General features: G+C 39.7%; 2 protein-coding genes and 34 non-coding genes across 39 annotated transcripts in view; 22 read left to right on the top strand and 14 right to left on the bottom strand.

The window, feature by feature from the left end:
• Nucleotides 1-36,522: 36,522 nt before the first annotated feature.
• On the top strand, nucleotides 36,523-36,641 carry LOC133634309 (5S ribosomal RNA). Its single transcript, XR_009821934.1, has one exon. It is a non-coding gene; the product is annotated as a 5S ribosomal RNA (ribosomal RNA).
• Nucleotides 36,642-38,182: 1,541 nt separating this feature from the next.
• Nucleotides 38,183-38,301, top strand: LOC133634308 (5S ribosomal RNA). Its single transcript, XR_009821933.1, has one exon. It is a non-coding gene; the product is annotated as a 5S ribosomal RNA (ribosomal RNA).
• A 743-nt stretch (nucleotides 38,302-39,044) lies between these two features.
• LOC133634304 (5S ribosomal RNA) lies at nucleotides 39,045-39,163 on the top strand. The gene has a single exon (XR_009821932.1). It is a non-coding gene; the product is annotated as a 5S ribosomal RNA (ribosomal RNA).
• A 683-nt stretch (nucleotides 39,164-39,846) lies between these two features.
• Nucleotides 39,847-39,965, top strand: LOC133634293 (5S ribosomal RNA). The gene has a single exon (XR_009821923.1). It is a non-coding gene; the product is annotated as a 5S ribosomal RNA (ribosomal RNA).
• A 682-nt stretch (nucleotides 39,966-40,647) lies between these two features.
• Nucleotides 40,648-40,766, top strand: LOC133634349 (5S ribosomal RNA). Its single transcript, XR_009821972.1, has one exon. It is a non-coding gene; the product is annotated as a 5S ribosomal RNA (ribosomal RNA).
• A 743-nt stretch (nucleotides 40,767-41,509) lies between these two features.
• Nucleotides 41,510-41,628, top strand: LOC133634351 (5S ribosomal RNA). Its single transcript, XR_009821974.1, has one exon. It is a non-coding gene; the product is annotated as a 5S ribosomal RNA (ribosomal RNA).
• A 683-nt stretch (nucleotides 41,629-42,311) lies between these two features.
• Nucleotides 42,312-42,430, top strand: LOC133634348 (5S ribosomal RNA). The gene has a single exon (XR_009821971.1). It is a non-coding gene; the product is annotated as a 5S ribosomal RNA (ribosomal RNA).
• A 4,019-nt stretch (nucleotides 42,431-46,449) lies between these two features.
• On the top strand, nucleotides 46,450-51,063 carry LOC133633617 (coxsackievirus and adenovirus receptor homolog). Of its 2 annotated transcripts, XM_062026199.1 has the most exons (3): nucleotides 46,450-46,661; nucleotides 46,798-46,877; nucleotides 48,563-48,974. In XM_062026199.1, the coding sequence occupies exons 1-3, from the start codon at nucleotides 46,496-46,498 to the stop codon at nucleotides 48,713-48,715; spliced, it is 399 nt and encodes a 132-aa protein (XP_061882183.1). In that variant the 5' UTR covers nucleotides 46,450-46,495; the 3' UTR covers nucleotides 48,716-48,974. The 2 variants fall into 2 exon arrangements, with proteins under 2 accessions (XP_061882183.1, XP_061882182.1); XM_062026198.1 differs by having other exon boundaries at nucleotides 46,453-46,877; nucleotides 48,563-51,063.
• A 6,675-nt stretch (nucleotides 51,064-57,738) lies between these two features.
• Nucleotides 57,739-57,812, bottom strand: trnan-guu (transfer RNA asparagine (anticodon GUU)). The gene has a single exon. It is a non-coding gene; the product is annotated as a tRNA-Asn (tRNA).
• A 536-nt stretch (nucleotides 57,813-58,348) lies between these two features.
• On the top strand, nucleotides 58,349-58,421 carry trnav-aac (transfer RNA valine (anticodon AAC)). The gene has a single exon. It is a non-coding gene; the product is annotated as a tRNA-Val (tRNA).
• Nucleotides 58,422-59,975: 1,554 nt separating this feature from the next.
• trnan-guu (transfer RNA asparagine (anticodon GUU)) lies at nucleotides 59,976-60,049 on the bottom strand. The gene has a single exon. It is a non-coding gene; the product is annotated as a tRNA-Asn (tRNA).
• Nucleotides 60,050-61,149: 1,100 nt separating this feature from the next.
• Nucleotides 61,150-61,222, top strand: trnav-aac (transfer RNA valine (anticodon AAC)). The gene has a single exon. It is a non-coding gene; the product is annotated as a tRNA-Val (tRNA).
• A 1,531-nt stretch (nucleotides 61,223-62,753) lies between these two features.
• trnan-guu (transfer RNA asparagine (anticodon GUU)) lies at nucleotides 62,754-62,827 on the bottom strand. The gene has a single exon. It is a non-coding gene; the product is annotated as a tRNA-Asn (tRNA).
• Nucleotides 62,828-63,503: 676 nt separating this feature from the next.
• trnav-aac (transfer RNA valine (anticodon AAC)) lies at nucleotides 63,504-63,576 on the top strand. Its single transcript has one exon. It is a non-coding gene; the product is annotated as a tRNA-Val (tRNA).
• Nucleotides 63,577-65,128: 1,552 nt separating this feature from the next.
• trnan-guu (transfer RNA asparagine (anticodon GUU)) lies at nucleotides 65,129-65,202 on the bottom strand. The gene has a single exon. It is a non-coding gene; the product is annotated as a tRNA-Asn (tRNA).
• Nucleotides 65,203-65,867: 665 nt separating this feature from the next.
• Nucleotides 65,868-65,940, top strand: trnav-aac (transfer RNA valine (anticodon AAC)). The gene has a single exon. It is a non-coding gene; the product is annotated as a tRNA-Val (tRNA).
• A 1,538-nt stretch (nucleotides 65,941-67,478) lies between these two features.
• On the bottom strand, nucleotides 67,479-67,552 carry trnan-guu (transfer RNA asparagine (anticodon GUU)). The gene has a single exon. It is a non-coding gene; the product is annotated as a tRNA-Asn (tRNA).
• A 676-nt stretch (nucleotides 67,553-68,228) lies between these two features.
• On the top strand, nucleotides 68,229-68,301 carry trnav-aac (transfer RNA valine (anticodon AAC)). Its single transcript has one exon. It is a non-coding gene; the product is annotated as a tRNA-Val (tRNA).
• Nucleotides 68,302-69,832: 1,531 nt separating this feature from the next.
• Nucleotides 69,833-69,906, bottom strand: trnan-guu (transfer RNA asparagine (anticodon GUU)). Its single transcript has one exon. It is a non-coding gene; the product is annotated as a tRNA-Asn (tRNA).
• Nucleotides 69,907-70,571: 665 nt separating this feature from the next.
• On the top strand, nucleotides 70,572-70,644 carry trnav-aac (transfer RNA valine (anticodon AAC)). Its single transcript has one exon. It is a non-coding gene; the product is annotated as a tRNA-Val (tRNA).
• Nucleotides 70,645-72,182: 1,538 nt separating this feature from the next.
• On the bottom strand, nucleotides 72,183-72,256 carry trnan-guu (transfer RNA asparagine (anticodon GUU)). The gene has a single exon. It is a non-coding gene; the product is annotated as a tRNA-Asn (tRNA).
• A 676-nt stretch (nucleotides 72,257-72,932) lies between these two features.
• Nucleotides 72,933-73,005, top strand: trnav-aac (transfer RNA valine (anticodon AAC)). The gene has a single exon. It is a non-coding gene; the product is annotated as a tRNA-Val (tRNA).
• A 1,531-nt stretch (nucleotides 73,006-74,536) lies between these two features.
• Nucleotides 74,537-74,610, bottom strand: trnan-guu (transfer RNA asparagine (anticodon GUU)). Its single transcript has one exon. It is a non-coding gene; the product is annotated as a tRNA-Asn (tRNA).
• A 676-nt stretch (nucleotides 74,611-75,286) lies between these two features.
• Nucleotides 75,287-75,359, top strand: trnav-aac (transfer RNA valine (anticodon AAC)). Its single transcript has one exon. It is a non-coding gene; the product is annotated as a tRNA-Val (tRNA).
• Nucleotides 75,360-78,161: 2,802 nt separating this feature from the next.
• Nucleotides 78,162-78,235, bottom strand: trnan-guu (transfer RNA asparagine (anticodon GUU)). Its single transcript has one exon. It is a non-coding gene; the product is annotated as a tRNA-Asn (tRNA).
• Nucleotides 78,236-78,914: 679 nt separating this feature from the next.
• trnav-aac (transfer RNA valine (anticodon AAC)) lies at nucleotides 78,915-78,987 on the top strand. The gene has a single exon. It is a non-coding gene; the product is annotated as a tRNA-Val (tRNA).
• A 1,534-nt stretch (nucleotides 78,988-80,521) lies between these two features.
• On the bottom strand, nucleotides 80,522-80,595 carry trnan-guu (transfer RNA asparagine (anticodon GUU)). Its single transcript has one exon. It is a non-coding gene; the product is annotated as a tRNA-Asn (tRNA).
• Nucleotides 80,596-81,131: 536 nt separating this feature from the next.
• Nucleotides 81,132-81,204, top strand: trnav-aac (transfer RNA valine (anticodon AAC)). The gene has a single exon. It is a non-coding gene; the product is annotated as a tRNA-Val (tRNA).
• A 1,539-nt stretch (nucleotides 81,205-82,743) lies between these two features.
• Nucleotides 82,744-82,817, bottom strand: trnan-guu (transfer RNA asparagine (anticodon GUU)). Its single transcript has one exon. It is a non-coding gene; the product is annotated as a tRNA-Asn (tRNA).
• A 649-nt stretch (nucleotides 82,818-83,466) lies between these two features.
• On the top strand, nucleotides 83,467-83,539 carry trnav-aac (transfer RNA valine (anticodon AAC)). The gene has a single exon. It is a non-coding gene; the product is annotated as a tRNA-Val (tRNA).
• A 2,877-nt stretch (nucleotides 83,540-86,416) lies between these two features.
• On the bottom strand, nucleotides 86,417-86,490 carry trnan-guu (transfer RNA asparagine (anticodon GUU)). Its single transcript has one exon. It is a non-coding gene; the product is annotated as a tRNA-Asn (tRNA).
• A 676-nt stretch (nucleotides 86,491-87,166) lies between these two features.
• Nucleotides 87,167-87,239, top strand: trnav-aac (transfer RNA valine (anticodon AAC)). The gene has a single exon. It is a non-coding gene; the product is annotated as a tRNA-Val (tRNA).
• Nucleotides 87,240-88,762: 1,523 nt separating this feature from the next.
• Nucleotides 88,763-88,836, bottom strand: trnan-guu (transfer RNA asparagine (anticodon GUU)). Its single transcript has one exon. It is a non-coding gene; the product is annotated as a tRNA-Asn (tRNA).
• Nucleotides 88,837-92,276: 3,440 nt separating this feature from the next.
• Nucleotides 92,277-92,349, top strand: trnav-aac (transfer RNA valine (anticodon AAC)). The gene has a single exon. It is a non-coding gene; the product is annotated as a tRNA-Val (tRNA).
• An 883-nt stretch (nucleotides 92,350-93,232) lies between these two features.
• On the bottom strand, nucleotides 93,233-93,306 carry trnat-cgu (transfer RNA threonine (anticodon CGU)). The gene has a single exon. It is a non-coding gene; the product is annotated as a tRNA-Thr (tRNA).
• Nucleotides 93,307-119,483: 26,177 nt separating this feature from the next.
• glra3 (glycine receptor, alpha 3) overlaps nucleotides 119,484-144,179 on the top strand; it is a 128,490-nt gene continuing 103,794 nt past the window's right edge. For all 3 annotated transcript variants that reach the window (XM_062027208.1, XM_062027207.1, XM_062027210.1), the window contains exon 1: nucleotides 119,484-119,780. In XM_062027208.1, coding sequence (XP_061883192.1) covers nucleotides 119,716-119,780 — 65 coding nt within the window. In that variant the 5' untranslated portion in view covers nucleotides 119,484-119,715. The remainder of the gene's footprint in view (nucleotides 119,781-144,179) is intronic.

Raw genomic sequence — 144,179 nt, 5'->3', positions numbered from 1 at the left:
AGTCATCTGCTCCTTACGGGCTACCTGGTGCCCGCGGGCACCGCGTTGGTGACCCCTGATATAGAGGTTTACTTTGGTGTATATATTCTTTACAGTAAGCTGTCAATGTAGACAATTAATACTACATTTTCGGGACAGCAAATATTCCAATATCAATTGGTTATTGTTTTCGCCTTATCTGATCTAATGACGGCGAAATCATTAAAGGCTCACAATTTTTAATCCATCCACAAGTAAAGAATACGTGGATTATTTCACTTTATGTACTTTTTTATGCCGAAAGAGGCGATTTCAGCCACTTGAATGACGGCGAAATCATTAAAGGCTCACAATTTTTAATCCATCCAAAAGTAAAGAAAACTTGGATTATTTCACTTTATGTACTTTTTTATGCCGAAAGAGGCGATTTAAAAGAGGCGATTTCAGCCACTTCGGTGATTACAGCCGAGTTTAGATATACTTTTCGAGACGAGTGACGTAAGCGAGTGACGTAAGCGCGCTCCCGCGTCAGGGGGTGCATTCTCAACAGGTGCATTCTCCGGTGGGAGCGCGTTTTCCGGCACAATGAAAACACATCGCTAAGCAGAGATCAAGTGTGCGTGTAAAGTGTTGTGATTGTGTGAAAATGTGCGAAAGAACCATAGCAGAGTACGAGGAGGAACTTTGTCCAACAAAAGAGGAGAAGGAGCGACAACATCAAGTTGTGTTACACAGAACAGGTTTGTTTACTTCTTATTCTCACATCTTTACTAACTTTATATTTATTATTAACACTATTCTTCAATAGATTGTCTATAGGAAGATGAATTGGATGATGCACTGATTGTTTTATGTTGTTCATAAAAACCAGACAATATTGATGAGAGGTTGATGTTCCTCCCAGTTTGTAACAATGTGTATCAACATGTTTACACAAAACTCACACAGAATATTCCAGAGAGCAGGTTATGTGCCAACTCCTGAGTTTGTAAAGCTCGAGAGTTTTACCTCCAAAAATAAGAGAGGTAAAACAAAAAGTCAGAGTAAAGTTATTTATGTGTGTAAAAGCTATACTGACCTGTTATTTCCTTCATATTGGTGCAGCCACTACAACACCTACTACATCCACCTACTCAGTGGCCTAGTGCAGTACGTGGTTCTCAAATTGGGTTACGCGTACCCCTGGGGGTACTTGAAGGTAGGCCAAGGGGTACGTGAGATTTTTTAAAAAATATTCTAAAAATAGCAACAATTCAAAAATCCTTTTAAAATATATTTATTGAATAATACTTCAACAAAATATGAATGTAAGTTCATAAACTGAACATCAAATCAAGTAGACTATTCCATTCATTACAATGCAACAATGCAATATTCAGTGTTGACAGCTAGATTTTTTGTGGACATGTTCCATAAATATTGATCTCAAAGATTTCTTTTTTTGTGAAGAAATGTTTAGAATTAAGTTCATGAATCCAGATGGATCTCTATTACAATCCCCAAAGAGGGCACTTTAAGTTGATGATTACTTCTATGTGTAGAAATCTTTATTTATAATTGAATCACTTGTTTATTTTTCAACACGTTTTTAGTTATTTTTATATCTTTTTTTCCAAATAGTTCAAGAAAGACCACTACAAATGAGCAATATTTTGCACTGTTATACAATTTAATAAATCAGAAACTGATGACATAGTGCTGTATTTTACTTCTTTATCTCTTTTTTTCAACCAAAAATACTTTGCTCTGATTAGGGGGTACTTGAATTAAAAATTTTTTCACAGGGGGTACATCACTGAAAAAAGGTTCAGAACCACTGGCCCAGTGGTTAGAGTGTCCGCCCTGAGAGCAGTAGGTTGTGAGTTCAAACCCCAACTGAGTCATACCAAAGACTATACAAATGGGACCCATTACTTCCTTGCTTGGCACTCAGCATCAAGGGTTGGAATTGGGGGTTAAATCACCATAAAAATGATTTCCGGGCGTGGCCACCACTGCTGCTCACTGCTCCCCTCACCTCCCAGGGGGTGATCAAGGGTGATGGGCCAAATGCAGAGAATAATCTGGCCACACCTAGTGTGTGTGTGACAATCATTGGTACTTTAAAGGCCTACTGAAATGAATTTTTTTTATTTAAACGGGGATAGCAGATCTATTCTATGTGTCATACTTGATCATTTCGCGATATTGCCATATTTTTGCTGAAAGGATTTAGTATAGAACAACGACGATAAAGATTGCAACTTTTGGTATCTGATAAAAAAAAGGCTTGCCCCTACCGGAAGTAGCGTGACGTAGTCAGTTGAACATATACGCAAAGTTCCCTATTGTTTACAATGATGGCCGCATGAAGTGAGAGAGATTCGGACCGAGAAAGCGACAATTTCCCCATTAATTTGAGCGAGGATGAAAGATTTGTGGATGAGTAAAGTGCAAGTGAAGGACTAGTGGGGAGTTGAAGCTATTCAGATAGGGAAGATGCTGTGAGAGCCGGGGGTGACCTGATATTCAGCTGGGAATGACTACAACAGTAAATAAACACAAGACATATATATACTCTATTAGCCACAACACAACCAGGCTTATATTTAATATGCCACAAATTAATCCTGCATAAAAACACCTGCGTGTTTGTTACGCTAGCTCCTAGCTCCTCTGCTAGCTCCTAGCTCCATAGAACACGCCAATACAATTCAAACACCTGATCAACACACACAATCACTCAGCCCAAAAGACCGTTCACCTAACCCAAGGTTCATAAAGCTTATATATTTTTAAAAAGTTACGTACATACGCAAAAAAAAGTTGCGCACATACGGTCAAGCGATCAAATGTTTAGAAGCCAAAGCTGCATACTCACGGTAGCACGTCTGCGTCTTTGTCATCCAAATCAAAGTAATCCTGGTAAGAGTCTGTGTTGTCCCAGTTCTCAACAGGCGTCTGTGTATCGAAGTCAAAAGTCCTCCTGGTTAGAGTCTCTGTTATCCGAGTTCTTCCATCTTGACTGCATCTTTCGGGAATGTAAACAAAGACCCGCCGGCTGTGTACTGTTGTTGCTGACTTCGTTCAAAAAATACGTCCGTTTCGCACCGACAACTTTCTTCTTTGCTTGCTCAGCTTCCTTCTCCATAATGCAATGAACATGATTGCAACAGATTCACGAACACAGATGTCCAGAATACTGTGGAATTATGAAATGAAAACAGAGCTTTTTCGTATTGGCTTCAATGTGGAAGGCATACCCGTGTTCCCCGGTCTACGTCACGCGCATACGTCATCCTCAGAGGCGTTTCGAACCGGAAGTTTAGCGGCAAATTTAAAATGTCACTTTATAAGTTAACCCGGCCGTATTGGCATGTGTTATAATGTTAAGATTTCATCATTGATATATAAACTATCAGACTGCGTGGTCGGTAGTAGTGGGTTTCAGTAGGCCTTTAACTTTTTAATGTGGCAGTGATTGTGGAAAAACAAAGCCTGATCTAAAGATGACATCTTGATCTCATACCATCTCAAACCAATTGGCCGTTCATTATTAAGTGAAATGTCTTAAAGTCGCTTAAATTCGTCTTTAACCAAGCAACACGGTTTTATCCAGTTACTCAATTAATCGTAAATATTCCCAGTAGAACACTTGATTAATAAAATGTTCAATAGCTACAGCCCATTATTTCATGTACGATTTAATATTTAGCATGTAGGAGTTAAAATGTGTTTTGTTTGTGTCCTGTAGACATCCATCAGCTGATTGGACACCAAGAAGAATGTCTCCCTCATCTGCAGGGGGACAGTTTCACTTCAGAGGATCCACAGCCCCCACACATGAAAGAGGAAGAGGAGGATCCACACATGAAAGAGGAAGAGGAGGGAGAGTGTCCTGTTGGGCAGGAGGAGGATGATGTCAGCAAGTTTCCACTGACTGTTGTCTCTGTGAAGACTGAAGAGCATGAAGACAAAGCACCTGAGTCCTCACAGCTTCATCACAGTCCAAGTAAGCACAACATCCACATATCATCTAATACAATGTTTGTGACACATGTTCATCCGGGGGCCACATTTATGACTAAAGATGGAGATATACTTGCTTTTTAACACCACCATTTAAAAATGAATGCTCATCAATCATCAACAATGTAATTGCTGGGGTGTAACCATGTGACGTAGAGGCCGTCCTCCTTACCTCACGTGGTCAAATGAAGGCAAACATTCAATATGGCTACTATTTATTTACCTTTAGCAGCACATATGTCAGTGAAGTGGCATAAAACACTGAAAGTGATTGTTCCTATAACCCCTTTGTTTCAAATGTTTGTTCCACTTGTGGCGCGGGCATCTTGTCTGACTCACACCATACACAGCCTTCCTTGTCACGTATTCTTCCTTTTCCCGCTATCCATCCACTAATTCAAACTGATCCAGCAGCGCGATTGAAGATTGTTTTATTTTAAAAAATCAAGGAACGGAATACTCGGGAAACAAAATCAATGTTAGCCTATATAAAGCTGAGGTCTACAGACCTGTGAGGTCTACAGACCTGTGAGGTCTACAGACAGGTGAGGTCAAATCACGCGCCCAGCGCACTCCTGCCTCTTATAGGCCTGCGTGGGAACTTTTCACCACCTGCAAAGGGTGCACACTGACATACACACATCAATCACTCAAAAATAATAAACTAAACATAGATTCAAGTATGGCTCTCTATTTGGCTCCTACAGTCAGCATATTTCAAAGGTTTAGTGGTGAAGATTAGGGATGTATACCAAGTACCATTTTTTTTTAGTACTGGTTCCTAATTATGTCGTCCATGAGGACTGTGAAGATTCTGGACTAACGACACAACTATTTGTATTTTTAATTCCAGCTGACTGACGTAACTATGACACGTTGTCACATTGAGTTCAGCTGCCGCTGCTACACATTAAAATCAGCTTTGAATAATGACAAATAAGGAAGCAACCACACGCAAAAGTGTGATGTGTGTGTTATTGACAAGAAGATGACATAACTGCATTTCACCTGGCACTGCACACATAGTTGACTTCTTTAAGACTTGAAATAAACAGCTGTTGATAAAAGACTTCCCTGCTCTGAGATGTTACAGAACATCATGTTGGAGGTGTTCAACCTCTTGTGCTAATAGGAATGCTATTTAAAATGCTTTTTTACACTTTTTTATTTCCACAAATTACATTAATACTGGTATCGATAAAGAATATCAATTGGGGTATCATATCGATAATTTCTTAACGATTCTGCCATCCTAGTCACTGCCGCTGTGTCCTTGGGCAAGACACTTTACCCACCTGCTCCCAGTGCCACCCACACTGGTTTAAATGTAACTTAGATATTGGGTTTCACTATGTAAAGCGCTTTGAGTCACTAGAGAAAAGCGCTATATAAATATAATTCACTTCACATGATATCTTGTTGTTCTATTTTCTAATTTCAAGGGGAACTGCACTTTTTGGAATCATTCACAGTCCCTATGTAAGTTAAAGTTAAGGTCCCAATGGTAGTCACACACTAGGTGTGGTGAAATTTTCCTCTGCATTTGACCCATCCCCAAGTTCACCCCCTGGGAGGTGAGGGCAGCAGAGGCCGCACTCGGGAATCATTTGGTGATTTAACCCCCAACCCTTGATGCTGAGTGCCAAGCAAGGAGGCATTGGGTCCCGTTTTTATAGTCTTTGGTATGACTCGGCCAGGATTTGAACTCACAACTTTCCAGTCTCAGGGCAGACACTCTAACCACAAGGCCACTGAGCAGGTCGATGGTTAATGCATCCTCAATAGAAAATAAACCTTACCAAAAGTTAGCTAACAATTGAGTCATTGGTAGCCGCTCTATTCTGCCTATAAAGTGCTCTAAATAACATCCTAAAACCTTCAACATTTTAAATACACACTGTAAGTATACATGTAATGTAGTAACATTCTTAATAACATGTCATATTTACATATCTTGCTCATTTTAAGCATACAATGTCTGCTCTCACTGGGATGCCGACTGATGGGATGTTCATATCTTCCCGTTTAGATGAAGAATTAATCCTCACAAAGGGTAAAAAAGGGTGGGAGCAAAAGAGCGTATTTTCGTGTCTTTCTTGCCATCTCCAGGTCTAAGTTGGATGTCAAAGTTGACCAAGTTCTCGGTTTATGTCCACAACCTTCACCATATAAGTGAGAAGCATGATTTATAATCTAGAATTAGCTTTCACCATCTTAGAGGCGAGAAAGCAGCTCAGTATGTCAATATAGCAGCATAAGCTAATTACTTCTGTGATCAATGCGCCGCTAAAAGTAGGTCCTTAATGTTAGCGCTTATAATAACAATATCACTAATACTTGGTTAATATTCAGGTCACAAAATGTAAATGGAGTATTGTTGGCAGTTTTTGGATGGTTATTTGGAGGACTTTGTGGGTCTAATAGAGGAGCTCCCATTGACTCCAATGTTAGCTGATTTTTGCTCACGTTTATTTACTAATTAGAATTCATAGAAATGAAAAACATGTCTTACATAAGGATTGTAAAATGATAGGCGACATTTTAAAAAAGTTTCCTCTGAATTTGTCAGATAAGTAAACAGTCCTTCAAATTAAAGATGAAAAACAATTGAGGTTGTTTATAGATATTATCCACAATGAAGTTACAGTAAAACTAAGCACACAAGGGAAAGTACATTCATATACACATGAAGTACACATACAGTACAAGTAAGAATTATGTTAACCACCAAAATATTGCCTCGTTCTCCTAAAGCCAATATCAAGTATCCTGTGTTTAGCTGACCGTATCGTCACACCCCTAGTTGAAAGCACACCAACCCCATGGCATGACACTTCCACGTGATGTAGATCAGTAGTACCACATTTTAAACGTACACACACATCTGAAGAATATAAAAAATATATATATTTGGTGGGCCAAACAAAAAGACTCGGCGAACCAATGTATGGTATGACCTAAAATCTATATCCTAATAACAATATATGTCACGATATATCATTTGGTATATGATTGATAATAGAAGAATTTCAAAGCGGGTTACAAAAGCTCCTAATTTGGCAGCTGACATATGCAGTAACATATTGTGTCATGTCTAATTGTATTATTTTGTTGAAACAATTATTTTGTATGTACTTGTTTATTTACTGTTAATATCTGGTTAATGTATTTGAGAATATAATACTGGAAATTATGTAATATATTACTGCATATTTCAGCAACTAAATTAGGAGCCTGTGTAGCCTGTTTTAAAATGGTTCTATTAGTAATTCTATATGAAATAATATATCGCAAAATCAATTTTAAACCATATCGTCCATCCATAGTAAAAAGTCCTGTCGTCCTGGTTTGTTTTTCTTGTCCTGTGAATAATGTTGTAAAGAGCAGCATGTTTGTGCGTCACTGAGATTTCAAGACAGTTCATACGAGAACTTGTTTTTCCCAAGTGCATGCAAACGTGACTGAGCAGAGCTGGATGTTTCTAAAACGTGTTTGTCTTCTTGTGTCCTGCAGACGTCTGTGAAGAACATCTTCTCCCTGAGCAACAGAAGTGGAGCTTCAGGATGGAGCCACAGCCCTCCCACATTAAGAAGGAAGAGAAACACCCACTGATCCGCCATTTTAAAGACGAAGAGGATGACCCACTGACCACTCACGTCAAAGAGGAAGAGGAGGACCCACTGATCCCCCATTTTAAAAAGGAAGAGGAGTACCCACTGACACCCCATTTTAAAAAGGAAGAGGAGTACCCACTGAGCCCTCACATTAAGGAGGAAGAGGGGGATCCACTGAGCCCTCACATTAAGGAGGAAGAGGAGTACCCACTGAGCCCTCACATTAAGGAGGAAGAGGTGGATCCACTGAGCCCTCACATTAAGGAGGAAGAGGAGTACCCACTGAGCCCTCACATTAAGGAGGAAGAGGTGGACCCACTGAGCCCTCACATTAAGGAGGAAGAGGAGGACCCACTGAGCCCTCACATTAAGGAGGAAGAGGAGGACCCACTGAGCCCTCACATTAAGGAGGAAGAGGTGGACCCACTGAGCCCTCACATTAAGGAGGAAGAGGAGGACCCACTGAGCCCTCACATTAAGGAGGAAGAGGTGGATCCACTGAGCCCTCACATTAAGGAGGAAGAGGAGTACCCACTGAGCCCTCACATTAAGGAGGAAGAGGTGGATCCACTGAGCCCTCACATTAAGGAGGAAGAGGTGGATCCACTGAGCCCTCACATTAAGGAGGAAGAGGTGGATCCACTGAGCCCTCACATTAAGGAGGAAGAGGAGGACCCACTGAGCCCTCACATTAAGGAGGAAGAGGAGTACCCACTGAGCCCTCACATTAAGGAGGAAGAGGTGGATCCACTGAGCCCTCACATTAAGGAGGAAGAGGAGGACCCACTGAGCCCTCACATTAAGGAGGAAGAGGAGGACCCACTGAGCCCTCATATTAAGGAGGAAGAGGAGGACCCAGTGAGCCCTCACAATAAAGAGGAGGATCCACTGAGCCCTCACATTAAGGAGGAAGAGGAGGACCCACTGAGCCCTCACATTAAAGAGGAAGAGGAGGAACACAGCATCAGTCATCAGGGAGAGCATGTTGAAGGACTGGAGGAGGTTGATGTCACCAAGATGCCAGTGACTGGTGTCCCTGTGAAGAGTGAAGGTGATGAGGTCAAAGGTGAAAGTGAGGAGAAGAGAAGCAGCAGCTCAACACAACACATGACAAGAGAAGGTGATGGAGACCACTGTGGAGGATCACAAGCAGACAAGATCTTAGCTCCACTATCAGATATTGAGGACACAACGTCACACTCTCCTGACACTGATGATGAACACTCTAAAGATGATAAGACATGTCACACTGACAACACACACGTCACATGTTCTCTCTGTGACAAAACTTTTAAATACCATTGTCATCTAAAAACACACATGAGAACACACACTGGAGAAAAACCTTTTCCATGTTCAATCTGCGGTAAAGATTTTACTCAAAGCCACAATTTGAAAACACACATGAGAACACACACTGGAGAAAAACCTTTTTCCTGCTCAGAATGTGGTAAAAGTTTTGTATTCAATCAAAGTTTAAAAGCACACATGAGAACACACACTGGAGAAAAACCATTTTCCTGCTCAGAATGTGGTAAAAGTTTTGCAGTAAATCAAAATTTAAAAGTACACATGAGAATACACACTGGAAAAAAACCTTTTTCCTGCTCAGAATGTGGTAAAAGTTTTGCAGTAAATCAAAATTTAAAAGAACACATGAGAACACACACTGGTGAAAAAGCTTTTTCATGTTCAATCTGCGGTAAAGATTTTACTCAAAGGCAATATTTAAAAACACACATGAGAACACACACTGGAGAAAAACCTTTTTCCTGCTCAGAATGTGGTAAAAGTTTTGTAGTAAATCAAAATTTAAAAGTACACATGAGAATACACTCTGGTGAAAAACCGTACTCCTGTTCAAGCTGCAACAAAAGTTTTCATTACCTAAACACTCTTACAGCACACATGAGAAGACACACAGGAGAGAAAGTGTTGAGTTGCAGTGTGTGTGGTGAAAGATTGTCTTCGAAGTACCAGTGTAAGAAACACAAGTGTGCTGGTGAGAACAGCAGCAGCAAATGAAGATGCAGGATTTGAAATAAACTGTCAAAACTTTAACTTTGACTTTCTAACAACATCAGCACATATAACGTGTGTGACATCATTGTTGTGTGTGTAACACAATCTTGTTATTATGATTCTAACATTTATAGATTAGACACTTCAGATTAGTGCTTTTATTTCAGTCAAGTACATGAGTTAATATACACATTTGTGTACTTTAAAATGAACAGAACAATTTGACTGAAAAGGTGAGAATAAACTGTACATAAAGTATGTTACATACAATAAACATTTTATGTGTAGATATTCATAATTCACTTTTATACTTATTCATAATAGTGTTTTTTATATGTTTTTTGAAATAATGAAGTGTTACATATTTTATTTTCTAATTGTAGATGATTCCATAGATGAACTCCTTTATATGATATACATATTTGTTTTACATGTGTTCATACCTTTGCTTTTGAGTATTCATAAATCCCTCTTAGTTCATATTTACTGGTTCACATCTGAAACATCTTCTGGACCACTTCTGGAAGCATATTATTATTTACTTTATACATCATTTGAGCAGTTGTCTTTTATACAATTTTAAAATGTGTGACTTTATGAATCATTTGTTGGGTCTCTATAATCCATTCTATTAATTGTCTTTATTACTCTCTTGTGTAATATGAATATTGTTGTGTGATTGTTTTATATGTATGTCCCCAGACCTTTATGCAATAAACAATGTATGCTTCAACTAAAGTTGGGTACAATAAATGTAGTTAATATTTGTGGGTATGTATTTTACTCTATTTATTATCGCAGTCAATTTTTTAAATATTTTCTTTATATGAAAACAGCTTCCCAAAAAATGCTCAGTCTTTCACAAGAAAGGATGGGGCGAGGTACACCCCTTTGTCCACAACTGCGTGAGCAAATAGTCAAACAGTTTAAGAACAACGTTTCTCAAAGTGCAATTGCAAGAACTTTAGGGATTTCAACATCTACGGTCCATAATATCATCAAAGGGTTCAGAGAATCTGGAGAAATCACTCCACGTAAGCGGCATGGCCGGAAACCAACATTGAGTGACCGTGACCTTTGATCCCTCAGACGGCGCTGTATCAAAAACCGACATCAATCTCTAAAGGATATCACCACATGGGCTCAGGAACACTTCAGAAAACCACTGTCACTAAATACAGTTGGTCGCTACATCTGTAAGTGCAAGTTAAAGCTCTACTATGCAAAGCGAAAGACATTTATCAACAACACCCAGAAACGCTGCCGGCTTCTCTGGGCCCGAGATCCTCTAAGATGGACTCATGCAAAGTGGAAAAGTGTTCTGTGGTCTGACGAGTCCACATTTCAAATTGTTTTTGGAAACTGTGGACGTCGTGTCCTCCGGACCAAAGAGGAAAAGAACCATCCGGATTGTTATAGGCGCAAAGTTGAAAAGCCAGCATGTGTGATGGTATGGGGGTGTATTAGTGCCCAAGACATGGGTAACATACACATCTGTGAAGGCACCATTAATGCTGAAAGGTACATACAGGTTTTGGAACAACATATGCTGCCATCTAAGCGCCGTCTTTTTCATGGACGCCCCTGCTTATTTCAGCAAGACAATGCCAAGCCACATTCAGCACATGCTACAACAGCGTGGCTTCGTAAAAAAAGAGTGCGGGTACTTTCCTGGGCCGCCTGCAGTCCAGACCTGTCTCCCATCGAAAATGTGTGGCGCATTATGAAGCGTAAAATACGACAGCGGAGACCCCGGACTGTTGAACGACTGAAGCTCTACATAAAACAAGAATGGGAAAGAATTCCACTTTCAAAGCTTCAACAATTAGTTTCTTCAGTTCCCAATCGTTTATTGAGTGTTGTTAAAAGGAAAGGCCATGTAACACAGTGGTGAACATGCCCTTTCCCAACTACTTTGGCACGTGTTGCAGCCATAAAATTCTAAGTTAATTATTATTAGCAAAAAAATTATAAATTTTATGAGTTTGAACATCAAATATCTTGTCTTTGTAGTGCATTCAATTGAATATGGCTTGAAAAGGATTTGCAAATCATTGTATTCCGTTTATATTTACATCTAACACAATTTCCCAACTCATATGGAATTTTTAAAATAGAAACTGTAGTTGCCATTATGATGTGCAGTGATATTTGTCAGGGACAGACGTGGAAGGAGATTTTTTACAACAAAGTTCTTAAGCTTAGTGATATATCAGATTGTAGGTGAGGTTTTTTTACCCTTTGCATTCATATTTCGCTGTTTGTTGCATATTTGTTGCGTTTCGTTTGATTGCAAAACATGTCGATCAAGGGGGGTTGTGAAGTTCATATGTTGTCAGTATTCAGTGTTTAATTGTTCATAGTTAATATTGTAAATCCCACATTCTTTGTTTTCATGTACATTCTGGGTGTCTCATTCAGTAAAAAAATTTAATATTCCATTCCGTTTTTTAACCCAGGTAACACCTAACGTTAACGTAACGTTCCCTTATGGTTCTCTTTTGGTTATGCAAGATGAGAACGTTCTAAGAACGTTCTTAGAACATATCAAAAAATAAAGTTTTTGATATGTTCTAAGAACGTTCTAAGAACGGTCTTAGAACAATTAAAAAATATGTTTTTTTTTTATTATGTTCTAAGAACGTTCTTAGAACGTTCTCATCTATATACCAAATATAATTTGCCTGCAATGGAAACAGCAACTGTTAGGCTTTTATAAGTGTTTTTTTTCCCGCAAATTTACTTTCTATACAGTATGTTGTAACGTTTCCCTAACTTTTTGCGAAAGTGTTGTGTTTTGTGAACAATCTGACGCCGGCTGAGTCAAGTCTGCACGCACAGTAGGTGGCGGTAATGCACACACAAGGTTGCTTGCCAACCGCCATAAAAATCAGAAGAAGAAGAAGAAGAAGAAGGAGAGAAGACTGCACGCATGCACAATTGAAGCTGCTCCGTGAGACAAAGAAGGACGAAGGCTAACTGTAATATATTGGGTTGGAGGCAATAAACAGGCGAGGTGATGAAGTACGTCTCTTTACTGTAGACTTCCAGAACAGACTCAACACACGTGACGTCAGGTGCGCAACACCACGTAAATCGTTGGCCAACTAAAAAGTAACCTCAGTACGCTATAGCCAATATTCACCAGGAGATGGCAACAGACAAACATAGATCACTCTATTACATTCCTCCCCTTTTAGAAATGTAGAAATTACTCAAAAGAAATACACAACCCAACCAAAAAAATGCAGCAGTTCAATTTAAAAAAAATGTACTGAAACCACATTCTTTTTTTTTTTAGTCCGGAACTCTTAACCCTCATTTGACAACAATAACATACGTATTATACAAAACAGTATTTGTACACCTTTAACACATATTTTTATACTGTCTTCAGAGATTCAGTTTTTTTGGTGGTACTCAAAACCTTTCTGGGTACCTGCGGATCACTGGTGGGGTTTTCGTTGTGGGTGATCTGGGTTCTGATGATGGCAACTCAGCAGCCCTTGAATCTGGTTCAGTGATGAGACTAGTTTGTGTCTGACTCACTGATGGTCCTGATGATGGAACTGAAACAGCACTGTCCAGTTGTACTGATGGTACATTTTCTGCAACTGGTGGAGACAAAATAACCGGCAGTCTCTCCATGTTCTCTCGCCATGGTAACATGTGATCCACATGCACTGTGCGCTGTCTCTGTCCCTCTTGGATCAGGTAAGTGACAGTTCCCAGTCTTTTCAGTATTTTTGCCTGAATCCATTTTTCCACTCCGCCCCTGAAATTTCTGATGCAAACCACCTCTCCCTCCAGGAAAAAGCGAACAGGGGGAGCCCTTTTGTCATGATGATGCTTCTGCGCTGCTTGTTTTCCTTCTATCTGTCTGGCAAGCTCCGGCTTGAGCAAACTGAACCGAGTTCTCAACTGGCGTTTCAGGAATAACTCAGCTGGAGTACGTCCCGTCACTGTGTGGGGTGTGCTGCGGTACATGAGAAGGAAATTTGCAAGTCTGTGATTGAGAAAGACTTGCTGTCTGCTTCCAGCACATTCTTCCTCAGAGCCCGTTTCAGGATTTGTACTCATCTCTCTGCTGCTCCATTTGATGCTGGGTGGTAAGCCGGTACAGTAGTGTGTTTTACTCCATTACTCTCCAGGAACTGAGTAAACTCTTTTGCCACCAGTTGTGGGCCATTGTCTGAAACTAGCTCTTCTGGCAGTCCATACGATGCAAACAGACCGCGCAGCACTTTAATGGTGTTGTGAGAAGTGGTGGAGGACATTGGAAAAACCTCTAACCACTTTGAATGGCTATCTATGACAACCAAAAAATACTGTTTATCTTTTTCTGCAAAATCGATGTGAATTCTTTGCCACACTCTTTCTGGCCACCGCCAAGGATGTAATGGTGCCACAGCTGGCATTTTCTGTACTGCTTGGCAGACTGAGCACTTGTTCACCAGTTCTTGAATTTCACCATCACAGCCTGGCCACCAAAGGTAACTGCGGGCAAGAGCCTTCATACGGCAGATACCAGGATGTTCATGATGAAGATCCTCCAGTAATCTTTGTCGGTAACCTGGGGGTATGATGACTCGCTGTCCCCAGAGAATGCAGCCTTGATCTGCCGATAACTCCTGTCTGCGTACAAAGTAAGACCTCAATGCTACATCTTGCACATAACTCGGCCAGCCATTTAATGTGTAGTTCCACACCTTACTGAGTACAGGATCTTTAAGAGTAGCACTCTCAATGTCTTTTGCACACACAGGGAGTTCCTCCAAGTGTGAAAAGTAGAAGATACTTCCCTCTTCTGCTGTGTTGTTCATCCCTACTCGGGGTAGGCGTGACAAAGCATCCGCATTAGCATGATCAGCTGACTTCTTATACTCAATCTCATAATTGTACGCCATGAGAATAAGTGCCCAGCGTTGCATTCTTAATGCTGCCAACGTTGGAATTGCTGATTTTGGCCCCAGGATGGCCAACAGTGGCTTATGATCAGTGATAAGTGTGAATTTCCTTCCATAAAGATATTTGTGAAATTTCTTTACTCCAAAAATGATAGCAAGTGCCTCCTTTTCAATTTGGGCATACTTCCTTTCTGGTTCAGTGAGTGTCCTTGAGGCAAATGCAACAGGTCGTTCTTCTCCATTTTCTGTTACATGTGAAATTACAGCCCCAACTCCATAAGGCGAAGCATCACATGCGATTCGCAGTGGCAGGCGGGTGTTGTAGTGTACCAACACTTTGTTCTGCAGCAGAAGTTGCTTTGCATCTTCAAATGCTTTTGCACATTCAACAGTCCAAACCCACTTTGAGTTCTTTTTAAGTAGGCTGTGCAGCGGCTGGAGCACAGTAGAGGGGTTTTGCAGGAATCTGCTGTAATAGTTCAGAAGGCCCAAGAAAGACTTCAGTTCTGTTACATTTGTGGGCTCAGGTGCATTTGTTATGGCAGTCACCTTTTCTTCTGTAGGATGTAACCCAGTCTTATCAATGCGATGTCCCAGATATACGACACTGCTCTGGAAAAACTGACATTTTGATAGCTTCACCCTGATGCCATGTTTCTCCAAACGTGTGAGAACATTATCCAGTCTTGTCAAATGCTCCTCCTCCGAGGAAGCAGTGATGAGAATGTCGTCCAAAAAACATGTCACATGGTCCATCCCTTGCAGAATCTGGTCCATAACAGACTGAAATATCGCAGGAGCACTCGAAACTCCATAACTGAGGCGATGATACTTGTACAGGCCCTTGTGTGTGTTTATGGTCAGATATTTTTCTGAATCTTCATCCAACTGTAGTTGTTGGTAGGCGTGCGAAAGATCCAGTTTACTGAAAGATGTTCCTCCTGCTAATGTAGCGAACAGATCTTCAGTATTCGGTAGTGCATATGTCCTCTCTTCAATGCACTGATTAACACTGACCTTGTAGTCACCACAAATCCTAATAGTTTTGTCGACCTTGGGTACGGTGACTATTGGAGCTGCCCACTCACTTTTGTCAATCTTTGAAATCACCTTCTCACTCTCCAACCTCTCCAGCTCTCTCTCTACAGCTTCCTTTAGTGCATAAGGAACTGGGCGAGCCTTGCAGAAAATTGGTGTGGTATCCGGCTTGGTGCGGATTTTAGCTTTAAACCCTGTGATACAGCCTTGGCCCTCTGAGAACACTGCCTTATGTCTCTCTATCACCTCCTGTACTCCTGTGTTACCATGCGTCTTTGTCTGCACCTTGTGTATTGTTCATTAAACAAATTGCAAAAGATTCACCAACACAGATGTCCAGAATACTGTGGAATTTTGGGATGAAAACAGAGCTTTTTGTATTGTATTCAATGGGTCCGAATACTTCCGTATCAACCATTGACGTCACACGCATACGTCATCATACATAGACGTTTTCAACCGGAAGTGTGGCGGGAAATTTAAAATGTCACTTTATAAGTTAACCCGGCCGTATTGGCATGTGTTGCAATGTTAAGATTTCATCATTGATATATAAACTATCAGACTGCGTGGTCGCTAGTAGTGGCTTTCAGTAGGCCTTTAAAAAGGTTTACCTTTAGGGGACCTGTTTTTTTGTCCCCATACCGTCAGAGGTCCCCTAAAGGTGACTGTGTAAACAGAGCGATGTCCCCATTAAGTAAGCATTGCCAGAACACATTCATACACACACACACACACACACACACACACACACACACACACACACACACACACACACACACACACACACACACACACACACACACACACACACTCACATTCATACATACGCTAATACACAAATCTTGTATTTTTTAAAAGGTCCTTCTGGGATGGAAAGAGACAAGATATCTGTGATATCTTCAAGGTAAATATATCTTAAAGGACAGTATTAAAGAGCACATTAAACACATTTTACTGTCCAACGTTCAACATAAACAAACCTTCAGGTCTGGTGTAATACAAACTCCATTTCCATATGAGTTGGGAAATTGTGTTAGATGTAAATATAAACGGAATACAATGATTTGCAAATCCTTTTCAACCCATATTCAGTTGAATGCACTACAAAGACAACATATTTGATGTTCAAACTCATACATTTTTTAATTTTTTTGCAAATAATAATTAACTTAGAATTTCATGGCTGCAACACGTGCCAAAGTAGTTGGGAAAGGGCATGTTCACCACTGTGTTACATGGCCTTTCCTTTTAACAACACTCAGTAAACGATTGGGAACTGAGGAGACACATTTTTGAAGCTTCTCAGGTGGAATTCTTTCCCATTCTTGCTTGATGTACAGCTTAAGTTGTTCAACAGTCCGGGGGTCTCCCTTGTGCTATTTTAGGCTTCATAATGCGCCACACATTTTCAATGGGAGACAGGTCTGGACTACAGGCAGGCCAGTCTAGTACCCGCACTCTTTTACTATGAAGCCACGTTGATGTAACACGTGGCTTGGCATTGTCTTGCTGAAATAAGCAGGGGCGTCCATGGTAACGTTGCTTGGATGGCAACATATGTTGCACCAAAACCTGTATGTACCTTTCAGCATTAATGGTGCCTTCACAGATGTGTAAGTTACCCATGTCTTGGGCACTAATACACCCCCATACCATCACACATGCTGGCGTTTCAACTTTGCGCCTATAACAATCCGGATGGTTCTTTTCCTCTTTGGTCCGGAGGACACGACGTCCACAGTTTCCAAAAACAATTTGAAATGTGGACTCAGTCCATCTTAGATGAGCTCAGGCCCAGCGAAGCCGACAGCGTTTCTGGGTGTTGTTAATAAACGGTTTTCGCCTTGCATAGGAGAGTTTTAACTTGCACTTACAGATACAGCGACCAACTGTAGTTACTGACAGTGGTTTTCTGAAGTCTGACAGTGGTTTTCTGAAGTGTTCCTGAGCCCATGTGGTGATATCCTTTACAAACTGATGTCGCTTGTTGATGCAGTACAGCCTGAGGGATCGAAGGTCACAGGCTTAGCTGCTTACGTGCAGTGATTTCTCCAGATTCTCTGAACCCTTTGATGATATTACGTAGATGGTGAAATCCCTAAATTCCTTGCAATAGCTGGTTGAGAAAGGTTTTTCTTAAACTGTTCCAACAATTTGCTCACGCATTTGTTGACAAAGTGGTGACCCTCGCCCCATCCTTTCTTGTGAATGACTGAGCATTTCATGGAATCTACTTTTATACCCAATCATGGCACCCACCTGTTCCCAATTTGCCTGCACACCTGTGGGATGTTCCAAATAAGTGTTTGATGAGCATTCCTCAACTTTATCAGTATTTATTGCCACCTTTCCCAACTTCTTTGTCACGTGTTGCTGGCATCTAATTCTAAAGTTAATGATTATTTGCAAAAAAAAAAAAAGTTTATCAGTTTGAACATCAAATATGTTGTCTTTGTAGCATATTCAACTGAATATGGGTTGAAAAGGATGTGCAAATCATTGTATTCCGTTTATATTTACATCTAACACAATTTCCCAACTCATATGGAAACGGGGTTTGTACTTCATGTGAGGTTCATACATGTTTCTGCAGAAGTGCTCAGCAGCAACACTGGTCTCTGTCGCTCTCTGCCAGAACTGTGGATCCTCTGCTGTGATCTTCTTCATCCACTTCTGTTTGGGTAGGACGTTCCTGTTGGTGTTGTCATATTGCGCAATCTTAACTCCATCCAGATGGCACAATTCTTTGTACGCTATGAAAACAAGATGATTTTAAAAAAAATCATGGACAACAGTTTTAGAAGGCGCAAATCAAATTGTGTTCTTGAACAAAAATACAACATTTTATGTTGTCATCCTCATTTTATTAATTTCGTGTTAACAGTTGCTCGGAAAACACTTTTCAACACTCATTAGAAATTTTAATAACAACTTTGCAAATTTTAATAACTTGCTATAAACCAACAAAACTGCTGAAAACATTTGTATTCTTATTATAATTGTATGCAGTCCTCCCCAGTCCTTTGCTGTTCTACTGGGTCATCTCCATCATGTCTCAGATACCTCTACCATGAATTGATTAACGTGAACCCCGACTTAAACAAGTTGAAAAACTTACTCAGGTGTTACCATTTAGTGGTCAATTGTACGGAGTATGTACTGTATTGTGCAATCTACTAATAAAAGTTTCAATCAATCAATCAGTCCTGCCGCTTAGAGACGCATCACTTTTCACAATATGTGAGCTGTTCCAAGGATGGCCGCCATCTGTGCACTTCCAATGATATGAGGAATAAAAATAGTATTATTGATAGTAATGTTAACTATAACAATAATAATAACAATGATAATAACAACAAATCATATTTTATTATCATAATCATTACAATAATAGTAATTATAAAAAATATTTGTATATTTATGATAGGCCATCTGTAAAAATTGTAGATAAATATCTATTTTTATTTTTAATTTTACAATGGGAGTTGAATAATTTCAAGTGCAACTGTGTATACGCCCACACAACTTCAACACATTTAAAGGAGCCATATGTAAGAATTGCATGTCAAGTCATCATTAAATGTCCCTGATATGTCGAAAGGCGTTAATGAATCATGTTCTTTTCCAATACCTCTATAACTGATAACAGTAGTTCAGTCGGGATATGCTCATTTCAAAATTTGATTTACAGCCCCGAAATCTTGTTATTTTAATTTTGATGTCCCGCCCTCCACCGTTTGACCAATTAGAAAGTCTGTGAGTGTGTCACATCCAGGTTGCCAGTTAACCTTCGTCTGACTACTGCCACTGGTAAAGTTACTAAACATGTCAGACTTTAGTAAATCTAAAAGGCCTTGTTACCATTCTCATCCTATTCATGACAAAGCCAGGAACAAAATGAGGATTTGCATCAGGGATGCCTTTGAAAGATGGAGACGATTGAAGGCGGAGACGATTTTTTCATCTGACGCCAAACTTGCTCATTTCCTCCTTGATAGGTAAGTAAGGCATTTACGTTTTCTTATTACTTGTAATAAATGGAAATGGACATTTGGTATGTAAACTATATTGTCCAATACAGTCTATGATCTTGTCTAACAAAGCTAGTATGTTCCTGCAACCAATGCTTAGTGTGATGGTGCTCAGCTCCTAGTGTAATGCTTAGCATGCTAGCCCGGTCAATGACACGTCGACATATAAGCTAACGGGGAAAATATATGCCCGTTAGCCTGTATGTCCATGTGTCATCCAACTGACAGGCCAAAATATATTTTCGATAAATAAAACCAATGTGGATATGTGTAGTGTCAGTGCCTATTTCCTTCTCAACATGCTGATACGCTGAGGAAATGTGAAATTACCTTTCACATTAGCACGTGAAAGGTATGGAGACAGACAAATCACATGATAAAATAACTCCTCGTTCGGGTAGCCTATAGACTTACCTTGGTAAAATGTCTCCTCTTTAGTTTTGGGCGTACATTATGCTGCTAAGCATGCTCTACTTATTTTCACCAGTATAACCATTGCTAGTGTTGGTTGTAGTTTGTTTTAGTCTTTGTTTTCTAATAGTACTGAAAACAACCATATGGTTGCTATTTGTTGTGATATTGTACGCCGACATGACGTACTTCCTCCTGAAAATGTCTGTGTAAAATATGTTGTTTAGAGATTTGTTATTGACAAAACGCTTGTCTATTCAGCATTTATGGTCCCAGCACCTCAACCCTTAGTAAGAGGCAGTGGAAGTTGGAAGTTCCTTGGAGTAGCCCAGTCCATGGAGCTGGATTGGGCTGTGTATCTGGGAACCTCTGTCAGGGAGAGAGGGAGGGGACTACAGAATTTTGACAGTGATTGCAGTACCATTTCTGGCCACACTATTACATATGGCTCCTTTAACAGTGAATAATAACCATTTTGTGTTTACTCTTACCTTTTACTACTTTCATTTGTTTACAAATATGTCACATTTCTGGTATTGTGGGTTAAATAAAATGAAGTACTTGGGGATAGGTGGATGGCAACACTAAATAGTCCCTAGTGTGTGAATGTGAGTGTAAATGTGTTGGCCCTGCAGTAAGGTGGCGACTTCCGCCCCAGTGCAGCTGCTGGGATAGGCTCCAGCCCGCCCCCTTGCTGACAGGGCAGCACAGTGTGACAGTGGTTAGCGCTTATGCCTCACAAGGAGAAGGTGTCTTTATGTTTTCAGTTGGCATGTTCTCCCCGTGACTGTGTGGGTTCTCTCCGGGTACTCCGGCCTCCTCCCAACCTCCAAAGACATGCACCTGGGGATAGGCTGATTGGCAACATTAAAATTGGCCCTCATTTATCTTACAGTGAATCCCTGGCAAACACACCGGCCACTATTGTACCGTAAGCATCAAGGGTTGGAGTTGGGGGTTAAATCACCAAAATGATTCCCGGGCGCGGCGCCGCTGCTGCCCACTGCTCCCCAAGGGGATGGGTCAAATGCAGAGGACAAATTTCACCACATCTAGTGTGTGTGTGACAAACATTGGTACTTTAATCTTTAATCTTTCATCTTAAATTCTATAGTTTTGTTGTAAACAGGTTAACGATACGTCAGCTTTTTTTCATAGTAATTTACCGTAAGCAAAAAACAGTTAACTTAACTTATCGGATTCAACGTCAACATACCGTCATGTCCTATATACATCGTGAGTGTATTTTTCAAGGTGACCTCCAGGCAACCACTGCTGCCGGTATTTAACCGTGGATTGTGCAGAGTCTTTTTTTTTTAGTGTCAATTTAGGTTATCTACTCTTTCTTGGTTTGCAGGAATCCACTGCTGTGATCAACTATTTAGGGTGTTTCACTGTTGCTATTTAACAATTGCTATTTAACAAGGTCGTTTTTTACTTTGTGGGTGTCGTCTCTCCTGACTTGTTTCAGATTCCGTACTCCCACTTTGCTTCATCAACTATACCCCCCGCCCCCCCCCACTCCCCATCCTCCAGCACCCTGACTTGCCTTCTCTGCAGCAGCAAAAAAAAATAAAAAATACAAATGGAAATTCATAAGAGCATTTTTTAACAGACTTGATAACAACTTGTTAGTTAGCTTAAAAGGCTCCAGACCTTAACTCCCTCTTTCTTATCTCCTATTCCTGCCACCCTGTCGCTGTTTCATTATTACGTGACTTCAAACAGCAGTTATGTAATAATGTTTCATTTGGTTTTGAATTTTTGCTTTCTCCGGGCCCCCAATACTGGCCTGCAGCTCATTTATCCTGGGGCACGTACCCCGGTTAAAGGGGTCTGGTGAGGGCCATGGCTAATACAATAACCAGCATCTTAATACAGCCAAGCCATCGTTAGCCACCCTTCTATGACTCCCTCTATCCATACTTTTTAATTCATGACATGTCAAAAGACAGTGAAGAGCAGATTTATGACAAGATACCAGACTAGTGCTTTGGTGGATGAAACACCGACAGCAACAAAGAGTGTTTTTGAGCTCTGTTTCATATTATCAGCATATATTAAAAAGCAATTAAAAACAGTGCAATACATTTTCACAACATGGTCACTACTGCCTAGTTTTTCCTGTTATATTCTTATTTTTACTGTTATATATTTATTCTTATTGTTGCTTTTTATTTTTTATTGTTATTGTTATATTTTATTTCCATTTATACCCGCATTATTTACTTTTTACTTTTTAAATTGGATCTCAATCCTGTACACTGCTGCTGGAATTTTAATTTTCCTGAGGGAACTCCTGAAGGAATCAATAAAGTACTATCTATCTATATAATATAATATACTTTATTTATGTGGTTAATATGAATACACACTCCTTTACATTATGTTGGCATTAAAAAGTGTGTTGAAATATTATTTTATAACAGGGAGTGAAAGTCACAGACATTGTCTAGTAGATAACTTATTTAATGACGAAGGAAAGACAAGAAAAAGTGTTGACAAAAATAATAATGAGATAAAGTAAGACTACAATTACCATGAATTGATTAACGTGGACCCCGACTTAAACAAGTTGAAAAACTTATTGGGGTGTTACCATTTAGTGATACGGAATATGTACTGTACTGTGCAATCTACTAATACAAGTCTCAATCAATCAATAAAAATACAACATCAGAAGAATAAAGAATAAAATTAATACAAGAATATGGAACAACTTCAGTCCACTTAAGATGTTGCAAAGAAGTTGCCCAAGCTGTAAATAAAAACAACTCACCGGGAGACACGCTCTGCATTTGCACGGCCAGAAGGACGAAAATCAACAAATTCATGACGTCGGTGCAACTTTCAAAGATATTAGACTCTTTTACAAAAGCAAAATGAAGTTGTCGTCTTCTTCCGGGTCCTCTGAAAGACTTGGAGACCACTCGGGCGATGGAGGTCACACCTTTGCAGGCTCCTCCTCCTCCTCCTGCGGCCCGCCACCAGCGTGATGATGTCGCTCGGCGCCACGGTGGTGTCACGTGTTCGCACCTTCACCCTGACGTCATCACGCCAAGGTACCTGCCGTCCAGGACCGCATTATTTGTTAGCTCCATGTTGAAAAAAGATGTGAAAAAACTGAAAATATTCATATTTTTGTAAATACTGCATATTAAATATTTGAAAAACTAATTAGTGAAGTAAACAGTAATAATACAGTACTGACATTGGTCATTATTACACCATAATTAATTTATATATTAAAATGTATACAATATATATGGTATTATTATAACAATAACACTAGTAATAACAATGTTAACAAAGAATAATATGTATTTCTATTATGACCATTACTATCATCTCAAATGTATTAATAACAATACCATTCATCCATCTTCTTCCGCTTATCCGAAGTCGGGTCGCGGGGGCAGCAGCCCAAGCAGAGAAGCCCAGACTTCCCTCTCCCCAGCTACTTCTTCCAGCTCTAACCGAGGCGTTCCCAGTTCAGCTGGGAGACATAGTCTGTCCACCGTGTCCTGGGTCTTCCCCGTGGTCTCCAACCATTATGATAATGAATATTAATATTTTACCTTTTATTATCATCATTACTACCAACTTATAAGGAGAAATACACTTATTAGATTAAAAAGTAAATTATAGAGAAAGAAGGAGCAAAAACTGAAGAAAAATGTATAAAAGTATAAAGTGTTATGATAGCTAATGTGTACATATATGTGTGTAACATGTACACTATATTGCCAAAAGTATTTGGCCACCCATCCAAATGATGAGAATCAGGTGTCTTAATCACTTGGCCCGGCCACAGGTGTATAAAATCAAGCACTTAACCATGAAGACTGTTCCTACAAACATTTGTGAAAGAATGGGCCGCTCTCAGTGATTTCCAGCGTGGAACTGTCATAGGATGCCACCTGTGCAACAAATCCAGTCGTGAAATTTCCTCGCTCCTAAACATTCCAAAGTCAACTGTCAGCATTATTATAAGAAAATGGAAGGGTTTGGGAACAACAGCAACTCAGCCACAAAGTGGTAGGCCACGGTACATTTCGGACTGCATTTTGCAGAGTGTGACATTTGGTGGAGGAGGAATTATGGTGTGGGGTTGTCTTTCAGGAGCTGGGCCTGGCCCCTTAGTTCCAGTGAAAGGAACTTTGAATGCTCCAGGATACCAAAACATTTTGGACAATTCCATGCTCCCAACCTGGTGGGAACAGTTTGGAGCGGGCCCCTTCCTCTTCCAACATGACCGTGCATCCTTGCACAATGCAAGGTCCATAAAGACATGGATGACAGTGTCTGGTGTGGATGAACTTGACTGGCCTGCACATAGTCCTGACCTGAACCCGATAGAACACATTTAGGATGAATTAGAACGGAGACTGAGAGCCAGGCCTTCTCAACCAACATCAGTGTGTGACCTCATCAATGCACTTTTGTAAGAATGGTGGACAATTCCTATAAACACACTCCGCAACCTTGTGGACAGCCTTCCCAGAAGAGTTGAAGCTGTAATAGCTGCAAAAGGTGGACCGACGTCATATTGAACTCTATGGGTTAGGAACGGGACGGCACTTCAAGTTCATATGTGAGTCAAGGCAGGTGGTCAAATACTTTTGGCAATATAGTGTATTTTATTCATCTTTAAAAATATATTTCTGACCCCACACAAAGACAAAACATCTTTGTGTGTGCTGTGCTATGATACTATCAACTTAGCACACACAATGTTTTTTAAAGTTGTCTTGTACTAATTAGTACACAATAATGTAATCTCCGTTTCATACAGCTTGTCCCTCACCTGTGTATTAGGGATGTAACAATTAAGCGATATTATTTGATTATCCATCTAACTCTTAGTTGGTTAAAGTTAGGTTTAAGACACACCGTGGGCCAGAACTTCTTATTAAACTTGTGATGCGGGCCAGACTGAAGACAAGACCTAAGACAGGTTGTAGTTTGGACACCCCTGGCATAGAGTGAAGAACAAGGTTGCTTGTGTGACAGGATGTACATTTAGTTACTAGTAGAATACAGTGATTGTAAGTAGCAAAGTAAGCTCTTGAGTTGTATTACTATGTCATTTTATATTTGCAACTTAAAAATGTTTATTGTTAATGACAACAGTAAAGCACCGTTATTTGTAGAATATGGAGCTAATGTTATTGTAATGCCAGCATTAATAAGAGCCATTGTAGTGTTGGACGGCTCCAGCAGGGGGCGCGTTGTGCTGGGAGCTATACTAGAGGACACCTGACTTCCGGCTGGCAGTCAATACAGACGTGAGCAGAACCAAGTTGTGTCCTCGTATCTGTATACTCAAACATCTCCCTTCTCAGGTACAAGTGTCTTTATGTAAATAGTTTTACCCCCGAATGTATCTTTATAGTGTTTAAACATGTTTGAAAGAGTATATTTTTATGATATGTGTCTTTTCAGTCGACAAGGTTTTATACATGACCAAGCTAATGCTAAAGCTAATTGCACTGCCGATGACGAAGCAGATGCTAACTGCATCAACAGTGTTAAATATATAGAAAGGTACTGTGCGTAGTTAATTATTAATCTGTGTATATTGCTGATGAAATGTGTATTTACTACAGTTTGTGGGACTAATTCAGTGTAGTTTGTTTAATCTTAAGGAATGATAAGTGACTTTTGTTACTAAAACAATATAGGTGAGGGCGGACCTACGTCACTTCCGCCTACCAATCCCCTAGCAACCGGGAATTCGTTGAAAACAAGCCAGCTCACAGCGAACACAGCATTGACAGAAAAAGCATTTAACGAGCGTTGTGGCTCGGAAGTCGGCGTTAAATCCTTCATTTACGCATTTTTACTTATTCGCATATCGTGTGAAAAAATGAAAATGTATTACTTGCGTCAGACTCGTCTCAGTGAACTTTAAAGCTTCTCAGGCATAGCTTAGCTTGCTAGTTAGCTTAGCCTGCGCGCTACTAAGAAAGAGACGCAGAAGTTATCAACAAGATCAAGTGTTAGTGTATAAAATATTGAGAGATTTGAGGGCTACATGTATTGTTTAAGTACAACAAAGAAGAGTTTAAACAGAGAAGGGGGAGGTGATAAAATAACCTAATAAGGAAAGTAATACCAAGATTACAGGTAAATAATACTGGAATGTCCGGCAAAAAACCCCAAAAGAAAGCAGACCGACCCCTAGAAGCCTGGTCCTTGTATGTTGTAGCCTTATGAAGGCGCAGTACAGCAGGCGAATAATGTACAAAATATATGTCTTTGTATTGAAAAGTCTTGCAGACAGCATTTTGCAACTGTTTTGAAAAGTTGACATGAAAATTATAGGGTTTATTGGTTTTTAAAAACCCAACTGTGAAGTGCAAATTTAAACGAAACCGGTTTTCGAAAATAGCTAGCTAGGCTATAGACTATATAGTATATACCGCATGTTATTTTTGTACAACAACAACTTCAGCTGTCGAACGTTATAAGGTACAAATTCAACAAGTACAACATTAGCACGGACGGTATAGCCAAGTTGTGGTTAAGTAGGTGGATTTTTGTTCCTTATATTTACCAGAAACGAAGTGATCCGAACACACGACCCGGGACTTTGGGGGACTCCAGTGAGAACCGTCCTCGTTTTCCTGGTGTAAAGCTGCGAGCCATTTGTCTCGTCTCTGTGGGCTTTTATCACGCTTTGGCAGAACAAAATACAACCTTTGTTTTCCCTGTTTCCAGTTGTGGTTAGCACAACCAAAAACAACACAGTTTTTCGGCATTTTGGAGGCAGAATGACGGGTTTAGCCAGCGTAGGTCGACAGGTTAAAGAGTAATGGCAACGGTTTGTTTTCAACGCCAGTCTGGTTGCTATGGCTCGAAGAACCCGTATGTAGCTCAGTTGCCCGGATGTCGGCCCTCACCTATTGACTTACTGTAGTGGGTGAACCTTTGTATTTACTGGTTGAGACATCTTCAAATACTGTTACACTAAGGTAAAGTCTATTAGTGCAAAGGACAGGAAAACCTACTTGATTATTTGAATGTAAAATCCGTATGATAATACTGGAGTGCATTTTATGTTTGTTGCAATACTGTGTACTTGTACATGTTTGGTGTTTGATTTGTTGGCAGTCAATACAGACGTGAGCAGAACGAAGTTGTGTCCTCGTATCTGTATACTCAAACATCTCCCTTCTCAGGGCGATTACACTTGCAGATATATAAGACTCTCTGATTAGAGATCAGAAGCAGGTGAACCTCCTGGTCACTAATCAATGGCAGGTGAGATTAATCAGTGCTCAAAGTAAACAAAGAAAGCAGCACTGAAACAGAAATAGACCTTAGAGATAGGAGAACTACAACAAAACACAAAACAAGACATGGCCTAGAGGACAGGTCATGACAGCACATTGACAATAAATACACATACGGGTCTAAAAGACTTATTTAAATGTACATGGGTTACATGCACAGAGAAATGTCATAAAGTACATTCCTTTTGTCCTGGTTTAGACTTCAAAAGCTTGCTTTGGCACAGGACATGTACTTTTGTAGCAATTCATGTTTTAGGGAGTGAAAACAAACAAACAGATCTGTCTGTGAAATACATTTGAACCTGTGACAATGTTTCAGCACACCGTTCTTTTTCCATGAAACACACCTGACTGTGATAGTTGGCCACATTGCTCCTGCATTCTTTGCATTTGAATATAGGGCAAAGTCTCCAACAGGTCGTTTGTTGCTGCCAGCAGCTAATCACCTGATTTTGAGTAGCCAATCAAAGGGGCAACGGCTGTTTGCTTCAACTCTTAGTATTTAATTGACTTTGACTTCAGCTTCATTCGGACAAACAACATCCAAACACAAGCAAGCAATTCACAGATCATCACGGTTTGAGTCGAGTCCGAAAAGGAGTAGAAAGAAGCAGAAGCGACGTACACAGACTTCTGGGTGAAAAGCAACACTTCCCATCCAACCTGATGGAGCTTGAGAGGTGCTGCAAGGGAATGAGAGAAAGTGCCCAAAGATAGGTGTGCCAAGTTGTGGCATCGTGTTCAAAAAGACTTGAGGCTGTAATTACTGCCAAAGGTGCATCAACAAAGTATTGAGCAAAGGCTCTGAATACTTAAGTACATGTCATTTTGGTTTTTTAAACTAATTTGCAAATTTAAAAAAAAAAAGCCTTTTCACATTGTCATTATGGGTATGTAGAATTTAAGGACACAAATACATTCATGACATTTTGAAATAAGGCTGTAACATAACAAAATGTGGAAAAAGTGAAGCGCTATGAATATTCTCCGGATGCACTGTGAAACACTTTAAGACAATTGTGAAAAAGCGCTATATAAATACAATTCATTCAATCATTCAAAAGTGGAACTGCAATGAGTAATGTACAGTCATAAAAATACAGGACACATTTTGTCCTGTAACCGTTCAATTTGGAACGCGTACTTTTGTTTCTAAATACGGGACGATTCCATTTTTCAAGGGACGGTTGTCAACCCTAGGGATGTAACCATAAATTATATTAATAACAACTGCCGTAAAACTCCTGTTTTAAATTTAAATTGATGAAAAAACGTAATTGATAACTATACTTTGATCAACTCCGGGACCGGCTAGCGCTAGCTGACTAGCTCTATGAAAACAAGAGACATTAATGCCTCTCCTCATTATTAAATGACATACCCCAACATAAACTTATACAAGTACATCACTGTTTTATGATGTACACATTCTAAAATAATATGGCTCTTAACAAGTATAAATGAAGTTTGATTTGAACATTTCTATTTGGAACAGGTTGCATGTTTGCGGTGGTTGTGTCCCCAAGATGCAGGAAGGAACGGCAGAGAGCAGCGTGCAGGTAGGAAACATTTTCAAACTTTCTTCAAGCAAGGCAACTATACAAGAAGTCGTGGCGCTGGGCAACAAACGTAAAGAGTAGCACACAACTTCAATCGCTAGCAAGACTAGGAACAAACATAAGGGGCCAGCAAGACTGCCAGGCTGAGGTATAAATAGCTCTCTGATTAGTGATCAGGAGCAGGTGAGATTCCCCACCACTAATCTGAGGCAGGTGCATTAAAGGAGCCATATGTAATAATTTCATGTCAAGTCATTAAATGTCCCTGATATGTCAAAAGGCGTTAATAAATCATGTTCTTTTCCAATACCTCTATAACTGATAACAGTAGTTCAGCCGGGATATGCTCATTTCAAAATTAGATTTACAGCCCCGAAATCGTGTTATTGTTTTCATTTCGATGCCCCGCCCTCCACCGTTTGACCAATTAGAAAGTCAGTGAGTGTGTCACATCCAGGTTGCCAGTTACGCACCTCCACCTTCGTCTGGCTTTTGCCACTGGTAAAGTTACTAAACATGTCAGACCTTAGTAAATCTAAAAGGCCTCGTTACCATTCTCAACTTATTCATGACAAATCCAGGAACAAAACGAGGATTTGTATTGGGGATGCCTTTGAAAGATGGAGACAAATGAAGGTGGAGAAGATTTTTTCATCTGACGCCAAACTTGTTAATTTCCTCCTTGATAGGCAAGTCAGGCATTTATGTTTTCTTATTACTTGTAATAAATGGAAATGGACATTTGGTATGTAAACTATATTGTCCAATACAGTCTATGATCTTGTCTAACAAAGCTAGTATGTTCCTGCAACCAATGCTTAACATGCTAGCCCGGTCAATGACACGTCGACATATAAGCTAACGGGGGAAATTTATGCCCATTAGCCCGTATGTCGATGTGTCATCCAACTGACAGGCCAAAATATATTTTCGACAAATAAAACCTATGTGGATATGTGTAGTGTCAGTGCCTATTTCCTTCTCAACATGCTGATACACTGAGGAAATGAGTTCCAACATTAGCACGGCTGTCATCATGGCAATGTGAAACGTATGGAGACAGACAAATCACATGATAAAATAATTCCTCATTCGTGTTTGCATATTATGGACTACATGCACCAAGTTATATGGCAATCTGAAACGTTTGAAACAGTAGCCTGTCTCCTCTTTAGTTTTGGGTGTACATTAGGCTGCTAAGCATGCTCTACTTATTTTCACCAGTATAACCATTGCTAGTGTTGGTTGTAGTTTGTTTTAGTCTTTGTTTTCTGATAGTACTGAAAACAACCATATGGTTGCTATTTGTTGTGATATTGTACGCAGGCATGACGTACTTATTCCTGAAAATAGCCTAATTTCTGTGTAAAATGGAGTAGCCCAGTCCATCAAGCTGGATTCGGCTGCGTATCTGGCAACCTCAGTCAGAATTTTGACTGTGATTGCAGTACCATTTCTGGCCACATTATTACATATGGCTCCCTTTTAAATGAGTGTCCGTGGCAACAAAGTGAGCGCTGGAACAGAAAAGAACACTCAACTAAGGAGAAATAATAACAAATACCAGAATATGACCTGGTGTTACAGGTCATAACAATTTCCCCCGAAAAGTATTTCAAAGGGGAATGCTTTGTGAAGTAATTGGAGCCTTAAATAGGTCAATAATTCATAACAACATTGATTTTGTTTTACTATTATATTTTGAGCAATGACAGTTTTTAGGAAGTCACACTAAAATTCTCAGGGCCCCACTTATAAAAGTGTTTTGGTTTTTTTTTACCCTAAATCCATACATTTCTAGATTAAATTCAGGTCTCTCCGTCTATACGTTTTTATTATTTTTAAAATTTTTATTTTTGTTTTGTACTCTTTTTGTGGTAGAAAACTTAGTTTTTTATGGCAAACACACAAAATATGCAACATTTCCCCTCCATTAAATATTTCAAAGTGGAATATTTGATGTGAAGTAATTGGAGCCTTCTATAGGTCAACATTGATTTTGATTCATTATTATATTTTGAGCAAAGACAGTTTTTAATAAACAAAATCCTACTGAAATCTTCAGGGCCCCACTTATAAAAGTTTTAAAAATACATCATACACTATTTTTATTTTTATTTATTTTTTTAAACCTATAAACTTTGATATCAATTTCAGATCTATCCGTCAATTATAAGTTTTTATATTTTTGTTTTATGCTATTTTTTGTCAAAGAAAATGTTGCTTTTTATATGGAAAACACACAAAATATGCAATATCTCTACCAAAAAATAATTCAAAGTAGAATATTTGATGTGAAGTAATTGGAGCCTTAAATAGGTCAATAATTCATAACATTGTTATTTATTCATTATTTTATTTTGACCAAAGACGGTTTTTAAGAAACAAAATCCTACTAAAATCCTCAGGGCTCCACTTATAAAAGTGTTAAAAATACATCATAAGTTATTTTTGTTTCATTTTTTTACTTTAAACCTATACATTTTGGGATCAACTTCAGATCAATCTGTCAATTATACGTTTTTATATTTTTGTTTTATGCTATTTTTGTCAAAGAAAATGTTGCCTTTTATATGGCAAACACACAAAATATGTAATATTTCCCCAAAAAAATATTTCAAAGTGGAATATTTGATGTGAAGTAATTGGAGCCTTCAATAGGTCAATAATTCACAACAACATTGTTTTTTATTCATTATTATTTTTTGAGCAATGACAGCTTTAAAGGAAAAAAACGCCTTGTGTTATAAGAGTCAACATTGCAACTTTTTCTCGTTACATTTCACCTGTTCGCACTTTTTTTTGTTTTTATATATGAGTATTTTTAAGTCAGGAGTATTTTTCAGGTCCCAGTGCTGGCAAACATTTTCAGGCCAGCAGTTCACCCCGAGTCTGACATGATTTGAAGACGTTGTGTCTGCCTTTATTCATCCAAGTCCTTCAAGAGAAATGCAAACTAATACTTTTTAAATACATGGGCTCTTGTAGGCCTTTTAATTTGGGGTCTAAGCTTTTAGAAATAAAATAAAGTAATTTACAAGTAAATCATTGTCATATATTATATATTACTTAACACAATACATGAGCAAAATCTCGCACATTTGGTTTTGTACTCAGTTTATGTTGTGTTCAATCATTTATAAATGAAATAAAACAATCAAAAACTACACTTTAATATTGCTAAATTAACACAACACATCAGTTTAGGTAATCCCTGCATATTTACTGTCATGATTTTGCTCTTGATGTGCCATCCATTCATCTTCTTCCGCTTATCCGAGGTCCAGTCGCGGGGGCAGCAGCTTAAGCAGGGAAGCCCAGACTTCCCTCTCCCCAGCCACTTCGTCCAGCTCCTCCCGGGGGATCCCGAGGCGTTCCCAGGCCAGCCGGGAGACATAGTCTTCCCAACGTGTCCTGGGTCTTCCCCGTGGCCTCCTACCGGTCGGACGTGCCCTAAACACCTCCCTAGAGAGGCGTTCGGGTGGCATCCTGACCAGATGCCCGAACCACCTCATCTGGCTCCTCTCGATGTGGAGGCTCTTGATGTGTAATAATTAAATTAAGTAATTAATTAATTCATTTATACAGCACACATTCTCATATTGTGTATTAATTATGATACATTGTTATATGTTATATTGCTAGAACGTCTGTACAGCCAAACTGTTACTGCATTCACTTCTTGTAGTTGCGTATCTTCACCTTACTAAACGTGAACAGTTGAATAATACTCTCCCCTCTTCTTATCAGCTAAAGAAAATTAAATATTGTTTGTACGTTGTAGTGTCAAAAAAGTATAAATTGTTGTTTTGAAAATAACTTCCTTTCTTGGGAGGTAGTGGAATGTCATCATCATCCGTGATTGGTTAAATGTTGAAATATGCTAATGAGGCCAGAATTAAACCAGGCGTTCTGTCATTGGCCAAATATTAAATGTGTTGAAGAAAGTTGGACAGAGGCGGATCTGATTGGCTTAGAAAGTTGGAGATGTTGGAATAAGGCACGCTGATTGGTTCATATCACCCCGGTGTTGAACATATTGACGGACTATCAGCGCTCAAAAGTCCGTGACTGGTGAATTTATAATATGACATGTGTTTTTGTCGCCGGGTAAGATGGCAAAAACAGCCCAAAGATGGATGAATATTAGTCATGTTAGGGTAAATTGAACTGAAAGTGAAATGAAAACTATTTTGTTTTTTTGCAAGAAGTGAGAAGCAGCGTCCTCTGGCGTGAGTGTAAAAGCTTACAGCACCTGGTATTCCCAGGCTTGTGCACCTCCGAGTCCAGAAGCTCTGCTCAACAGACCAATCATTGAGCTCTGTTGAGCAGAGAGTTTCCTAACAGACCAATCAAATAGCTATGTTGAGCACAGTCGAGGAGACGGTCTTGCTCAACAGACGAATCACAGAGCTCTGTTGAGCAGACTTATTATAATACAACATGGCGGCCTCCATGAAACAAGCGATCACTTTTGGAACGATGTGTATTCTCCATGTATACAGCGTTTATCGACAAAACGCCACTTCCCCTTGTTGTGGATAAGATCAAAGAAAGCGTTATGGCAAATATGGCAAACACACGAAATATGCAATATTTTCCCCAAAAAATATGCAATATTTTCCCCCCAAAAGATGCAATATATTCCCCAAAGAATATGCAATTTTTTCCCTAAAAAATATGCAATATGTTCCCCAAAAATATGCAATATTTTCCCCCCAAAATATATGCAATATTTTCCCCCTAAAAAATATGCAATATTTTCCCCAAAAAATATGCAATATTTTCCCCCCAAAAGATGCAATATTTTCCCCAAAGAATATGCAATTTTTCCCCTAAATAATATGCAATATTTTCCCTAAAAATATGCTATATTTCCCCCCCCAAAATATGCAATATGCAATATTTTACCTAAAAAATATGCAATATTTTACCCGCAAAATATATGCAATATTTTCCCCCTAAAAAACATGTAATATTCCCCCCCCCCAAAATATTTAATATTTTCCCTAAAAGATATGCATATACAATACACATATACATATACATATACATATATATAGATAGATAGATAGTACTTTATTGATTCCTTCAGGAGAGTTCCCTCAGGAAAATTAAAAAAAAATATATGCAAAAATATATATAAAATAATATATATATATCTATATATATATATATCTATATATATATAGATATATATATATACATATACATATATATATATATATATATATATATATATATATATATATATATATATATATATATATATATATATATATATATATATATATATATATATATATATATATAGAGATATATATATATATAGATATATACATATATATATATATATATATATACATATATATATATATATATATATATATATATATATATATATATATATATATATATATATATATATATATATATATATATATATACAGGCCTGAGGGCGCTGTTTCTCACTTGCTGCAAAAAAAAGAAATGTTTTTTATTCCACTTTCAGTTCACTTTACCCTAACATGACTAATATTTATCCATCTTTGGGCTGTTTTTGCCATCTTACCCGGCTACAAAAACACATGTCATTTTATAAATTCACCAGTCACGGACTAGTGTTGTCCCAATACCAATATTTTAGTACCAGTACCGGTACCAACATGTATTTCGATACTTTTCAATACTTTTCGGTACTTTTCTAAATAAGGGGGACCACAAAATATGGCATTATTGGATTTATTTTAAAAAAAATCTTAAGTTACATTAAATATATGTTTATTATTGCAATCGAAGAACAATTTAGTCCTTCAAGAAAATAGTGAACATACTAGACAACTTGTCTTTTAGTAGTAAGTAAACAAACAAAGAAAAAACTCCTAATTAGTCAGCTTACATATGCAGTAACATATTGTGTTATTTCTCATTCTATTTTGTCAAAATTATGAGGAACAAGCTATAAAATTGGATTATTAATCCACTTGTTCATTTACTGTTAATATCTGCTTATTTTCTCTTTTAACATGTTTTATCTACACTTCTGTTAAAATGTAATAATCACTTATTCTTCTGTTGTTTGATACTTTACATTAGTTTTGGATGACATCACAAATGTAGGTATCGAGCCGATACCAAGTAGTTACAGGATCATACATTGGTCATAATTTAAGTCCTCATGTGTCCAGGGACGTATTTCCTGAGTTTATAAACATAACATTATTTTTTTAAAAAGGAAAAAATATTTTGTGACGGTAAAAAATATCGATGTAACCCCTTAACCCCTAGTAAGAGGCAGTGGAAGTTTGAAGTTCCTTGGAGTAGCCCAGTCCTTCGAGCTGGATTCGGTTGCGTATCTGACAACCTCAGTCAGGGAGAGAGGGAGGGGACTACAGAATTTTGACCGTGATTGCAGTACCATTTCTGGCCACACTATTACATATGGCTCCTTTAAAATAAGCATACTTGTCAGCTTTATGGTAGTAGTAGGGGTGCATGATACATATTGTACAGATAATTATCAATGTTGATTTGGCTTTATGTTTTATGTTGGATATTCGTAGTTGTAGCGGGAGCTAGAAAAGAAACCATGGTTTTCAATAATACAAATGTATATAAAATCCATCCATCCATCCGTTTTCTACCGCTTGTCCCTCCAATTATGTCATGTCTGTTGATCATGTTTTTGTTTGGCTAGGTTCTGTTTGGTTTTTGGACTCTTTTAGTTTCTGTTTACGCTCCATTGTCTTTGTTACCATGTCAACCCATTAGTTGCACCTGTTTTCACATTCGGACTCACACACCTGTCATCAATCATGTCACTAGTATTTAAGCCGGTCCTTTTCAGTTAGTCTGTCTGGCGACATTACCCTTGCTACTTCTGTACTACTCATGCTACCCTTGACTTCTGCTACCCATGTTACCCATGCTACCATAGTTCCATGCCAAGTGAGTTTTGTCTATTTTCATGTCACAGTAAGTGTTTTCGTTTTCATGTCCATAGCTTTTACCCAAGTGCTAATTTATTGTTTTCAAAGCCAAGTTTGTACCTCCGCCTTGTGTGCGCCTTTAAGTTTGTTCTTTTTGTTAGTGTTGAAATAAATAATGTCCTTACCTTCACGCCATGTCCGATCCAACTTTTCTTGCATCTCGGGAAAACAAACCCCCCCATAGTCCAAGTTTTGACGAATTAAACTTAAATTTTAAAACAAAAAGGCGTGAACGACACTAGAGAAAAGCACTTCAAATATCAAGTGAATTTGGGATTTTAGGTCACATGACCAGGAATCTTTTGAAAAGAAACCATGATTTTTATTATCCAAATGTTTTTTTTTATTTTTATAAAATCCTATTTTTAAAAAAAAGAGTGTATATTATAATAAAAAAAGATATAAATGATATAATTAGGAGGTAGAACTATTTATTTGATCTCCTTTTAAGATTACTCAGTGTTTTGATGTAGAAGATATACGGAGGGAAATATCCACCGTGAAAGCAACTTGACCGCCGTAGCAAAGGAAGACAACAATCACACAGCCAGAAAATCCACATTAGTGTACGCATGCGCGCCAGGCTCTGAGATAAATAGTCATTTCCTCCCACCCCGTCTGTAAGAGTTCCATTTAAAAAGGTTGGTTTTAGCTGGTCTTTCGGCTTACGGCCATACTACCCTGAACACGCCCGATCTCGTCCGATCTCGGAAGCTAAGCAGGGTCGGGCCTGGTTAGTACTTGGATGGGAGACCGCCTGGGAATACCAGGTGCTGTAAGCTTTTACACTCACGCCAGAGGGCGCTGTTTCTCATTTCTTGCAACAACAAAAAAAGGAAATGGTTTTTATTTCACTTTCAGTTCACTTTACCCTAACATGACTAATATTTATCCATCTTTGGGCTGTTTTTGCCATCTTACCCGGCTACAAAAACACATGTCATATTATAAATTCACCAGTCACGGACTTTTGAGCGCTGATAGTTCGTCAATATGTTCAACACCGGGGTGATATGAACCAATCAGCGTGCCTTATTCCAACATCTCCAACTTTCTAAGCCAATCAGATCCGCCTCTGTCCAACTTTCTTCAACACATTTAATATTTGGCCAATGACAGAACGGCTGGTTGACTTCCGGCCTCATTTGCTTATTTCAAGACAATGTAATTTATTGACGGTCCCTAAGCATAAAGCAGTGTTGAGCGCGGCACCTCTCCTGCAATCTCCCCGCAGCATGAGAGAGCAGTGTGGGCACAGTGAGGGGGAGCTTCCGCTGGAGCTCCTGAGGCAAATATCCACCGTGAAAGCAACTTGACCGCCGTAGCAAAGGAAGACAACAATCACACAGCCAGAAAAAACATATTAGTGTACGCATGTGCGCCAGGCTGGAATACAAATAGTAAATTTCAATTTAAAAAGAGAGTAAGAGTTCCATTTAAAAAGGTTGGGTTTACCTCTACTTTCGGCTTACGGCCATACTACCCTGAACACGTCCGATCTCGGAAGCTAAGCAGGGGATGTAAGTACTTGGATGGGAGACCGCCTGGGAATACCAGGTGCTGTAAGCTTTTACACTCACGCCAGAGAGCGCTGTTTCTCATTTCTTGCAAAAAAATGTCAGTAAGTGTTTTTGTTTTCATGTCCATAGCTTTTGCCCAAGTGCTCGTTTATTGTTTTCAAAGCCAAGTTTGTACCTCCGCCTTGTGCGCGCCTTTAAGTTTGTTCTTTTTGTTAGTGTTGAAATAAATAATGTCCTTACCTTCACGCCATGTCCGATACAACTTTTCTTGCATCTCGGGAAAACAAACCCCCCATACTCCACGTTTTGACAAATTAAACTTAAATTTTAAAACAAAAAGGCGTGAATGACACGAGAGAAAAGCACTTCAAATATCAAGGGAATTTGGGATTTTAGGTCACATGACCAGGAATCTTTTGAAAAGAAACCATGATTTTTATTATCCAAATGTTTTTGTTTTTTTATAAAATCCTATTTTTAAAAAAAAAGAGTGTATATTATAATAAAAAATGATATAAATGATATAATTAGGAAAGAATGGGTGTGCACGTTATTACGGAGGTAGAACTATTTATTTGACCTCCTTTTAAGATTACTCAGTGTTTTGATGTAGAAGATATACGGAGGGAAATATCCACCGTGAAAGCAACTTGACCGCCGTAGCAAGGGAAGACAACAATCACACAGCCAGAAAATCCACATTAGTGTACGCATGCGCGCCAGGCTCTGAGATAAATAGTAATTTCCTCCCACCCCGTCTGTAATAGTTCCATTTAAAAAGGTTGGTTTTACCTGGTCTTTCGGCTTACGGCCATACTACCCTGAACACGCCCGATCTCGTCCGATCTCGGAAGCTAAGCAGGGTCGGGCCTGGTTAGTACTTGGATGGGAGACCGCCTGGGAATACCAGGTGCTGTAAGCTTTTACACTCACGCCAGAGGGCGCTGTTTCTCACTTGCTGCAAAAAAAAAAAGGAAATGGTTTTTATTTCACTTTCAGTTCAATTTACCCTACCATGCCAAGCCAAGTTTGTACCTCCGCCTTGTGTGCGCCTTTAAGTTTGTTCTTTTTGTTAGTGTTGAAATAAATAATGTCCTTACCTTCACGCCATGTCCGATCCAACTTTTCTTGCATCTCGGGAAAACAAACCCCCCTATAGTCCAAGTTTTGACGAATTAAACTTAAATTTTAAAACAAAAAAGCGTGAATGACACTAGAAAAAAGCACTTCAAATATCAAGTGAATTTGGGATTTTAGGTCACATGACCAGGAATCTTTTGAAAAGAAACCATGATTTTTATTATCCAAATGTTTTTTTTTTTTTTTATAAAATCCTATTTTTAAAAAAAAGAGTGTATATTATAATAAAAAATGATATAAATGATATAATTAGGAAAGAATGGGTGTGCACGTTATTACGGAGGTAGAACTATTTATTTGACCTCCTTTTAAGATTACTCAGTGTTTTGATGTAGAAGATATACGGAGGGAAATATCCACCGTGAAAGCAACTTGACCGCCGTAGCAAAGGAAGACAACAATCACACAGCCAGAAAATCCACATTAGTGTACGCATGCGCGCCAGGCTCTGAGATAAATAGTCATTTCCTCCCACCCCGTCTGTAAGAGTTACATTTAAAAAGGTTGGTTTTAGCTGGTCTTTCGGCTTACGGCCATACTACCCTGAACACGCCCGATCTCGTCCGATCTCGGAAGCTAAGCAGGGTCGGGCCTGGTTAGTACTTGGATGGGAGACCGCCTGGGAATACCAGGTGCTGTAAGCTTTTACACTCACGCCAGAGAGCGCTGTTTCTCATTTCTTGCAACAAAAAAAAAGGAAATGGTTTTTATTTCACTTTCAGTTCACTTTACCCTAACATGACTAATATTTATCCATCTTTGGGCTGTTTTTGCCATCTTACCCGGCTACAAAAACACATGTCATATTATAAATTCACCACTCACGGACTTTTGAGCGCTGATAGTTCGTCAATATGTTTAACACCGGGGTGATATGAACCAATCAGCGTGCCTCACTCCAACATCTCCAACTTTCTAAGCCAATCAGATCCGCCTCTGTCCAACTTTCTTCAACACATTTAATATTTGGCCAATGACAGAACGGCTGGTTGACTTCCGGCCTCATTTGCTTATTTCAAGACAATGTAATTTATTGACGGTCCCTAAGCATAAAGCAGTGTTGAGTGCGGCACCTCTCCTGCAATCTCCCCGCAGCATGAGAGAGCAGTGTGGGCACAGTGAGGGGGAGCTTCCGCTGGAGCTCCGGAGGCAAATATCCACCGTGAAAGCAACTTGACCGCCGTAGCAAAGGAAGACAACAATCACACAGCCAGAAAAAACATATTAGTGTACGCATGTGCGCCAGGCTGGAATATAAATAGTAAATTTCAATTTAAAAAGAGAGTAAGAGTTCCATTTAAAAAGGTTGGTTTTACCTCTTCTTTCGGCTTACGGCCATACTACCCTGAACACGCCCGATCTCGTCCGATCTCGGAAGCTAAGCAGGGTCGGGCCTGGTTAGTACTTGGATGGGAGACCGCCTGGGAATACCAGGTGCTGTAAGCTTTTACACTCACGCCAGAGGGCGCTGTTTCTCACTTGCTGCAAAAAAAAAAAGGAAATGTTTTTTATTTCACTTTCAGTTCAATTTACCCTACCATGACTAATATTTATCCATCTTTGGGCTGTTTTTGCCATCTTAGCCGGCTACAAAAACACATGTCATATTATAAATTCACCACTCACAGACTTTTGAGCGCTGATAGTTCGTCAATATGTTCAACACCGGGGTGATATGAACCAATCAGCGTGCCTTATTCCAACATCTCCAACTTTGTAAGCCAATCAGATCCGCCTCTGTCCAACTTTCTTCAACACATTTAATATTTGGCCAATGACAGAACGGCTGGTTGACTTCCGGCCTCATTTGCTTATTTCAAGGCAATGTAATTTATTGACGGTCCCTAAGCATAAAGCAGTGTTGAGCGCGGCACCTCTCCTGCAATCTCCCCGCAGCATGAGAGAGCAGTGTGGGCACAGTGAGGGGGAGCTTCCGCTGGAGCTCCGGAGGCAAATATCCACCGTGAAAGCAACTTGACCGCCGTAGCAAAGGAAGACAACAATCACACAGCCAGAAAAAACATATGAGTGTACGCATGTGCGCCAGGCTGGAATATAAATAGTAAATTTCAATTTAAAAAGAGAGTAAGAGTTCCATTTAAAAAGGTTGGTTTTACCTCTTCTTTCGGTTTACGGCCATACTACCCTGAACACGCCCGATCTCGTCCGATCTCGGAAGCTAAGCAGGGTCGGGCCTGGTTAGTACTTGGATGGGAGACCGCCTGGGAATACCAGGTGCTGTAAGCTTTTACACTCACGCCAGAGGGCGCTGTTTGTCACTTGCTGCAAAAAAAATAAGGAAATGGTTTTTATTTCACTTTCAGTTCAGTTTACCCTACCATGCCAAGCCAAGTTTGTACCTCCGCCTTGTGTGCGCCTTTAAGTTTGTTCTTTTTGTTAGTGTTGAAATAAATAATGTCCTTACCTTCACGCCATGTCCGATCCAACTTTTCTTGCATCTCGGGAAAACAAACCCCCCCATAGTCCAAGTTTTGACGAATTAAACTTAAATTTTAAAACAAAAAGGCGTGAACGACACTAGAGAAAAGCACTTCAAATATCAAGTGAATTTGGGATTTTAGGTCACATGACCAGGAATCTTTTGAAAAGAAACCATGATTTTTATTATCCAAATGTTTTTTTTAATTTTTATAAAATCCTATTTTTAAAAAAAAGAGTGTATATTATAATAAAAAAAGATATAAATGATATAATTAGGAAAGAATGGGTGTGCACGTTATTACGGAGGTAGAACTATTTATTTGACCTCCTTTTAAGATTACTCAGTGTTTTGATGTAGAAGATATACGGAGGGAAATATCCACCGTGAAAGCAACTTGACCGCCGTAGAAAAGGAAGACAACAATCACACAGCCAGAAAATCCACATTAGTGTACGCATGCGCGCCAGGCTCTGAGATAAATAGTAATTTCCTCCCACCCCGTCTGTAAGAGTTCCATTTAAAAAGGTTGGTTTTAGCTGGTCTTTAGGCTTACGGCCATACTACCCTGAACACGCCCGATCTCGTCCGATCTCGGAAGCTAAGCAGGGTCGGGCCTGGTTAGTACTTGGATGGGAGACCGCCTGGGAATACCAGGTGCTGTAAGCTTTTACACTCACGCCAGAGAGCGCTGTTTCTCATTTCTTGCAACAAAAAAAAAGGAAATGGTTTTTATTTCACTTTCAGTTCACTTTACCCTAACATGACTAATATTTATCCATCTTTGGGCTGTTTTTGCCATCTTACCCGGCTACAAAAACACATGTCATATTATAAATTCACCAGTCACGGACTTTTGAGCGCTGATAGTCCGTCAATATGTTCAACACCGGGGTGATATGAACCAATCAGCGTGCCTTATTCCAACATCTCCAACTTTCTAAGCCAATCAGATCCGCCTCTGTCCAACTTTCTTCAACACATTTAATATTTGGCCAATGACAGAACGGCTGGTTGACTTCCGGCCTCATTTGCTTATTTCAAGACAATGTAATTTATTGACGGTCCCTAAGCATAAAGCAGTGTTGAGTGCGGCACCTCTCCTGCAATCTCCCCGCAGCATGAGAGAGCAGTGTGGGCACAGTGAGGGGGAGCTTCCGCTGGAGCTCCGGAGGCAAATATCCACCGTGAAAGCAACTTGACCGCCGTAGCAAAGGAAGACAACAATCACACAGCCAGAAAAAACATATTAGTGTACGCATGTGCGCCAGGCTGGAATATAAATAGTAAATTTCAATTTAAAAAGAGAGTAAGAGTTCCATTTAAAAAGGTTGGTTTTACCTCTTCTTTCGGCTTACGGCCATACTACCCTGAACACGCCCGATCTCGTCCGACCTCGGAAGCTAAGCAGGGTCGGGCCTGGTTAGTACTTGGATGGGAGACCGCCTGGGAATACCAGGTGCTGTAAGCTTTTACACTCACGCCAGAGGGCGCTGTTTCTCACTTGCTGCAAAAAAAAAAAGGAAATGTTTTTTATTTCACTTTCAGTTCAATTTACCCTACCATGACTAATATTTATCCATCTTTGGGCTGTTTTTGCCATCTTACCCGGCTACAAAAACACATGTCATATTATAAATTCACCAGTCACGGACTTTTGAGCGCTGATAGTCCGTCAATATGTTCAACACCGGAGTGATATGAACCAATCAGCGTGCCTTATTCCAACATCTCCAACTTTCTAAGCCAATCAGATCCGCCTCTGTCTAACTTTCTTCAACACATTTAATATTTGGCCAATGACAGAACGGCTGGTTGACTTCCGGCCTCATTTGCATATTTCAAGACAATGTCATTTATTGACGGTCCCTATATCAAGATACAGGTGATGGAATTCCTGCTGCGCATTGCTGCCTGACGCACCTCCTCCAGTGTCTTTTGACAGGTGTGCTGTGACACACCACTGAACACCTCTGTGGGCATAAACAGGTCATCAGCTGGGGACCACCATTCATTAGCGTTTCGCTCCTTTGACCCCAGAACGTCTCATGGTGGCGGAGCGATGGCAGGGATATCTCCCTACCACCCCCTGCTGATGCCCTAGGTGTTTTCACCCCAACTCTTATTCTTCCTCTTTAGCCACAGCCAGAAGCTGCCTTTGTCCGCCTCCTCTGCCAGCTCTTTCATGGCTTTCCGATGTCCCGCTCCTGTGCATCCAATGTCTCGGAGTAGGCGAGCAGTTGAGGAACCCACAAAGCCCCTACACCCCACTTCCACAGGGCAGATGACAGCTTTCCAGCCAGCCTCCCTGCACTCTGCTGCCAGGTCAGAGTACTTTGCTCGCTTCCGCTCATAAGCAGCCAACAACCCTCCCTCCCATGGGACAGTGAGCTCGACCAGAAGAACCGTCCTGCAAGCCTCTGACCAGAAGACCAGGTCTGGTCGTAGTGATGTTTCGACGACCTCCCTGGGGAACTGGAGCTGCTTCCCCAGGTCGACCCTCATGCTCCACTCATTTCCTGGTGAGAGGAGTCTCGCTGTAGCTCTCTGGCGGGGGGGGGGGGGGGGGGGGGGTTTGGCACCCTCACCAGCCCTCGCGAACTGGATTGGATGTCTGGCTGGAGCGGAAGGTCTGCTATTCGCCTCCTTTCTGCAGGTCTCTGACACCTCTGCCAGCTTCCTCAAGACTTGGTCGTGTCGCCATCTGTAGCGGCCCTGCGACAACGCTGTCATGCAGCCTGACAGGATGTGCTGGAGGCTTGCATTGATGGTGTTGCAGAGGGGACAGGTCTCTTCGGCACCAAACCACTGGTGGAGGTTTCGGGGACAAGGCAAGGTGTCGTACATTACTCTGATCAGGAAGCTGAGCCTGGCTTGGGGGATCTTCCACAGGTCAGACCAGGACATAGACCTGTCTGTGAGACCTTCCCATGATGTCCAATGACCTTGCTGGACCTGGGTCACCGCTTTGATGTTTAGGCGTTCCTGCTCAGTTCTTGCCACTTCTGCCACCACCATGGCTCTCCGGTCTTTTTTGGAAGCCTTTGGCCAGAACAAGGGAGCCTCGCCACTCCCAAGGCCTGCTCGACCTTCCTGAACTCTGCCGACCACTTCACGGTGCTTCAGCCTGCAGATTGCCGTGTCGACCTCTTCTTGGGCTTTCCACTTTCTTCCTGTTCTTATCTGGGTGCCCGCTGCTCTCACCAGCTGGTCAGTGGATTCCCTCAGCTCCAGCACCAGCCGAGCCTTCTCTTGCTTGTATCCCAGGCTGATGGATCGCAGTGGTAGTTGAAGCGAGTTCCTACCAAAGAGGCCTACGTCTGAGAGGCACCTTGGTAGTCCCAGCCACTTTCTGATGAACGAGTTTGCCAGCCCGTCCATCTTGCTTACCACTGAGGAGGGGATTTCGCCATCCATCCATCCGTTTTCTACCGCTTGTCCCTCCAATTATGTCATGTCTGTTGATCATGTTTTTGTTTGGCTAGGTTCTGTTTGGTTTTTGGACTCTTTTAGTTTCTGTTTACACTCCATTGTCTTTGTTACCATGTCAACCCATTAGTTGCACCTGTTTTCACATTCGGACTCACACACCTGTCATCAATCATGTCACTAGTACGCCATGTCCGATCCAACTTTTCTTGCATCTCGGGAAAACAAACCCCCCATAGTCCACGTTTTGACAAATTAAACTTAAATTTTAAAACAAAAAGGCGTGAATGACACTAGAGAAAAGCACTTCAAATATCAAGTGAATTTGGGATTTTAGGTCACATGACCAGGAATCTTTTGAAAAGAAACCATGATTTTTATTATCCAAATGTTTTAGTTTTTTTTTATGAAATCCTATTTTTTTTAAAAAGAGTGTGTATTATAATAAAAAATGATATAAATGATATAATTAGGAAAGAATGGGTGTGCACGTAATTACGGAGGTAGAACTATTTATTTGACCTCCTTTTAAGATTACTCAGTGTTTTGATGTAGAAGATATACGGAGGGAAATATCCACCGTGAAAGCAACTTGACCGCCGTAGCAAAGGAAGACAACAATCACACAGCCAGAAAATCCACATTAGTGTACGCATGCGCGCCAGGCTCTGAGATAAATAGTCATTTCCTCCCACCCCGTCCGTAAGAGTTCCATACTACCCTGAACACGCCCGATCTCGTCCGAACTAGGAAGCCAAGCAGTGTCGGGCCTGGTTAGTACTTGGATGGGAGACCGCCTGGGAATGGCCACGACCCCCCCAAGTCCAGATCGGGGTCGACGGTGATGATGATCATTCCGCTACCTCCCAAGAAAGGAACTTCTTTTCAAAACATTTTATACTTTTTTGACACTAGACCGTACGAAAAATATTTAATTTCCTGCAGCTGATAAGAAGAGGGGAGAGTATTATTAATACTATTACTCTTCACGCTTAGTAACTACAAGAAGTGAATGCAGTAACAGTTTGTAGCAATATAAAAATATAACAATGTATCATAATTATTACACAATTTGAGAATGTGTGCTGTATAAATTAATGAATGAATTACTTCATTTAATTATAGCAAATTTATCACAGTAAATATGCAGGGATTCCCTAAACTGATGTGTTGTGTTAATTTAGCAATACAAAGTGTAGTTGTTGATTGTTTAATTTAATTTCTAATGAATTAAACACAACATTAAACCAAGTACAAGAGCAAATTGGGCAGATTTTGCCAATGTATTGTGTTATTTAAGCAGTATAAAATATATGACAATGATTTACTCGTCAGTTGCTTTATTTTATTTATAAAAGCTTAGACCACAAATGAAAAGACATACAAGAGGCCGTGTATTTAAAAAGTGTTAGTTTGCATTTCTCTTTAAGGACTTGGATGACACAAGGTCTTCCAATCATGTCAGACTCGGCTGCTGGCCTGAAAAAATGTGTCAGCAATGGGACCTGAAAAATACTCCTGACCTAAAAATACTCATACAAAAGAAAAGTGGAATAAAAGAGGAAACAGGTGAAATGTAATGAGAAAAAGTTGCAATGTTGATCATTTTAACTCAAAGCTGCCATGCAGGCTGTTTTTTTCCCTTTAAAACTATCACTGCTCAAAAAATAACAATAAAGTGCTGTACGCTTTTACACTCACGCCAGAGGGCGCTGTTTCTCACTTCTTGCAAAACACCAATGATTTTCATTTCACTTTCAGTTCAATTTACTCTAACATGACTAATATTTATCCATATTTGGGCTGTTTTTGCCATCTTACCCGAATACAAAAACACAAGTCATATTATAAATTCACCAGTCACGGACTTTTGAGCGCTGATAGTCCGTCAATATGTTCAACACCGGGGTGATATGACCCAATCAGCGTGCCTTATTCCAACATCTCCAACTTTCTAAGCCAATCAGATCCGCCTCTGTCCAACTTTCTTCAACACATTTAATATTTGGCCGATGACAGAACGGCTGGTTTACTTCCGGCCTCATTAGCATATTTCAACATTTAACCAATCACAGATGATGATGACATTCCGCAACCATAAAATAAAATGGCCGCCCAATATAAGGTAGACTCACTTCCCGTTTTATTTCACCCAATCCTTCCCCTTAATGAGTGGGCGTTTAGGCCACGCCCACTTCCTTGTCATAACTCCTTCTCAATTCCCCCTGGCCCCCCTAAACAGATGAGGTTGATGACAACTACTGACCTCACCAGTATGTATACAAGATCATCTTTGTTGTCTTTAAGATCCAAAAGTGTACTTTAAGTTGTGATAGGATGCTAATACATCAGATGAAAGATAGTATTTGTTCTTTATGAGTCAAACATGATGACATGCATCTTTTTCAGCCTTTGTGAGATGTGTTATTTACACTGAATGTGCTTTGCTGCTGTCAGAGTCAGAGAATCCTACTGAGTCTTCTGTGCTGGTAAGTCGACTTTTTTTCCCACTTACTCCAAGATTTCAAAGGATTTTTTGGGGGGACGTGATTAAGAATCATGGTTTGAATCAATCTGTTTCAGACATGTTTAACAGGTTACGAAGCTTAATTAATCTTAGTCATTCTCCATGACTTTTACTGATCATTCATTGCCACCATAACTTTGAAGTTTAGTTCACTTCCTTTGCAAGACAAAGGAAGGTGTTTGAACAAAATTATAAAGCGCAAGCACATTGAAGACTAAATATAAAATAATGATCTGAAAATGTCGACTGAATTGAAAACTGCATAATTACGCCACTGATTAAAAAAAGTAATAATTCATGGTGATAGTCAATGAATGTAGTGTATTAGCAGTGATAGGCAGTAATAAGCTACATGTAGCTAAGTTACGTAGCTTAACTACACTCTGTTACATTAAAATTGATATAATAAATGTGGGCCCATGGATAGAAATGCTGTTAAAAGTAGCTTAGCTTTGATGTAGCAGGCTATTTTTGCTGTGTGGCTTGCTACAATTCTCCGGGGATAGCTTCCCCTGGAGCTTAGCTACATTTAATCGAGAGTAACTTGTAGTTTAGCTCACTCCATATTCAAAGTAGCTTGCCAATCACTGTGTATAAATATTCCAAAACAATGAATGTAATGTATTAATATTGCACAATTTTGAAGTGTCATGATCCGTTGCCCGGATCATGTTTTGTTTAGTTTAGTTCTATTAGTTCCACTACCTCGGTTGTGTTTTCAGCACAATGTTGTCTTTTGCATTCTTTACCAACTAAAGTTGTTGTTGTCCGATACATCAAAAATACTGAAGATGACATCACGACTTCAAGGACTAAAAGAAAACAACTCATAAAGATCTGATGCCTCTTGTCATGATCTGTTGCCCGAATCATGTTTTTGATTAGTTTTGTTCTTTTAGTTCCACTACCGCAGTTGTGTTTTCAGCACCCCTGGGTTTGTTTTAGTTGCCATTGGTGCAAATTAGTATCACCTGCCTCTGATTAGTGTCCAGGATGCTCACCTGCTGCCGGGCACTAATCAGAGAGCTACTTATTCTCGTTTCTCACCACGCTCGGCCTGGCTCACATATTTGCTGTAAATAACACGTTCTGGTTTCTATGCTTTTGATTCCTGTGCTAAGTCTCGCCTTAGCTTCCCTTGCGATTGGCATACATCTCTTTGTTTGTTTCCTGTATGTTTGTACTTTGTATGATTTATGGACATACAATCATATTCTTACATGCACACTTCGCCCGGAGTTCCATCTGCATCCCGGAGAACGACCCACGCATAAACATGCGACCCAATCGTGACAGAAGGAAGCCAGCCTGAGCATGGCGAAAAACGGGAATAAATAGCTTTCTGATTAGTGCCCGGCAGCAGGTGAGCATCCCGGACACTAATCAGAGGCAGGTGATACTCATTTGCACCCATGGCAACTAAAACAAACCCAGCGGTGCTGAAAACAGAACTGCGGTAGTGGAACTAAAAGAACCAAACTAAACAAAACATGATCTGGGCAACAGATCATGACAAGAGGCGTCAGTTTTTTTATTTTAGTCCTTGAAGTCGTGATGTCATCTTCAGTATTTTTGATGTCTCGGACAACAACAACTTTAGTTGGTAAAGAACGCAAAAGACAACGTTATTTCTGTTTTATTTTACAGCAAGCTTCTGTACAACAGTCCAATGATGACGTCTGTGCTGTGGTATTTGGTGTCAGTGCTGGCATTTTGCACCACGAGCCTAGTTTGTGCTTTTGGGATCAGCGCCGACAAGACTTCCTATTACGCACTCAAAGGATCGAGCGTCATTCTTGACTGCAAGTCCACACGTCCCTCTATCTTCTTAAAGTGCTCGGTAGTTTATTGGGAATTTCTAATTCCCAAAGAAGGCGCCAAGATATTTTTATTGATGGATCACGGCCAAATGTATGTTGCGCACAAACCTTTGAAGGACAGGGTTAAGTTCACTTCTCCCAACCCTTGTGATGGAGATGCTTCCATAAGGATCACCGACCTGCGTATGTCAGACACGGGGAAGTACGCGTGCAACTTGAGAGAGAATGCTCGATATTTTTGGAAAAACATGACCCTGACAGTCATGGAGGAGCTGAGCACACCGGTATGTGCCGTGCAAGGAGAGCCTGTGGCAGGTAATGTTGTGACGCTCCAATGCACATCCTCACAAGGCACACCCCCGCTGAAGTACAGCTGGACAAAGACGAGTGGAAACCAGATGTTACCTCCTAACTCCACCGAGGACACCTCAGGAGGGACCTTGTTGGTCAACAGGCTCTCAGAGGACGACTGCGGAAGTTATCTCTGCACGGTGGAAAGTCTGAATGATACCAAACACTGTGAGATCCTACTTGAGTGTCCATCCTCACCTCCGACCACAAGCGATGCAACCAAACACAATGAGGTCCTACCAAAGAGTCTATGGTCACCATTAGCGACGAGCAATGGAAATCAAGTTGTCATAGCAGCGGCAGCGACTATCATTGTTCTCCTATCTCTGGCCATTGTCTTTGCTCTCAGTCATTTGGGTGTTGCGCAAAAGAAATAGTGGCAAGGTTGCTATAAAAACGCCATTTAGTGGCGTCCCCTCTTCAAAGTGGTCTTTCGGTGAGGGACAAGCTGTATGAAACGGAGATTACATTATTGTGTACTAATTAGTACAATACAACTTTAAAAAACATTGTGTGTGCTGCGTTGATAGCATCATAGTACAGCACACACAAAGATCGTAACTGCTCAATATCTGATGTTTTGTCTTTGTGTTCTTTTAAATATTAATAAAATACACTATATTACCAAAAGTATTTGGCCACCTGCCTTGACTCACATATGAGAAGTGCCATCCCATTCCTAACCCATAGGGTTCAATATGATGTCGGTCCACCTTTTGCAGCTATTACAGCTTCAACTCTTCTGGGAAGGCTGTCCACAAGGTCGCGGAGTGTGTTTTTAGGAATTTTCCACCATTCTTCCAAAAGCGCATTGGTGAGGTCACACACTGATGTCGGTGGAGAAGGCCTGGCTCTGTCTCCGTTCTAACTCATCCCAAAGGTGTTCTATCGGGTTCAGGTCAGAACTCTGTACAGGCCAGTCAAGTTCATCCACACCAGACTCTTGTCATCTATGTCTTTACGGACCTTGCTTTGTGCACTGGTGCACAGTCATGTTGGAAGAGGAAGGGGCCCGCTCCAAACTGTTCCCACAAGGTTGGGAGCATGGAATTGTCCAAAATGTTTTGGTATCCTGGAGCATTCAAAGTTCCTTTCACTGGAACTAAGGGGCCAAGCCCAACTCCTGAAAAACAACAACAACCGCACCATCATTTCTCCTCCACCAAATTTCACACTCTGCACAATGCAGTCCAAAATGTAGCGTTCTCCTGGCAACCTCCAAACCCAGACTCGTCCATCAGATTGACAGATAGAAAAGTCCAGTGGCGACGTGCTTTACACCACTGCATCCCACGCTTTGCATTGGACTTGGGGATGTACGGCTTAGATGCAGCTGCTCGGCCATGGAAACCCATTCCATGAAGCTCTCTGCGTACTTTACGTGGGCTAAGTGGAAGGTCGCATGAAGTTTGGAGCTCTGTAGCAACTGACTGTGCAGAAAGTCTTTGGACTATTCGCTTCAGCACCCGCTGACCCCTCTCTGTCAGTTTACACATGGCCTACCACTTGGTGGCTGAGTTGCTGTTGTTCCCAAACTCTTCCATTTTCTTATAATAAAGCCCACAGTTGACTTTGGAATATTTAGGAGCGAGGAAATTTCACGACTGGATTTGTTGCACAGGTGGCATCCTATGACAGTTCCACGCTGGAAATCACTGAGAGCGGCCCATTCTTTCACAAATGTTTGTAGAAACAGTCTCCATGCCTAAGTGCTTGATTTTATACACCTGTGATTAGGACACCTGTTTCTGATCATTTGGATGAGTGGCCAAATACTTCTGGCAATATAGTGTATTTGTGTGTACCAGCTTTAAGGTAGACCAGGAGTGTCAAACGTACGGCCCGAGAGATGAGTTTGCAAAGTAAAAAACACTTCGTACTTAACGCTGATTTTTAGTGATAGTATAAGAAATGTGGATGGTTACGTTCATGCCTTGATTGTCAAAGATGATGCTGGTAACGTCGTTTATACTCAAATAAATGCTTTTGATAAATCTGTACATTTTGTGTTGTACTAATGATTGCATGGGGACACATTTTCTGGGCGCACATAAATATGATGAAATAATTTGTATGCCCTTCTAACTTCATGTGTGATTAATGAAATGGGTCCAAATTCACAAGTTTTGTTGAAAATGATGTTCCATATGTACGGAATAAGCCACATGTTAGTGTTGGCCCTTCGATGAGGTGGCGACGTGTCCCAGAGTGTAACTGGGATAGGCTCCAGCACCCCCACGACCCCAAAAGTGACAAACGGTAGAATATGGATGGATGTTCGTACTTCAGTTGAGGAAAATGAATAAATTACATTAATACCATCCTGTAATTTGATATTGATATTATTTAATCTTTAGCTAGATTAAAAATTAACACCAATGGGAGTGTTTGAAAACTCTTGTCAGACTCTATTCCACCTACTTGACTGATGAACATTATCACATCATTTATTCAGAAAGTATAAATAATAAATTAAGAGAGAATGTTATTGATGGCACCATTTGTTTTTTTTATTGCAAGAAGTGAGAAACAGCGCCCTCTGGCGTGAGTTTAAAAGCTTACAGCACCTACAAGAAGTGAATGCAGTAACAGTTTGTAGCAATATAACAATGTATCATAATTATTACACAATATGAGAATGTGTGCTGTATAAATTAATGAATGAATTACTTCATTTAATTATAGCAAATTTATCACAGTAAATATGCAGGGATTACCTAACCTGATGTGTTGTGTTAATTTAGCAATACAAAGTGTAGTTGTTGATTGTTTAATTTCATTTCTAATGAATTAAACACAACATTAAACCAAGTCCAAGAGCAAATTGGGCAGATTTTGCCAATGTATTGTGTTCATTAAGCAGTATAAAATATATGACAATGATTTACTCGTCAGTTGCTTTATTTTATTTATAAAAGCTTAGACCACAAATGAAAAGACATACAAGAGGCCATGTATTTAAAAAGTGTTAGTTTGCATTTCTCTTGAAGGACTTGGATGACACAAGGTCTTCCAATCATGTCAGACTCGGCTGCTGGCCTGAAAAAATGTGTCAGCACTGGGACCTGAAAAATCCTCCTGACCTAAAAATACTCTTACAAAAGAAAAGTGGAAAAAAAGAGGAAACAGGTGAAATGTAACGAGAAAAAGTTGCAATGTTGATAATTTTAACTCAAAGCTGCCATGCAGGCTGTTTTTTCCCTTTAAATCTGTCACTGCTCAAAAAATAACAAATCAAATCACATCATATATTCCACTTTGAAATATTTTTTGGGGAAAATACTGCATATTTTTTAGGGAAAATACTGCATATTTTTTAGGGAAAATATAGCATATTTTTTGGGGGAAATATTGCATATTTTGGGGGGAAAATATTGCATATTTTTTAGGGAAAATATTGCATATATTTTGGGGGGGGGGAATATTGCATATTTTTTAGGGGGAAAATATTGCATATATTTTGGGGGGAAAATATTGCATATTTTTAGGGAACATATTGCATATTTTTTGGGGGAAATATTGCATATTTCTTGGGGAAAATATTGTATATTTTTTGGGGAAAATATTGCATATTTTTTAGGGAAAATATTGCATATATTTGGGGGAAAAAATTGCATATATTTGGGGGAAAATATTAAATTTTTACTGAAAATATTGCATATTTTTTAGGGAAAATGTTGCATATTTTTTGGGGGGGAAATATTACATATTTTTTGGGGGGGGGATATTGCATACTTTTTAGGGAAAATATTGCATATTTTTGGGGAAAATATTGCATATATTTTAGGGGGAAAATATTGCATATATTTTGGGGGAAATATTGCATATTTTTTAGGGAAAATATTGTATATTTCTTGGGGAAAATATTGCATATTTTTTAGGGGAAATGTTGCATATCTTTTAGGGAAAAAATTGCATATATTTGGGGGAAAATATTGCATATTTCTTGAGGGAAATATTGCATATTTTTTGGGGAAAATATTGCATATATTTTGCGGGTAAAATATTGCATATATTTTGGGGGGAAAATATTGCATATTTTTAGGGAACATATTGCATATTTTTTGGGGGAAATATTGCATATTTCTTAGGGAAAATATTGTATATTTTTTGGGGAAAATATTGCATATTTTTTAGGGAAAATATTGCATATATTTGGGGGGAAAAATTGCATATATTTGGGGGAAAATATTAAATTTTTACTGAAAATATTGCATATTTTTTAGGGAAAATATTGCATATTTTTGGGGGGAAATATTACATATTTTTTTGGGGGGGGATATTGCATACTTTTTAGGGAAAATATTGCATATTTTTTGGGGAAAATATTGCATATATTTTAGGGGGAAAATATTGCATATATTTCGGGGAAAATATTGCATATTTTTTAGGGAAAATATTGTATATTTCTTGGGGAAAATATTGCATATTTTTTAGGGAAAATGTTGCATATCTTTTAGGGAAAAAATTGCATATATTTGGGGGGAAATATTGCATATTTTTTAGGGAAAATATTGCATATTTTGGGGGGGAAATATTGCATATATTTTGGGGGGGGGGAAAATATTGCATATTTTTTAGGGGGAAATATTGCATATATTTTGGGGGGAAAATATTGCATATTTTTAGGGAACATATTGCATATTTTTTGGGGGAAATATTGCATATTTTTTAGGGAAAATATTGTATATTTCTTGGGGAAAATATTGCATATTTTTTAGGGAAAATGTTGCATATCTTTTAGGGAAAAATTGCATATATTTGGGGGAAAATATTAAATTTTTTTACTGAAAATATTGCATATTTTTTAGGGAAAATATTGCATATTTTTGGGGGGAAATATTACATATTTTTGGGGGGGGGGATATTGCATACTTTTTAGGGAAAATATTGAATATTTTTTGGGGAAAATATTGCATAGTTTTTAGGGAGAAAATATTTAATATATTTTGGGGGCAAAATATTGCATATTTTTAGGGAACATATTGCATATTTTTTGGGGGAAATATTGCATATTTTTTAGGGAAAATATTGCATATTTCTTGGGGAAAATATTGCATATCTTTTAGGGAAAAAATTGCATATATTTGGGGGAAAATATTGAATTTTTTACTGAAAATATTGCATATTTTTTAGGGAAAATATTGCATATTTTTTGGGGGAAATATTACATATTTTTAGGGGGAAAATATTGCATATATTTTGGGGGCAAAATATTGCATATTTTTTAGGGAACATACTGCATATTTTTGTGGGGAAATATTGCATATTTTTTAGGGAAAATATTGTATATTTCTTGGGGAAAATATTGCATATTTTTTAGGGAAAATATTGCATATCTTTTAGGGAAAACATTGCATATATTTGGGGGGAATATTGCATATTTCTTGAGGGAAATATTGCATATTTTTTGGGGAAAATATTGCATATTTTTTAGGGGGAAAATATTGCATATATTTTGCGGGTAAAATATTGCATATTTTTTAGGGAAAATATTGCATATTTTGGGGGGGAAATATATCATATTTTTTAGGAAAAATATTGCATATTTTTTAGTGAAAAAATTGCATATTCTTTGGGGAAAATATTGCATCTTTTGGGGGGAAAATATTGCATATTTTTTGGGGAAAATATAGCATATTTTGTGTGTTTGCCATATTTGCCATAGCGCTTTCTTTGATCTTATCCACAACAAGGGGAAGTGGTGTTTTGTCGATAAACGCTGTATACATGGAGAATACACATCGTTCCAAAAGTGATCGCTTGTTTCACGGAGGCCGCCATGTTGTATTATAATAAGTCTGCTCAACAGAGCTCTGTGATTCGTCTGTTGAGCAAGACCGTCTCCTCGACTGTGCTCAACATAGCTATTTGATTGGTCTGTTGAGGAAACTCTCTGCTCAACAGAGCTCAATGATTGGTCTGTTGAGCAGAGCTTCTGGACTCGGAGGTGCACAGGCCTGGGAATACCAGGTGCTGTAAGCTTTTACACTCACGCCACTCACTTCTTGCAAAAAAAGCAAAAGGTTTTCATTTCACTTTCAGTTCACTTTACCCTAACATGACTAATATTTATCCATCTTTGGGCTGTTTTTGCCATCTTACCCGGCTACAAAAACACATGTCATATTATAAATTCACCAGTCACGGACTTTTGAGCGCTGATAGTCCGTCAATATGTTCAACACCGGGGTGATATGAACCAATCAGCGTGCCTTATTCCAACATCTCCAACTTTCTAAGCCAATCAGATCCGCCTCTGTCCAACTTTCTTCAACACATTTAATATTTGGCCAATGGCAGAACGGCTGGTTGACTTCCGGCCTCAATAGCATATTTCAACATTTAACCAATCACGGATGATGATGACATTCCACTACCTCCCAAGAAATAAATAAATGGGTTATACATGTATAGCGCTTTTCTACCTTCAAGGTACTCAAAGCGCTTTGACAGTATTTCCACATTCACCCATTGATGGCGGGAGCTGCCATGCAAGGCGCTAACCAGCAGCCATCAGGAGCAAGGGTGAAGTGTCTTGCCCGAGGACACAATGGACGTGACTAGGATGGTAGAAGGTGGGGATTGAACCCCAGTAACCAGCAACCCTCCTTGCTGGCACGGCCACTCTACCAACTTCGCCACACAACGTCTTCAAATCATGTCAGACTCGGGGTGGACTGCTGGCCTGAAAAAGTTTTTTTAGCACTGGGACCTGAAAAACTTAAAATACTCATACTGAAAAAAAAAAGAGAAAACGGGTGAAATGTAAAGACAAAAAGTTGCAATGTAAACTCTTATAACACAAAGCTGCCATGCACACAGTTTTTTTTCCTTTAAAGCTGTCATTGCTCAAAAAATAATAATGAATCAAAATAATGTTGTTATGAATTATTGACCTATTGAAGGCTCCAATTACTGCACATCAAATATTCCACTTTGAAATATTTTTTGGGGAAAATTTTGCATATTTTCTGTGTTTGCCATATAAAACGTGTTTTCTTTGACAAAAATAGCATAAAACAAAAAGAAAAAGAAAAAATATAAAAACTTATAATTGACAGAGAGATCTGAAGTTGACCTAGAAATGTATGTGTTAAAGTAAAAATAAGTAAATAAAAAACAACACTTTTATAAATGGGGCCTTGAGGATTTTATTACGATTTCCTAAAGACTGTCGTTGCTCAAAATATAATAATGAATCAAAATCAATGTTGTTATGAACTATTGACCTATTTAAGGCTCCAATTATTTCACAAAATATTCCTCTTTTAAATACTTTTCGGGGGGAAATTGTTATGACCTGTAACATCAGGTCACATTCTGGTATTTGCTATTATTGCTCCTTAGTTGAGTGTTCTTTTCTGTTCCAGCGCTCACTTTGTTGCCATGGACACTGATTTAAAGGAGCCATATGTAATAATGTGGCCAGAAATGGTACTGCAATCACAGTCAAAATTCTGACTGAAGTTGCCAGATATGCAGCCATTTTACACAGAAATTAGGCTATTTCCAGGAAGAAGTACGTTATGCCTGCGTACAATCAGAATCAGAATCAGAAACGTTAATAATCCCAGAGGGGAAACAAACAAATGGCACAACAAATGGCAATCATATGGTTATTGTCAGTACTATCAGAAAACAAAGACTAAAACGAACTACAACCAACGCTAGCAAATGCTGGTGATTTGGACTTTTATCATGTGATTTGGCTGTCTCCATACGTTTCACATTACCATGACAGCCGCAATGTTGGAACCCATTTCCTCAGTGTATCAGCATATTGAGAACAAAATAGGCACTGACACTACCCATATCCTATTTCAACCCATCAACCGCTGGGTTACAGGCACAGGACGCTTCTGCTGCGCTACTCTGCTGTCTTTAAAACTTCAACATCATGACTGCTGGTCCTTCACTATGGACTTAAAATGACATAATGGGTACAAAATGGTCAGGAATTGCGTGTTGAAATTTGACCTGTTTCTTTTTTTGCAATATCAGGTCAGGATGGCCGAGCGGTCAAAGGCGCTGCATTCAGGTTGCAGTCTCTAACGAGGCGTGAGTTTGAATCCCACTTCTGACAGAAACTTGAAGATCCTTACTCTAATGAATATCCAGACAAACTACTTGTAACAAAGTAATTTGTAACCCATCTGAAGTAGTCTTTATTTCTTAGTCCTGGTTGTGTCCACATTTACATTTTTTTTTTTTTTTTTAACAAAACATTGTAGTAAACATCAAACTCTGTAGATCCATTGGGATTTTATTCAAAACGTATATAATTTAGGCTTGCATTCACGTGGTTTGAAAACAAACTGAGAAAGTGTTATGGAAAAAACATCTAGACACTGATGGGATTTGAGCCCAACATCTACTGTTTAACAAACAGGCACCTTGACTGACAGCTACAGTACCTGGAAGTTTACGGGATTTCAACTTGATGACTTTAACCCTATACTCAATTAATGATAGCCAATTTGAGGCAATAGCATTGATCATCAGCAATTTACATTAATTTAAACAAGCATGGCTTGAAGGTTATGTTGCAAACATGGCACACGTTTTAACTAGAACGCTTTTGCAAAAATTAAGAGAAGGACATGGGCTGTACAACAAAACCCTTAAACCCCCATGCTTGTGTCAAAAACTCGTCTCTGGGTGGGCTTGAACCACCATCCTCTCAGTTAACAGCCGAACGCGCTGACCGATTGCGCCACAGAGACTGCCTAGCTTCCGTGTTTCATTTGTCCCAAAAAAGTTATGAAATATCCTGTTTGGCTGGCCCGATGTCATTGTCTTTGGATGGGACAAGAAGCTTCTGGCAAAACTGGAAGTACACTGCGATCTACGTGTATAACTTCAAGCTTTCGGTGAGTCCAATATACCTTTTGGATGTAATGCCTTTGTCTTGCGGTTGTCACGAACATTGCTTTAGTCCCTTATGAATATGAGTTCAAATGTAATAGAAGCATCAGCTGGGAATCAGACCCGGGTCTCCCGCGTGGCAGGCAATAAATATACTACTGAACCACCATAGTCTGAACACATTAAAGAGGAAGCGCGTTTGAAATATGGGCTCCAACAGACAAAACATGCTACAAAGTGGGACACATTCTAAGTGCACAAGGGATACAACAACATCCACAAAAGGCAAGAGATGCAGTGCAATTAATAACAGCAATAAGACCGTTGAGCATCATGTTTTCCATCCGCCTAAAATCAACTTGTGAGTCTTGACAAAGGTCGGAGACTTGCAGCGGTTTCCATGGTGTAGTGGTTATCACGTTCGCCTAACACACGAAAGGTCCCCTGTTCGAAACAGGGTGGAAACAAGAGTTTTCTTGCCTTCCTTCTTACCTCTATAAATATGCAAGGAAAGAAATATTAGCAAAGTCCTGTGTTTCATTATGAAGTAGTTTGCAACATACCTGAGTACCTCATGTACAGCCGAGCACACACGGCACCAAATTTAGAGGGTTCTCATATAGGTAGACCTCAGGCTTCAACATCATGACTGCTGGGTTCTTTGATACTCTGACAGGCATGGAAATGCTGCTGGTCCTTCACTGTGGACTTAAAATGACATAATGGGTACAAAATAGTCAGTAATTGCGGGTACACAATGGTCAGGAATTGCGGGTTCAAATTTGACCTGTTTCTTTTTCGCATTATCAAATACTTCCTTACCCTCAGTTTAAATCATTGACTTTAACTATTTCTTTGCCTTTCTGAAAAGCTTCTTAAGCATCCTACCACAAAATAGCCCACACCTCATGAAGAGCTGATTTACAAATTCCAGCACTAACAGAGATAATCTGTGGTCAGCTCACAAGGTTCAACAACACCACTGCCGGGTTCCTTATAATTGTGTCGCGCACTCCCCATCAGGAAATCGGACCCGAGTCTCCCACACGGCAGGCGAGTCGAGAATACTCCAACTGAAGCGCCAATGCCCGTGGCGTAGAAACTGGAGGATAAACCCTACTGCTCCGAGGGATCACCAAAAAAACTTGGACAATTGAAAGCGTACATTTCACCTTTCAAACAACCACAGTTTAATTGCTGCAACAACAAAACCTTGGTTAATTCTTTTTTATCTATAATCCTGTCTGGTGTTGCTACAAAAGCCTGTGCTTTCAACTGGGACTCCAGTATTTCACAAAGACATAATCATTTAAACGGACGAGCTTGGGAAACAAACAGCATTGTTTTGCTATACCATTTATAAACTCTCAATCTCAGGTCAGGATGGCCGAGCGGTCAAAGGGGCTGAATTCAGGTTGCTGTCTCTAATGAGGCGTGGGTTCGAATCCCACTTCTGACAGGAACTTGAAGGTCCTTACTCTAATGAATATCCAGACAAACTACTTGTAACAAAGTAATTTGCAACCCATCTGAAGTAGTCTTTATTTCTTAGTCCTGGTTGTGTCCACATTTAAAAAATTTTTTTTTTAACAAAACATTGTAGTAAACATCAAACTCTGTAGATCCATTGGGATTTCATTCAAAACAAATATAATTTAGGCTTGCATTCACGTGGTTTGAAAACAAACTGAGAAAGTGTTATGGAAAAGACATCTAGACACTGAGGGGATTGGAACCCAACATCTACTGATTAACAAACAGGCACCTTAACTGACAGCTACAGTACCTGGAACTTTATGGGATTTCAACTTGATGCCTTTAACCCTATACTCAATTAATGATTGCCAATTTGAGGAAATAGCATTGATCATCAGTAATTTACATTAGTTTAAACAAGCATGGCTTGAAGGTTATGTTGCAAACATGGCACACGTTTTAACTAGAACGCTTTTGCAAAAATTAAGAGAAGGACATGGGCTGTACAACAAAACCCTTAAACCCCCATGCTTGTGTCAAAAACTCGTCTCTGGGTGGGCTTGAACCACCATCCTTTCAGTTAACAGCCGAACGCGCTGACCGATTGCGCCACAGAGACTGCCTAGCTTGAGAGTTTAATTTGTCCCAAAAAAGTTATGAAATATCCTGTTTGGCTGGCCCGATGTCATTGTCTTTGGATGGGACAAGGAGCTTCTGGCAAAACTGGAAGTACACTGCGATCTACGTGAATAACTTCAAGCTTTCGGTGAGTCCAATATACCTTTTGGATGTAATGCCTTTGTCTTGCGGTTGTCACGAACATTGCTTTAGTCCCTTATGAATATGAGTTCAAATGTAATAGAAGCATCAGCCGGGAATCGCAGGCAGGCAATAATTATACTACTGAACCACCATAGTCTGAACACATTAAAGAGGAAGCGCTTTTGAAATATGGGCTCCAACAGACAAAACATGCTACAAAGTGGGACACATTCTAAGTGCACAAGGGATACAACAGCATCCACAAATGGCAAGAGATGCAGTGCAATTAATAACAGCAATAAGACCGGCGAGCATCATGTTTTCCATCGGCCGAAAATCAACTTGTGAGTCTTGACAAATGTCATAGACTTGCAGCGGTTTCCATGGTGTAGTGGTTATCACGTTCTTGTAACACGCGAAAGGTCCCCTGTTCGAAACTGGGTGGAAACAGACTTTTGTTGCGTTCCTTCTTACCTCTATAAATAAGCAAGGAAAGAAATATTAGCAAAGTCCTGTGTTTCATCATGAAGTAGTTTGCAACATACCTGAGCACCTCATGTACAGCCGAGCACACACGGCACCAAATTTAGAGGGTTCTCATATAGGTAGACCTCAGGCTTCAACATCATGACTGCTGGGTTCTTTGATACTCTGACAGGCATGGAAACACTGCTGGTCCTTCACTGTGGACTTAAAATAACATAATGGGTACAAAATGGTCAGGAATTGTGGGTACAAAATGGTCAGGTATTGCGGGTTCAAACACTAACAGAGATAATCTGTGGTCAGCTCACAAAGTTCAACAACACCACTGCCGGGTTCCTTGAAATTGTGTCGCGCACTTAATATTATTAATTGCAGTGCAATTAATAACAGCAATAAGACCGGCGAGCATCATGTTTTCCATCCGCCTACAATCAACTTGTGAGTCTTGACAAAGGTCGGAGACTTGCAGCGGTTTCCATGTTGTAGTGGTTATCACGTTCGCCTAACACGCGAAAGGGCCCCTGTTCGAAACAGGGTGGAAACAAGGTTTTCTTGCTTTCCTTCTTACCTCTATAAATAAGCAAGGAAAGAAATATTAGCAAAGTCCTGTGTTTCATCATGAAGTAGTTTGCAACATACCTGAGTACCTCATGTACAGCCGAGCACACACAACACCAAATTTAGAGGGTTCTCATATAGGTAGACCTCAGGCTTCAACATCATGACTGCTGGGTTCTTTGATACTCTGACAGGCATGGAAACGCTGCTGGTCCTTCACTGTGTACTTAAAATTACATAATGGGTACAAAATGGTCAGGAATTGCGGGTTCAAATTTGACCTGTTTCTTTTTCGCATTATCAAATACTTCCTTACCCTCAGTTTAAATCATTGACTTGAACTATTTCTTTGCCTTTCTGAAAAGCTTCTTAAGCATCCTACCACAAAATAGCCCACACCTCATGAAGAGCTGATTTACAAATTCCAGCACTAACAGAGATAATCTGTGGTCAGCTCACAAGGTTCAACAACACCACTGCCGGGTTCCTTGAAATTGTGTCGCGCACTCCCCATCAGGAAATCGGACCCGAGTCTCCCACACGGCAGGCGAGTCGAGAATACTCCCACTGAAGCGCCAATGCCCGTGGCGTTGAAACTGGAGGATAAACCCTACTGCTCCGAGGGATCACCAAAAAAACTTGGACAATTGAAAGCGTACGATTCACCTTTCAAACAACCACAGTTTAATTGCTGCAACAACAAAACCTTGGTTAATTATTTTTGATCTATAATCCTGTCTGGTGTTGGTACAAAAGCCTGTGCTTTCAACTGGGACTCCAGTATTTCACCAAGCCATAATCATTTAAACGGACGAGCTTGGGAAACAAACAGCATTGTTTTGCTATACCATTTATAAACTTACAATCTCAGGTCAGGATGGCCGAGCGGTCAAAGGCGCTGCATTCAGGTTGCAGTCTCTAACGAGGCGTGGGTTCGAATCCCACTTCTGACAGAAAATTGAAAATCCTTACTCTAATGAATATCCAGACAAACTACTTGTAACAAATTAAGTTTGTAACCCATCTGAAGTAGTCTTTATTTCTTAGTCCTGGTTGTGTCCACATTTAAATTTTTTTTTTTTTAACAAAACATTGTAGTAAACATCCAACTCTGTAGATCCATTGGGATTTCATTCAAAACGTATATAATTTAGGCTTGCATTCACATGGTTTGAAAACAAACTGAGAAAATGTTATGGAAAAAACATCTAGACACTGATGGGATTTGAGCCCAACATCTACTGTTTAACAAACAGGCACCTTGACTGACAGCTACAGTACCTGGAACTTTATGGGATTTCAACTTGATGCCTTTAACCCTATACTCAATTAATGATAGCCAATTTGAGGCAATAGCATTGATCATCAGTAATTTACATTTTTTTTAAAAAGCATGGCTTGAAGGTTATGTTGCAAACATGGCACACGTTTTAACTAGAAACGCTTTTGCAAAAATTAAGAGAAGGACATGGGCTGTACAAGATAACCCTTAAACCCCCATGCTTGTTTTAAAAACTCGTCTCTGGGTGGGCTTGAACCACCATCCTCTCAGTTAACAGGCGAACGCGCTGACCGATTGCGCCACAGAGACCGCCTAGCTTGAGAGTTTAATTTGTCCCATAAAAGTTATGAAATATCATGTGTGGCTGGCCCGATGTCATTGTCTTTGGATGGGACAAGGAGCTTCTGGCGCCCTGTGATGAGGTGGCGACTTGTCCAGGGTGTACCCCGCCTTCTGCCCGATTGTAGCGAAGAAGGCTCCAGCCACCCCAAAAGGGACAAGCGGTAGAAAATGGATGGATGGATGGAAGGATCTTCTAGCATAACTGGAAGTACACTGCGATCTACGTGAATAACTTCAGCTTTCGGTGAGTCCAATATACCTTTTGGGTGTAATGTCTTTGTCTTGCGGTTGTCACGAACATTGCTTTAGTCCCTTATGAATATGAGTTAAAATGTTATAGAAGCATCATGTAGCATTAGACGGTAATCAGACCCTGCTCTCCCGCGTGGCAGGCAAGAATTCTACCACTGAACCACCATTGTCTAAACGCAATAAAGAAGAAGAGTGTTTGAAATATTGGCTCCGACAGACAAAACATGCTACAAAGTGGGACACATTCTAAGTGCACAAGGGATACAACAACATCCACAAAAGGCAAGAGATGCAGTGCAATTAATAACAGCAATAAGACCGTTGAGCATCATGTTTTCCATCCGCCTAAAATCAACTTGTGAGTCTTGACAAAGGTCGGAGACTTGCAGTGGTTTCCATGGTGTAGTGGTTATCACGTTCGCCTAACACACGAAAGGTCCCCTGTTCGAAACAGGGTGGAAACAAGAGTTTTCTTGCCTTCCTTCTTACCTCTATGAATAAGCAAGGAAAGAAATATTAGCAAAGTCCTGTGTTTCATCATGAAGTAGTTTGCAACATACCTGAGCACCTCATGTACAGCCGAGCACACACGGCACCAAATTTAGAGGGTTCTTATATAGGTAGACCTCAGGCTTCAACATCATGACTGCTGGGTTCTTTGATACTCTGACAGGCATGGAAATGCTGCTGGTCCTTCACTGTGGACTTAAAATGACATAATGGGTACAAAATAGTCAGTAATTGCGGGTACACAATGGTCAGGAATTGCGGGTTCAAATTTGACCTGTTTCTTTTTCGCATTATCAAATACTTCCTTACCCTCAGTTTAAATCATTGACTTGAACTATTTCTTTGCCTTTCTGAAAAGCTTCTTAAGCATCCTACCACAAAATAGCCCACACCTCATGAAGAGCTGATTTACAAATTCCAGCACTAACAGAGATAATCTGTGGTCAGCTCACAAGGTTCAACAACACCACTGCCGGGTTCCTTGAAATTGTGTCGCGCACTCCCCATCAGGAAATCGGACCCGAGTCTCCCACACGGCAGGCGAGTCGAGAATACTCCCACTGAAGCGCCAATGCCCTCGGCGTAGAAACTGGAGGATAAACCCTACTGCTCCGAGGGATCACCAAAAAAACTTGGACAATTGAAAGCGTACATTTCACCTTTCAAACAACCACGGTTTAATTGCTGCAACAACAAAACCTTGGTTAATTCTTTTTGATCTATAATCCTGTCTGGTGTTGCTACAAAAGCCTGTGCTTTCAACTGGGACTCCAGTATTTCACAAAGACATAATCATTTAAACGGACAAGCTTGGGAAACAAACAGCATTGTTGTGCTATACCATTAATAAACTTGCAATCTCAGATCAGGATGGCCGAGCGGTCAAAGGCGCTGCATTCAGGTTGCAGTCTCTAATGAGGCGTGGGTTCGAATCCCACTTCTGACAGAAACTTGAAGATCCTTACTCTAATGAATATCCAGACAAGCTACTTACAACATAGTAATTTGCAACCCATTTGAAGTAGTCTTTATTTCTTAGTCCTGGTTGTGTCCACATTTACTTTTTTTTTTTAACAAAATATTGTAGTAAACATCCAACTCTGCAGATCCATTGGGATTTTATTCAAAACGAATATAATTTAGGCTTGCATTCACGTGGTTTGAAAACAAACTGAGAAAGTGTTATGGAAAAAACACGTCGACACTGATGGGATTTGAACCCAACATCTACTGTTTAACAAACAGGCACCTTGACTGACAGCTACAGTACCTGGAACTTTACGGGATTTCAACTTGATGCCTTTAACCCTATAGTCAATTAATGATAGCCAATTTGAGGCAATAGCATTGATCATCAGTAATTTACATTAGTTTAAACAAGCATGGCTTGAAGGTTATGTTGCAAACATGGCACACGTTTTAACTAGAAACGCTTTTGCAAAAATTAAGAGAAGGACATGGGCTGTACAACAAAACCCTTAAGCCCCCATGCTTGTTTTAAAAACTCGTCTCTGGGTGGGCTTGAACCACCATCCTCTCAGTTAACAGCCGAACGCGCTGACCGATTGCGCCACAGAGACCGCCTAGCTTGAGAGTTTAATTTGTCCCAAAAAAGTTATGAAATATCATGTGTGGCTGGCCCGATGTCATTGTCTTTGGATGGGACAAGGAGCTTCTGGCGCCCTGTGATGAGGTGGCGACTTGTCCAGGGTGTACCCCGCCTTCTGCCCGATTGTAGCTGAGAAGGCTCCAGCGACCCCAAAAGGGACAAGCGGTAGAAAATGGATGGATGGATGGAAGGAGCTTGTAGCATAACTGGAAGTACACTGCGATCTACGTGAATAACTTCAGCTTTCGGTGAGTCCAATATACCTTTTGGGTGTAATGTCTTTGTCACGGACATTGCTTTAGTCCCTTATGAATATGAGTTAAATTGTAATAGAAGAATCATGTAGCATTAGCCGGGAATCAGACCCGGGTCTCCCGCATGGCAGGCAAGAATTCTACCACTGAACCACCATTGTCTGAACACAATGATGAGGAAGAGCGTTTGAAATATGGGCTCCGACAGACAAAACATGCTACAAAGTGGGACACATTCTAAGTGCACAAGGGATACAACAACATTCACAAAAGGCAAGAGATGCAGTGCAATTAATAACAGCAATAAGACCGGCGAGCATCATGTTTTCCATCGGCCGAAAATCAACTTGTGAGTCTTGACAAATGTCATAGACTTGCAGCGGTTTCCATGGTGTAGTGGTTATCACGTTCGCCTAACACGCGAAAGGTCCCCTGTTCGAAACAGGGTGGAAACAGAGTTTTGTTGCGTTCCTTCTTACCTCTATGAATAAGCAAGGAAAGAAATATTAGCAAAGTCCTGTGTTTCATCATGAAGTAGTTTGCAACATACCTGAGCACCTCATGTACAGCCGAGCACACACGGCACCAAATTTAGAGGGTTCTCATATAGGTAGACCTCAGCCTTCAACATCATGACTGCTGGGTTCTTTGATACTCTGACAGACATGGAAACGCTGCTGGTCCTTCACTGTGGACTTAAAATAACATAATGGGTACAAAATGGTCAGGAATTGTGGGTACAAAATGGTCAGGAATTGCGGGTTCAAATTTGACCTGTTTCTTTTTCGCTTTATCAAATACTTCCTTACCCTCAATCATTGACTTGAACTATTTCTTTGCCTTTCTGAAAAGCTTTTTCAGCATCCTACCACAAAATAGCCCACACCTCATGAAGAGCTGATTTACAAATTCCAGCACTAACAGAGATAATCTGTGGTCAGCTCACAAGGTTCAACAACACCACTGCCGGGTTTTTTGAAATTGTGTCGCACACTCCCCATCAGGAAATCGGACCCGAGTCTCCCACACGGCAGGCGAGTCGAGAATACTCCCACTGAAGCGCCAATGCCCGTGGCGTAGAAACTGGAGGATAAACCCTACTGCTCCGAGGGATCACCCAAAAAAACTTGGACAATTGAAAGCGTACATTTCACCTTTCAAACAACCACAGTTTAATTGCTGCAACAACAAAACCTTGGTTAATTCTTTTTTATCTATAATCCTGTCTGGTGTTGCTACAAAAGCCTGTGCTTTCAACTGGGACTCCAGTATTTCACCAAGGCATAATCATTTAAACGGACGAGCTTGGGAAACAAAGAGCCTTGTTTTGCTATACCATTAATAAACGTGGAATCTCAGGTTGGGGTGGCCGAGGGGTCAAAGGGGCTGCATTCAGGTTGCAGTCTCTAAAGTGGCGTGGGTTCGAATCCCACTTCTGACAGAAACTTGAAGATCCTTACTCTAGACAAGCTACTTGTAACATAGTAATTTGCAACCCATTTGAAGTAGTCTTTATTTCTTAGTCCTGGTTGTGTCCACATTTAATTTTTTTTTTTTTTAACAAAACATTGTAGTAAACATCCAACTCTGTAGATCCATTGGGATTTTATTCAAAAGGAATATAATTTAGGCTTGCATTCACGTGGTTTGAAAACAAACTGAGAAAGTGTTATGGAAAAAACATCTAGACACTGATGGGATTTGAACCCAACATCTACTGTTTAACAAACAGGCACTTTGACTGACAGTTACAGTACCTGGAACTTTACGGGATTTCAACTTGATGCCTTTAACCCTATAGTCAATTAATGATAGCCAATTTGAGGCAATAGCATTGATCATCAGTAATTTACATTAGTTTAAACAAGCATGGCTTGAAGGTTATGTTGCAAACATGGCACACGTTTTAACTAGAAACGCTTTTGCAAAAATTAAGAGAAGGACATGGGCTGTAAAAGAAAACCCTTAAACCCCCATGCTTGTTTTAAAAACTCGTCTCTGGGTGGGCTTGAACTACCACCCTCTCAGTTAACAGCCGAACACGCTGACCGATTGCGCCACAGAGACTGCCTAGCTTGAGAGTTTAATTTGTCCCAAAAAAGTTATGAAATATCATGTGTGGCTGGCCCGATGTCATTGTATTTGGATGGGACAAGGAGCTTCTGGCGCCCTGTGATGAGGTGGCGACTTGTCCAGGGTGTACCCCGCCTTCTGCCCGATTGTAGCTGAGAAGGCTCCAGCGACCCCAAAAGGGACAAGCGGTAGAAAATGGATGGATGGATGGAAGGAGCTTGTAGCATAACTGCAAGTACACTGCGATCTACGTGAATAACTTCAGCTTTCGGTGAGTCCAATATACCTTTTGGGTGTAATGCCTTTGTCTTGCGGTTGTCACGAACATTGCTTTAGTCCCTTATGAATATGAGTTAAATTGTAATAGAAGCATCATGTAGCATTAGCCAGGAATCAGACCCGGGTCTCCCGCGTGGCACGCAAGAATTCTACCACTGAACCACCATTGTCTGAACACAATAAAGAGGAAGAGCGTTTGAAATATGGGCTCCTACAGACAAAACATGCTACAAAGTGGGACACATTCTAAGTGCACAAGGGATACAACAACATCCACAAAAGGCAAGAGATGCAGTGCAATTAATAACAGCAATAAGACCGGCGAGCATCATGTTTTCCATCGGCCGAAAATCAACTTGTGAGTCTTGACAAATGTCGGAGACTTGCAGCGGTTTCCATGGTGTAGTGGTTATCACGTTCGCCTAACACGCGAAAGGTCTCCTGTTCGAAACAGGGTGGAAACAAGAGTTTTGTTGCGTTCCTTCTTACCTCTATGAATAAGCAAGGAAAGAAATATTAGCATAGTCCTGTGTTTCATCATGAAGTAGTTTGCAACATACCTGAGTACCTCATGTACAGCCGAGCACACACAACACCAAATTTAGAGGGTTCTCATATAGGTAGACCTCAGTTTTCAACATCATGACTGCTGGGTTCTTTGATACTCTGACAGGCATGGAAACGCTGCTGGTCCTTCACTGTGGACTTAAAATAACATAATGGGTACAAAATGGCCAGGAATTGCGGGTTCAAATTTGACCTGTTTCTTTTTCGCATTATCAAATACTTCCTTACCCTCAGTTAAAATCATTGACTTGAACTATTTCTTTGCCTTTCTGAAAAGCTTCTTAAGCATCCTACCACAAAATAGCCCACACCTCATGAAGAGCTGATTTACAAATTCCAGCATTAACAGAGATAATCTGTGGTCAGCTCACAAGGTTCAACAACACCACTGCCGGGTTCCTTGAAATTGTGTCGCGCACTCCCCATCAGGAAATCGGACCCGAGTCTCCCACACGGCAGGCGAGTCGAGAATACTCCCAAAGAAGCACCAATGCCCGTGGCGTAGAAACTGGAGGATAAACCCTACTGCTCCGAGGGATCACCAAAAAAACTTGGACAATTGAAAGCGTACATTTCACCTTTCAAACAACCACAGTTTAATTGCTGCAACAACAAAACCTTGGTTAATTCTTTTTGATCTATAATCCTGTCCGGTGTTGCTACAAAAGCCTGTGCTTTCAACTGGGACTCCAGTATTTCACCAAGACATAATCATTTAAACGGACGAGCTTGGGAAACAAACAGCATCGTTTTGCTATACCATTAATAAACTTGCAATCTCAGGTCAGGATGGCCGAGCGGTCAAAGGCGCTGCATTCAGGTTGCAGTCTCTAAAGAGGCGTGGGTTTGAATCCCACTTCTGACAGAAACTTGAAGATCCTTACTCTAATGAATATCCAGACAAGCTACTTGTAACATAGTAATTTGCAACCCATTTGAAGTAGTCTTTATTTCTTAGTCCTGGTTGTGTCCACATTTACTTTTTTTTTTTTTTAACAAAACATTGTAGTAAACATCCAACTCTGTAGATCCATTGGGATTTTATTCAAAACAAATATAATTTAGGCTTGCATTCACGTGGTTTTAAAACAAACCGAGAAAGTGTTATGGAAAAAACATCCAGACACTGATGGGATTTGAGCCCAACATCTACTGTTTAACAAACAGGCCCCTTGACTGACAGCTACAGTACCTGGAACTTTACGGGATTTCAACTTGATGCCTTTAACCCTATACTCAATTAATGATTGCCAATTTGAGGCAATAGCATTGATCATCAGTAATTTACATTATTTTAAACAAGCATGGCTTGAAGGTTATGTTGCAAACATGGCACACGTTTTAACTAGAAACGCTTTTGCAAAAATTAAGAGAAGGACATGGGCTGTACAAGAAAACCCTTAAACCCCCATGCTTGTTTTAAAAACTCGTCTCTGGGTGGGCTTGAACCACCATCCTCTCAGTTAACAGCCGAACGCGCTGACCGATTGCGCCACAGAGACCGCCAAGCTGGAGAGTTTAATTTGTCCCAAAAAAGTTATGAAATATCATGTGTGGCTGGCCCGATGTCATTGTCTTTGGATGGGACAAGGAGCTTCTGGCGCCCTGTGATGAGGTGGCGACTTGTCCAGGGTGTACCCCGCCTTCTGCCCGATTGTAGCTGAGAAGGCTCCAGCGACCCCAAAAGGGACAAGCGGTAGAAAATGGATGGATGGATGGAAGGAGCTTGTAGCATAACTGGAAGTACACTGCGATCTACGTGAATAACTTCAGCTTTCGGTGAGTCCAATATACCTTTTGGGTGTAATGTCTTTGTCACGGACATTGCTTTAGTCCCTTATGAATATGAGTTAAATTGTAATAGAAGAATCATGTAGCATTAGCCGGGAATCAGACCCGGGTCTCCCGCATGGCAGGCAAGAATTCTACCACTGAACCACCATTGTCTGAACACAATGATGAGGAAGAGCGTTTGAAATATGGGCTCCGACAGACAAAACATGCTACAAAGTGGGACACATTCTAAGTGCACAAGGGATACAACAACATTCACAAAAGGCAAGAGATGCAGTGCAATTAATAACAGCAATAAGACCGGCGAGCATCATGTTTTCCATCGGCCGAAAATCAACTTGTGAGTCTTGACAAATGTCATAGACTTGCAGCGGTTTCCATGGTGTAGTGGTTATCACGTTCGCCTAACACGCGAAAGGTCCCCTGTTCGAAACAGGGTGGAAACAGAGTTTTGTTGCGTTCCTTCTTACCTCTATGAATAAGCAAGGAAAGAAATATTAGCAAAGTCCTGTGTTTCATCATGAAGTAGTTTGCAACATACCTGAGCACCTCATGTACAGCCGAGCACACACGGCACCAAATTTAGAGGGTTCTCATATAGGTAGACCTCAGCCTTCAACATCATGACTGCTGGGTTCTTTGATACTCTGACAGACATGGAAACGCTGCTGGTCCTTCACTGTGGACTTAAAATAACATAATGGGTACAAAATGGTCAGGAATTGTGGGTACAAAATGGTCAGGAATTGCGGGTTCAAATTTGACCTGTTTCTTTTTCGCTTTATCAAATACTTCCTTACCCTCAATCATTGACTTGAACTATTTCTTTGCCTTTCTGAAAAGCTTTTTCAGCATCCTACCACAAAATAGCCCACACCTCATGAAGAGCTGATTTACAAATTCCAGCACTAACAGAGATAATCTGTGGTCAGCTCACAAGGTTCAACAACACCACTGCCGGGTTTTTTGAAATTGTGTCGCACACTCCCCATCAGGAAATCGGACCCGAGTCTCCCACACGGCAGGCGAGTCGAGAATACTCCCACTGAAGCGCCAATGCCCGTGGCGTAGAAACTGGAGGATAAACCCTACTGCTCCGAGGGATCACCCAAAAAAACTTGGACAATTGAAAGCGTACATTTCACCTTTCAAACAACCACAGTTTAATTGCTGCAACAACAAAACCTTGGTTAATTCTTTTTTATCTATAATCCTGTCTGGTGTTGCTACAAAAGCCTGTGCTTTCAACTGGGACTCCAGTATTTCACCAAGGCATAATCATTTAAACGGACGAGCTTGGGAAACAAAGAGCCTTGTTTTGCTATACCATTAATAAACGTGGAATCTCAGGTTGGGGTGGCCGAGGGGTCAAAGGGGCTGCATTCAGGTTGCAGTCTCTAAAGTGGCGTGGGTTCGAATCCCACTTCTGACAGAAACTTGAAGATCCTTACTCTAGACAAGCTACTTGTAACATAGTAATTTGCAACCCATTTGAAGTAGTCTTTATTTCTTAGTCCTGGTTGTGTCCACATTTAATTTTTTTTTTTTTTAACAAAACATTGTAGTAAACATCCAACTCTGTAGATCCATTGGGATTTTATTCAAAAGGAATATAATTTAGGCTTGCATTCACGTGGTTTGAAAACAAACTGAGAAAGTGTTATGGAAAAAACATCTAGACACTGATGGGATTTGAACCCAACATCTACTGTTTAACAAACAGGCACTTTGACTGACAGTTACAGTACCTGGAACTTTACGGGATTTCAACTTGATGCCTTTAACCCTATAGTCAATTAATGATAGCCAATTTGAGGCAATAGCATTGATCATCAGTAATTTACATTAGTTTAAACAAGCATGGCTTGAAGGTTATGTTGCAAACATGGCACACGTTTTAACTAGAAACGCTTTTGCAAAAATTAAGAGAAGGACATGGGCTGTAAAAGAAAACCCTTAAACCCCCATGCTTGTTTTAAAAACTCGTCTCTGGGTGGGCTTGAACTACCACCCTCTCAGTTAACAGCCGAACACGCTGACCGATTGCGCCACAGAGACTGCCTAGCTTGAGAGTTTAATTTGTCCCAAAAAAGTTATGAAATATCATGTGTGGCTGGCCCGATGTCATTGTATTTGGATGGGACAAGGAGCTTCTGGCGCCCTGTGATGAGGTGGCGACTTGTCCAGGGTGTACCCCGCCTTCTGCCCGATTGTAGCTGAGAAGGCTCCAGCGACCCCAAAAGGGACAAGCGGTAGAAAATGGATGGATGGATGGAAGGAGCTTGTAGCATAACTGCAAGTACACTGCGATCTACGTGAATAACTTCAGCTTTCGGTGAGTCCAATATACCTTTTGGGTGTAATGCCTTTGTCTTGCGGTTGTCACGAACATTGCTTTAGTCCCTTATGAATATGAGTTAAATTGTAATAGAAGCATCATGTAGCATTAGCCAGGAATCAGACCCGGGTCTCCCGCGTGGCACGCAAGAATTCTACCACTGAACCACCATTGTCTGAACACAATAAAGAGGAAGAGCGTTTGAAATATGGGCTCCTACAGACAAAACATGCTACAAAGTGGGACACATTCTAAGTGCACAAGGGATACAACAACATCCACAAAAGGCAAGAGATGCAGTGCAATTAATAACAGCAATAAGACCGGCGAGCATCATGTTTTCCATCGGCCGAAAATCAACTTGTGAGTCTTGACAAATGTCGGAGACTTGCAGCGGTTTCCATGGTGTAGTGGTTATCACGTTCGCCTAACACGCGAAAGGTCTCCTGTTCGAAACAGGGTGGAAACAAGAGTTTTGTTGCGTTCCTTCTTACCTCTATGAATAAGCAAGGAAAGAAATATTAGCATAGTCCTGTGTTTCATCATGAAGTAGTTTGCAACATACCTGAGTACCTCATGTACAGCCGAGCACACACAACACCAAATTTAGAGGGTTCTCATATAGGTAGACCTCAGTTTTCAACATCATGACTGCTGGGTTCTTTGATACTCTGACAGGCATGGAAACGCTGCTGGTCCTTCACTGTGGACTTAAAATAACATAATGGGTACAAAATGGCCAGGAATTGCGGGTTCAAATTTGACCTGTTTCTTTTTCGCATTATCAAATACTTCCTTACCCTCAGTTAAAATCATTGACTTGAACTATTTCTTTGCCTTTCTGAAAAGCTTCTTAAGCATCCTACCACAAAATAGCCCACACCTCATGAAGAGCTGATTTACAAATTCCAGCATTAACAGAGATAATCTGTGGTCAGCTCACAAGGTTCAACAACACCACTGCCGGGTTCCTTGAAATTGTGTCGCGCACTCCCCATCAGGAAATCGGACCCGAGTCTCCCACACGGCAGGCGAGTCGAGAATACTCCCAAAGAAGCACCAATGCCCGTGGCGTAGAAACTGGAGGATAAACCCTACTGCTCCGAGGGATCACCAAAAAAACTTGGACAATTGAAAGCGTACATTTCACCTTTCAAACAACCACAGTTTAATTGCTGCAACAACAAAACCTTGGTTAATTCTTTTTGATCTATAATCCTGTCCGGTGTTGCTACAAAAGCCTGTGCTTTCAACTGGGACTCCAGTATTTCACCAAGACATAATCATTTAAACGGACGAGCTTGGGAAACAAACAGCATCGTTTTGCTATACCATTAATAAACTTGCAATCTCAGGTCAGGATGGCCGAGCGGTCAAAGGCGCTGCATTCAGGTTGCAGTCTCTAAAGAGGCGTGGGTTTGAATCCCACTTCTGACAGAAACTTGAAGATCCTTACTCTAATGAATATCCAGACAAGCTACTTGTAACATAGTAATTTGCAACCCATTTGAAGTAGTCTTTATTTCTTAGTCCTGGTTGTGTCCACATTTACTTTTTTTTTTTTTTAACAAAACATTGTAGTAAACATCCAACTCTGTAGATCCATTGGGATTTTATTCAAAACAAATATAATTTAGGCTTGCATTCACGTGGTTTTAAAACAAACCGAGAAAGTGTTATGGAAAAAACATCCAGACACTGATGGGATTTGAGCCCAACATCTACTGTTTAACAAACAGGCCCCTTGACTGACAGCTACAGTACCTGGAACTTTACGGGATTTCAACTTGATGCCTTTAACCCTATACTCAATTAATGATTGCCAATTTGAGGCAATAGCATTGATCATCAGTAATTTACATTATTTTAAACAAGCATGGCTTGAAGGTTATGTTGCAAACATGGCACACGTTTTAACTAGAAACGCTTTTGCAAAAATTAAGAGAAGGACATGGGCTGTACAAGAAAACCCTTAAACCCCCATGCTTGTTTTAAAAACTCGTCTCTGGGTGGGCTTGAACCACCATCCTCTCAGTTAACAGCCGAACGCGCTGACCGATTGCGCCACAGAGACCGCCAAGCTGGAGAGTTTAATTTGTCCCAAAAAAGTTATGAAATATCATGTGTGGCTGGCCCGATGTCATTGTCTTTGGATGGGACAAGGAGCTTCTGGCGCCCTGTGATGAGGTGGCGACTTGTCCAGGGTGTACCCCGCCTTCTGCCCGATTGTAGCTGAGAAGGCTCCAGCGACCCCAAAAGGGACAAGCGGTAGAAAATGGATGGATGGATGGAAGGAGCTTGTAGCATAACTGGAAGTACACTGCGATCTACATGAATAACTTCAGCTTTCGGTGAGTCCAATATACCTTTTGGGTGTAATGCCTTTGTCTTGCGGTTGTCACGGACATTGCTTTAGTCCCTTATGAATATGAGTTAAATTGTAATAGAAGCATCATGTAGCCTTAGCCGGGAATCAGACCCGGGTCTCCCGCGTGGCAGGCAAGAATTCTACCACTGAACCACCATTGTCTGAACACAATAAAGAAGAAGAGTGTTTGAAATATGGGCTCCTACAGACAAAACATGCTACAAAGTGGGACACATTCTAAGTGCACAAGGGATACAACAACATCCACAAAAGGCAAGAGATGCAGTGCAATTAATAACAGCAATAAGACCGGCGAGCATCATGTTTTCCATCGGCCGAAAATCAACTTGTGAGTCTTGACAAATGTCATAGACTTGCAGTGGTTTCCATGGTGTAGTGGTTATCACGTTCGCCTAACACACGAAAGGTCCCCTGTTCGAAACAGGGTGGAAACAGAGTTTTGTTGCCTTCCTTCTTACCTCTATGAATAAGCAAGGAAAGAAATATTAGCAAAGTCCTGTGTTTCATCATGAAGTAGTTTGCAACATACCTGAGTACCTCATGTACAGCCGAGCGCACACGGCACCAAATTTAGAGGGTTCTCATATAGGTAGACCTCAGTTTTCAACATCATGACTGCTGGGTTCTTTGATACTCTGACAGGCATGGAAACGCTGCTGGTCCTTCACTGTGGACTTAAAATAACATAATGGGTACAAAATGGTCAGGAATTGCGGGTTCAAATTTGACCTGTTTCTTTTTCGCTTTATCAAATACTTCCTTACCCTCAGTTTAAATCATTGACTTTAAAGGCCTACTGAATGATTTTTTTTAAATTTAAACGGGAATAGCAGATCCATTCTATGTGTCATACTTGATCATTTCGCGATATTGCCATATTTTTGCTGAAAGGATTTAGTAGAGAAAATCGACGATAAAGTTCGCAACTTTTGCTCGCTGATAAAAAAAAGCCTTGCCTGTACCGGAAGTAGCGTGACGTCACAGGAGCTAGTATTCCTCACAATTCCCCGTTGTTTACAATGGAGCGAGAGAGATTCGGACCGAGAAAGTGATGATTACCCCATTAATTTGAGCGAGGATGAAAGATTCGTAGATGAGGAACGTTACAGTGAATGACTTGAGAGGCAGTGATGGACGTATCTTTTTTCGCTCTGACCGTAACTTAGGTACAAGCTGGCTCATTGGATTCCACACTCTCCTTTTTCTATTGTAGATCACAGATTTGTATTTTAAACCACCTCGGATACTATATCCTCTTGAAAATGAGAGTCGAGAACGCGAAATGGACATTCAGTGCCTTTTATCTCCACAATACATCGGCGAAATGCTTTAGCTACGAGCTAACGTGATAGCATCTTGCTTTAACTGCATATAGAAACAAAAGAAATAAACCCCTGACTGGAAGTATAGATAGAAAATCAACAATACTATTAAACCGTGGACATGTAAATACACGGTTAATGCTTTCCAGGCTGGCGAAGGTTAACAATGCTGTGCTAACGACGCCATTGAAGCTAACTTAGCAGCCGGACTGCACAGAGCTATGCTAAAAACATTAGCTCTCCACCTACGCCAGCCAGCCCTCATTTGCTCATCAACACCCGTGCTCACCTGCGTTCCAGCGATCGGCAGAAGGACGAAGGACTTCACCCGATGCGTTTGGCGGCCCGGAGACGTAGGAAGTCAAGGTGAGGTCGGCGGCTAGCGCGGCTAGCGCTCCAACAAAGTCCTCCTGGTTGTGTTGCTGTAGTCCGCTGCTAATACACTGATCCCACCTACAACTGTCTTCTTTGCAGCCTTCATTGTTCATTAAAAAAATTGCAAAAGATGTCCAGAATACTGTGGAATTATGAAATGAAAACAGAGCTTTTTGTATAGGATTCTACGGGGTACCATAACTTCCGTTACTCTGACTTCGTCACGCGCATACGTCATCATACCGCGATGTTTCAGCCGGATATTTCCCGGGAATTTTAAAATGTCACTTTATAAGTTAACCCGGCCGTATTGGCATGTGTTGCAATGTTAAGATTTCATCATTGATATATAAACTATCAGACTGCGTGGTCGGTAGTAGTGGCTTTCAGTAGGCCTTTAAGCATCCTACCACAAAATAGCCCACACCTCATGAAGAGCTGATTTACAAATTCCAGCACTAACAGAGATAATCTGTGGTCAGCTCACAAGGTTCAACAACACCACTGCCGGGTTCCTTGAAATTGTGTCGCGCACTCCCCATCAGGAAATCGGACCCGAGTCTCCCACACGGCAGGCGAGTCGAGAATATTCCCACTGAAGCGCCAATGCCCGTGGCGTAGAAACTGGAGGATAAACCCTACTGCTCCGAGGGATCACCAAAAAACTTGGACAATTGAAAGCGTACATTTCACCTTTCAAACAACCACAGTTTAATTGCTGCAACAACAAAACCTTGGTTAATTCTTTTTTATCTATAATCCTGTCTGGTGTTGCTACAAAAGCCTGTGCTTTCAACTGGGACTCCAGTATTTCACCAAGCCATAATCATTTAAACGGACGAGCTTGGGAAACAAACAGCATTGTTTTGCTATACCATTAATTAATTTGCAATATCAGGTCAGGATGGCCGAGCGGTCAAAGGCGCTGCATTCAGGTTGCAGTCTCTAATGAGGCGTGGGTTCGAATCCCACTTCTGACAGAAACTTGAAGATCCTTACTCTAATGAATATCCAGACAAGCTACTTGTAACATAGTAATTTGCAACCCATTTGAAGTAGTCTTTATTTCTTAGTCCTGGTTGTGTCCACATTTACTTTTTTTTTTTAATAAAACATTGTAGTAAACATCCAACTCTGCAGATCCATTGGGATTTTATTCAAAACGAATATAATTTAGGCTTGCATTCACGTGGTTTAAAAACAAACTGAGAAAGTGTTATGGAAAAAACATCTAGACACTGATGGGATTTGAGCCCAACATCTACTGTTTAACAAACAGGCACCTTGACTGACAGCTACAGTACCTGGAACTTTACGGGATTTCAACTTGATGCCTTTAACCCTATAGTCAATTAATGATAGCCAATTTGAGGCAATAGCATTGATCATCAGTAATTTACATTAGTTTAAACAAGCATGGCTTGAAGGTTATGTTGCAAACATGGCACACGTTTTAACTAGAACGCTTTTGCAAAAATTAAGAGAAGGACATGGGCTGTACAAGAAAACCCTTAAACCCCCATGCTTGTTTTAAAAGCTCGTCTCTGGGTGGGCTTGAACCACCATCCTCTCAGTTAACAGCCGAACGCGCTGACCGATTGCGCCACAGAGACCGCCTAGCTTGAGAGTTTAATTTGTCCCAAAAATGTTATGAAATATCATGTGTGGCTGGCCCGATGTCGTTGTCTTTGGATGGGACAAGGAGCTTCTGGCGCCCTGTGATGAAGTGGCGACTTGTCCAGGGTGTACCCCGCCTTCTGCCCGATTGTAGCTGAGAAGGCTCCAGCGACCCCAAAAGGGACAAGCGGTAGAAAATGAATGGATGGATGGATGGAAGGAGCTTGTAGCATAACTGGAAGTACACTGCGATCTACGTGAATAACTTCAGCTTTCAGTGAGTCCAATATACCTTTTGGGTGTAATGTCTTTGTCTTGCGGTTGTCACGAACATTGCTTTAGTCCCTTATGAATATGAGTTAAATTGTAATAGAAGCATCATGTAGCCTTAGCCGGGAATCAGACCCGGGTCTCCCGCGTGGCAGGTAAGAATTGTACCACTGAACCACCATAGTCTGAACACAATAAAGAGGAAGATGTTTGAAATATGGGCTCCGACAGACAAAACATGCAACAAAGTGGGACACATTCTAAGTGCACAAGGGATACAACAACATCCACAAATGGCAAGAGATGCAGTGCAATTAATAACAGCAATAAGACCGGCGAGCATCATGTTTTCCATCGGCCGAAAATCAACTTGTGAGTCTTGACAAATGTCGGAGACTTGCAGCGGTTTCCATGGTGTAGTGGTTATCACGTTCGCCTAACACGCGAAAGATCCCCTGTTCGAAACAGGGTGGAAACAGAGTTTTGTTGCGTTCCTTCTTACCTCTATGAATAAGCAAGGAAAGAAATATTAGCAAAGTCCTGTGTTTCATCATGAAGTAGTTTGCAACATACCTGAGCACCTCATGTACAGCCGAGCACACACAGCACCACATTTAGAGGGTTCTCATATAGGTAGACCTCAGGCTTCAACATCATGACTGCTGGGTTCTTTGATACTCTGACAGGCATGGAAACGCTGCTGGTCCTTCACTGTGGACTTAAAATAACATAATGTGTACAAAATGGTCAGGAATTGCGGGTTCAAATTTGACCTGTTTCTTTTTCGCTTTATCAAATACTTCCTTACCCTCAGTTTAAATAATTGACTTTAACTATTTCTTTGCCTTTCTGAAAAGCTTCTTAAGCATCCTACCACAAAATAGCCCACACCTCATGAAGAGCTGATTTACAAATTCCAGCACTAACAGAGATAATCTTTGGTCAGCTCACAAGGTTCAACAACACCACTGCCAGGTTCCTTGAAATTGTGTCGCACACTCCCCATCAGGAAATCGGACCCGAGTCTCCCACACGGCAGGCGAGTCGAGAATACTCCAACTGAAGCGCCAATGCCCTCGGCGTAGAAACTTGAGGATAAACCCTACTGTTCCGAGGGATCACCAAAAAAACTTGGACAATTGTAAGCGTACATTTCACCTTTCAAACAACCACAGTTTAATTGCTGCAACAACAAAACCTTGGTTAATTCTTTTTGATCTATAATCCTGTCTGGTGTTGCTACAAAAGCCTGTGCTTTCAACTGGGACTCCAGTATTTCACAAAGACATAATCATTTAAACGGACGAGCTTGGGAAACAAACAGCATTGTTTTGCTATACCATTTATAAACTTGTAATGTTAGGTCAGGATGGCCGAGCGGTCAAAGGCGCTGCATTCAGGTTGCAGTCTCTAACGAGGCGTGGGTTCGAATCCCACTTCTGACAGAAACTTGAACATCCTTATTCTAATGAATATCCAGGTGAACTACTTGTAACAAAGTAATTTGTAACCCATCTGAAGTAGTCTTTATTTCTTAGTCCTGGTTGTGTCCACATTTACATTATTATTTTTTTTTTTAACAAAACATTGTAGTAAACATCAAACTCTGTAGATCCATTGGGATTTTATTCAAAACGAATATAATTTAGTCTTGCATTCACGTGGTTTGTAAACAAACTGAGAAAGTGTTATGGAAAAAACATCTAGACACTGATGGGATTTGAGCCCAACATCTACTGTTTAACAAACAGGCACCTTAACTGACAGCTACAGTACCTGGAACTTTATGGGATTTCAAATTGATGCCTTTAACCCTATACACAATTAATGATAGCCAATTTGAGGCAATAGCATTGATCATCAGTAATTTACATTAGTTTAAACAAGCATGGCTTGAAGGTTATGTTGCAAACATGGCACACGTTTTAACTAGAAACGCTTTTGCAAAAATTAAGAGAAGGACATGGGCTGTACAACAAAACCCTTAAACCCCCATGCTTGTGTCAAAAACTCGTCTCTGGGTGGGCTTGAACCACCATCCTCTCAGTTAACAGCCGAACGCGCTGACCGATTGCGCCACAGAGACTGCCTAGCTTGAGAGTTTAATTTGTCCCAAAAAAGTTATGAAATATCCTGTCTGGCTGGCCCGATGTCATTGTCTTTGGATGGGACAAGAAGCTTCTGGCATAACTGGAAGTACACTGTGATCTACGTGAATAACTTCAAGCTTTCGGTGAGTCCAATATACCTTTTGGGTGTAATGCCTTTGTCTTGCGGTTGTCACGAACATTGCTTTAGTCCCTTATGAATATGAGTTAAATTGTTATAGAAGCATCAGCCGGGAATCAGACCCGGGTCTCCCGCGTGGCAGGCAATAATTATACTACTGAACCACCATAGTCTGAACACATTAAAGAGGAAGAGCGTTTGAAATATGGGCTCCGACAGACAAAACATGCTACAAAGTGGGACACATTCTAAGTGCACAAGGGATACAACAACATCCACAAAAGGCAAGAGATGCAGTGCAATTAATAACAGCAATAAGACCGGCGAGCATCATGTTTTCCATCGGCCGAAAATCAACTTGTGAGTCTTGACAAATGTCATAGACTTGCAGCGGTTTCCATGGTGTAGTGGTTATCACGTTCGCCTAACACGCGAAAGGTCTCCTGTTCGAAACAGGGTGGAAACAGAGTTTTGTTGCGTTCCTTCTTACCTCTATAAATATGCAAGGAAAGAAATATTAGCAAAGTCCTGTGTTTCATCATGAAGTAGTTTGCAACATACCTGAGTACCTCATGTACAGCCGAGCACACACTGCACCAAATTTAGAGGGTTCTCATATAGGTAGACCTCAGCCTTCAACATCATGACTGCTGGGTTCTTTGATACTCTGACAGGCATGGAAACGCTGCTGGTCCTTCACCGTGGACTTAAAATAACATAATGGGTACAAAATGGTCAGGAATTGTGGGTACAAAATGGCCAGGAATTGCGGGTTAAAATTTGACCTGTTTCTTTTTCGCTTTATCAAATACTTCCTTACCCTCAGTTTAAATCATTGACTTGAACTATTTCTTTGCCTTTCTGAAAAGCTTCTTAAGCATCCTACCACAAAATAGCCCACACCTCATGAAGAGCTGATTTACAAATTCCAGCGCTAACAGAGATAATCTTTGGTCAGCTCACAAGGTTCAACAACACCACTGCCGGGTTCCTTGAAATTGTGTCGCACACTCCCCATCAGGAAATCGGACCCGAGTTTCCCACACGGCAAGCGAGTCGAGAATACTCCCACTGAAGCGCCAATGCCCTCGGCGTAGAAACTGGAGTATAAACCCTACTGCTCCGAGGGATCGCCAAAAAATCTTGGACAATTATAAGCGCACATTTCACCTTTCAAACAACCACAGTTTAATTGCTGCAACAACAAAACCTTGGTTAATTCTTTTTGATCTATAATCCTGTCCGGTGTTGCTACAAAAGGCTGTGCTTTCAACTGGGACTCCAGTATTTCACAAAGACATAATCATTTAAACGGACGAGCTTGGGAAAAAAACAGCATCGTGTTGCAATACCATTAAAATACCAGGAGTCTCAGGTCAGGAGGGCCGAGCGGTCAAAAGCGCTGCATTCAGGTTGCAGTCTCTAACGAGGCGTGGGTTCGAATTCCACTTCTGACAGAAACTTGAAGATGCTTACTCAAACAACTTGTAACAAAGTAATTTGCAACCCATCTGAAGTAGTCTTTATTTCTTAGTCCTGGTTGTGTCCATATTTAGAATTAAATTTTTTTTAATAAAACATTGTAGTAAACATCAAACTCTGTAGATCCATTGGGATTTTATTCAAAACGAATATAATTTAGGCTTGCATTCACGTGGTTTGAAAACAAACTGAGAAAGTGTTATGGAAAAAACATCTAGACACTGAGGGGATTTGAACCCAACATCTACTGATTAACAAACAGGGACCTTAACTGACAGCTACAGTACCTGGAACTTTATGGGATTTCAACTTGATGCCGTTAACCCTATACTCAATTAATGATAGCCAATTTGAGGCAATAGCATTGATCATCAGTAATTTACATTAATTTAAACAAGCATGGCTTGAAGGTTATGTTGCAAACATGGCACACGTTTTAACTAGAAACGCTTTTGCAAAAATTAAGAGAAGGACATGGGCTGTACAAGAGAACCCTTAAAACCCCATGCTTGTTTTAAAAGCTCGTCTCTGGGTGGGCTTGAACCACCATCCTCTCAGTTAACAGCCGAACGCGCTGACCGATTGCGCCACAGAGACCGCCTAGCTTGAGAGTTTAATTTGTCCCAAAAAAGTTATGAAATATCATGTGTGGCTGGCCCGATGTCATTGTCTTTGGATGGGACAAGAAGCTTCTGGCGCCCTGTGATGAGGTGGCGACTTGTCCAGGGTGTACCCCGCCTTCTGCCCGATTGTAGCTGAGAAGGCTCCAGCAACCCCAAAAGGGACAAGCGGTAGAAAATGGATGGATGGATGGAAGGAGCTAGTAGCATAACTGGAAGTACACTGCGATCTACGTGAATAACTTCAGCTTTCGGTGAGTCCAATATACCTTTTGGGTGTAATGCCTTTGTCTTGCGGTTGTCACGAACATTGCTTTAGTCCCTTATGAATATGAGTTAAATTGTAATAGAAGAATCATGTAGCATTAGCCGGGAATCAGAATTCTACCACTGAACCACCATTGTCTGAACACAATGACGAGGAAGAGCGTTTGAAATATGGGCTCCGACAGACAAAACATGCTACAAAGTGGGACACATTCTAAGTGCACAAGGGATACAACAACATCCACAAAAGGCAAGAGATGCAGTGCAATTAATAACAGCAATAAGACCGGCGAGCATCATGTTTTCCATCGGCCGAAAATCAACTTGTGAGTCTTGACAAATGTCAGAGACTTGCAGCGGTTTCCATGGTGTAGTGGTTATCACGTTCGCCTAACACGCGAAAGGTCCCCTGTTCGAAACAGGGTGGAAACAGAGTTTTGTTGCGTTCCTTCTTACCTCTATGAATAAGCAAGGAAAGAAATATTAGCAAAGTCCTGTGTTTCATCATGAAGTAGTTTGCAACATACCTGAGTACCTCATGTACAGCCGAGCACACACAACACCAAATTTAGAGGGTTCTCATATAGGTAGACCTCAGGCTTCAACATCATGACTGCTGGGTTCTTTGATACTCTGACAGGCATGGAAACGCTGCTGGTCCTTCACTGTGGACTTAAAATAACATAATGGGTACAAAATGGTCAGGAATTGTGGGTACAAAATGGTCAGGAATTGCGGGTTCAAATTTGACCTGTTTCTTTTTCGCTTTATCAAATACTTCCTTACCCTCAGTTTAAATCATTGACTTTAACTATTTCTTTGCCTTTCTGAAAAGCTTCTTAAAGGCCTACTGAAATGAATTTTTTTTATTTAAACGGGGATAGCAGATCTATTCTATGTGTCATACTTGATCATTTCGCGATTTTGCCATATTTTTGCTGAAAGGATTTAGTATAGAACAACGACGATAAAGATTGCAACTTTTGGTATCTGATAAAAAAAAAGGCTTGCCCCTACCGGAAGTAGCGTGACGTAGTCAGTTGAACATATACGCAAAGTTCCCTATTGTTTACAATGATGGCCGCATGAAGTGAGAGAGATTCGGACCGAGAAAGCGACAATTTCCCCATTAATTTGAGCGAGGATGAAAGATTTGTGGATGAGTAAAGTGCAAGTGAAGGACTAGTGGGGAGTTGAAGCTATTCAGATAGGGAAGATGCTGTGAGAGCCGGGGGTGACCTGATATTCAGCTGGGAATGACTACAACAGTAAATAAACACAAGTCATATATATACTCTATTAGCCACAACACAACCAGGCTTATATTTAATATGCCACAAATTAATCCTGCATAAAAACACCTGCGTGTTTGTTATGCTAGCTCCTAGCTCCTCTGCTAGCTCCTAGCTCCATAGAACACGCCAATACAATTCAAACACCTGATCAACACACACAATCACTCAGCCCAAAAGACCGTTCACCTAACCCAAGGTTCATAAAGCTTATATATTTTAAAAAAGTTACGTACATACGCAAAAAAAAGTTGCGCACATACGGTCAAGCGATCAAATGTTTAGAAGCCAAAGCTGCATACTCACAGTAGCACGTCTGCGTCTTTGTCATCCAAATCAAAGTAATCCTGGTAAGAGTCTGTGTTGTCCCAGTTCTCTACAGGCGTCTGTGTATCGAAGTCAAAAGTCCTCCTGGTTAGAGTCTCTGTTATCCGAGTTCTTCCATCTTGACTGCATCTTCCGGGAATGTAAACAAAGAAGCGCCGGCTGTGTACTGTTGTTGCTGACTACGTTCGAAAAATACGTCCATTTCGCACCGACAACTTTCTTCTTTGCTTGCTCAGCTTCCTTCTCCATAATGCAATGAACATGATTGCAACAGATTCACGAACACAGATGTCCAGAATACTGTGGAATTATGAAATGAAAACAGAACTTTTTCGTATTGGCTTCAATGTGGAAGGCATATCCGTGTTCCCCGGGTTACGTCACGCGCATACGGCATCCTCAGAGGCGTTTCGAACCGGAAGTTTAGCGGCAAATTTAAAATGTCCCTTTATAAGTTAACCCGGCCGTATTGGCATGTGTTATAATGTTAAGATTTCATCATTGATATATAAACTATCAGACTGCGTGGTCGGTAGTAGTGGGTTTCAGTAGGCCTTTAAGCATCCTACCACAAAATAGCCCACACCTCATGAAGAGCTGATTTACAAATTCCAGCACTAACAGAGATAATCTGTGGTCAGCTCACAATGTTCAACAACACCACTGCCAGGTTCCTTGAAATTGTGTCGCGCACTCCCCATCAGGAAATCGGATCCGAGTCTCCCACACGGCAGGCGAGTCAAGAATACTCCCACTGAAGCGCCAATGCCCGTGGCGTAGAAACTGGAGGATAAACCCTACTGCTCCGAGGGATCACCAAAAAAACTTGGACAATTGAAAGCGTACATTTCACCTTTCAAACAACCACAGTTTAATTGCTGCAACAACAAAACCTTGGTTAATTCTTTTTGATCTATAATCCTGTCTGGTGTTGCTACAAAAGCCTGTGCTTTCAACTGGGACTCCAGTATTTCACAAAGACATAATCATTTAAACGGACGAGCTTGGGAAACAAACAGCATTGTTTTGCTATACCATTAATAAACTTGGAATCTCAGGTCGGGATGGCCGAGCGGTCAAAGGCGCTGCATTCAGGTTGCAGTCTCTAAAGTGGCGTGGGTTCGAATCCCACTTCTGACAGAAACTTGAAGGTCCTTACTCTAGACAAGCTACTTGTAACATAGTAATTTGCAACCCATTTGAAGTAGTCTTTATTTCTTAGTCCTGGTTGTGTCCACATTTAATTTTTTTTTTTTAACAAAACATTGTAGTAAACATCCAACTCTGTAGATCCATTGGGATTTTATTCAAAACGAATATAATTTAGGCTTGCATTCACGTGGGTTGAAAACAAACTGAGAAAGTGTTATGGAAAAAACATCTAGACACTGATGGGATTTGAGCCCAACATCTACTGTTTAACAAACAGGCACCTTGACTGACAGCTACAGTACCTGGAACTTTACGGGATTTCAACTTGATGCCTTTAACCCTATAGTCAATTAATGATAGCCAATTTGAGGCAATAGCATTGATCATCAGTAATTTACATTAGTTTAAACAAGCATGGCTTGAAGGTTATGTTGCAAACATGGCACACGTTTTAACTAGAAACGCTTTTGCAAAAATTAAGAGAAGGACATGGGCTGTACAAGAGAACCCTTAAACCCCCATGCTTGTTTTAAAAACTCGTCTCTGGGTGGGCTTGAACCACCATCCTCTCAGTTAACAGCCGAACGCGCTGACCGATTGCGCCACAGAGACCGCCTAGCTTGAGAGTTTAATTTGTCCCAAAAAAGTTATGAAATATCCTGTTTGGCTGGCCCGATGTCATTGTCTTTGGATGGGACAAGGAGCTTCTGGCGCCCTGTGATGAGGTGGCGACTTGTCCAGGGTGTACCCCGCCTTCTGCCCGATTGTAGCTGAGAAGGCTCCAGCGACCCCAAAAGGGACAAGCGGTAGAAAATGGATGGATGGATGGAAGGAGCTTGTAGCATAACTGGAAGTACACTGCGATCTACGTGAATAACTTCAGCTTTCAGTGAGTCCAATATACCTTTTGGGTGTAATGTCTTTGTCTTGCGGTTGTCACGAACATTGCTTTAGTCCCTTATGAATATGAGTTAAATTGTAATAGAAGCATCATGTAGCATTAGCCGGGAATCAGACCCGGGTCTCCCGCGTGGCAGGCAAGAATTCTAAGACTGAACCACCATTGCCTGAACACTATAAAGAGGAAGAGCGTTTGAAATATGGGCTCCTACAGACAAAACATGCAACAAAGTGGGACACATTCTAAGTGCACAAGGGATACAACAACATCCACAAAAGGCAAGAGATGCAGTGCAATTAATAACAGCAATAAGACCGGCGAGCATCATGTTTTCCATTGGCCGAAAATCAACTTGTGAGTCTTGACAAAGGTCGGAGACTTGCAGCGGTTTCCATGGTGTAGTGGTTATCACGTTCGCCTAACATGCGAAAGATCCCCTGTTCGAAACAGGGTGGAAACAAGTTTTTCTTGCTTTCCTTCTTACCTCTATAAATAAGCAAGGAAATGAAAATTAGCAAAGTCCTGTGTTTCATCATGAAGTAGTTTGCAACATACCTGAGTACCTCATGTACAGCCGAGCACACACGGCACCAAATTTAGAGGGTTCTCATATAGGTAGACCTCAGGCTTCAACATCATGACTGCTGGGTTCTTTGATACTCTGACAGGCATGGAAACCCTGATGGTCCTTCACTGTGGACTTAAAATAACATAATGGGTACAAAATGGTCAGGTATTGCGGGTTCAAATTTGACCTGTTTCTTTTTCGCATTATCAAATACTTCCTTACCCTCAATCATTGACTTGAACTATTTATTTGCCTTTCTGAAAAGCTTCTTAAGCATCCTACCACAAAATAGCCCACACCTCATGAAGAGCTGATTTACAAATTCCAGCACTAACAGAGATAATCTGTGGTCAGCTCACAAGGTTCAACAACACCACTGCTGGGTTCCTTGAAATTGTGTCGCGCACTCCCCATCAGGAAATCGGATCCGAGTTTCCCACACGGCAGGCGAGTCGAGAATACTCCCACTGAAGCGCCAATGCCCGTGGCGTAGAAACTGGAGGATAAACCCTACTGCTCCGAGGGATTACCAAAAAAACTTGGACAATTGAAAGCGTACATTTCACCTTTCAAACAACCACAGTTTAATTGCTGCAACAACAAAACCTTGGTTAATTCTTTTTATCTATTATCCTGTACGGTGTTGCTACAAAAGCCTGTGCTTTCAACTGGGACTCCAGTATTTCACAAAGACATAATCATTTAAACGGACGAGCTTGGGAAACAAACAGCATCGTTTTGCTATACCATTTGTAAACCAGCAATCACGGGTCAGGATGGCCGAGCGGTCTAAGGCACTGCATTCAGGTTGCAGTCTCTAACGAGGCGTGGGTTCGAATCCCACTTCTGACAGATACTTGAAGATCCTTACTCTAATGAATATCCAGACAAACTACTTGTAACAAAATAATTTGCAGCCCATCTAAAGTAGTCTTTATTTCTTAGTCCTGGTTGTGTCCATATTTAAAATTTAATTTGTTTTAACAAAACATTGTAGTAAACATCAAACTCTGTAGATCCATTGGGATTTTATTCAAAACGAATATAATTTAGGTTTGCATTCACGTGGTTTGAAAACAAACTGAGAAAGTGTTATGGAAAAGACATCTAGACACTGAGGGGATTTGAACCCAACATCTACTGATTAACAAACAGGCACCTTAACTGATAGCTACAGTACCTGGAACTTTATGGGATTTCAACTTGATGCCTTTAACCCTATACTCAATTAATGATTGCCAATTTGAGGCAATAGCATTGATCATCAGTAATTTACATTAGTTTAAACAAGCATGGCTTGAAGGTTATGTTGCAAACATGGCACACGTTTTAACTAGAACGCTTTTGCAAAAATTAAGAGAAGGACATGGGCTGTACAACAAAACCCTTAAACCCCCATGCTTGTGTCAAAAACTCGTCTCTGGGTGGGCTTGAACCACCATCCTCTCAGTTAACAGCCGAACGCGCTGACCGATTGCGCCACAGAGACTGCCTAGCTTCAGAGTTTAATTTGTCCCAAAAAAGTTATGAAATATCCTGTTTGGCTGGCCCGATGTCATTGTCTTTGGATGGGACAAGAAGCTTCTGGCATAACTGGAAGTACACTGCGATCTACGTGTATAACTTCAAGCTTTCGGTGAGTCCAATATACCTTTTGGATGTAATGCCTTTGTCTTGCGGTTGTCACGAACATTGCTTTAGTCCCTTATGAATATGAGTTAAAATGTAATAGAAGCATCAGCCGGGAATCAGACCCGGGTCTCCCGCGTGGCAGGCAAGAATTCTACCACTGAACCACCATAGTCTGAACACATTAAAGAGGAAGAGCGTTTGAAATATGGGCTCCGACAGACAAAACATGCTACAAAGTGGGACACATTCTAAGTGCACAAGGGATACAACAACATCCACAAAAGGCAAGAGATGCAGTGCAATTAATAACAGCAATAAGGCAAGGCAAGGCAAGGCAAGGCAAGGCAACTTTATTTGTATAGCGCTTTTCATACACAAGGCAGACTCAAAGTGCTTCACAGACAACAAAGTGAAATGAAAGAAAATAAAAGCAAAATTAAAATGCAGACAATAAAAATAAAAAGTGCAGACGTTAAAAGTTAAAAGATTAAACGATTTAGCTGAAAGCTAAGGTGAACATAAAAGTCTTCAGTCTAGTTTTAAAAGTAGTCAGAGTTGGGGAATGCCTGACATCTTCAGGAAGTTTATTCCAGCTATTTGTTGCATAGTGACTGAATGATGATCTCCCTTGATTTGAGTTTACTCTTGGAACCGCTAACATTTGGTTTAGAAGATCTTAGTGATATAGAGGGCTTATATAGTGGGAGCATATCAGTAATATACTTTGGCCCTAGACCATGTAGTGATTTATATGTGAGCAGGAGGATTTTGAAATCAATTCTCTGATGTACAGGGAGCCAATGTAAGGATTTAAGAATTGGTGTAATGTGCTCACATTTTTTGGTCTTTGTTAGAACTCTAGCAGCAGCGTTCTGAACAAGCTGTAGCTGCCTGACAGTTTTTTTTGGGAAGACCTGCAAGGAGACCATTACAATAGTCTAGCCTACTGGTAATAAAGGCATGTACAAGTTTTTCAAAGTCTTGAGCTGACATGAGCCCTCTAAGTCTTTTTACATTTTTGAGGTGATAGCAGGCCGATTTTGTTACTGATTTGATGTGACTGTCGAAATGTAAATCAGAATCTAAAATAACCCCAAGATTTCTGGCTTTATTTGAGGTTTTCAGGGACAGTGATTGAAGGTGTTGGACGACTTTAAACCTTTCTTTTTTAGCACCAAAAATAATTATCTCAGTTTTATCTTCATTTAGTTGTAGGAAATTTTGGCACATCCAGTGTTTGACTTGCTCAATGCACTGGCACAGAAGATCTATGGGGCGATAGTCATTTGGTGATAGCGCTACATAGATTTGGGTGTCATCGGCATAGCAATGATGGTCAATGTTATTATTTTGCATGATTTGTCCTAGTGGGAGCATATAGATGTTAAATAAAGTCGGCCCCAAGATTGAACCTTGAGGGACTCCACACGTTACGTTGGTAGGTTCTGATACAAAGTCACCAATGGAAACAAAATAGTTCCTATCTTGTAGATATGACTTGAACCAGCTTAAAACTGTGCCTGAGATCCCCACCCAGTTTTCCAACCTGTCCAAAAGTATTGAGTGGTCGACAGTGTCAAATGCAGCACTGAGGTCCAAAAGCATTAATACTGAAGTTTTGCCAGAGTCTGTGTTTAGACGGATGTCATTTATAACTTTAAGAAGGGCCGTCTCTGTGCTATGAAGAGGTCGAAATCCTGACTGGAAGTTGTTGTGGCAGCCAGTAGAAGCCAAGAAGTGATTTAGTTGTTGGAGGACAACTTTCTCAATTATTTTACTTATGAATGGTACATTTGAAATTGGTCTGTAGTTGTTGATAACAGAGGCATCTAGGCTCTGCTTTTTTAGAAGAGGTTTAATGACTGCAGTTTTGAAAGCCGTCGGGAAATTGCCCGATTGAATAGAGTTATTAACTATTTGCAAGACGTCTGTTGATAGGTAGTCAAAAACATTCTTAAAGAAGTTGGTAGGTAAAACATCAAGGCAGCAGGTGGATGACTTTAGAGCTGTCACCGTTTCCACTAGAGTTTTAGAGTCTATGGCATTAAAGCTTGCCATCATTGCTGTGTTACTTCTGCCTAAATGGGGTGGTGATCCAACTTTTTTACTTGAGATATTGATGGTGCGTCTGACGCCTTCAATTTTATCAGTATAAAAGAATGCAAACTCATTGTATTTCTGCGTGGAATGGAGTTCGGCTGGTATTTGTGTTGGGGGTTTAGTCAGTCTGTCAACGGTTGTGAATAGGGTTTTGGCCTTATTTGTGTTGCTGTTTATGATATTGGAGAAGAATGTTTCTCTAGCACTTTTTAAGACTAAATTGTAGGCCTGGAGGCTCTCTTTATAGATGTCATGGTGAATATGAAGTTTTGTATTCCGCCAGATTCGTTCAGCCTTCCTGCACTCTCTTCTCTGGGCTGTTAAAACAGCAGATTTTCTCCAGGGTGCCTCTTGCTTGCCAGAAATCGTTTTAACTGTAACAGGTGCAATGATATCTATGATATTCACAATTTTGGAATTAAAGTTGCTTACAAGATCATCAGCATGACATGGGTTTAGAGGTGGTAGTGAGGAGATGGCGTTTTTAAAGAGGACATTAGCATGTTCGTTTATGTACCGCTTTTTGACATTCTTTGATTCTGTTTGTGTGTCCGGAATTACAGAAATATTAAAGAAAACACAGAAATGATCAGACAATGAAGGATCAATCACAAGAACATCAGAAACATTGAGACTTTTTGTGATAATCAGGTCCAGGGTGTGTCCCTTATAATGTGTAGCCTCTTTCACATGTTGAGACAGTTCAAATGTGTCTAAAATAGAAAAAGTTATTTTGCGCCCTTGTCATTTAAATCGTCAATATGAAAATTAAAATCACCAGTTATAACCAGGCAGTCAAAGTCAGTGGAGATGCTAGACAATAATTCAGTAAAATCATTGAAAAAATTTGCAGAATATTTAGGTGGCCTGTAGATAATTAACAAGATAATTTTGGGAGAGCATTTCAACACAGCACACAGGTATTCAAATGATGTAAAATCACCAAGTGACATCTGTTTCCCCTGAAACATGTTTTTAAATATAGCAGCAACCCCTCCACCTCTTTTCCCCGATCTACATATATCAATGAAGTTTTAGTTGGGGGGTGCTGTCTCGATCAGAATGCTTGCACTGTTATTTTGTTCCAGCCATGTTTCAGTTAAAAACATAAAGTAAAAATAAGACCGGCGAGCATCATGTTTTCCATCGGCTGAAAATCAACTTGTGAGTCTTGACAAAGATCAGAGACTTGCAGCGGTTTCCATGGTGTAGTGGTTATCACGCTCGCCTAACATGCGAAAGGTTCCCTGTTCGAAACAGGGTGGAAACAGAGTTTTCTTGCTTTCCTTCTTACCTCTATAAATAAGCAAGAAAATAAATATTAGCAAAGTCCTGGGTTTCATCATGAAATAGTTTGCAACATACCTGAGCACCTCATGTACAGCCGAGCACACATGGCACCAAATGTAGAAGGTTCTCATACAGGCATACCTCAGGCTTTAACATCATGACTGCTGGGTTCCATGAAAATGTCACGCACAAACCTGTGAAATTTCTCATTCATTCAAGCCACTGTATTCTCAGGCTGTTGAACAGATTACAACTGTACTGTTCAAGAAATCGGACCAAAGTCGACCACACGGCAGGCGAGGCGAGTTTACGCCCACTGAAGCGCCAATGCCATGGCATAGAAACTGGCGGATAAACCATACTGCTCCGAGGAGTCACAAAAAAAACTTGGACAATTGTAAGCATATTTTTCACCTTTCAAACAACCACAGTTGAATTGCTCCAACAACAAAACCTGGGTTATTTTTTCTTGATCTATAATCCTGTCCGGTGTTGCTACAAAAGCCTGTGCTTTCGACTGGGATTCCTGTATTTCACAAAGACATAATCATTTAAATGGACCAGCTTGGGAAAAAACAGCACTGTGTTGCAATACCATTTATAAAACAACAGTCTCAGGTCAGGATGGCCGAGCGGTCGAAGGCGTTGTATTCAGGTTGTAGTCTCTAACGAGGCGGTGGCTCGAATCCCACTTCTGACAGAAACTCCAAGATCCTTACTCTGGTGATTATTCAGAAAACTACTTGTGACAAAGTGGTTTGGAACCCATCTGAAGTAGTTTTTATTTCTGAATCCTGGTTGTGTCCACATTTACAAAACCAGATGAGCCGCACTCTGAGAAGGAGTCATGGAAAGAAACAGCAAAGCACTGCTGGGATTTGAACCCAGGATCTCCTGTTTACGAGACAGATACTTTGACCAACTAAGCCACAGCACCTGCAAGGCCATTGAATTTCAAACTGATTTGAAAAATATATTTTACGTCAAGGTTGCAGTGACACAATTTATCATCAGCAATTTGCAACATGTCAAAAAGGCATGAAGGCAATTCTACCAATTATGTGTAGACATTGGGATTGTACTAACAACTAATAGAGTTTAAGCTTGCATTGATGAGGTTTGAAATCAAAATGAGAAAGATTCATGGAAAAAAAACAGCACAACACTGAACTCAATACCTGACATCCAAATTGAGCTGAAAATATGCAATTTGTCGAAGGTGCAAATATAAACACCCTGTTGAGAGGAAAACACAGTGAATAACAACATTATTTCAGTATTAATAAATAGCTTAATTCACTGAAGAAGAGCTTGATCCGTCATTGTCGTCAGGATCCAGTCCTCCAGATCCAAAAAGACAAAATTTATGGGGAGCAAGCTCAGGAAGGGGATGGGGTAGGTTTTACATTGGATGGGGTATGTGACAATGAAGGAGAGGTTACTCGCTTTTCATTTCCGTAAGTGTCTTAACCACACCTAATATTAAACTGGACTGGGGTGAAAAAAAAGAAGGACAGGTGCAGGTTGGCATACACCAGGGGTCACCAACCTTTTTTAAACCAAGAGCTACTTCTTGGGTACTGATTAATGCGAAGGGCTACCAGTTTGATACACACTTAAATAAATTGCCAGAAATAGCCAATTTGCTCAATTTACCTTTAAAGGCCTACTGAAATGATTTTTTTTTATTCAAACGGGAATAGCAGATCCATTCTATGTGTCATACTTGATAATTTCGCGATATTGCCATATTTTTGCTGAAAGGATTTAGTATAGAACAACGACGATAAAGTTCGCAACTTTTGGTCCCTGATAAAAAAAAGCCTTGCCCCTACTGGAAGTAGCGTGATGACACCGGAGGAAGGACTGCTCATATTTTCCTATTGTTTACACCAGCAGCGAGAGAGATTCGGACCGAGAAAGCGACGATTACCCCATTAATTAGAGCGAGGATGAAAGATTCGTGGATGAGGAACGTTAGAGTGACGGGCTAGAATGCAGTGCAAGACATATTTTTTCGCTCTGACCGTAACTTAGGTACAAGCTGGCTCATTGGATTCCACACTCTCTCCTTTTTCTATTGTGGATCACGGATTTGTATATTTTAAACCACCTCGGATACTATATCCTCTTGAAAATGAGAGTCGAGAACGCGAAATGGACATTCACAGTGACTTTTATCTCCACGACAATACATCGGCGAAGCTCTTTAGCTACTGGGCTAACGTGGTAGCATCGGGCTCAAATGCAGATAGAAACAAAATAAATAAATCCCTGACTGGAAGGATAGACAGAAGATCAACAATACTATTAAACCATGGACATGTAAATACACGGTTAATAATTTCCAGCTTGGCGAAGCTTAAAAATGCTGTTGCTAACGACGCCATTGAAGCTAACTTAGCTACGGAGCTAACGTGATAGCAACGGGCTCAAATGCAGATAGAAACAAAATACATAAACCCCTGACTGGAAGGATAGACAGAAAATCAACAATACTATTAAACCATGGACATGTAAATACACGGTTAATGCTTTCCAGCTTGGAGAAGCTTAAAAATGCTGTTGCTAACGACGCCATTGAAGCTAACTTAGTAACGGGACCTCACAGAGCTATGATAAAAACATTAGCGCTCCACCTATGCCAGCCAGCCCTCATCTGCTCATCAACACCCGTGCTCACCTGCGTTCCAGCGATCGACGGAAGGATGAAGGACTTCACCACGATCATCCGTGCGGTCGGTGGCTAGCGTCGGCTGGCGCGTCTGCTATCCGAGTCAAAGTCTTCCTGGTTGTGTTGCTGTAGTCCGTCGCTAATACACCGATCCCACCTACAACTTTCTTCTTTGCAGTCTTCATTGTTCATTAAACAAATTTCAAAAGATTCAACCACACAGATTTCCAGAATACTGTGGAATTATGAGATGAAAACAGAGCTATTTTGTATTGTGTTAAATAGGGCAGCGATACTTACGTTTCACTGGTTACGTCACGAGCATTCGTCATCATCCAAAGACGTTTTCAACCGGAAGTTTAGCGGGAAATTTAAAATTGCACTTTATAAGTTAACCCGGCCGTATTGGCATGTGTTGCAATGTTAAGATTTCATCATTGATATATAAACTATCAGACTGCGTGGTCGCTAGTAGTGGCTTTCAGTAGGCCTTTAACTCTACGTTATTATTAATAATTAATGATATATATCTTTGTGGAAACACTGATCATCTTAATGATTTCTCACAATAAATATATATAGAAACAAATAAGTATCAATATGAAACACTTTATTTTTATATTTTCTCTATGTGCACATTTTTCAAATTGAACATTTCCAAATGATCACTTCTAAGACAGTCTTGTGAAATCACAATATCCCATTTTAACTAGCTAGCCACTAACATTTTTAACAAATCATGAATTACTTTCCACCATGTTTGTACAAATAATACCTCATGTAAATTACAAAAGTCAACCCTCAAATTTTTAAATAAATCATGTCACACTTTGAACTGGACACCAAATCTGTTATCTGTTTCTTTGTCAGTTAGTGAAGACCAAGTCTTTAAAATATTTTCTTGGATTTTCAAATTCTATTTTGAGTTTTGTCTCTCTTAGAATTAAAAATGTCGAGCAAAGCGAGACCAGCTTGCTAGTAAATAAATAAAATCTAAAAAATAGAGGCAGCTCACTGGTAAGTGCTGCTATTTGAGCTATTTTTAGAACAGGCCAGCGGGCTACTCATCTGGTCCTTACGGGCTACCTGGTGCCCGCGGGCACCGCGTTGGTGACCCCTGGCATACACCCATAGGGGGTTGTCACGCATCAGACCTCCAGCGGAGCCCGAAAGGCCTTGGAAATTGTGCCTTCTCCCAACTCGCCATCATCAGTGATCGCCACCATATGCTAGGGGGGGCCTTTGACCATGTGGGCCTCCAAGGATTTCTGGATGCAAATTTCACACATTCTATGCGCACAAAGGATACAACAACATCCACAATAAATGCAATGCAAGGCAGCAGTAGTCTGTATGTGGGATGTATTTCCATTTGGTTGTAGCATCAGTCAAAGATTCACCTGAAAGCTAAAGTACTAAAAACATGTTGTGGGTGGAGAGCGCCGTTTTGTTTGGACCAGCAATATGGAGCTGTATTGACACGTATGTAGAGCACTTTTGGGCAAACAGCGCCCTCTGCTGGGAGCCTCACCAAAGCTTACAGCACCTGGTATTCCCAGGCAGTCACCTATCCAAGTATGGGTTAATGGGTTTTACTTGTATAGTGCTTTTCTACCTTCAAGGTACTCAAAGTGCTTTGACACTATTTCCACATTCACCCATTCTCACACACACATTCACACACTGATGGCGGGAGCTGCCATGCAAGGCCCAACCGCGACACACCAGGAGCAAGGGTGTCGTGTCTCGCTCAAGGACACAACGAACATGACAAAGTTGGTAGAAGGTAGGGAACTCTCAGGTTGGTAGGGAACTCTCAGGTTGCTGGCACGGCCACTCTGCCAATCACACCACGCCGTCCCAAGTACTCATCAGGCTCGACCCTGCTTAGCTTCCGAGATCAGACGAGTTCGGGCGTGCTCAGGGTAGTATGGCCGTAAGCCGAGAAATGTACCTCCAAAACACACTTTTAAACTTGACACCCTGGCTGAAGCGCTTTCAGACGCAAATGTCATTCTTGGCCATACTAAAAATGATTGCTGTCAATCCCAAAACAACTCAAAACTAAACATATTGTGGGGGCAGAGCGCCGGTTTCTTTGAACCAGCAATATGGAGCTGTATTGAAAAATAGGTATAGCACTTGTGACAATAGCAGAAGAGGAAAATTGGCGCCCTCTGCTGGGAGCCACGCCAAAAGCCTACAGCACCTGGTATTCCCAGGAATATTCTGCTTTGTTTTAGCACCCCTTTTATTATTTGACTTCTCGTATATGCCTTCTCTGTTGGGTGTCTTTCTCTCCAGACATCTATCATGCCCTTTCTTTGCATACCTTGTTTGAGCACATTTCTTGAAACATCATCTTTAAACACCATTACCGTACATATGTCCAATTTCCCGCCCCACACATTGAAATCCCCAACCATTGCACAGTTCACACTGACATTTTTTTCTCGTTCGCCGAAAAATAATTTCCTTCTTTTTCTTCATTTGGTGCATAAATGTTTAGGGGTTGAAAACTTTTCCCAATGTGTTCAAAATTAATCCCAATGACCCTCCCTTTCCCGTCCCGTAAAGATTCATTTACATTTCGTCCCACTACTCTTTGCTTTAATTTTGCAAATCCTTTTGTGTTGTTATTCCCCATTATTAACAAATAATTTCCCCAGCCATTCTGTTATGTATACAGGGGGAGTAGTGACGGCACAATTCCACAAGGGGGCGATGTTGCTCTATGTTTTATTATATATATGTACAACATACTTGCCAACCCTCCCGTTTTTAGCGGGAGACTCCCGGTATTCAGCGCCTCTCCCGACAAACTCCCGGTATTCAGCCGGAGCTGGAGGCCACGCCCCCTCCAGCTCAATGCGGACCTGAGACTGAGTGGGGACAGCCTGTTCTCACGTCCGCTTTCCCACAATATAAACAGCTTGCCTGCCCAATGACGTCATAACATCTAGGGCTTTTAGAGAGTAGAGTGCCCAACTGCGCACACAACAAGGAGACGAAGCAGAAGAACAAGGAAATTACAGACATGGCGACGCCGTCGACGAACAAGATGAAGAAATACGCTTGCAAGTTCCAAAACGAATGGAAACGAGAATTTCAGTTCATCCAGGACAGTTCGAAGGGGAAGGTGTATGTTGCCTGTAAATTTTGTAGAACAGACTTCGCCATTGAACACGGTGGCCGAAATGATATACTCATCATGAACGGAGAAGTTAAACAGGACAATACTGCCATCTAATGGATAGCCACCAGAACACTGAAATTCAAGTATTTCTTTTATTTATATGTAAATAAAATAAATATATATATATATATATAGCTAGAATTCACTGAAAGTCAAGTATTTCATATATATATATATATATATATATATATATATATATATATATATATATATATATATATATATATATATATATATATATATATATATATATATATATATATATATATATATATATGAAATACTCGAGTAGGTGAATTCTAGCTGTAAATAACCACGCCCCCAACCACGCACCCCACCCCCCACCCCCTACCCCCCACCTCCCGATATTGGAGGTCTCAAGGTTGGCAAGTATGATGTACAATATATATAATAATACACAATACTAAATATATATATACACTAAACAAGAAAATGGAGTCTGACTAATCCAAAAGGGGTGTATGGTGGGAGACTATGTGTATGAATGATTAGCTGTTGAGTATTACCTATTTGTTGGATGAGGAAGCAAAGAAGTCCAAAGGGGCTAAGCAGAAGAAGGTCCTTGAGACAAGCGGGAGGTCCGTGGGACTGAGAGAGGCGTCAAGGGGTCCGTGTCAAAGCGGAGGCCGAGGATGATGGGAGGCAGTCCAGAATCCAGAGGGGAACAACAGGGGATCACAGGAGAACTCGGGAAACCACTGCGAGAGGACAACACGGACATCAGACACGGAAACAAAGAAGTCACAGGGGAGAGCGACTACGCAGGATAGAAGCCAGACAAGGGCTGCTTATTAGGCTAACAAATGGTTAAGTTCCGGCGAGGATCCTTGGGTCCACTGGTCTATATACAGCTCGCCCTCATCAGTCAGGTGTATTGATTGCTGATCTGTGTGATGCGGCCAGTGCGAGCAGGGGCGCGTCTCGGTGCGCTGCCAACAGAGGTTCCGGCAGACCCAGCTGCTGGAGAAAAGCAGGTTCGAGCCAGCGCCGTGACACATTCCCTCTCAATTCTTCCTACAAGAATATTACCCCAATTTGTTTTTTGTAGACAAATGTTATCTTCCTTACACATTCCCAGCATTTGTTTAAACCTTTCCGTTGTACTAAGACCATTCCCATTAAACGAAGCGATTGATAGTATTAAAAAAATAATAATATACTACCAAAAAAGATATGACGCTTCAATCTATTATTTCCTCTGCTATTTTAGTTTCATCTTCCCACTCCTCTCCACCCTCTTCTTCTTTAGCCTTCTCACTGCAAAGTGAGGTTGGCTTCCCTTTTTCCACAACTCACTCCCTTATTATATTTTTGTCTCTGGCACATGTTTTCACCTATATCCCCTCCCATGTCACTGTTACGCGTATTCTCTTTCAATATGGCCAGGCTGAAGGCAAAGTCTGCATACTCAGACTTGCTTGTCATTTCGAATTTGGTTTGCAAAAGGAAGTGACCTTTTCATTCAACTTCACACGACAGAAGCGTGTTCCATCAAAAATGTCAGTTTGTGGCCATTTCCTTCTTTTAATCGGCGACATTGCTGTTGCCCCCGAATCTTCTAACTTTTTGAGAAGTCCTTCATCTGTAATGTATACAGGGAGTCCCATAAAATATACTCATTTATCTTGTCTTGTTTCATAAGCCAGCAGTGTGTCATTTTTAATTTTCAGTCCATCGAAAAAGCCTGGCCTTCCCTTCTTTTGTTTTCATGCTCACTTCATATTTGTTGTTGACCTTCAACCATACCTCCACAGCTGCCAAATAGTTTTGATGACCTCCATTACTGCAATTTTCTCCTCGCCGAAGACCTCCACTGTTACTGCCAAATGTTTCTGCACTCCAAAATACATTTTTCTATCTGTAGTTTCTGTGGGTTAAATGTCTTTCTCCTGCATGTCATGCATGTCTCCATTTACTGTTCAGACAATAGGTGCCGCACCACCAGCTGGAGTCACTGGGGGTTGGTTGTGGAGGCCAACAGCACTCCAAATGCAAAAGCAACAAAAAATTTAAAAAACAAGATGAGAATTATGGCTAAAAAGTAAAAAAAAAATTGCTCTCAAGAACGAGGTCTATTGCAAGCCAATGCCACACTGCTCCCTCTGGCGTGCCCAGGGCAGTATGAAGAAAGGCAATGTTGTTTATTACTATCTTTGCCGTGCCTCCATGGTTTGATTTGAATTTTTCGAGATTTTTGCAGATTCCAAATACACAAAAGGTAGGTAGGTAGGTAGGTAGGTCTTTATTGTCATTGCACAAGTGCAACAAAACTTTGTTTTCAGCACAAACCCGTTCAAGATCAGACAAACAAACAGTGTACAGGGTTACAGAACAGGAACGCTGATGGATCGCCACAAGGCGCCCCCGTAAAAGATGGGAAAAAGGTAAATGCTGGGGGAGGATGAGTAAAAAAAATACAATCTCGACCGGGCTTCTAAGGGGGCCCAGGCTGGAGTGGCAGAAAAACTCCATAGCAAAGCACATATACATATTTCAACATACATCTCGAGACTTGCAACAGAGGGGAGGGAGTGGGGGCTACGATGGAAGGCTGCAGCTCTTCAGGCCCTGCCCGGCCATCCCGTCACCCCTAAGGTGGTAGAAATAGGTTAGAAAAGTTGGTATTGCATAATAGTTGTGATGATTACCTGCTGTCTGGTGTGCTCGCTCTCCTAGTCTCTCTCTCTTTCTTCCAACAGTGAGGCGATCCACAGGTGGCACTGATTTAGGGCACACTGGCCACTAATTACACAAGGGCTGCTTAGGCTGAGTAGTGGCAGTTGGGATGCGCCGGTTCCGCATGCTTGGTTCTCCTGTTTGTGGGTACACGTACTTCTACGCCACTGGCTTTTTTCCGTGACTCGCCCTCGTAGGCTCCTTCTCGCTTTGGCACCGGCGTCCTCCCCCTGTAGGGTTGGCCCAGCTGTGACCCGGTGTGACCACCAGTTAAAGGCCTACTGAAATGAATTTTTTTTATTTAAACGGGGATAGCAGATCTATTCTATGTGTCATACTTGATCATTTCGCGATATTGCCATATTTTTGCTGAAAGGATTTAGTATAGAACAACGACGATAAAGATTGCAACTTTTGGTATCTGATAAAAAAAAGGCTTGCCCCTACCGGAAGTAGCGTGACGTAGTCAGTTGAACATATACGCAAAGTTCCCTATTGTTTACAATGATGGCCGCATGAAGTGAGAGCGATTCGGACCGAGAAAGCGACAATTTCCCCATTAATTTGAGCGAGGATGAAAGAATTGTGGATGAGTAAAGTGCAAGTGAAGGACTAGTGGGGAGTTGAAGCTATTCAGATAGGGAAGATGCTGTGAGAGCCGGGGGTGACCTGATATTCAGCTGGGAATGACTACAACAGTAAATAAACACAAGACATATATATACTCTATTAGCCACAACACAACCGAATTATATTTAATATGCCACAAATTAATCCTGCATAAAAACACCTGCGTGTTTGTTACGCTAGCTCCTAGCTCCTCTGCTAGCTCCTAGCTCCATAGAACACGCCAATACAATTCAAACACCTGATCAACACACACAATCACTCAGCCCAAAAGACCGTTCACCTAACCCAAGGTTCATAAAGCTTATATATTTTTAAAAGGGTTACGTACGTGACGCGCACATACGTCAAGCTCTCAAATGTTTAGCAGCCAAGGCTGCATACTCACGGTACCTGATTTTCAGCTGGGAATGACTACAACAGTAAATAAACACAAGACATATATATACTCTATTAGCCACAACACAACCAGGCTTATATTTAATATGCCACAAATTAATCCTGCATAAAAACACCTGCGTGTTTGTTATGCTAGCTCCTAGCTCCTATGCTAGCTCCTAGCTCCATAGAACACGCCAATACAATTCAAACACCTGATCAACACACACAATCACTCAGCCCAAAAGACCGTTCACCTAACCCAAGGTTCATAAAGCTTATATATTTTTAAAAAGTTACGTACATACGCAAAAAAAAGTTGCGCACATACGGTCAAGCGATCAAATGTTTAGAAGCCAAAGCTGCATACTCACGGTAGCACGTCTGCGTCTTTGTCATCCAAATCAAAGTAATCCTGGTAAGAGTCTGTGTTGTCCAAGTTCTCTACAGGCTGCTGTGTATCGAAGTCAAAAGTCCTCCTGGTTAGAGTCTCTGTTATCCGAGTTCTTCCATCTTGACTGCATCTTTCGGGAATGTAAACAAAGAAGCGCCGGCTGTGTACTGTTGTGGTTGACTACGTTCGAAAAATACGTCCATTTCGCACCGACAACTTTCTTCTTTGCTTGCTCAGCTTCCTTCTCCATAATGCAATGAACATGATTGAAACAGATTCACGAACACAGATGTCCAGAATACTGTGGAATTATGAAATGAAAACAGAGCTTTTTCGTATTGGCTTCAATGTGGAAGGCATACCCGTGTTCCCCGGGCTACGTCACGCGCATACGTCATCCTCAGAGGCGTTTCGAACCGGAAGTTTAGCGGCAAATTTAAAATGTCACTTTATAAGTTAACCCGGCCGTATTGGCATGTGTTATAATGTTAAGATTTCATCATTGATATATAAACTATCAGACTGCGTGGTCGGTAGTAGTGGCTTTCAGTAGGCCTTTAAGTAGTTTTATGTGTGCTGTTTTTCAATGGTGTGCTTCCTTCCTCGCCACCATCACTTTTAGTTAATTCTTTCCTGGACTGTAAATTGCAAGTTTGCTTCCTTTCCTGCATCTAGGGTTCCACACCACACAAGATCATAACAGTTGGAACCAGTCAGAGAAATGCAACCCGCAGAAAAAGACCCCATCAAGATGGCTCTATGCAGTCAAGCCCAACGACTGGCTGAGCAGGAAGAGCAGCTAAGGAACATGGGCATCGGTCTACAAAGTTTTGCAGAGTGGCAATAAATTCTTTAGTCTTTTAATTTGGTTTATGTCATTTTAAGTAGTTTTTTATTTTTTACATTTGTTTTCAGTCATTGTAAGTTGTCTTTATTTGTTTTGCATACTTGTGAAGTGAATTAATTGACTCATTTTATGTTCAACATATGGTGAATGTTTATATTCAACTTGGAGAAAGCAAACTACCAGGTTTAAGTAAATAATGTTTGAGAAGGAGCCTTAGTTGGACATTCGCATGTGGACTGGAATTTGCTCTGTCACGAGAAGAAGCAATAAAACCAGGCTTCGGAATGCAAACGTTATAGCTCTATCCGGGCGGAGAGATTCTATGTTTATCTTTAACGTCAGCCTACAAATTATGGTATACATCTGTTGTCTTCCCAGTCGCTACACACGGACATCTCCTTACATGGTCAGGTTGTGCTGTCCTGACTTAGCACACACCCAAACAGAGAAAGAAGGAATATAAGACTGGTGGTTTGGCTTCTCCAAGTTAGGAGTCCTTAATTTTTTTTTGACCTAAGCTCCTCCGGGTACTGCAGACCTGTTTAATGACGCTCGCTTGTAATAAAGCAACTTTTTGTTCAGCAAAGCGTCTCCGACGTCTCTTTTGATCCAGCCGCACCGCCGTGTTGCCCTCCTGCCCGGGAGGGGGTGACGAGACCGGAAATACACTTCACTTGTAAGCTGTTTTGTTTTTTGTTACCTTGTTTTCTATCATTGTAATTTGTTTCATGAAATGTAAAAGTGTTTTGCACTTCCAGGTTTCTGCTTGGGAGTCATACCTTTGCAAGGCAGTTGCTTTGACGATCCCCCATTAGCGACGGCAAGTTCGGCTTGCTAGCAGCTAGCGTCAACTGTAACTAGTTTTTTTTTCTTTTCAGCAGCCCGGTACCAGACACCAGATAGTGTTCAAGCTGCGGATGTCAGAAAGCAATGATTTTATTGTGATCAAGATCTATAGTCATGAAATGTATCTTAATATAGTGAGATGGCAAATGCCAAACTCAAGCAGTAAAAATCTTCTCCCTTGAAGTGGAAGGACTGTACCGATAAATATACTCTAGTAATTAGCTGAGGGATACTGTTTCTGTTTCATCCGTGCATGTGTGTGATATAACGTGTTCAGCATTTCACTGTCAGTTGGAGAATGGCTTGAATGAGGGTCATTTCTCCCTCCACTCCACGTCCACTTACACTGCGCTGTGTCGGGAGTGCCTGCTGTTTAGGGTTTAGGGTTCTGTTTGTTTTTGTTTTTTTAGTTAATTTACAGATGTACAACCAGACTATGGAATATGCTTCAGCTCCCTACAACCTTAAGTAGTAGAACATTTGTGAATAGGTTTTTAATTTAAATGGTTAAAAGGATTTCAAATCCTGGGAGTCTACAACCACACCAGAGGCTGTGTTACCACTTAGACTACGTTTACACTGCAAGCCATGGTGGACCAAATCAGGTTTTTCTTTGAATCCGATTTTTGCCAGCTGACTGTTTGGATTACAAGTAAAAGGTGATCTTTATTAGACTGCAGTATACATGCGCATAGGCCCCAATGTGGCCTCAACGTCACTTGTATGCGCAGTTCAATAAAGTAAAAACAAAGGAAGTTCATTCCTTTACTTTAATATTTTCGTAAATGAACAAGTAATTACTTGTAATTACTAGACTTAAGTCGCTATTACTACTACTTTGCAAAAAAAAAAAAAAAAAAAGCCGACACATTTTAGAAATGAAGTTTTTTACGTGAAAAGAAATAACAGTAATGTAATGTATATATACACTATATAGACATCCATCCATCCATACATTTTCTACCGCTTGTCCCTTTTGGGGTATATAGACAGTGTAATATATTTAGGAGGGTTCTAATCATTTTATGGCTGTTAAGCAGAGGAGACAAAAGTCAGTGTGGATCTATGCTAGCTTTATTTTTTACTCACTTACGTAACCAACTTACGCAATGTACATAGCATGTAAGCAAACACGCGTACAAGTCATTATTGGTCCTTCAACAATTGCTATTTCTTTGGAATCAAAGTGTGCATATATACAGTATATATATATATATATATATATATATATATATATATATATATATATATATATATATATATATATATATATATATATATATAAATATATATATATATATATATATATATATATATATATATATATATATATAAATATATATATATATATATATATATATATATATATATATATATATATATATATATATATATGTGTGTGTGTGTGTGTGTGTGTGTGTGTGTGTGTGTGCGTGTGTGTGTGTGTGCGTGTGTGTGTGTGTGTGTGTGTATATGTATATGTGTATGTATATATATATATATATATATATATATATATATATATATATATATATATATATATATATATATATATATATATATATATATATATATATATATATATATATATATATATATATGTATGGACAGCACAGTGGAACAGGGGTTAGTGCATGTGCCTCACAATACGAAGGTCCTGAGTAGTCCTGAGTTCAATCCCGGGCTTGGGATCTTTCTGTGTGGAGTTTGCATGTTCTCCCCGTGACTGCGTGGGTTCCCTCCGGGTACTCCGGCTTCCTCCCACCTCCAAAGACATGCACCTGGGGATAGGTTGATTGGCAACACTAAATTGGCCCTAGTGTGTGAATGTGAGTGTGAATGTTGTCTGTCTATCTGTGTTGGCCCTGCGATGAGGTGGCGACTTGTCCAGGGTGTACCCCGCCTTCAAAAAATTCAGCCGCCGAAAAAAAAGACTGCTCACCGAAACCGGATGTTGTGAGGACGTATCCACTTCAGCTGGTGGGTCGCATCTTTTCCTGCTCACATGAATGACGAAGCTCAACCAAATATGACCTAAAAGTTGCATTCAGGTAGCATTTAGTCTATAAAATTCACTACACCTCCCTGATACCGAAGTACATGTCAAACTACTTCCAAAATGTAAATGACCGCCATAACCACAACACCAGGGGGAGCTCCACTAACCACGTTAAACCCAGATTCCGATCTAACAAAGGTCTTAACTCATTCTCCTTCTATGCCACATCAATATGGAATGCACTCCCAACAGGTGTAAAAGAAAGTGCATCTCTATCCTCCTTCAAAACCGCACTAAAAGAAAAACCTCCAGGCAACTACAACCCTAGACTAACACCCTCCCCCCACCACATCCCACCTCCCCGGATTGTAATTAATCAAATGCAAATAATCAAATGTATATACTTGTTCTTATGCTTTCTGAGCTCACTATGTTCACTGCTCGCTGTACATATCCTACCAAGTCAGACCTACACTGTTTCAATGTCCATTTCTCTGATGATATAATTGTTGATGACTGAAGTGCTGATATCAACCAAACCTAACCCCCCAGCCCCAACCCCCTCCACATCCCACCCCCTGGATTGTAAATAATGTAAATAATTCAATGTATATACTCTGATAATTAACTTGTGTGATGACTATATTATGCTGATAGTATATATTTATACCATGAATTGATCATATTACGCCTATACTGGCTCACCTGCACTGGCTTCCTGTGCACTTAAGATGCGACTTTAAGGTTTTACTACTTACGTATAAAATATTACACGGTTTAGCTCCAGCCTATCTCGCCGATTGTATTGTACCATATGTCCCGGCAAGAAATCTGCGTTCAAAGAACTCCGGCTTATTAGTGATTCCCAGAGCCAAAAAAAAGTCTGCGGGCTTTAGAGCGTTTTCTATTCGGGCTCCAGTACTCTGGAATGTTATAAACAGTTAGAGATGCTACCTCAGTAGAAGCATTTAAGTCCCATCTTAAAACTCATTTGTATAATCTAGCCTTTAAATAGACCCCCCCTTTTTAGACCAGTTGATCTGCCGTTTCTTTTCTTCTCTCCTCTTCTCCCCTGTCCCGTGCGAGGGGGAGTTGCATAGGTCCGGTGGCCATGGATGAAGTGCTGGCTGTCCAGAGTCGGGACCCCGGGTGGACCACTAGCCTGTGCATCGGTTGGGGACATCTCTGCGCTGCTGACCCGTCTCCGCTCGGGATGGTTTCCTGTTGGCCCCGCTGTGGACTGGACTCCCGCTGATGTGTTGGATCCACTGTGGACTGGACTTTCACAATGTTATGTCAGACCCACTCGACATCCGTTGCTTTCGGTCTCCCCTAGAGGGGGGGGGGTTACCCACATATGCGGTCCTCTCCAAGGTTTCTCATAGTCATTCACCGACGTCCCACTGGGGTGAGTTTTTCCTTGCCCGTATGTGGGCTCTGTACCGAGGATGTCGTTGTGGCTTGTACAGCCCTTTGAGACACTTGTGATTTAGGGCTATATAAATAAACATTGATTGATTGATTGATTGAACGTGGACCCCGACTTAAACAAGTTGAAAAACTTATTCGGGTGTTACCATTTAGTGGTCAATTGTATGGAATATGTACTGTACTGTGCAATCTACTAATAAAAGTCTCAATCAATCAATCAATTCCTGTTTAATTTTACAGGCATATTTGAAAAGATCAGATTCCAAAATGATTCATCCTGATGCAGCCCAAATCTGATGCGAAAAGATCATATTTCAAGCATTTTGGCGCATTTCCAATATGGGTCACATAATGACAAAAAAAAAAAATCAGATTTGGTGTGCAGTGTAAACAAATTCACGTTGGCACAACCTTGCTTTCAGGTTAATGTGAATGTCAGCATGCAAATACAGTACGTGAAGAAGACGGTCCTCGCGTAAGCCTCATATGTTCACAGAAAAACAACTAATGTACAGAGAGTTAAGCCTGGAGAGCTTCAGAGACCGAGTGACACTATGAATAGATTGCATGATATCTGCCATTATATGACGGACAGAGTGGCTGATATGCTGTGTCCTTTCCGGATGTTTATTATGAAGAAAAGGAGGTTTCTGGAGGCTAAGGGCTCTATTTGTTGTGTTGACTTTAAATATGTATTTGATGACAAATTATTTTTGCACATAAGTATTGTAGAAGTAGGGGTGACAAATTATTGCGTTAATTGCTATTAATTAATTACAGTCATGTTCAGCGTTGCTTTCTCTCCCTCTCTTTGTCTATGCTTGACCTTTTGGGGGGTGTAAAACAATGGTCAGTCCCACCCTGAATTCAATTGACTGTCATTGTAGTTGGGCAACAACAAACAAAAGGATGCTTACACCTGTGAGGAGTCTGACGCTGCCAAAAACAAGCACAGATGAAGATGCCGTGGAAAACTGAAGAGGCCAAGTGGTTCCACCCAAAAATAGTAAGATGAGTTTTTGCCTCTCTCCTTGTCCACTAACTGCACTTGATGAAAAATGGAAACCGTCAGCAGTCTCTGAAATTCAAGAATTCAAAAGTCTCTGTGCTAGAAACTGCTCAGTGACCTTGTGGTTAGAGTGTCCGCCCTGAGACTGGAAGGTCGTGAGTTCAAACCCCGGCCGAGACTATAAAAATGGCACCCATTGCCTCCCTGCTTGGCACTCAGCATCACGGGTTGGAATTGGGGCACCAAAATGAACCCGGAAAAGGGTGGAGTGCCATCTCCGGGTTGGGGAGGAGACCCTGCCCCAAGTGGAGGAGTTCAAGTACCTCGGCGTCTTGTTCACGAGTGAGGGAAGAGTGGATCGTGATATCGACAGGCGGACGCTGTATCGATCCGTTGTGGTGAAGAAGGAGCTGAGCCGGAAGGCAAAGCTCTCAATTTACCGGTCGATCTACGTTCCCATCCTCACCTATGGTCATGAGCTTTGGGTTATGACCGAAAGGACAAGATCACGGGTACAAGCGGCCGAAATGAGTTTCCTCCGCCGGGTGGCGGGGCTTTCCCTTAGAGATAGGGTGAGAAGCTCTGCCATCCAGGAGGAGCTCAAAGTAAAGCCGCTGCTCCTCCACATCAAGAGGAGCCAGATGAGGTTGTTCGGGTATCTGGTCCTCTAGAGGGAGGTGTTTAGGGCACGTCCGATCGGTAGGAGGCCACGGGGAAGACCCAGGACACATTGGGAAGACTGTGTCTCCCGGCTGGCCTGGGAGCGCCTCGGGATACCCCGGGAAGAGCTGGACGAAGTGGCTGGGGAGATGGAAGTCTGGGCTTCCCTGCTTAGGCTGCTGCCCCCGTGACCCGACCTCGGATAAGTGGAAGAAGATGGATGGATCTCCCAGGGGGTGAACAGGGGAATTGGTGAAATGCACAGGGTAATTTCACCACACCTAGCGTGTGTGTGACTATCGTTGGGACTTTAACTTAACTTTAAACACTTGTGCATTTGTAAGTTGCAACGAACACAGCACCCAGTTTCTTAATCTGGTAAAAGCAATCGCCACAGAGGGTGACCCAACAGGTCTACGCAGAGAGGGCAAGACTGCTGTCCAACCAACATCTAGTACTCTGTAGCACATTGCAACATCTCAACTATGATACAGAGAACACTGCAAAACATCGCAAGTGCTTATTTGTCAAAACAATGTTCTTCATCGTATTGCAACCTAAGCAAACAAAGCACAAGGGCAGTTGCATTCATCTCTTCCTCCATTGGTGTCCTCCAGACTTTCGGCATGTCTCATCTCACGTCTGCTGTGGAAGAAGGACTCAGCCTTCCTGGCACTGACTGCCTCTGGCCAAACAGAGAAGACACCAAAACAGGAAAGCGCATATGTGCAGGGAAGGTTACCCACAGTTAGAGGCTGGGACACTGACCTTGGCAGGCATTACTCAACAACTCCAGTACAAAGTGGTGTCCACCAGAGAGGATTTCCCTTGAGTAGTGTTGTCCCGATACCAATATTTTGGTACCGGAAGCAAAATTATTTTGATACTTTTCTAAACAAAGGGGACCACAAAAAATGGCATTATTGGCTTTATTTTAACAAAAAATCTTACAGTACATTAAACATATGTTTCTTATTGCAAGTTTGTCCTTAAATAAAATAGTGACAACTTGTCTTTTATTAGTAAGTAAACAAACAAAGGCTCCTAATTTAGTCTGCTGACATATGCAGTAACATATTGTGTCATTTATCTACCTATTATTTTGTCAACATTATTAAGGACAAGTGGTAGAAAATGAATGATTAATCTACTTGTTCATTTACTGTTAATATCTGCTTACTTTCTCTTTTAACATGTTCTATCTACACTTCTGTTAAAATGTAATAATCACTTTATTCTTCTGTTGTTTGGATGCTTTACATTAGTTTTGGATGATACCACAAATTTGGGTATCAATCCAATACCAAGTAGTTACATGATAATACATTGGTCATATTCAAAGTCCTCATGTGTCCAGGGCCATATTTTCTGAGTTTATAAACATAATATAAATAAATAAAAAAACGAAAGAAGATGTTGTGATGCCAAAAAATATTGACGTAACCATAGTAGACTTAGACTTAGACTTAGACTTAGACAATCTTTAATGATCCACAAGGGAAATTGTTCAACACAGTAGCTCGGTTACAATGATGGAAAGTGTAAGGATGGAAAGGACAATGCAGGTATAAATAGACTAATATAGCGATAAAAAAAATCTAACATGTATACGAATATATACATAATATGTGTACAGAATAATATATCTACAGATATATTATATTATGTCTATAACATATATACAATATATACCAATGACAATGTAAAATATTACAGTATATACAATATATGTGACAGCAGCAGCATAAAATAGAGAGTAGATCCAGCAGGAAATAGAAAATAGGCATTATAAACATTATAAACAAAGAGAAGTAGCTAGCATGTCAGGTGTCAGGTAATAGGCAGATGTCATCTATTGCTGCATGGCGAGTGATTATACAGCTGGATGGAGTGTGGAATGAAGGAGTTCTTGAATCGCACAGTGCGGGAAGGAAGTTGAAGGAGCCTGTTGGAGTATGAGTATGAGTAGTATCGACTAGATACGGTCCTGCATCTAGCCATATCTTAAAGCACCTCTCCCTGGGGGCGTTTCAGTGTTATAACTTCACCGTTATCGTCAGTTTTTAAGCCAAAATGCGTCCGTTCTCCCTTTTCTGTCTACACACTGTGTCTTCTTGTAAGTACTCCGTGATTGTGCGCTGCCGAACATGCTCGTCTGCTTGTAAAACCAGCAATGACACGGCCTAAGTCTGGACCCCCCCTCCAGGGGCCCAGGTTTAGGCTTTGTCTACACTAAGCCGGATAACCCCTTAAACCAGTGGTTCTTAACCTTGTTGGAGGTACCGAACCCCACCAGTTTCATATGCGCATTCACCGAACATTTCTTTAGTGAAAAATATATATATATTTTTTTCAAATTCAAGACAAAGTTATGTGTTTTAGGTAACACTTTAGTATGGGGAACATATTCTAAGTCACAAATACTTAATTTAGAGTTATTTGGGTACTAGGGGAACATATTCTAAGTAATAAAGACTTAATTTAGAGTTAGAGGGTTAGGGGTCAGGGTTAGAGGGTTAGGGTTATAATAAGGCCATGCTGTATATGGCATTGATAAGTACTTAATAATGACTAGTTAAAAGCCAATATGTTACTAATTTGCATGTTAATAAGCAACTAATTAATGGTGAATATGTTCCCCATACTAAAGTGTTACCATGTTTTATTACTGGTGCACAAAATGAACCGGGCATGAACATCACCTTGTTCAAAGAACAAAACCAACACACTGCATAAACTCACAACAAAATACACACCTGCAAACCAGTCAGCTGTTGCCGTATCCATAATACGCCGATAGGGAGAAGTTTGTATTTACACGATGAGTCGGGTGTGTCCTAAGCATCGTGTCAGCCACACTAAACCATCGTTTAAGGTAACCCTCCTTGGATAATTTTTTACTCGGGTAAGTGCGCCGTGTATTTCTTGAATCTCCGGCTCTTAGCTTTGTATGGACTCAATGATCGTTTACAAACTGAGTTCGGAGAGGAAGTGACGCCAGAAAGACTGCGCCCCAAACAGGAAGTTTATTGTTCATTGAATGGATCCCCATTAGCTGACGCCAAGGCAACTGCTAGTCTTCCTGGGGTCCATATAGGAGCATACAAAATAAAAATACAAAGAATACATGCATTACCAAACATACAAAGGAAAAATACAACATAAGATTAAAAAAGCTAGTTAAACCCAGTATTAAAAATTCACATCATGTGGGCAGCTGCAATAGGTGTAACTTCAAAGATGTCTTGAATGACAATTTACTTTGTGAGAGATTTATGTGAGATGGCAACCGATTCCAGAATGAAGTGACATCACAAAGAACGCGTCACAGCCAGTTTCATAACAACCCTTTCGGTAACTCGGCGGCAACCACTAGAAAGATGGAGGCGTGTTTCTCCTTCTTCTACATGTACAAGTGCTTTTGGAAATCACACATGAATACCTTAAGAGAAGGAAACGGGCGATTGCAGCTATTTGGGATACAACACTTCTCAGACGGCAACATAGCAATGTTGAGTGACGGTTTTGGATAAGGCCTGGAAGAACGGCAGCCTGGTGGGATATGTTTGTCAACGAGTGTGTTGTGTCACAGGAACGGCAAGAGAACTTTCGAATGTCCAGGTCAGCTGTGATTCTACTTAGTAAAAAACTTTGTCCATTTGTCAAAGGAGAGACAACGACAATGCGGGCTACCGTGGACAAGGGAAGACTACGAAAAATTGCGAATGCATTTGGACTGGCAAAGCAGAGTCAGTTATTGTCTGCCATGTATGTCCAGCGATTACTCAACGTCTAGTTTTGTACTCCATAACTATTGTGAAGCCATGAAGTGGTTGCGGACGTCAAGTACAACCACCAATTTCAGCCTAAAAGCACAGTGTCCTGTTGTTGGTTGTTGTAAAATGTTCTTTATCACATTGTTTAGTTACACACGTCCATTAAAGGCCTACTGAAAGCCACTACTACCAACCACGCAGTCTGATAGTTTATATATCAATGATGAAATCTTAACATTGCAACACATGCCAATACGGCCGGGTTAACTTATAAAGTGCAATTTTAAAATTCCCGCCACACTTCCGGTTGAAAAACTCCTTTGGATATGATTTATGCGTGTGACGTCACAAAATCCACGGAAGTGGTTGTACCCCATCGACCCTGTACAAAAACCTCTTGTTTTCTTCGACAAAATTCCACAGTATTCTGGACATCTGTGTTGGTGAATCTTTTACAATTTGTTTAATGAACAATGGAGGCTGCAAAGAAGAACGTTGTAGGTGGGATCGATCGGTGTATTAGCGGCTAAGTACAATACTTACAGCAACACAACAAGGACTACTTACTACGCTTAGCCGATGCTTGCCGCCAAACCCACGGATGAAGTCCTTCGTCGCGCTGTCGATCGCTGGAACGCAGGTGAGCACGGCTGTTGATGGGAAGATGAGGGCTGGCTGGCGTAGGTGGAGCGCTAATGTTTTTATCATAGTTCTGTGAGGTCCGGTTGCTAAGTTGCTAAATTAGCCTTAGCGTCATTAGCAACAGCATTGTTAAGCCTTACCAGGCTGAGAATTTTTAACCGTGTTGTTACATGTACATGGTTTAATAGTATTGTTGATCTTCTGTCTATCCTTCCAGTCAGGGGTTTATTTCTTTTGTTTCTATCTTCATTTGAGAACCATGCTATCACGTTAGCTCAGTAGCTAAGTGTGTCACCGATGTATTGTCGTGGAGATAAAAGTCACTTTAAATGTTCATTTCGCGTACTCGACTCTCATTTTCAAGAGGATATAGTATCCGAGGTGGTTTAAAATACAAATCCGTGATCCACAATAGAAAAAGGAGAGTGTGGAATCCAATGAGCCAGCTTGTACCTAAGTTACGGTCAGAGCGAAAAAAGATACGTCCATCACTGCCTCTCAAGTCCTTCACTGTAACGTTCCTCATCTACGAATCTTTCATCCTCGCTCAAATTAATGGGGTAATCGTCGCTTTGTCGCTCCGAATCTCTCTCGCTCCATTGTAAACATCGGGGAATTGTGAGGAATACTAGCTCTTGTGACGTCACGCTACTTCCGGTACAGGCAAGGCTTTTTTTATCAGCGAGCAAAAGTTGCGAACTTTATCGTCGATTTTCTCTACTAAATCCTTTCAGCAAAAATATGGCAATATCGCGAAATGATCAAGTATGACACATAGAATGGATCTGCTATTCCCGTTTAAATAAAAAAAATTCATTTCAGTAGGCCTTTAAAGATATGATTCATGTATGGTGGCTCAGGTGTGATTCACTGCAATAGTCTAACAGCTGCAAAGCAAGGTTTACAGTTAAAAGAAATGTGGCGATAGTCTACATTGAAACACAGGGTAAGGATACACTTCCAAGTCAGAGGTGACTATGACGCGCGCATTTTTTCATACATGCGTACTAGGTCGCGTTGAGCCGGCGGACGGAGTGGGGAGGGGGTCTTAAACGGTGGCATTGTTGTATGTGGACACGTGTAAGGTTAGGTGGGATTTACCCTGGATAACAATATCCGGCTTAGGGTAGAAGGGGCCTTAGACTGAATTTGTTTTTTTCTCACATCCCCCTACCCACCCTCCCCAGCGTTTACCTGTTTCTCACCTTTTTTTGTAAGGGGCGCTGGAAGTTGGCAGACCCGTCAGCGATCCTGTTCTGTCTCCCTGTAATGTTTGTCTGCTCTTAATTGGGATTGTGCTGAAAATCTTCATTTCCCCTCGGGGATTAATACATCCATCCATCCATCCATCTTCTTCTGATTATCCGAGGTCGGGTCACGGGGGCAGCAGCCTAAGCAGAGAAGCCCAGACTTCCCTCTCCCCAGCCACTTCGTCTAGCTCTTCCCGGGGGATCCCGAGGCGTTCCCAGGCTAGCCGGGAGACATAGTCTTCCCAACGTGTCCTGGGTCTTCCCCGTGGCCTCTTACCGGTCGGACGTACTCTAAACACCTCCCTAGGGAGACGTTCGGGTGGCATCCTGACCAGATGCCCGAACCACCTCATCTGGCTCCTCTCGATGTGGAGGAGCAGCGGCTTTACTTTGAGCTCCTCCCGGATGACAGAGCTTCTCACCCTATCTCTAAGGGAGAGCCCCGCCACTCGGCGGAGGAAACTCATTTCGGCCGCTTGTACCCGTGATCTTGTCCTTTCGGTCATAACCCAAAGCTCATGACCATAGGTGAGGATGGGAACGTAGATCGACCGGTAAATTGAGAGCTTTGTCTTCCGGCTCAGCTCCTTCTTCACCACAACGGATCGATACAGCGTCGGCATTACTGAAGACGCTGCACTGATCCGCCTGTTGATCTCACGATCCAGTCTTCCCTCACTCGTCAACAAGACTCCGAGGTACTTGAACTCCTCCACTTGGGGCAGGGTCTCCTCCCCAACCCGGAGATGGCACTCCACCCTTTTCCAGGTTAATTTTGGTGATGTAAGCCCCAATTCCAACCCGTGATGCTGAGTTCCAAGCAGGGAGGCAATGGGTGCCCGTGTTTTCGGCAGCGTCAGACTCTTCACAGGGGTAATAATAATAATAACAATGGGTTAGATTTTATATTGCGCTTTTCTATTTTTAGATACTCAAAGCGCTCACAGAGAAGTGGGAACCCATCATTCATTCACACCTGGTGGTGGTAAGCTACATTTGTAGCCACAGCTGCCCTGGGGTAGACTGACGGAAGCGAGGCTGCCAGTTTGCGCCTACGGCCCCTCCGACCACCACCTATCATTCATTTATCATTCATTCACCAGTCATTCACCAGTGTGAGCAGCACCGGGGGCAAGGGTGAAGTGTCCTGCCCAAGGACACAACGGCAGCGATTTGGATGTCCAGAGGCGGGGAGCAAACGCGCAACCCTCAGGTTTCTGGCACGGCCGCTCTACCCACTACGCCAGGGGTCACCAACGCGGTGCCCGCAAGGACCAGATGAGTAGCCCGCTGGCCTGTTCTAAAAATAGCTCAAATAGCAGCACTTACCAGTGAGCTGCCTCTATTTTTTAAATGTTATTTATTTACTAGCAAGCTGGCCTCGCTTTGCTCGACATTTTTAATTCTAAGAGAGACAAAACTCAAATAGAATTTGAAAATCCAAGAAAATATTTTAAAGACTTGGTCTTCACTAACTGACAAAGAAACAGATAACAGATTTGGTGTCCAGTTCAAAGTGTGACATGATTTATTTAAAAATTTGAGGGTTGACTTTTGTATTTTACATGAGTTATTATTTGTACAAACATGGTGCAAAGTAATTCATGATTTGTTAAAAAATGTTAGTGGCTAGCTAGTTAAAATGGGATATTGTGATTTCATTTGAAAATGTTCAATTTGAAAAATGTGCACTTAGAGAAAATATAAAAATAAAGTGTTGCATATTGATATTTATTTGTTTCTATATATCAATCAATCAATCAATCAATCAATCAATGTTTATTTATATAGCCCTAAATCACAAGTGTCTCAAAGGGCTGTACAAGCCACAACGACATCCTCGGTACAGAGCCCACATACGGGCAAGGAAAACTCACCCCAGTGGGAATATATATTTATTGGGAGAAATCATTAAGATGATCAGTGTTTCCACAAAGATAAATATCATTAATTATTAATAATAACATAGAGTTAAAGGTAAATTGAGCAAATTGGCTATTTCTGGCAATTTATTTAAGTGTGTATCAAACTGGTAGCCCTTCGCATTAATCAGTACCCAAGAAGTAGCTCTTGGTTTAAAAAAGGTTGGTGACCCCTGCACTACGCCATACCGCCCGTCAAGGTAAGCATCCTTTTGTTTGTTGTTGCCCAACTACAATGACAGTCAATTGAATTCAGGGTGGGACTGACCATTGTTTTACACCCCCTTTTCAGGGCGAGAACCATGGACTCGGACTTGGAGGTGATTCATACAGTATTTCTGATTCAGATTCTGATTTAACTGCACAATCCAGCACAAACGAATGAGCCTATTTCACCTAAATCAGTGGTCCCCAACCTTTTTGTAACTGGTGACCGGTCCACACTTCAAAATTTGTCCTACGGACCGGGGGGTATTTTATTTTCATTTATTTATTTTTTTTGTCCGTGCTTACGGACTGTATCCCTGCAGACTATATTGATATATAATGTAGGAACCTGAAATATTAATAACAGAAAAAAACAACAAGGGATGTCCGATAATGGCTTTTTGCCAGTATCCGATATTCCGATATTGTCCAACTCTTTAATTACAGATACCGATATCAACCGATACCGATATCAACTGATACCGATTTATACAGTCGTGGAATTAACACATTATTATGCCTAATTTGGACAACCAGGTATGGTGAAGATAAGGTCCTTTTTAAAAAAAAAAATAATAAAATAAAATAAGATAAATAAATTAAAAACATTTTCTTGAATAAAAAAGAAAGTAAAACAATATAAAAACAGTTACATAGAAACTAGTAAATAATTAAAATGAGTCAAATTAACTGTTAAAGGTTAGTACTATTAGTGGACCAGCAGCACGCACAATCATGTGTGCTTACGGACTGTATCCCTTGCAGACTGTATTGATATATATTGATATATAATGTAGGAACCAGAATATTAATAACAGAAAGAAACAACAAGGGATGTCCGATAATGGCTTTTTGCCGGTATCCGATATTCCGATATTGTCCAACTCTTTAATTACCGATACCGATATCAACCGATACCGATATCAACTGATACCGATTTATACAGTCGTGGAATTAACACATTATTATGCCTAATTTGGACAACCAGGTATGGTGAAGATAAGGTCCTTTAAAAAAAAAATAATAATAAAATAAAATAAGATAAATAAATTAAAAACATTTTCTTGAATAAAAAAGAAAGTACAACAATATAAAAACAGCTACATAGAAACTAGTAATTAATTAAAATGAGTAAAATTAACTGTTAAAGGTTAGTACTATTAGTGGAGCGGCAGCACGCACAATCATGTGTGCTTACGGACTGTATCCCTTGCAGACTGTATTGATATATATTGATATATAATGTAGGAACCAGAATATTAATAACAGAAAGAAACAACAAGGGATGTCCGATAATGGCTTTTTGCCGGTATCCGATATTCCGATATTGTCCAACTCTTTAATTACCGATACCGATATCAACCGATACCGATATCAACTGATACCGATTTATACAGTCGTGGAATTAACACATTATTATGCCTAATTTGGACAACCAGGTATGGTGAAGATAAGGTCCTTTTTTTTTAAAAAAATAATAAAATAAAATAAGATAAATAAATTAAAAACATTTTCTTGAATAAAAAAGAAAGTAAAACAATATAAAAACAGTTACATAGAAACTAGTAATTAATGAAAATGAGTAAAATTAACTGTTAAAGGTTAGTACTATTAGTGGACCAGCAGCACGCACAATCATGTGTGCTTACGGACTGTATCCCTTGCAGACTGTATTGATATATATTGATATATAATGTAGGAACCAGAATATTAATAACAGAAAGAAACAACCCTTTTGTGTGAATGAGTGTAAATGGGGGAGGGAGGTTTTTTGGGTTGGTGCACTAATTGTAAGTGTATTTTGTGTTTTTTTTGTTGATTTAATTTAAAAAAAACAAACAAAAAAAAACGACCCAGAGAATAAAAAAAACGATAATGATAATTTCTGATATTACATTTTAAAGCATTTATCGGCCATGGAGGAGGGAGGTTTTTTGGGTTGGTGCACTAATTGTAAGTGTATCTTGTGTTTTTTTTGTTGATTTAATAAAAAATAAAAAAAGTATTTATTTTATTATTATTTTTAAATTTATTGTGCGGCCCGGTACCAATCGACCGGTGGTTGGGGACCACTGACCTAAATGATTCCCGAGCGTGGCCAACCGCTGCTGCTCACTGCTCCCCTCACCTCCCAGGGGGTGGAACAAGGGGATGGGTCAAATGCAGAGGTTAATTACACCAGTGGTATCACCTATCAGTGGTACTTTAACTTGAACTTCCTCCCGCCCAAGTTTACTCGGGTCACATAAGGCCAACCAGGATAAACTTTGGCTCCTTTTTCGACCCAGGGATCCAAAGCACACGAGTCTCTACGTGACCCTGCCCATCGGTGCAGAATGAGTAAGTGTGTCCGAGCCAGATGGAGGAAAGTAACAAATGGAAAGAACAGGAGGAAGATATCAGTGCAGCCGGATGGAGAGCTTTAGGGACACAGGAGATGATGCATTGGTGGCTGTTGAATTTGCCACAGCTCACTGGGCTTCTAATTTCAGATGCGACTCAGCTGGGGGCGGATATAAACAACCCTCGCAAGTGATTGGCTCACTCGCCTGTCAATCTTCGCAATCCCGCGATGTGGGCGGGACTTGTTGGCCGACCTTTCGTGTTTTGAGTCGCTTCCCTAACATTCTCCTGTCAAGCCGTGCGCTTTTCGCGTCCGTGGCGTGTTTTTGTGAGTGAACGAAACAATGTCTTTTGGTCGTCCTCTCTGTGGAGCGTCTTCCAAGCGCTGTTCACCGGGCTCGACGCTCTAATCGCCAGCCAAGGAACAAAAACGGAGCCGGGGGGAGCGATGAGGAGGAAACAATACTCTGTTGGCGTCTTCTTCCTTGTCTGGAGAGCGTCGCTTTTTCTCAGGTGAGTGTTCACTATATTCACCATCAATTGTGAACACAAGCAAAGTTAGGACCGTTACATTAACAATAACTCACACAATTCACCATGAATTGATTAACGTGGACCCCGATTTAAACAAGTTGAAAAACTTATTGCGGTGTTACCATTTAGTGGTCAATTGTACGGAATATGTACTGTACTGTGCAATCTACTAATACAAGTTTCAATCAATCAACTCTTGTAATAAAAGAGCTCAGCCGATATTATAAATAGTTTATAGTATTTTATAAATATTTTTTTTAAATAATATTATATTAATAGATGAGCAATTTCTGAAGGGATTGCGTGTGAATGTTCCAATGCGGAAGTTGCACTTCAAAATGACTAATTCATTCATTCATTCATTCATTCATTTTTTATTTATCTCCTTCATTGATGTGCATTTTTGATCAATAGACAATTCAACTCTAACAACAAAACACATATTTACACACCTATGCTTGAGAAGGAACATCCATCCATCCATCCATTTTCTACCGCTTGTCCCTTTTTGGGGTCGCGGGGGGTCGCTGGAGCCTATCTCAGCTGCATTCGGGCGGAAAATAAAATATTTTATTTCCTGCTAGGCCTGGGCGATATGGCCTTTTTTTAATATCGCGATACACAATAAATATCTCGATATTGTAAATAGTTTGTAGTATTTTATAAATATTTTTAAAAAAATAATATTATATTAATATATGAGCAATTTCTGAAGGGATTGCGTGTGAATGTTGCAATTCTGAAGTTGCACTTCAAAATGACTAATTCATTCATTCATTCATTCATTCATTCATTCATTCATTCATTCATTCATTCATTTTTTATTTATCTCCTGCATTGATGTGCATTTTTGATCAATAGACAATTCAACTCTAACAACAAAACACATATTTACACACCTATGCTTGAGAAGGAACATCCATCCATCCATCCATTTTTTACCGCTTGTCCCTTTTTGGGGTCGCTGGAGCCTATCTCAGCTGCATTCGGGCGGATAAGAAAATCTTATATTTCCTGCTAGGGCTGGGTGATATGGCCTTTTTTTAATATCGCGATACACGATATATATCTCGATATTGTAAATAGTTTATAGTATTTTATAAAAAAATTTTTTGGAATAATATTATATTAATAGATGAGCAATTTCTGAAGGGATTGCGTGTGAATGTTCCAATGCTGAAGTTGCACTTCAACATGACTCATTCATTAATTTTTTATTTATCTCCTTCATTGATTTGCATTTTTGATCAATAGACAATTCAAATCTAACAACAAAACACATATTTACACACCTATGCTTGAGAAGGAACATCCATCCATCCATCCATTTTCTACCGCTTGTCCCTTTTTGGGGTCGCGGGGGGTCGCTGGAGCCTATCTCAGCTGCATTCGGGCGGAAAATAAAATATTTTATTTCCTGCTAGGCCTGGGCGATATGGCCTTTTTTTAATATCGCGATACACAATAAATATCTCGATATTGTAAATAGTTTGCAGTATTTTATAAATATTTTTTAAAAAATAATATTATATTAATATATGAGCAATTTCTGAAGGGATTGCGTGTGAATGTTCCAATTCTGAAGTTGCACTTCAAAATGACTAATTCATTCATTCATTCATTCATTCATTCATTTTTTATTTATCTCCTGCATTGATGTGCATTTTTGATCAATAGACAATTCAACTCTAACAACAAAACACATATTTACACACCTATGCTTGAGAAGGAACATCCATCCATCCATCCATTTTCTACCGCTTGTCCCTTTTTGGGGTCGCTGGAGCCTATCTCAGCTGCATTCGGGCGGAAAATAGAATCTTTTATTTCCTGCTAGGGCTGGGCGATATGGCCTTTTTTTAATATCGCGATACACGATATATATCTCGATATTGTAAATAGTTTATAGTATTTTATAAAAAAAAATGTTTTGAATAATATTATATTAATAGATGAGCAATTTCTGAAGGGATTGCGTGTGAATGTTCCAATGCGGAAGTTGCACTTCAAAATGACTAATTCATTCATTCATTCATTCATTTTTTATTTATCTCCTTCATTGATGTGCATTTTTGATCAATAGACAATTCAACTCTAACAACAAAACACATATTTACACACCTATGCTTGAGAAGGAACATCCATCCAACCATCCATTTTCTACCGCTTGTCCCTTTTTGGGGTCGCGGGGGGTCGCTGGAGCCTATCTCAGCTGCATTCGGGCGGAAAAGAAAATCTTTTATTTCCTGCTAGGGCTGGGCGATATGGCCTTTTTTAAATATCGCAATACACGATATATATCTCGATATTGTAAATAGTTTATAGTATTTTATAAAAAATTTTTTTTAATAATATTATATTAATTGATGAGCAATTTCTGAAGGGATTGCGTGTGAATGTTCCAATGCTGAAGTTGCACTTCAAATTGACTAATTAATTAATTCATTCATTCATTCATTCATTCATTCATTTTTTATTTATCTCCTTCATTGATGTGCATTTTTGATCAATAGACAATTCAACTCTAACAACAAAACACATATTTACACACCTATGCTTGAGAAGGAACATCCATCCATCCATCCATTTTTTACCGTTTGTCCCTTTTTGGGGTCGCTGGAGCCTATCTCAGCTGCATTCGGGCGGATAAGAAAACCTTATATTTCCTGCTAGGGCTGGGCGATATGGCCTTTTTTTAATATCGCGATACACGATATATATCTCGATATTGTAAATAGTTTATAGTATTTTATAAAAAAAATGTTTTGAATAATATTATATTAATAGATGAGCAATTTCTGAAGGGATTGCGTGTGAATGTTCCAATGCGGAAGTTGCACTTCAAAATGACTAATTCATTCATTCATTCATTCATTTTTTATTTATCTCCTTCATTGATGTGCATTTTTGATCAATAGTCAATTCAACTCTAACAACAAAACACATATTTACACACCTATGCTTGAGAAGGAACATCCATCCATCCATCCATTTTCTACCGCTTGTCCCTTTTTGGGGTCGCGGGGGGTCGCTGGAGCCTATCTCAGCTGCATTCGGGCGGAAAATAAAATATTTTATTTCCTGCTAGGCCTGGGCGATATGGCCTTTTTTTAATATCGCGATACACAATAAATATCTCAATATTGTAAATAGTTTGTAGTATTTTATAAATATTTTTTTTAAAATAATATTATATTAATAGATGAGCAATTTCTGAAGGGATTGCGTGTGAATGTTCCAATGCGGAAGTTGCACTTCAAAATGACTAATTCATTCATTCATTCATTCATTCATTCATTCATTTTTTATTTATCACCTTCATTGATGTGCATTTTTGATCAATAGACAATTCAAATCTAACAACAAAACACATATTTACACACCTATGCTTGAGAAAGAACATCCATCCATCCATCCATTTTTTACCGCTTGTCCCTTTTTGGGGTCGCTGGAGCCTATCTCAGCTGCATTCAGGCGGATAAGAAAATCTTATATTTCCTGCTAGGGCTGGGCGATATGGCCTTTTTTTAATATCGCGATACACGATATATAACTCGATATTGTAAATAGTTTATAGTATTTCATAAATATTTTTTTTTGAATAATATTATATTAATTGATGAGCAATTTCTGAAGGGATTGCGTGTGAATGTGCCAATGCTGAAGTTGCACTTCAAAATGACTCATTTATTCATTCATTCATTCATTTTTTATTTATCTCCTTCATTGATGTGCATTTTTGATCAATAGACAATTCAACTCTAACAACAAAACACATATTTACACACCTATGCTTGAGAAGGAACATCCATCCATCCATCCATTTACTACCGCTTGTCCCTTTTTGGGGTCGCGGGGGGTCGCTGGAGCCTATCTCAGCTGCATTCGGGCGGAAAAGAAAATCTTTTATTTCCTGCTAGGGCTGGGCGATATGGCCTTTTTTTAATATCGCGATACACGATATATATCTCGATATTGTTAATAGTTTATAGTATTTTATAAAAAAAATGTTTTGAATAATATTATATTAATAGATGAGCAATTTCTGAAGGGATTGCGTGTGAATGCTCCAATTCTGAAGTTGCACTTCAAAATGACTAATTCATTCATTCATTCATTCATTCATTCATTCATTCATTCATTCATTTTTTATTTATCTTCTTCATTGATGTGCATTTTTGATCAATAGACAATTCAAATCTAACAACAAAACACATATTTACACACCTATGCTTGAGAAGGAACATCCATCCATCCATCCATTTTCTACCGCTTGTCCCTTTTTGGGGTCGTGGGGGGTCGCTGGAGCCTATCTCAGCTGCATTCGGGCGGAAAATAAAATCTTATATTTCCTGCTAGGGCTGGGCGGTATGGCCTTTTTTTAATATCGCGATACACGATATATATCGCGATATTGTAAATAGTTTATAGTATTTTATTAAAAAAAATGTTTTTAATAATATTATATTAATTGATGAGCAATTTCTGAAGGGATTGCGTGTGAATGTTCCAATGCTTAAGTTTCACTTCAAAATGACTAATTCATTCATTCATTCATTTTTTATTTATCTTCTTCATTGATGTGCATTTTTGATCAATAGACAATTCAACTCCATATATATATCTCCATATTGTAAATAGTTTATAGTATTTTATAAAAAAAATATTTTTAATAATATTATATTAATTGATGAGCAATTTCTGAAGGGATTGCGTGTGAATGCTCCAATGCTGAAGTTGCACTTCAAAATGACTAATTCATTCATTCATTCATTCATTCATTCATTCATTTTTTATTTATCTCCTTCATTGATGTGCATTTTTGATCAATAGACAATTCAAATCTAACAACAAAACACATATTTACACACCTATGCTTGAGAAGGAACATCCATCCATCCATCCATTTTCTACCGCTTGTCCCTTTTTGGGGTCGCGGGGGGTCGCTGGAGCCTATCTCAGCTGCATTCGGGCGGAAAAGAAAATCTTTTATTTCCTGCTAGGGCTGGGCGATATGGCCTTTTTTTTAATATCACGATACACAATATATATCTCGATATTGTAAATAGTTTATAGTATTTCATAAATATATATTTTTTAATAATATTATATTAATTGATGAGCAATTTCTGAAGGGATTGCGTGTGAATGTTCCAATGCGGAAGTTGCACTTCAACATGACTCATTCATTCATTCATTCATTCATTTTTTATTTATCTCCTTCATTGATGTGCATTTTTGATCAATAGACAATTCAAATCTAACAACAAAACACATATTTACACACCTATGCTTGAGAAGGAACATCCATCCATCCATCCATTTTCTACCGCTTGTCCCTTTTTGGGGTCGCGGGGGGTCGCTGGAGCCTATCTCAGCTGCATTCGGGCGGAAAATAAAATATTTTATTTCCTGCTAGGCCTGGGCGATATGGCCTTTTTTTAATATCGCGATACACAATAAATATCTCGATATTGTAAATAGTTTGTAGTATTTTATAAATATTTTTAAAAAAATAATATTATATTAATATATGAGCAATTTCTGAAGGGATTGCGTGTGAATGTTCCAATTCTGAAGTTGCACTTCAAAATGACTAATTCATTCATTCATTCATTCATTCATTCATTCATTCATTTTTTATTTATCTCCTGCATTGATGTGCATTTTTGATCAATAGACAATTCAACTCTAACAACAAAACACATATTTACACACCTATGCTTGAGAAGGAACATCCATCCATCCATCCATTTTTTACCGTTTGTCCCTTTTTGGGGTCGATGGAGCCTATCTCAGCTGCATTCGGGCGGATAAGAAAACCTTATATTTCCTGCTAGGGCTGGGCGATATGGCCTTTTTTTAATATCGCGATACACGATATATATCTCGATATTGTAAATAGTTTATAGTATTTTATAAAAAAAATGTTTTGAATAATATTATATTAATAGATGAGCAATTTCTGAAGGGATTGCGTGTGAATGTTCCAATGCGGAAGTTGCACTTCAAAATGACTAATTCATTAATTCATTCATTCATTTTTTATTTATCTCCTTCATTGATGTGCATTTTTGATCAATAGACAATTCAACTCTAACAACAAAACACATATTTACACACCTATGCTTGAGAAGGAACATCCATCCATCCATCCATTTTCTACCGCTTGTCCCTTTTTGGGGTCGCGGGGGGTCGCTGGAGCCTATCTCAGCTGCATTCGGGCGGAAAAGAAAATCTTATATTTCCTGCTAGGGCTGGGCGATATGGCCTTTTTTTAATATCGCGATACACGATATATATCTCGATATTGTAAATAGTTTATAGTATTTTATAAAAAAAATGTTTTGAATAATATTATATTAATTGATGAGCAATTTCTGAAGGGATTGCGTGTGAATGTTCCAATGCTGAAGTTGCACTTCAAAATTACTAATTCATTCATTCATTCATTTTTTATTTATCTCCTTCATTGATGTGCATTTTTGATCAATAGACAATTCAACTCTAACAACAAAACACATATTTACACACCTATGCTTGAGAAGGAACATCCATCCATCCATCCATCCATTTTCTACCGCTTGTCACTTTTTGGGGTCGCGGGGGGTCGCTGGAGCCTATCTCAGCTGCATTCGGGCGAAAAAGAAAATCTTTCATTTCCTGCTAGGGCTGGGCGATATGGCCTTTTTTTAATATCGCGATACACGATATATATCTCGATATTGTAAATAGTTTATAGTATTTCATAAAAAAAACATTTTTTGAGTAATATTATATTAATTGATGAGCAATTTCTGAAGGGATTGCGTGTGAATGCTCCAATGCTGAAGTTGCACTTCAAAATGACTAATTCATTCATTCATTCATTCATTTTTTATTTATCTCCTTCATTGATGTGCATTTTTGATCAATAGACAATTCAAATCTAACAACAAAACACATATTTACACACCTATGCTTGAGAAGGAACATCCATCCATCCATTTTTTACCGCTTGTCCCTTTTTGGGGTCGCGGGGGGTCGCTGGAGCCTATCTCAGCTGCATTCGGGCGAAAAAGAAAATCTTTCATTTCCTGCTAGGGCTGGGCGATATGGCCTTTTTTTAATATCGCGATACACAATATATATCTCGATATTGTAAATAGTTTATAGTATTTCATAAAAAAAACATTTTTTGAGTAATATTATATTAATTGATGAGCAATTTCTGAAGGGATTGCGTGTGAATGCTCCAATGCTGAAGTTGCACTTCAAAATGACTCATTCATTCATTCATTCATTCATTTTTTATTTATCTCCTTCATTGATGTGCATTTTTGATCAATAGACAATTCAAATCTAACAACAAAACACATATTCACACACCTATGCTTGAGAGGGTGAACATCCATCCATCCATCCATTTTCTACCGCTTGTCCCTTTTTGGGGTCGCGGGGGGTCGCTGGAGCCTATCTCAGCTGCATTCGGGCGGAAAATAAAATCTTATATTTCCTGTTAGGGCTGGGCGATATGGCCTTTTTTTTAATATCGCGATACACAATATATATCTCGATATTGTAAATAGTTTGTAGTATTTCATAAATATTATTTTTTTAATAATATTATATTAATTGATGAGCAATTTCTGAAGGGATTGCGTGTGAATGCTCCAATGCTGAAGTTGCACTTCAAAATGACTCATTCATTCATTCATTCATTTTTTATTTATCTCCTTCATTGATGTGCATTTTTGATCAATAGACAATTCAACTCTAACAACAAAACACATATTTACACACCTATGCTTGAGAAGGAACGGGATGAACAAAATCTTTTATTTCCTGCTAGGGCTGGGCGATATGGCCTTTTTTTTAAATCGCGATATTTTAAGTCCATATCGCGATACACGATATATATCTCGATATTTTGCCTTTGCCTTGAATGAACACTTGATGCATATAATCACAGCAGTATGATTCTATGTGTCTACGTTAAAACAGTCTTCTTCTGCATTAATATATGCTACTTTTAAACTTTCATGCAGAGAAGGAAATCACAACTAAAAAAAGTCAAAAAAAATTTCATACGGTGTTGATCTGGAAATGTTTGCGTCTGCATTTTGATGGTGTGGGCGTGTGGCACCGACCGGAGATGTTGACATGCGGAGTAAGTACTCTACATTCTCTAGCGGGTGACTTTTCAAATGATGCTACATATTAGCAGTAATGCTACTTTTTATAGCAACGTTTTTGCCCCACACTTGACAAATTACGGTTGTCTGTTGTGGAAGTTTGAAAAATGGCCCATTGATTTCAATGGGAATTTCATGGAAATTTTGGGGGGAAAAAACTTGAATGATTTGAATGAGTTGAAAAGGTTGGTGTTGAAATTTTTCAAAATCGGTGGAGAAATCTTGAAGTAGTAACATGTTGAATTGGGAAATGGTATTATGGAACTCCTGAAATTTCGGGAAAAGCGGTAATTTTTCCATTTTTTTTTGTCTTAATTAAGAGGAAGGTTTTGACGGTGGAATTGTTGAAATGCATTGCAAAATGTAGAAGGAGTAGTTGCCAGAAAAAAGGGTGGAAATAGGGCTTTGGAAAACCCAGGAATTGTGGAAAATACTGGAATTTTTTGGAACTTGGAAAAATTGTAGTTTGAATTTCCAGAATGGTGGAATATGTTGAAGGTGGAATAGTATGAATAGGTTGACAAATTTGGAAATGGTGAATGTTTGAAAAGTGGCCAATTCATTTTACATTGGGAAAAAATGTCCAGAAAATCTGGGAATTTTGGGAATTTAAAACAGTTTGAAGTTGGAACGGGTTGAATCGGATTTAAAAAAAAAGTGGGAGTTGTGGAACTTTGAAAAATGGCCAATTGATTTCAATAGGAATTTCATGGAAATTTTTGGGGAAAAAAACTTGAATGGTCTGAATGAGTTGAAATGGTTGGTGTTGAAATTTTTAAAAAATCGGAGAAATGTTGAAGTAGTAACATGTTGAATTGGGAAATGGTATTATGGAACTCCTGGAATTTTGGGAAAAGCGGTAATTTTTCCAGGTTTTTTTGTCCTAATTAAGAGGAAGGTTTTGACGGTGGAATTGTTGAAATGCATTGAAAAATGTGGAAGGAGTAGTTGCCAGAAAAAAGGGTGGAAATAGGGCTTTGGAAAACCCAGGAATTGTGGAAAATACTGGAATTTTTTGGAACTTGGAAAAATTGTAGTTTGAATTTCCAGAATGGTGGAATATGTTGAAGGTGGAATAGTATAAATAGGTTGAAAAATTTGGAAATGGTGAATGTTTTAAAAGTGGCCAATTCATTTTGAATTGGGAAAACATTTCCCAGAAATCTGGGAATTTGGGGAATTTGGAACATTTTGAAGTTAGAACGGTTTAAATCGGATAAAAAAAAATGTGGGAGTTGTGGAACTTTGAAAAATGGTCCATTGATTTCAATGGGAATTTCATGGACATTTTAGGGGAAAAAAACTTGAATGATCTGAATGAGTTGAAAAGATTGGTGTTGAAATTTTTCAAAATCGGTGGAGAAATTTTGAAGTAGTAACATGTTGAATTGGGAAATGGTATTATGGAACTCCTGGAATTTCGGGAAAAACGGTAATTTTTCCAGGTTTTTTTGTCCTAATTAAGAGGAAGGTTTTGACGGTGGAATTGTTGAAATGCATTGAAAAATGTGGAAGGAGTAGTTGCCAGAAAAAAGGGTGGAAATAGGGCTTTGGAAAACCCAGGAATTGTGGAAAATACTGGAATTTTTTGGAACTTGGAAAAATTGTAGTTTGAATTTCCAGAATGGTGGAATATGTTGAAGGTGGAATAGTATGAATAGGTTGAAAAATGTGGAAATGGTGAATGTTTGAAAAGTGGCCAATTCATTTTGAATTGGGAAAACATTTCCTAGAAATCTGGGAATTTGGGGAATTTGGAACATTTTGAAGTTAGAATGGTTTAAATCGGATAAAAAAAATTGTGGGAGTTGTGGAACTTTGAAAAATGGTCCATTGATTTCAATGGGAATTTCATGGAAATTTTTGGGGAAAAAAACTTGAATGATCTGAATGAGTTGAAAAGGTTGGTGTTGAAATTTTTCAAAATCGGTGGAGAAATTTTGAAGTAGTAACATGTTGAATTGGGAAATGGTATTATGGAACTCCTGGAATTTCGGGAAAAGCGGTAATTTTTCCATTTTTTTGTGTCCTAATTAAGAGGAAGGTTTTGACGGTGGAATTGTTGAAATGCATTGAAAAATGTGGAAGGAGTAGTTGCCAGAAAAAAGGGTGGAAAGAGGGCTTTGGAAAACCCAGGAATTGTGGAAAATACTGGAATTTTTTGGAACTTGGAAAAATTGTAGTTTGAATTTCCAGAATGGTGGAATATGTTGAAGGTGGAATAATATGAATAGGTTGAAAAATGTGGAAATGGTGAATGTTTGAAAAGTGGCCAATTCATTTTGAATTGGGAAAACATTTCCCAGAAATCTGGGAATTTGGGGAATTTGGAACATTTTGAAGTTAGAACGGTTTAAATCGGATTAAAAAAAATGTGGGAGTTGTGGAACTTTGAAAAATGGTCCATTGATTTCAATGGGAATTTCATGGAAATTTTTTGGGGAAAAAACTTGAATGATCTGAATGAGTTGAAAAGGTTGGTGTTGAAATTTTTCAAAATCGGTGGAGAAATCTTGAAGTAGTAACATGTTGAATTGGGAAATAGTATTATGGAACTCCTGGAATTTCGGGAAAAGCGGTAATTTTTCCAGTTTTTTGTGTCCTAATTAAGAGGAAGGTTTTGACGGTGGAATTGTTGAAATGCATTGAAAAATGTGGAAGGAGTAGTTGCCAGAAAAAAGGGTGGAAATAGGGTTTTGGAAAACCCAGGAATTGTGGAAAATACTGGAATTTTTTGGAACTTGGAAAAATTGTAGTTTGAATTTCCAGAATGGTGGAATATGTTGAAGGTGGAATAATATGAATAGGTTGAAAAATTTGGAAATGGTGAATGTTTGAAAAGTGGCCAATTCATTTTACATTGGGAAAAAATGTCCAGAAAATCTGGGAATTTTGGGAATTTAAAACAGTTTGAAGTTGGAACGGGTTGAATCGGATTAAAAAAGAAAGTGGGAGTTGTGGAACTTTGAAAAATGGCCAATTGATTTCAATAGGAATTTCATGGAAATTTTTTGGGGAAAAAACTTGAATGGTCTGAATGAGTTGAAATGGTTGGTGTTGAAATTTTTAAAAAATCGGAGAAATGTTGAAGTAGTAATATGTTGAATTGGGAAATGGTATTATGGAACTCCTGGAATTTCGGGAAAAGCGGTAATTTTTCCAGGTTTTTTTGTCCTAATTAAGAGGAAGGTTTTGACGGTGGAATTGTTGAAATGCATTGAAAAATGTGGAAGGAGTAGTTGCCAGAAAAAAGGGTGGAAATAGGGCTTTGGAAAACCCAGGAATTGTGGAAAATACTGGAATTTTTTGGAACTTGGAAAAATTGTAGTTTGAATTTCCAGAATGGTGGAATATGTTGAAGGTGGAATAGTATGAATAGGTTGAAAAATGTGGAAATGGTGAATGTTTGAAAAGTGGCCAATTCATTTTGAATTGGGAAAACATTTCCCGGGAATTTGGGGAATTTGGAACATTTTGAAGTTAGAACGGTTTAAATCAGATTTAAAAAAATGTGGGAGTTGTGGAACTTTGAAAAATGGTCCATTGATTTCAATGGGAATTTCATGGAAATTTTGGGGGAAAAAAACTTGAATGATCTGAATGAGTTGAAAAGGTTGGTGTTGAAATTTTTCAAAATCGGTGGAGAAATTTTGAAGTAGTAACATGTTGAATTGGGAAATGGTATTATGGAACTCCTGGAATTTCGGGAAAAGCGGTAATTTTTCCATTTTTTTTGTCTTCTTAAGAGGAAGGTTTTGACGGTGGAATTGTTGAAATGCATTGAAAAATGTGGAAGGAGTAGTTGCCAGAAAAAAGGGTGGAAATAGGGCTTTGGAAAACCCAGGAATTGTGGAAAATACTGGAATTTTTTGGAACTTGTAAAAATTGTAGTTTGAATTTCCAGAATGGTGGAATATGTTGAAGGTGGAATAATATGAATAGGTTGAAAAATGTGGAAATGGTGAATGTTTGAAAAGTGGCCAATTCATTTTAAATGGGGAAAAAATGTCCCCGGACATCTGGGAATTTTTGGAGTTTGGAACAGTTTGAAGTTGGAACGGTTTGAATCGGGTGAAAAATGTGGAAGGTAGAGCGCGCCAAAATCTGGAGAAGAATAATAATAAATAGATTAATTTTGATGTAGAAAACCATATAAATGTTTTCAAGCATTCACACAATAATAATACTATGAAGTTAAATAAGTCAATGCTTGTCTTGTATGTTGATGAAAGTACAAGACAAATGTACAACTTTTATTTTGGTGTTCATTTACAAGAAGGCAAAAGTAAAAATATAAAATAATCATAAGTTATCATAATTCAAATAATAATAAAAATAATAGAATAGAATAGAATGCCTTTTACTGTCACTATACCCAGGTACAATGAGATTAAAAGCAACTCCTGTATCAGTGCGACAGTCTATAAATATGCAAAACAAAGGAAGGAAAGAAAATAAATAGTGCAAAAGGAGGTATGGTGCACAGTCCAGTCTTGAGAGCGAATGTTCTGAATGTGTTGTTTAAATATTATACCGGAATAGAATAGAATAGAGTTTTATTGTCATTATTACAGTGAACAGGTTCAAAGAACAACACAATTGGAGCAGATCTCCTAAGGTGCATACACAATAATATAGTAATATAAATAGTAAAAAAGAAGATATATATATCTTTATATATATGTATACTGTATATCCACATACATGCATATATCCATAAATATGCATATATATACATATACATATATACACATATATATATACATATTTACACACACATACACATATATATTCACATCAGGGCATTTTCTTGCCCGGATGTGGGATCTGAGCCGAGGATGTCGTTGTGGCTTGTGCAGCCCTTTGAGACACTCGTGATGTAGGGCCATATAAGTAAACATTGATTGATATATACACATATACATATACACATGCACACATATACATACACTTACAGTCTGCACTTACACTGCACAGTCCAACATTATTGCACATTATAGTCCGAAAAATAAAAGACGAGGACATGACGGACACGTTGTGTTCACTCAGGTCATGTTAAATGCTACTATGGCTCTTGGGTAAAAACTGCTTTTTATTTGTGCCCGCTTTTAGCACCCTATAGCAGTGGGCCCCAACCACCGGTCCGTGGATCGATTGGTACCGGGCCGCACAAGAATTTAAAAAAAATATACACTACCGTTCAAAAGTTTGGGGTCACCCAAACAATTTTGTGGAATAGCCTTAATTTCGAAGAACAAGAATAGACTGTCAAGTTTCAGATGAAAGTTCTCTTTTTCTGGCCATTTTGAGCGTTTAATTGACCCCACAAATGTGATGCTCCAGAAACTCAATCTGCTCAAAGGAAGGTCAGTTTTGTAGCTTCTGTAACGAGCTAAACTGTTTTCAGATGTGTGAACATGATTGCACAAGGGTTTTCTAATCATCAATTAGCCTTCTGAGCCAATGAGCAAACACATTGTACCATTAGAACACTGGAGTGATAGTTGCTGGAAATGGGCCTCTATACACCTATGTAGATATTGCACCAAAAACCAGACATTTGCAGCTAGAATAGTCATTTACCACATTAGCAATGTATAGAGTGTATTTCTTTAAAATTAAGACTAGTTTAAAGTGTTTTTCCTTCAAAAATAAGGACATTTCAATGTGACCCCAAACTTTTGAACGGTAGTGTATAGATATATTTTATTTTTATTTTTATTAAATCAACATAAAAAACACACAATACACTTACAATTAGGGCACCAACCCAAAAAACCTCCTTCCCCCATTCACACTCATTCGCACAAAAGGGTTGTTTCTTTCTGTTATTAATATTTCTGGTTCCTACATTATACATCAATACAGTCTGCAGGGATACAGTCCGTAAGCACACATGATTGTAGTTTTTTATGACAACTCCCCCCCCCCCAAAAAAAACAAAAAAAAAAACAAACAAACAGGTCAAAGCCATGGTGGGAGCTGTCCTTGATAATGTTGGTAGTTCTGCTGAGACAGCGGGAAGTGTAAATGTCTGTCAGGGAGGGGAGAGGGCTGTTTTAAAGCCTTATTTTCTGAGCGGCTGGAGACCAGTGCAGTGACCTAAACACTGGACTAATATGGTCGTATTTCCTGGTTCTGGTCAGGACTCGAGTAGCAGCATTTTGGATGCACTGTAGCTGCTTTACAGCTTGTTTAGAGAGCCCAGTGCAGCGTTTCTCAAAGTGTGGGGCGCGCCCCACTGGTGGGGAATAGAGACATGACAGGTGGGGCGCGAGAAACGGGAGGAAATTTCACTTTACATTTTTTTTTTTTTTTTTACTATGCTTTCCTTTTCTATACACACTGTAAATCACTTTGTGATTCTGTCTGTGAAATCCGCTATATAAATAAATGTAAATTAGTTATTTTTCCTGAAGGCTTTAAAGGCCTACTGAAAGCCACTACTACCGACCACGCAGTCTGATAGTTTATATATCAATGATGCAATCTTAACATTGCAACACATGCCAATACGGCCGGGTTAACTTATAAAGTGCAATTTTAAATTTCCCGCCACACTTACGGTTGAAAACGTTTTTTTATGCTCTGTATGCGCGTGTCGTCAAGGGTTGGTACCCATTGAATCCTATACAAAAAACTCTGTTTTCATCTCAAAACTCCACAGTATTCTGGACATCTGTGTTGGTGAATCTTTTGCGATTTGTTTAATGAACAATGGAGACTGCAAATAAGAAAGTTGTAGGTGGGATCGGTGTATTAGCGGCGGAATACAGCAACACAGCCAGGAGGACTGAGAGATGGATAGCAGACGCGCTAGCCGCCGAACTCACCTTAACTTTCGCCGTCTCCGGGCCGCTAACCGCATCGGTGATCGGGTGAAGTCTTTCGTCGCACCGTCGATCGCTGGAACGCAGGTGAGCACGGGTGTTGATGAGCAGAGGAGGGCTGGCTGGCGTAGGTGGATAGCTAATGTTTTTAGCATAGCTCTGTGAGGTCCGGTTGCTAAGTTAGCTTCAATGGCATCGTTAGCAACAGCATTGTTAACCTTCGCCAGCCGGGAAAGCATTAACCGCGTAGTTACCTGTCCATGGTTTAATAGTATTGTTGATTGTTGATTTGATTTATTTCTTTTGTTTCTATATGCAGTTAAGCACGATGCTGCTATCACGTTAGCTCGTAGCTAAAGTGTTTCGCCGATGTATGGTCGTGGAGATAAAAGTCACTGTGAATGTCCATTTCGCGTTCTCGACTCTCATTTTCAAGAGGATTTAGTATCCGAGGTGGTTTAAAATACAAATCCGTGATCCACAATAGAAAAAGGAGAAAGTGTGGAATCCAATGAGCCAGCTTGTACCTAAGTTACGGTCAGAGCGAAAAAAGATATGTCTTGCACTGCATTCTAGTCCTTCACTCTAATGTTCCTCATCCACGAATCTTTCATCTTCGCTCAAATTAATGGGGTAATCATCGCTTTCTCGGTCCGAATCTCTCTCGCTTCATTGTAAACAATGGGGAATTGTGAGAAGTCCTTCCTCCGGTGACGTCACGCTACTTCCGGTACAGGCAAGGCTTTTTTTATCAGCGAGCAAAAGTTGCAACTTTATCGTCGATGTTCTCTACTAAATCCTTTCAGCAAAAATATGGCAATATCGCAAAATGATCAAGTATGACACATAGAATGGATCTGCTATCCCCGTTTAAATAAAAAAAAATAATTTCAGTAGGCCTTTAAATTTCTAGGTAGGAGCGAAAGTTTGACAGACATAGCATCAGCAACTAATGGGGGCGGGGCTAAGCGGAACAAACTTTTGCGCGGATGGGTAGCAGGCTAATGTGTGGACCACAATTACACAAAACGGATACATTTGTGACTCGCACCTCAAAGGTCGTCGAGCCAGAGCCAGCGCCTGCAGAGAAAGAAAAATCTGACGGGCCTAATCAACCAAAAAGCCAACCGAAAAGAAAATATGACTAAGGGTATCTTGCTCTTGGATTCACGGCAGCGGTGGTGGGGGCCGAGGAGAGACCCCTGTGTGTCCTGTGTCTAAACCCGCTAGCAGCAGACAGCATGAGACCCAACAAATGAAAGAGACACCTCGAGACCACACACCCCAATCACGTCAATAAGCCACTTGAGAAAAACTGGCAGAGTAGCGTCAACAGGAGCAGCGCATGGTAAAAGCTGCGTCAGTACTCAGTAACGCTCAAATGGCTTCATATAGAGTTGCATACACAATTGCACAATGCAAAAAAAGCACACACAATTGCTGAGCAGCTCATTCTCCCCGCTGCAATAGACATGGTGTCAGTCATGCTTGACGGGACAAGCGCAGCAAAATTAAAAGCTGTCCCACTGTCAAACGAGACGTATATGCGACATTGCAAGTGATCTTGAGGAACAACTCGTAGACAAATTAAAAGAAAGTCACTTTTATTTGATTTATTATTGAACTTGATGCAAGTTATTGGATTTATTATTGAACTTGATGCAAGTTATAACACTTTTATTTGATTTATTATTGAACTTGATGCAAGTTATAACACTTTTATTTGATTTATTATTGAACTTGATGCAAGTTATAACACTTTTATTTGATTTATTATTGAACTTGATGCAAGTTATAACACTTTTATTTGATTTATTATTGAACTTGATGCAAGTTTTAACAATTTTTTGGATTTATTATTGAACTTGATGCAAGTTATAACACTTTTGTTTTATTTATTATTGAACTTGATGCAAGTTATAACACTTTTGTTTTATTTATTATTGAACTTGATGCAAGTTATTTGATTTATTATTGAACTTGATGCAAGTTATAACACTTTTATTTGATTTATTATTGAACTTGAGGCAAGTTACTTGATTTATTATTGAACTTGATGCAAGTTATTTGATTTATTATTGAACTTGATGCAAGTTATAACACTTTTATTTGATTTATTATTGAACTTGATGCAAGTTATAACACTTTTATTTGATTTATTATTGAACTTGATGCAAGTTTTAACACTTTTATTTGATTTATTATTGAACTTGATGCAAGTTATAACACTTTTATTTGATTTATTATTGAACTTGATGCAAGTTATAACACTTTTATTTGATTTATTATTGAACTTGATGCAAGTTTTAACACTTTTTTTGATTTATTATTGAACTTGATGCAAGTTATAACACTTTTGTTTTATTTATTATTGAACTTGATGCAAGTTATTTGATTTATTATTGAACTTGATGCAAGTTATAACACTTTTATTTGATTTATTATTGAACTTGATGCAAGTTATAACACTTGTATTTGATTTATTTTTGAACTTGATGCAAGTCATAACACTTTTTTTGATTTATTATTGAACTTGATGCAAGTTATAACACTTTTGTTTGATTTATTATTGAACTTGATGCAAGTTATAACACTTTTTATTTATTTATTATTGAACTTGAGGCAAGTTATAACACTTGTTTTATTCATTATTGAACTTGATGCAAGTTATATGATTTATTATTGAACTTGATGCAAGTTATAACACTTTTATTTGATTTATTATTGAACTTGATGCAAGTTATAACACTTTTTTGATGTATTATTGAACTTGATGCAAGTTATAACACTTTTGTATTATTTATTATTGAACTTGATGCAAGTTATTTGATTTATTATTGAACTTGATGCAAGTTATTTTATTTATTATTGAACTTGATGCAAGTTATAACACTTTTATTTGATTTATTATTGAACTTGAGGCAAGTTATTTGATTTATTATTGAACTTGATGCAAGTTATAACACTTTTATTTTATTTATTATTGAACTTGATGCAAGTTATAACACTTTTATTTGATTTATTATTGAACTTGATGCAAGCTATAACACTTTTTTTGATTTATTATTGAACTTGATGCAAGTTATAACACTTTTGTTTTATTTATTATTGAACTTGATGCAAGTTATAACACTTTTTTTGATTTATTATTGACTTGATGCAAGTTATAACACTTTTGTTTTATTTATTATTGAACTTGATGCAAGTTATTTGATTTATTATTGAACTTGATGCAAGTTATAACACTTTTATTTGATTTATTATTGAACTTGATGCAAGTTATAACACTTTTATTTGATTTATTATTGAACTTGATGCAAGTTATAACACTTTTTTTGATTTATTATTGAACTTGATGCAAGTTATAACACTTTTGCTTTATTTATTATTGAACTTGATGCAAGTTATAACACTTTTTTGTATTTATTATTGACTTGATGCAAGTTATAACACTTTTGTTTTATTTATTATTGAACTTGATGCAAGTTATTTGATTTATTATTGAACTTGATGCAAGTTATAACACTTTTATTTGATTTATTATTGAACTTGATGCAAGTCATAACACTTTTTTTGATTTATTATTGAACTTGATGCAAGTTATAACACTTTTGTTTTATTTATTATTGAACTTGATGCAAGTTATAACACTTTTTATTTATTTATTATTGAACTTGAGGCAAGTTATAACACTTGTTTTATTCATTATTGAACTTGATGCAAGTTATATGATTTATTATTGAACTTGATGCAAGTTATAACACTTTTATTTGATTTATTATTGAACTTGATGCAAGTTATAACACTTTTTTGATGTATTATTGAACTTGATGCAAGTTATAACACTTTTGTATTATTTATTATTGAACTTGATGCAAGTTATTTTATTTATTATTGAACTTGATGCAAGTTATTTTATTTATTATTGAACTTGATGCAAGTTATAACACTTTTATTTGATTTATTATTGAACTTGATGCAAGTTATTTGATTTATTATTGAACTTGATGCAAGTTATAACACTTTTATTTTATTTATTATTGAACTTGATGCAAGTTATAACACTTTTATTTGATTTATTATTGAACTTGATGCAAGTTATAACACTTTTTTTGATTTATTATTGAACTTGATGCAAGTTATAACACTTTTGTTTTATTTATTATTGAACTTGATGCAAGTTATAACACTTTTTTTGATTTATTATTGACTTGATGCAAGTTATAACACTTTTGTTTTATTTATTATTGAACTTGATGCAAGTTATTTGATTTATTATTGAACTTGATGCAAGTTATAACACTTTTATTTGATTTATTATTGAACTTGATGCAAGTTATAACACTTTTGTTTTATTTATTATTGAACTTGATGCAAGTTATTTTATTTATTATTGAACTTGATGCAAGTTATAACACTTATTTGATTTATTATTGAACTTGATGCAAGTTATTATATTTATTGTTGAACTTGATGCAAGTTATTTGATTTATTATTGAACTTGATGCAAGTTATAACCCTTTTATTTGATTTATTATTGAACTTGATGCAAGTTATAACACTTTTTTTGATTTATTATTGAACTTGATGCAAGTTATAACACTTTTGTTTTATTTATTATTGAACTTGATGCAAGTTATTTGATTTATTATTGAACTTGATGCAAGTTATAACACTTTTATTTGATTTATTATTGAACTTGATGCAAGTTATAACACTTTTTTTGATTTATTATTGAACTTGATGCAAGTTAATATTTTATTTATTATTGAACTTGATGTAAGTTATAACACTTTTATTTGATTTATTATTGAACTTGATGCAAGTTATTATATTTATTGTTGAACTTGATGCAAGTTATTTGATTTATTATTGAACTTGATGCAAGTTATAACCCTTTTATTTGATTTAATATTGAACTTGATGCAAGTTATAACACTTTTATTTGATTTATTATTGAACTTGATGCAAGTTATAACACTTTTTTTGATTTATTATTGAACTTGATGCAAGTTATAACACTTTTGTTTTATTTATTATTGAACTTGATGCAAGTTATTTGATTTATTATTGAACTTGATGCAAGTTATAACACTTTTATTTGATTTATTATTGAACTTGATGCAAGTTATAACACTTTTTTTGATTTATTATTGAACTTGATGCAAGTTAATATTTTATTTATTATTGAACTTGATGCAAGTTATAACACTTTTATTTGATTTATTATTGAACTTGATGCAAGTTATAACACTTTTTTTGATTTATTATTGAACTTGATGCAAGTTAATATTTTATTTATTATTGAACTTGATGCAAGTTATAACACTTTTATTTGATTTATTATTGAACTTGATGCAAGTTATAACACTTTTCTTGATTTATTACTGAACTTGATGCAAGTTATAACACTCTTGTTTTATTTATTATTGGACTTGATGCAAGTTAATATTTTATTTATTATTGAACTTGATGCAAGTTATACCACAGCTGCACAGTTACTTTATTTATTATTAAACTTGATGTTATTTTATGTTATTGAGTTTGAATGTATACAACTTGATGTTACTTGATGTTCAATAAATTTGAAAATGTTAAGCTTGGCATTAGCGTTCTGTTGGGGCGATGGGGGCAGGCGGGGCTTGAAAACTCCCCCTTGTCCAAAGTGGGGGATGACAAAAAAAGTTTGAGAACCACTGGCTTAGACTGATTTAGTAATTCAGGATTATATGGACAAGTATGTATACAAACGTCTAAAACTATCAGTAAAGAAACTAAAGCTTACCTTCAGGTATCATTTTGTACGATCTTAAGGTGTAAAATGTCTTCAACTCAGATCTGTAAATGTCCACGTCGAGGCACTTCTGGGTACGATAAACTACGTTATCAACCTAATCTGCTTTTGCCATGGAGATAAAAAGGTCAGTGGCTGATTGTCACATACTTATTGTGGTGTCACAGTTGTGTATATAGTCAGGTTTTTCTGTTAACCTGCATGAGCCGTCGCAATTGTCTTTGTTACCACAAATACAACACCGCCACTTTGCAGTTCGTGCCCAAACTTAGATTAGTCAGATCTGACCGATCTAAGTCTAAGAGCACAAACTGATGAGCGGCGAAATTTCTTCTAAGACAAATCGCGAACAGTCCAGTTGCGATCGATTGAATGCCCTGAGATGACATTTAATATATTGGCCTGTTGGATTTGGGGACAGGAACCACAACCGTGTCTTTCTAAAGTTTAGGGACATGTTTTGTCTGTAAGGACAACAAACAAAATACAGGACTTGGTTCTTTAGTACACGTACATATCCATGTTTTTTTGTATTTACTTTTACTTAGCAAAATGCTCTTGTAACATCCTGGTGAGTAACTTTAAAATGCTGCTTGTCCCTTAGACTATGGCTTATTTCCAGAACTTCTCTGCTAAATTCTAATGTATCAAAACAACAAAACAGTTAAGAGCATTAGCCAAATCAATATATGTGTGCCAAAATCATCTTAAACAGCACGGTTGCTGTACCTCTGCATTTTGAATCTCAGTCAGGGTTTTCATTGATTTCCAGGCTGTACAAAGATTAATTGCAGCCAGTTTATTCCCCAGTTTTAATGTGTAGTTTTGTTTGGCTTTAAACTTAGACTAGACTAGACTTAGACTTCCTTTTTATTGTCATTCAAATGTGTTCAACCCTAACCCTAACCGGCTACTCAGTGGCCTAGTGGTTAGAGTGTCCGCCCTGAGATCGGTAGGTTGTGAGTTCAAAACCCCGGCAGAGTCATGCCAAAGACTATAAAAATGGGACCCATTACCTCCCTGCTTGGCACTCAGCATCAAGGGTTGGAATTGGGGGTTGAATCACCAAAAATAATTCCCGGGCGCGGCCACCGCTGCTGCCCACTGCTCCCCTCACCTCCCAGGGGGTGATCAAGGGTGATGGGTCAAATGCAAAGAATAATTTCGCCACACTTAGTGTGTGTGTGTGACAATCATCGGTACTTTAACTTTAACTTTAACTTATTTGTAGCCAAAATCGGATCCTGAGATGTACCTTGTGTAAAAGCATTTCTCTTCCTTTGTAAACAGGACGTAGCAGATGTATACACCCATGGCTTATTGTTCGGACATATTCTTACTAGGGATGTCCGATAATGGCTTTTTGCCGATATCCGATATTCCGATATTGTCCAACTCTTTAATTACCGATACCGATATCAACCGATATATGCAGTCGTGGAATTAACACATTATTATGCCTAATTTGGACAACCAGGTATGGTGAAGATAAGGTACTTTTTAAAAAAATTAGTAAAATAAGATACATAAATTAAAAACATTTTCTTGAATAAAAAAGAAAGTACAACAATATGAAAACAGTTACATAGAAACTAGTAATGAATGAAAATGAGTAAAATTAACTTTTAAAGGCTAGTACTATTAGTGGACCAGCAGCACGCACAATCATGTGTGCTTACGGACTGTATCCCTTGCAGACTGTATTGATATATATTGATATATAATGTAGGAACCAGAATATTAATAACAGAAAGAAACAACCCTTTTGTGTGAATGAGTGTAAATGCGGGAGGGAGGTTTTTTGGGTTGGTGCACTAATTGTAAGTGTATCTTGTGTTTTTTATGTTGATTTAATAAAAAAAACAAACAAAAAAAAAAAACCCAAAAAAAAAAAACCGATACCGATAATAAAAAAACCGATACCGATCCTTTCCGATATTACATTTTAACGCATATATCGGACATCTCTAATTTTTACCTTTTCGCAAAGAATGATAATTTCCCTACAAAAAGCAACATATCGTTTTTTTTATTATCGGTATCGTTTTTTTTTTTTTTTTTTTTTTTTTAATTTTTTTTTTTTTTTTTTATTAAATCAACATAAAAAACACAAGATACACTTACAATTAGTGCACCAACCCACTAATTGTAAGTGTATCTTGTGTTTTTTATGTTGATTTAATAAAAAAAAAATAAAAAAAAATAAAAAAAAATAAAAAGATACCGATAATAAAAAAACCGATACCGATCCTTTCCGATATTACATTTTAACGCATATATCGGCCGATAATATCGGCATGCCGATATTATCGGACATCTCTAATTTTTACCTTTTCGCAAAGAATGATAATTTCCCTACAAAAAGCAACATATGAAGAGACAATGTCTCCACAGCACTCAGTAAGCAAGTCCCAGTCAGTGCAGTCGAACACTCTTGCAAACAGAGAGCTGGCTCTTCAGACCAGATATCTAGAGCTGTGTCCCAATTCAGGGCCTGCATCCTTCGAAGGGCGAATTTGAAGGCCCCTTACGTCACAACCTTGCGCGAAGGCTGTCCCAATTCATTCAAATTGGAAGGCTCCTCCAAATGCAGCCGACGAATGCGCCCTCCTTTTCCCTGTATTCGGAGGATGCACCGCGACTATCCTTCGTGGCCTCCCATACCCCAAGATGCTTTGCGCGCCTCTGTTCAACCCGGATCTTTGGGCGGCAGGAGTCATGACGTCGTGACGCAACCAGGAAATCCTCCGCAGGCTAGACTGTCCCATTTAACAACAGGTGACGCATCCTTCGGAGGTCCCTGAGGCTGCATAGGCCGGGTCCTCCGAAGGATGCAGACCCTGAATTGGGACAAAACTTATGTCCTTCGTTACTTCTTTCTGTCTTTTCAATGCGGTTTTGAACATTGGCAGGAGGTAAAGTAACTGAATAATTAAGCTCTTGCCTCAATAAAGCGCAATTGGTGGGAACTACTTGTTCTTCCGCCTAGGCAAGTACGTAATGCGCAAACACAGCGGAAAACTGTGCTGTGCTCAGTATTTCCGTTTTTCATTTGTTTATTTTAGAAAATCGCTGGCAATTAAAATGAGTCAATCAGTATTATAAAAATGCAAGTGTACCCATTTATTGCAAGCTATTTGGAGACAATTAATATAGAGTTGAACATTGTGGAAGTCGCTTCCTAGCAGCTCCACTGTAGACACGACACAAGAGCCAGGCGGGCAGGTTTAACAAAGTTTTAATGTTTTTACACGGATTTTTCAAAGTCTTTTCCAGCATGTCGGGACGTTGCCGTCACTCCCAATCCTCTCCATCGCTCTGCTCCCGGCTGCTTACTGTTAAAGACAACAGATGATTAGATTAACACGTACCACCTGTGAAATCTAATCACCTGCCAGCTGTGTCTCGCCGTCCCTAGCCGATGGTGCTCCGCCCTCGACACCATTGCCAGAGGCGGTGACCTTTGCGCCTGCAGGCGCGCTGACGAATAACACCACCATTTGTTTCACCCTGTGATTTTATATCATTTGAAGACGATTCCACAAGAGCAGCAACACTCGAAATGCACTACTTTTTTAAT

This window comes from Entelurus aequoreus, linkage group LG18, assembly GCF_033978785.1.
Source record: "Entelurus aequoreus isolate RoL-2023_Sb linkage group LG18, RoL_Eaeq_v1.1, whole genome shotgun sequence".
Taxonomy (NCBI): domain Eukaryota; kingdom Metazoa; phylum Chordata; class Actinopteri; order Syngnathiformes; family Syngnathidae; genus Entelurus; species Entelurus aequoreus.
This window is presented reverse-complemented; position numbering and strand designations above follow the sequence as displayed.

What these genes read in the sequence shown, in the direction of transcription:
- LOC133633617 (XM_062026198.1), top strand. Translation starts at nt 48,585, where the DNA reads ATGATGACGTCTGTGCTGTGGTATTTGGTGTCAGTGCTGGCATTTTGC.